This window comes from Chiloscyllium plagiosum, unplaced genomic scaffold (assembly GCF_037043375.1).
Source record: "Chiloscyllium plagiosum isolate Xiang-an unplaced genomic scaffold, Cpla_swu_hap1 HiC_scaffold_1, whole genome shotgun sequence".
NCBI lineage: Eukaryota > Metazoa > Chordata > Chondrichthyes > Orectolobiformes > Hemiscylliidae > Chiloscyllium > Chiloscyllium plagiosum.
In genome coordinates this window covers 138,033,919-138,178,097 of record NW_028270139.1, presented here as the reverse complement: position 1 = coordinate 138,178,097, position 144,179 = coordinate 138,033,919, and the positions used below count along the sequence as shown (strand labels likewise).

Here is a 144,179-nt window from a genome sequence, read left to right as displayed (position 1 = left end):
CACAGCCCATATCCCTCTAAACCCTTCCTATTCATATGACCATCCAGATGCCTTTTAAATGTTGTTACTTTACCAGTCTCCACCACTTCCCCTGACAGCTCATTCCATACATGCAATATCCTCTCTGTGAAAAGGTTGCTCCTTAGATCCTCATCACAACTTACATTCCTCCCTATCTTTGTAGATATATGAGATATTTGTCTTTATCAGTAAGGACAGAGAATATATGGAACTAGTTTCGTTTGGGAAACATGGTCAGCAAGGATGAGTTGGATGAAAGAGTCTGATTCTGTGTTGTGCGACTCTCTCGTAGGTAGTGCTGAAATTGTATAAATGTTTCATTTGGCCACAGCTGATATAGCATACATATTTCTGGTCACTGCACTATAGGTAAGAAATTATTACACTAGCAACATTACTGAAGAGATTTGTAAGGATGCTGCTCAACAGATTTTCTTGTACTTCATACCTTAATATTGTAGTTAGCGTGAACTGAAAGGCCTTAGTCTTTCTGTTGATAGACATAGGTTAAGGGGCAGACAGTTTTGAGGGAAAGTTTATTTCAGCTAGAGAGTGGTAGGGATTTTGAACTTACTACTCAAAAGGGTGACAGAGGAAGAAAGTGTCAGCATTTATGAAGTACTTGGATATGCACATGAAGTGCTGTATCCTAAAAAGCTGGAAAGTGAGATAAGGTTGGACGGCTGTATGCCAACTGGTACAGACACAATGCGCTGAATGGCCTGAATGTAGGTGACTTGGTGGCTTAGTGGTTAGCACTGCTGCTTCATAGTGCCAGGGACCCGTGTTCGATTCCAGCCTTGGGTGACAGTCTGTGTGGAGTTTAAACATTCTCCCTGTCTCTGTGTGGGTTTCCTCCCACAGTCCAAAGATGTACAGGTTAGAAATATTGGCCATGCTAAAATGCCCATGTGTATGCTGGGTATATTAGTCAGGGGAATGGGTTTGGGTGGGATACTCTGAGGGTTGGTGTGAACTAGTTGGGCCAAATGGCCTGTTTGCACACTATAGGAATTCTACAATCCTTTTTAAATCTTGCCCCTCTCATCCTAAACTTATACCCTCTAGTTTTGGACTCCCCCACCTCAGGGAAAAGACTGCCTCATCTTCCGCCTCGGAACACTTCAACCCCAGGGCATCAATGTAGACTTCAACAGTTTCCTCATTTCCCCTTCCCCCCAACTCACTCTAGTTCTAAACTTCCAGCTCAGCACTGTCCCCATGACTTGTCCGGACTTGTCCTACCTGCCTATCTCCTTTTCCATCTATCCACTCCACTCTCTCCTCCCTGACCTATCACCTTCATCCCCTCCCCCACTTACCCATTGTACTCTTTGCTACTTTCTCCCCATCCCCACCCTCCTCTAGCTTATCTCTCCATGCTCCAGGCTCACTGCCTTTATTCCTGATGAAGGGATTTTGCCCGAAATGTCGATTTCGATGCTCCTTGGATGCTGCTTGAACTGCTGTGCTCTTCCAGCACCACTAATCCAGAACCTTGTCCATTTACCCTATCCATGCCCCTCATGATTTCATAAACCTCTATATGGTTACCACTCAGCCTCCGATGTTTCAGGGAAAATACCCCTGGCTTATTCAGCCTCGTCCTGTAGTTCAAACCCTCCAATCCTGGCAAAATCATAGTAAATCTTTTCTGAACCCTTTCAAGTTTCACAACATTCTTCCTATAGCAGGGAGACCAGAAATGAACACAACATTCCAAAAGTGGCCTAACTTAATGTCCTGAACAGCTGCAACATGATCTCCCAACTCCTATACTCAATGCACTGACCAATAAAGGCAAGCAAACCCAATGCCTTCTTCACTAGTCTATCAACCTGCGATCCCACTTTCAAGGAATTATAAACTTGTACTCCAAGGTCTCTTTGCTCAGCAACACTCCCCAAGACCTTATTATTAACTGCATAAGCCCTGCTAAGATTTGCTTTTCCAAAATGTGGCACCTCACATTTATCTAAACTAAACACCATTTGCCACTCCTCATCCCATTAGCCCATTTGATCAAGATCCCATTGTACTCTGATTTAATGCTATTTGTTGTCCCATTGTTCTTTCAAGATGTCGCTATTTATTTTCCCACATCCTCTATCTTCTATGTCCTTCTCCACAGTAAACACTGATGCAAAATGTTCATTTAGTATCTCCCCATCTTCTGCAGTTCCACACATGGAGCAATTTTATTTGGGCCTCTACTGTTTGTAACCTTTATTAATGACTTCGATGAGGGGATTGAAGGATGGGTCAGCAAGTTTGCAGATGACACAAAGGTTGAAGGTGTCGTTGACAATATAGAGGGCTGTTGTAGGCTGCAGCGGGACATTGACAAGATGCAGAGATGGGTTGAGAGGTGGCAGATGGAGTTCAACCTGGATAAATGCGAGGTGATGCATTTTGGAAGGTCGAATTTGAAAGCTGAGTACAGGATTAAGGTTAAGATTCTTGGCAGTGTGGAGGAACAGAGGGATCTTGGTGTGCAGGTACATAGACCCCTTAAAATGGCCACCCAAGTGGACAGGGTTGTTAAGAAAGCATATGGTGTTTTGGCTTTCATTAACAGGTGGATTGAGTTTAAGAGTCGTGAGATCTTGTTGCAGCTCTATAAAACTTTGGTTAGACCGCACTTGGAATACTGCGTCCAGTTCTGGTCGCCTTATTATAGGAAAGATGTGGATGCTTTGGAGAGGGTTCAGAGGAGGTTTACCAGGATGCTGTCTGGACTGGAGGGCTTATCTTATGAAGAGAGGTTGACTGAGCTCGGACTTTTTTCATTGGAGAAAAGGAGGAGGAGAGGGGACCTAATTGAGGTATACAGGCTAATGAGAGGCATAGATAGAGTCGATAGCCAGAGACTATTTCCCAGGGCAGAAATGACTAACATGAGTGGTCATAGTTTTAAGCTGGTTGGAGGAAAGTATAGAGGGGATGTCAGAGATGGGTTCTTTACACAGAGAGTTGTGAGAGCAAGGAATGCGTTGCCAGCAGCAGTTGTGGAAGCAGGGTCATTGGGGACATTTAAGAGACTCCTGGACATACATATGGTCACAGAAATTTGAGGGTGCATACATGAGGATCAGTGGTCAGCACAACATCGTGGGCTGAAGGGCCTGTTCTGTGCTGTACTGTCCTATGTTCTATGTTCTACATAGGCAGCCTTGTTGATCTTTAAGGGGCCCTCTTCTCTCCCTATCCACTTTTGTCCTTAATGTATTTGTAGAATCCCTTTGGATTTTCCTTAACCTGAGCGAGGTTATTTCATGTCCCCTTTATGCCCTCTTGATTTCCCCTAAAGTGTACTCCTGCTGCCTTTAAACTATTTGAGGGACTCATTCAATCCCTGCTGTCTATCCCTGACATGTGCTTCTTTCTTATTTTTGACCAAAACCTCAATTTCTCTAGTCATCCAGCCTTGTCCTTCACCACTAACAGGAACATTCTGTGTCGGAACTCTCGTTATCTCATTTTGAAGGCTTCCTATTTTCCAGCCATCCTTTTACCTGTGAACATTCGCCCCCAAACAACTTTTGAAAGTTCTTGCCTAATACTGTCAAAATTGGCTGTGCTCCAATTTAGAACTTTATCTTTTAGATCCAGTCTATCCTTTTCCATCACTATTTTCAAACTAATAGAATTATGGTCACTGGCCCCAAAGTGCTCCCCCACTGACACCTCAGTCACCTGCCCTGCCTTATTTCCCAAGAGTAGGTCAAGTTTTGCACCTTCTCTAGTAGGTACATCCACATACTGAATCAGAAACTTTTCTTGCACACGTTTAACAAATTCCTCTCCATCCAGGCCCTTAACACTATGGCAGTCCCAATCTATGTTTGGAAAGTTAAAATTCCCGACCATAACCACCCTATTATGCTTACAGATAACTGAGATCCCCTTACAAATTTTTTTACTCAATTTCCCACTGACTATTAGGGGGTCTATAATACAATCCCAATAAGGAGATCATGTCTTTCTTATTTCTCAGTTCCACCCAAATAACTTCCCTGGACTATTCTGAGGAATATTCTTCCTAAGTACAGCCATGATATTATCCCTGATCAAAAAAAGTCACTCTCCCTCCTCTCTTGCTCCCCCCCACCCCCCACACCCCATAGCCTTCCTATAGTATCAGTATCCTGGAACATTAAGATGCCAGTCCTGTCCATCCCTGAGTCATGTTTCTGTAATTGCTGTAATATCCCAGTCCTATGTTCCCAACCATGGGCTGTGTTCACCTGCCTTCCCTGTTAGCCCTCTTTCAACGAAATAAATGCAGTCTAATTTATCAATCCTACCTCGTTCTCTGCTTTGTTCCTGCCTAGCCTGACTATTTGACTTGCCCCTTTTCCCAATTGTACCGGCCTCAGACTGATTTCTTTCCTCACTATCTCCCTGGAACCCCTCCTCCTCCAAAATTACTAAATCCTCCTGAGCAGTTCTAGCACATTTCCCCACCAGTATATTAACCGCCTTCCAATTCAGATACAATCCATCCCTCTTCCACAGGGTCACTTCTACTCCAGAAGAAACTCCAGGATCCAACAAAGTGAATCCTTCTCCCATACACCAGCTCCTCAGCCACACATTCATCTGCTCTATCCTCCTATTCCTATATTCACTAGCTCATAGCACCAGGAGTAATCCAGATATTGCTATCCTCGATTACCTTTTTAAATTATTGCTTGGCTTCCTATATTTTCTCCTCAGAATCTCATCCTCTTTTCATTCTATGTCATTAGTTCCAATATGTACAACAACTTCTTGCTGGTCCCTGTCCCTTTTGAGAGTATTCTGCACTCTCTCCAAGGTATCTTTAATCCTGGCACCAGTGAGACAGCGCACCATTCTGATGTCTCGCTGTTGCTGCAGAAATGTCTGTTTGTGCCTCTGACTAGACAGTCCCCTGTCATAATCGAGCACTTGGAATCTGATGTACCCCTCCTTGTATTAGATTAAAAGTCTTGGTACCAGAAACCTGGCTGTTCATGCTACATTCCCCACAGAGACGATCACCCCTACATTTTCCACAAACAACATACCATATTGTTTATAGAGACTGGTTCCAAGCACTTAGCACTAATACTGTTCTGCTTAGATGGATGAGAGTAAATTAATTTAATTAATACATAATCCTATTGATGGTTCTGAAATAAATGATGGTTCAATAATGTTGATGCAGGAACCATGTACATTCTGGCTATGGAATCCATCACATGGGAACGTAATCTTAAAAGTCGAGTCAAATCTGCAAATATTTTTTGAAAAGAAGTAGATGGAATTGTCCCCTCCCCCAGTTCAGTAAATTGAAAGATTAAGATTGAAGGTTCTTTTAAGTAAGGGTATCATAGAATAGTGAGTAAAGACTAGAGGTTACTGGTTGTGGGGAGAAATACATTTGGCAGAGAGAGCAACAAAATAATAAGGCACAATGTCTGTGATGAATCCAAAAGTTTCAAATAAAACCCGAGATGTTGATTAAGAAAATAAAAGGGTTTAAGCCTGGAAGCTTTTCAATGCTGCTAGCTTTTACAATTAATTTATATTTGAAGAATGAAAGATTCTACAAAAGCAAATTTAAAGGTTGGAATTACTGGTAATGATTTTTCTATGGGCTTTGTAATATTTAACTTTACAATCCCCTTTTGCATAATTCAAACTTAAAGACTAACATAAGTGAACTGCAGGGGCATCAGATTCAATGAAGGCATTGTTTCTGTGCTGTAGAAAAGAGAATAAGAAAAATAACATTTTAGTCTACAGTCTTTGGTATTTGTAATACATTCAGATTAATAGCCACAGCCGTGTCTTGCATAGGAAACATAAATAAAGGATGGGATGTTGTAAGCCTTCAGTATAATGACCTGGGGGATAAGTAAACAGAAGTGCAATCAGCAGGCCATTACATAAAGTGAAAGAAAATTTGTTGGGCAGGCAGTTCTGTGTGGGTTAATGGTAGCCACACACTTACCTTCAGTCATGTTGCGCAAACACTGGCATTAATCCAACCCTCATTTTCTGGTCCTGGCATCTTGCCATGAAGAAAGCAGCCCCACAAGGCATCCCCATGAGGTCAGCCAAACATGAAAAATGTCCAACTCACATTTTCAACATTTCCATGTTTATTGATAGGACAAGGCTGGCACATAACAAGCAGAGGAGATCCAGAAGGAATACCACACCAAACAAACAATGTCCTGAAAATCCAGGGCCTTGGAGCGCATGCAGAAATGTGAGATCACAGGTCTCCCTCGAGATGGTAATAATCTCTCTTGTTCCTCAATCTTTCATTGATACACATGTTTGAAAAGAAGCTCCAGGTGTGAAAACTTGAGTCAGTGGAGAGACCATCAACACTCTAGATAAGAAATCTTCATTCATTCAAGATTTCTGATGGTAATGGAATATTATGGTGAGAATTGATCAGTTAAGAAACAGCTGCCCCAATTTCAATCCATGTGGATGGTGCAGATGATCTTGGACAAGCTCATCAGTAAAGTGTTGGAAGGTGTCATCAACTGTGCTGTCAAGCAGCACCTACTCAGCAATAACCTGCTCAATGAGCTCCTGACCTCATTACAGCCTGGGATCAAACGTGGACAAAGGAGCTGAATTCGAGGTGAGGTGACAGCCCTTGATATCAAGGTCACATTTGATTGAATGTGGCATCAAGGAGCCCTCACAAAACTGGCATCAATGGATATCAGGGAACAAATGCTCCAGTGGTTGGAGTCATACCTGACACATAGTAAGATGGTTTTGGTTGGTGGAGACCAGTCATTTCAGCTCCAGAACATATCTGCAGGAGTTCCTCAGGATAGTGTGGGCCCCCAACCATCTTCAGCTGCTTCATCATGCCCTTTCCTCCATCATAAGATCAGAAATGCGGATATTCGCTGATAATTGCACAATATTCAACACCAGTCACGACTCCTCAGATCCTAAATCTGTCCATGTTTAAAAGCCACATATCCAGGCTTGTCTGACAAGTGACTACTAGATCGAGAGTGTGGTTCTGGAAAAGCACAGCAGGTCAGGCAGCATCCGAGGAGCAGGAGAATTGACGTTTCGGGCATGAGCCGTTCATGAGGAATACCTCGTGCCTGAAACATCGACTCTCCTGCTCCTCGGATGCTGCCTGACTTGTGCTTTTCCAGCACCACACTCTTGACTCTAACCTCCAGCATCTGCAGTCCTCATTTTAGATTAGATTAGATTACTTTACAGTGTGGAAACAGGCCCTTCGGCCCAACAAGTCCACACCGACCCGCCGAAGCGTAACCCACCCATACCCCTACATTTACCCCTTACCTAACACTACGGGCAATTTAGCATGGCCAATTCACCTGACCTGCACATCTTTTGACTGTGGGAGGAAACCGGAGCACCCGGAGGAAACCCACGCAGACACGGGGAGAACGTGCAAACTCCACACAGTCAGTCGCCTGAGGCGGGAATTGAACCCGGGTCTCTGGCGCTGCGAGGCAGCAGTGCTAACCACTGTGCCACCATGCCGCCCATTTTCTCCAAGTGGCTACTAGCGTTCCCTCCACACAAATGCCAGGCTATGACCATTGCCAAAAGAGAGACAATCTAACCACCGTCCCTTGACATTTGATAGCATTACCATCACTGAAGCCTCCACTATAAACATCCTGGAGGTTACCATTGACCAGAAACTCAACTGGACTCACCACAAAAACTCAGTGGCGACAAGAGCAAGTCAAAAGATAAGAATACTGTGATGAGTAACTCACCTCCTGACCCCACCCCTCCAAACCCTGCCCACCATCTATGAAACACAATCAGGAGTGTGATAGAATACTCCCCACTTGCCTGGATAGGTGCCGCTCCAGCAACACAAGAAGCTCAACACCATCCAGGACAAAGCAGCGTGCTTGATTGGCACCACATTCACAAACACCCACTCCCTCCACACTGATGCTGGTACAAACACTGCATCAGGCATTGTCCAAGTGACCTCAACTGTGCAGCTGGGCTCATCTTCCATCTTTTACTGGGTCTGTTTCTCAAGCATCTTTATCATCTAATACTCACCCAATCTCAGTTTCTCAAGGTTTCAATTGTTAGTTGGTGCCTGGAGTGAATTATTAAGAAGGATTTAACATTTTTTTACATTTTTTGATGGGATGCGAGAATCGCTGGCTGGGCCAGATTTTAGTGATGAACATTTCAATTCCATACTCAGGTACTTTTGTCTTTCCTCTGAGAATTTCAGGAAATAGGTATTTGCAACTGAGAATGCAGATTAGAAAGTCATAAAAACAGCGTATTGAATGGGAAGGCGAGGTGCTGCTGAATCATATAAGACAAGAAATAGTCTGTGGATGGAGTATCATTTGCTTCTGGCCTTACTTTTCTGGCATTTTCTCCCAATGAATTAGTCTCACTACCATTACGTACATTATGCTTTCTGTTGTGAGATTTATGCTCTGAATAAGGGCTTTGTTCGCTGAGTTCTCAAAGTGTCAAAGACCATTTGCTGAAAGCGTACAAATGACTGAATTATAGCAGTTCATCAAAAGATTTGGAAATTGAGACTTAAATGCCCTGAAACTTGTGGGAAATTGATTGGGGATTGTAAGAGAAGCACAATTTATTCAACAAACTGAAACAGCTAATCCAAAACATGAAGATGCTGCTTGTAACAGGAAGTTTCTGCCAAACAAATATACTTGGAACAAATTGAAAGAGGTTGTATTCGGATCTTATAAAGCACTGGACCGATCTCAAGTGGATGGCTGTGCACAACATTGTTCATTGAACTATCGAGAAAATGGTGCAGAATTTCAATGCTATCCTGAACACCAAACCTACAATTCCAGTGAGTGATTAAGTGTAAATCTCAACCAAAAATGGTACTAACAGCTGCTTTGAATGATTTCTGAAACTCCTAATGATCTCCTGAATAACCCTGTGCTGATGTTGCAGGGAGTATCAGCACAGTCCTTGTGGAAGTTCAGGCCCCCCTATTTATCCACCTCAATAGGTCTAGAGCAGATTAACAAAGAGCTAACACTCAAATGTAAAACTTCTAGTGGGAAGCCTCACTGGGAGTGTATGCTGCATAGTTAAATTTCACTGCCCATGTTTTTCTGATCATTCATTTAAGTAGTCCAAGAATCATACAAACTGAACAGCCACATCTCTTCACTTTATGCAGGCACTTTCAATGGGAGCACAGATTTGGAAAATTAGCCTTCGGGGTATATTCAGGCTAATGATTCACTTGGCTTTTGAATTTGATTAAAGACATGGGTAAAGCTGCAATCAAGGATCTGTTTTTCTCATCATGACAATAAGCACGTTGGCTTGCAGGTTTGGTTTCATTCTCCAGGTCTTTCTCCAACCATTTGCTTAGAATAACCCTCAGGAGTGGCTGTCTGACATTACCCATGGTGGGGCCCAATTCCTGATATCGTAAGGAAGGAAACCTGTCAGTCAGGTCAAAATGAACCCATGAGTTAGAATTAGGCCTCATACTAAAGACATTTCAGATTTGAGTAAAAACTGAATCTTAAAGTTCAGCAAACAATCAAATTATGTTGTAAGTCATGCAGAAAAGAAGATTTGTAATGGGTCAATAGACCTTCATTAGAACATCATTGATGGTGAAAGAGCATCTTTTATCCTTCAGAACACTTCAGTTTCATTCTGAGTGGCAAATGTAGTTTGTTTCTATCCTCTCTTACTGCATTTAATATTTGCATTTTGTCTTGTATTGCATATTATGAACTATATATACAGGGATAAAGATTATGTGCTTAATTTGACACTACACTATAACTTGAGAAGACTAAAAAACAAAATCAAAATTCACTTGCTAATCTATTAATGTTTCTGGTAATGAGAATATGGAACTAATTTCATATTAGATGCAAATATACTATTTGCAATGCACTGTAAAAATATGAATTATGCATTCCGTAAGTATGGAATAAATAAGGCTTATACAATTTGTTGCATCATCAACAACTTCTAGCAATGACACAAGCCACTTTGTTTTCTTTAATCTTGCATGGGGTGTGGGCGTCACTGACAAGGCCAGTCTGTGTTGGCTATCCCCAATTAACCATGAACTGAGTGGCTTACTTGGCCACTTCTGTGGTAGTTAGGAGTCAACTCCGTTGCTGTGCACCTGAAATCACATGTAGGCCATACAAGTACAAACAGCAGATTTCTATTCTTCAAGTGCATTAGTGAACCAGATGAGTTTTTAACAACAATCGGTGATATTTTCATGGTCATCATCACTGCAATAAGCTTTCAATTCCAGATTTCAAAACAGGGGGCAGCACAGTGGTTCAGTGGTTAGCACTGCTGCCTCACAGCACCAGGGTCCCAGGTTCAATTCCCACCTTGGGCGACTGTCTGTGTGGAGTTTGCACATTCTCCCCGTGTCTGTGTGGGTTTCCTCTGGGTGCTCTGGTTTCCTCCCACAGTCCAAAGACATGCAGGCCAGGTGAATTAGCCATGCTAGATTGCCTATAGTATTAGGTGCATTCGTTAGAGAGAAATGGGTCTGTGTGGGTTACTCTTCAGAGGGTCGGTGAGGACTGGTTGAGCTGAAGGGCCTGTTTCCACACTGCAGGGAATCTAATCTAATCAAGCTGTAGTTGTGAGATTTGAGTCCATTCTCCTGGGCCTCTGAATTATAACCCTCCACCACCACCCTCTGTCTTCTACCTTTGAGCCAGTTCTGTATCCAAATGGCTAGTCCTCCCTGTATTCCATGAGATCTAACCTTGCTAATCAGTCTCCCATGGGGAACCTTGTTGAATGCCTTACTGAAGTCCTTATAGATCACATCTACTGCTCTGCCCTCATCAATCCTCTTTGTTACTTCCTCAAAAAACTCAATCAAGTTTGTGAGACATGATTTCCCCCGCACAAAACCATGTTGATTATCCCTAATCAGTCCTTGCCTTTCCAAATACATGTACATCCTGTCCCTCAGGATTCCCTCCAACAATAGAGGTGGGACTAGATTGGGTTGGGATATCTGGTCAGCATGGACAAGTTGGACCGAAGGGTCTGTTTCCATGCTGTACATCTCTATGACTCTATAACTTGCCCACCACTGATGTCAGGCTCACTGGTCTATAGTTCCCTGGCTGACCTTACTACCCTTCTTAAACAGTGGAACCACGTTAGCTAACCTCCAGTCTTCCCGCACCTCACCTGTGACTATCAATGATACAAATTAATAGTACATTATGAACTTAAAAAGGAGATCTGTGTCAAAATTCTGATGATGACTTTATTTTTGCAATTAAAATTTGACTGGAATGCATAGTTTATTGCATATCAAATTTCCTGTATTCTTGCTTGGTCATCTTATTATAAACATGAGAAAATGCAATAACCTAGTCAACTTTCTCTAGGCACTGGAAGCTGTTCACACAACTGCCACCCACTCAAGAATTTTGCTTGGTCACCTTATTATGTAAGTGCGTGACAATGCTGTTCCTTTGACAAGGTTATATTGGCCTTCGTTTTTTTTTCAACGGGTTCATAAAGTCAGAGGTTCTGATATGTCTGGGTTTATCTACTTGAAGAAGTTTTTCAGCTTTTGAAGAAAGCACTTGTACAATGAAAGGGTGTGGCCAGTTCTCCCAGCTCCGCTTTTCTCTAGTTTGGTTTGGTTTTAGCAATCTGGCTGTTTTGCAGCTACTGGTCAACTCTTAGCTGGAAAATCAGAGAGGCTTTTCGATGCAAAGAAACAGCTCCGTGCTGATCCTCCCGCCCCCACCCCCCGTCTCTCTCTCTCTATCTGTCTCTCTCTCTCACTCTGCAATCACTCTCCTGTAAGAACCTCTGTTTGAATTTACATTTTTTTTTGCCAAGGAGGTATTTATGGGGATGTTGCAAGTATTTGGATCATTAAATAGTGATAGAGTCAATTGGGTTTTCAGATAAGTAATTTATTCTATATTCTGTTCTCTTTTTGTTCGTTATAAATAAATTCTGTTTTGTTTAAATAAAGAAAAAACTTAAAAGCTTCTTCAAGTAGATAAACCCAGTCATATCGGAACCTCTGCCTTTACAATCCCTCGGAAAAGAAACCAAAGATGACATAACCTTGTTAAAGGAGCAACATTATCACAAATGAGAATGGTAGGCTGGATTTAGTCATTAAGTTGACAAAGGGACCGGAGGAGACTAGGAATATTTCTTAATATATTCATTCATGGGATTTGGGCATCGCTGGCTAGGCTCGCATTTGTCGCCCATCCCTAATTGTTCAGAGGGCAGCTAAGAGTCAACCACCTTGCTGCAGATCTGGAGCCACATGTAGGTCTGGCCAGGTGAGGATGGCAGATTCCCTTCCCTAAAGGATATTAATGAATCAGATGGATTTTTTCGACAATCGACAATGGATATACGGTCATCATGAGACTCTTATTTCTAAGAATGATGGAGCTGCCTGATCCTGACCACATGGAGGGAAACTCACAACAAGGTCAAGATGGGTTGGATGTCTGATTCTGATATTGGAAGACCCATATCTTCTGATCCTCAGGCAGGAGAAGCAAATCCTGTCTAAATGCTGCAATTTTGCATGTGACCTTTCTGAGGGCAGAGTGCAATCAAAATATAGAAACATAGAATATGGGAGTCGGAATAGGCCATTTAGCTCTTTGAGCCTGTTAGCCATTCAATGTGATCATGGTTGATCATCGAACTCAGTATCCTCTTCTTCCTTTCTCCACATACCATTTGACCACTTTAGTCCTAAGAACTGTATCTAACTGGCCCCAAATGTCAGATAGGAGAAAGTGAGGACTGCAGATGCTGGAGATCAGAGCTGAAAATGTGTTGCTGGAAAAGCGCAGCAGGTCAGGCAGCATCCAAGGAGCAGGAGAATCGAAGTTTCGAGCATGAGCCTTTACAACCCCTCGGAATTCTTCAGGAATTCCTGAAGAAGGGCTCATGCCCGAAACGTCGATTCTCCTGCTCCTTGGATGCTGTCTGACCTGCTGCGCTTTTCCAGCAACACATTTTCAGCCATAATGTCAGATATCTAACTACAACAACAGAACATTTTGGATGTTCCAGCTAGATAATCTGCGGAAAAGAAAGGGGGGGAAGAGCTTATAACATTCTCCGCCACCAGAGAAAAAGTGCTAAGAAAGCTACCAGATTCTGACAAATCTCCATAGCCAAATGGTTTCAACGTAAGTGGCTGACAGAAGGTAGACATTGGTTACACTCATCCTGCAAAGTTTCTTCTATTCTGCAAGGGTCCAAATAACAAATGCAACACATTTATTCAAAAAAGGAGAGAAGGAGAAAGTAGGGAACTATAAGCCTGTCAGGGGAGCTCAATTACTGAGGAGTTTATAGCAGGACACTTAGGAAATCAGACTGTGATCAGCCAGACAAAGGGAAATCATATCTATTTACTCTTTTAGAGATTTTTGAGGAAATAACAAGCAATGTGAATAAAGGGGAATATTTGATAAGGTGTTACGTCAAAGTTTTTTATACAAGATAGGAATACATGGAGGGATGGATAACATATTAGCATGGATAAAGAATAGGACAGCGGATAGGGAGCAGACAGTAGGGATAAATATTTCAGTTTCAGGTTGGCAGAATGGTATCTAGTGGTGTACCACAGAGCCTTCCACACTGTCTTGGATGGGAGGACTGAACGTAGGGCCAAATATGCCGATATCACCAAAGTAGGAAAGAAAGTAATTTATAAAAAGGAGGTGGAAAGTCTGCAAGGTGATTATGCTGAGTTAAGTGAGTAGGCAAATTCTGAGTGTACTAGGTGGAAAAATTTGAACTTGTCTATTTTGTGAGGAAGAATAAAAATGCGGTACAATATTTAAATGGAGAGATATTGCAGAACTTGACACGCAGGGGAGTCTCAGTATCTTGGTACATGAATCGCAAACTGCCAGTTTGCAGGTAGAACAATTGATTAGGAACTATCACTAAGCACAAGTCAGGAATGTGATAGAATAGCCAGAAATAGTGCAGATCCAACAACACTTAAGAACTTAACACCATCCAGGAAAAGCCAGTCCACTTTGACTGTCGTGACCTTCAGTATTCATTCCCATCATCATTGATGTGTAGTGGCAGGAACTCATCAAGCCTCCTTCTACAAAAGCTTTGAAATCCATTCTATCATTTAGAAGACAGAGATAGAAAGTACATGGAAATAACCATTCCCTCCAAGCCACTCACAATCTTTACTTGGAACTACATCACTGTTCTTTCATGATCACTGGGTCAAAATCCAGGAAATAGCTTTCTAACAGTACTGTGGGTGTTCCTACTATTCAAGAAGACAGAATATCCATTTACCTCCTCCAGAATAATTAGGGATAGCCAATAAATCTTGGTCCAACCAATGATGCCCTGAATGAATGAAAAGAATAAAATTGGTATTTGCTAGCAACTAGTGAGAGGTTACATTGGCATGAGAGGCACCAGGCTAGATACTACATCAGGTGTGATCTGAGAGAATGGCCAGCACACCATCTTCCCATCCACTCCTACCTAATCTCGAGATCAACCTCACAATGCGGTGACAGGTTGGTACCACAAACTGTAGCCCACTGACCAGATGAAAATCATTAGTGGTCAATTTAGCTTCTTAAAAACTGAACTTGCCTTAATAACACACTGCTCAGATCAAAAAGTAGTTGATGTGGGACATATGGTCAGAAATGGGATTCCTGTCTTCGTACAGAAATACTTAAAATGGAAGCAAGGAAAAGGAGAGTTACAATCTTCAGGGATGCCCTTTGTTCTTTGTGGGGGGACGGGACAACCTCTGAAGCGAGTGCCCCCTAACAACCTTGCAATTCACACTGGCTCTGATAAAACACATCCCTAAGCCCCCCACCCTATCCCCCTCCCCTATGTTTTCTAAAACCCTCCCATTCCAATTCCCTGTTTTACCTTTGATCTGGATTCACTGGGCCTCTGGGCCTGCAGTACTGGCAGTGCCCTCTAATGAACTCAGGGAGCTGCTGCTCATGCTAGAGATGCTGGCCAATCAAATTGAGTGGCACATCCCGAGGGAAGGAATTCTGCCCCACCAGAGAGCAGAAATCTTGCAATTAGACGTTCCCAGCAGCCTATACTGGCTGTAAGGTGGGCTTCCAAAGGACATGTCAACTTTTTCCTGGCACCTGGAGCCGTCCTCATCACTCCCACCCCTTCTCCCCCAATTATTTTCTACCTATCAGAACAAAGCCTTTGAGGAGGATTCGATATTAGGCCTCATTCCCTTGAGATCCTAAGCAGGCTCTGCTCTCAATTCCATCATAGTTAATGGCATCCATGGCACTCCACAGTGTCCATGCTTCCATTCCCAAATACAATGTGTTTGACTCAAAGGCAGGAATCTTATGATTGAAATGAGCCTAAGAGCTCCATGTGTGGTACAAATTGACCAGAAAGAAAAAGACAGACTCAGTTTCCATGGTAACAAGCTGAAGAGAGGGCAGTAGTGTCACCTGTTTTAATAACTCATTAAAACAGATTCCTGTATTACAAAATTCTGATGTCTATTCCCTGTACCTGAAACCAGTTGCACTCAGAAGATTGTGCTGAATCCTTTACGACAACACTGTCAGACTATGCATATGAATATACGTGAAATTCTGTTTCCCTGACACACACACACACACACACTATGGAAATGCTGCACAATTTGGCTGCAGGCTGTCAAAAAAACGTTATGATTTTGATGTGACACTGAAGCAATTTATAAATATAGAAAGCAGCCCTGTTCCTGCTGCAGCAAAACTGATTTGTTTTTACGGTCAGTGACCTTTATTAATGTTTTCATGTCCTGACCAAAGCTTTCACACTGACCTCAGAGCCCGCGGAAGGCATATGCCCTTTGACAAGAAAGCTATTTGGTATTGCCCCCTCGGCCAAGTTTATGACAACTGATCGAGCTATGCATCAAAGCTACCTCAGGAGGAAGAACAAGACATTGACTTCAGAGGCAATGGCATCACTAATTAACCTGACCTTAGAATGCCCTAAATTCTTCTTTCTCGGCTGGGATTAAGCCAACTGATGAGAGCAATTTTGTCACAGTCACAATAGTACATCTTCCAGTGTGCGAGTGATCTTAACCCTTTGGAATGGTTAGCCTCATCCTTTCTGTGTGTCTGCACATTTCTCAACGAACTGAGAGAAAAACAAATGGTTAGCAAGTTAGATTCTCTTCAATTTATTCATTCAGTACACAGTTATGAATTGTAAGGTTGAAAATAATATTCATTTAGCCTTTTTTAATATCCACACAAGATTAAAATATTTGCAATAGTTGGCTGGGAAATTCAATGTGGAAATCAACTATCCAGAACACTCCATGATAAAATTCCTTCCTTGTGAGTAACATTGTGAGTGTCAGCCATTGTTCAGTGGCTTGTCTTCTTACCTCAGTCAGATGGCAGTGAGTCCGAGCCCTGCTCCCGGGATTTGCAGCAGCACAAGCCGGGTTGACAGTCCAGTGCAGCACCAGTCCACCTCTGTCAGAGTTGCTGTCTTTTGGATGAAAAGGTAAAGCAAAGCTCTTTTAGCCTTTCAGTGCTGTATGGAAGTGCTAGTTTTGATGTGTGTGTGCCTTGTTGTTGGACTTGAAGACCCAACCTTCTCATTCAGAAGCACAATGTCCCCTTACAGAGTAAAGATCCAATTACGGTGCCTTTATAAAATGAAGCTGCAAGGAGGAAGAGGGGTCCAATATGGTTACTGGCTGTGCAACGCAGAGAATTCCATTCAATTCATAGCACATACAAGAGAATTCACAGCTATCTGCCTCCTTTTAAGGTTCTCAACCCATACGGGAGAGGTACAAAAATGGCTCATAAAAGCTTTAAGAAACCTTCAGACTGATGCTGAACGAAGATACTCATTCTTTAACCAGGACCTTAATGGAACAGGTCATAGATCTCCTGAAGATGAGTGTCCATTGCATCAATACTGCTCAGAAGCATAAACCCAGTGAAGGTATCCCATATCCCTGTGGCCCGTGGTGCCCCCCACTTCACAACTAGAGCTGACAAAAGCAGTACATCCTGCAAACAGAAGAAAGTGGGGCAGAAAAGGGGAGGGGTGCGGAGGGTGGGCTACAATCTTCTGTGGATGAAGATGATCCTGAGAGTCAGGACATTAACCAGCATCAACTCATCAAAGGAAGTGTAGCAGAGCCTGAGACACCAGAAACAACCTTATTGCCATCTTAGACAAACTATGGTTGTAATGAAGTCAGGACCTGAGTAGCCCTGGCAAAAACCAAACTGGGCTTCACTGAGCAGGTCCTGCTTGATAGCACTGTTGGTGACACCTTTCTTCACTTCACTGATGATCGAGAGTAAACTAATGGGTGGGAATTGGGCGGGTTAGATTTGTTCTGCTTTTTGTGTACAGGACATAGCTGGACAATTTTCTGCATTGTCAGGTAGATGGAGGATGATAACCCTCAGAGGCAAGGAACCCTGCAGCAAGTAACTCCCCTGCTGAGTGTCTAAAGCATGCCACTATCTGCACGGCACAAGGCAGGCACTTGCCTTGGGTGTAGCAGCTCCATCAACACCCAAGAAGCTTGACACCATCCAGGGCAAAGCAGGCCATTTGATTGGCACCACATCCACAAATATCCACTCCCTCCACCACCGATGCTCAGTAGCAGCAGTGTGTACTAACTGCAAGGTGCCCTCCAGAAATTCACCAAAGATCCTCAGGCAGCACCTTCCAAACCCAGAGCGCTTCCATCTAGAATGACGAAGGCAGCAGATTCAATGGGAACGCCACCATCTGCACATTCCACTCCAAGCCACTCCCCATCCTGACTTGGAAATATATCGCTGTTTCTTCACTGCCACTGAGTGAAAATCCTTCTCAATGGCATTGTGGGTCTACTGACACCAAATGGACTGCAGCAGTTCAAGAAATCAGCTTTCTCAAGGACAACTAGGGAGAGGCAATGGCTCAGCCAGCCACACCCATGTCCCGTATACATACTTTCAAAAGAAAACTACCTGGCTACATGCACATCAGGCGGCAAGCGAAATTGTCTTTCTCAATCTCAAGATATCCAGAAGAAGACTGTAGACCCTGAAAAACAGCAAACATTGAAACAGTTTAATTGGAAGCTCAGAAAGTGAAGAGGAAGCTGAAATGGAGGTCAGGGTGTGAAGGGCATCCTCAATGATGCCTTTATGGTGGCAGTAATGTATTTCAAACTGTTCAGTCAATGTGCTGTGAGGAACTGTATCAATGCAAGTTCTTTTCTTCTGATACTGTTGACTTACGCCTACAATGTCTGCAAAATAAATATAATCTGTACTGTTGACAAGTAAGTCTCTAAATATAACATGTAACAAATGTTTCAGTGTTATAATCTGATTTTATGTGTTAAGTAATCAAAGTAATCTTTTGTCAACAGATGTTACTGCCTTGTGTTGAATTGGTAATGAGGAACTTATCAGACCTGACTTTTAATGGTTACTTCCTTATCTACACTGATAAAACTGGGCCATGTGGAATTCAAGGACAACCAACAGAACAGACAGGTCTGTTTCTCCGTTGCGTTTCCTTTCTTCCAAGTCATCAGTAAATCCCTGATAGCTGCTGTCACTTTGGAGGTTTTATACCGGAAGTGGCTATGAGTGTTCTGTACATTGACCCATATCTGAAAGCAGTTGGTTACACATGAAGACCATGGGGCTGCAACTCAGTCATTCGTCAAACGATGGAAGGCACCGCCAACACTTACTCACCTCCAGCAGTCTGATGCAGAAATACGTAATGCAATTCCTTCATCATCTTCAGGTCTGCAGCAATTCAGAAAGGCAGCTCACCATCAACTTCTTGAGGGCTGTTAAGAAATATTAGATTTACCAGCAATATCCCAACCATTAATAAACCAAACTGTAGACAAGGGTCTGTGTGACAGGCTAACAATGGAAACATGCCACCCAATACATTTCTCAGTATTGGGGAGAGAGAAATTTACACAGTGCTTTCACTTCAAGACTTTACAGCTGATTAAATATTTATTGATGTGTAGCAACCACCAACAGCATAAAGCCCCTCAATGCCCACTGGAGCATTAGCCGGGGGCTATTTTTAGAGGGAATCTCACCTCTGAGCCACAATTTACTGGCTCAGAGGTTTGAGGTATCAGACAAGAACATTACGCCCATGAAAGGACCTACATAGTTGATGTGTCACCGAGTCCAGGGTTTACCTGGCCATTCCTATGAATATAGGGGAGCTGTTGTCAGCACTTATTGTCTTTGTTGGCACTCTGGATACTGCCCCACCAATGCAGCTATGTCTGCATCTAATCCTGGCTACCAGACATGACTTCTTGGCAAGATTTTAGGGAGGCGATGGTGGTATTATCACTGGACTGTTAATCCGGAGACCCAGGTACTGTTCTGGCAGCCTGTGTTCAAATCCTACCATTGCAGATGGTGGAATTTTAATTCAATAAAGATCTGGAATTTAGAATCTAATAATGACCCTGAATCCATTGTCAATTGTTGGAAAAACCAGTCTGGTTCACTAATGTTCTTTAGGGAAGGAAACTGCCATGCTTACCTGGTCTGGCCAACATGTGACTCCAGACTGACAACAATGTGTGGTTGACACTTAATTGCCCTCTGGGGATCAAATGCTGGTTCAGCCAACTACGCCCACATCTCCTGAATGAATAAAAGTAAATCTTTATTTCGGAAATCCCTGAATGACCCTGGTGGAGTTCAGCCATATCTGGGGGCAATTACTCCTGGTCCCCATAACAATAGGCCACCCTCTGCTGTGATTTGGTCTCTCTGGGTCCAGAAAGGTTTCAGTTCTGGTTATGGCTGCCCTTTGGCTTCCCCCATCACACCAGCTGTTTCAGTTTTGCCAAGACCAGATCTTTCTGTATCCAAAGCCTGATACTGTCAGCAGGGACTGGAAGTTGTGTCCAGAAAATTTAAAACCGTTATGGACTCTTCCAGTGATGGTACCTTGGAGGAGTGTAATTGCCAGCAAGAGGCAGTTTAGTGTATCCACATTTGCCACTTGGCCTCCTGGACAGTGTTCCAATTTGTAATCGTATGCACTTAGTATTAGAGACCACTGCTGAATTCAACCAGAATCTATGACTGACGCAGCCTTGTCTTCTTTAAGGAGACCCAGCAGGGCTTTGTGGTCTGTTATTGTTACAAATTTGCATACGTAAAGGTACTGATGGAACTTCCTGACTCCAAATATGACCACCAAACCTTCCTTCTCTATCTGGGCATATCTACAGTCTGTATTAGTCAAAGTCCTGGATGCATACTCTATTTGGCTTTCCTCTCCACTGGGCCAGCTATGAGCTAATACTATCCTGATGCCATACGGGGAGGCATTGCATGTCAATAGTAGATCTTGCTTGGGATCATGTTGTGCCAACACCTTCGAGGATGGTAACTGTTTCTTCACTTTCCTGAACACTATGACTTAGCTACTCAACAATTTCTAAGGCTGACCCTTTTGTAAGAGTTGATGCAAAGATGCCAGGTTGGAGGCCAGGTTGTATATGAACTAAGGCAGACATTTTCTAACCAGCCCAAGGAACGATGTAAGCTCCAGTCCAGACGTGGGAGCTGGGGCACTTTTGATCACCCTCACTTTATCTTCCAACAGCTGTAACCCAATCTTGATGACTCTGTAGTCCAAGAAGGTCTCTCAGGGTGCCTGGAACACACATTTTTCCCTTTTAAGGCATGCTCCCACTTGGGAGAAACATCTAAGGTCTATGCTCAAATTCTCTAAGTGTGCTTTATTGATCTTTTCTGTTATTAGCACATCATCTAGATAAATGGCAACTGGGAGTAGATTTTGTAAAGTGTTCTCCATCCTGTGCTGAAAGATTGCACAGGGTAATGATACCCCAAATGGCAATGACGTATATTGGTACAAACCCTAATGGGTATTAATTGCAGTGTACTTCTGAGAATCCTCATCCAACCACAGTTACAAGTATGCATGGCTCATGTCCAGTTTTGTGAAGGACAGCCTCCCTATCAGCTTTACGTATAAATCCTCTCTGCGTGGGATTGGGTATTTATAAATCTCTACAACAGCGAACCGCCAAACAAGTTTCACAACCAGTGCTGCCCATTCCACAAACGGGACTGGTTTAATGATTTTCCCACCTCCTGATTTCTACCTCTACTTTTGCCCATAAAGCAAATGGCACTGGGCACGTTCCATAGAATCAACCTGCAAGGTGGCACTGGTTCCTTTGATAGTCCCGAGACCTTCCTGAAAACCTTCCAGATATTTAGAGTCAAAATCATACAGCACAGAAACAGGTCCTTCGGTCCAACCAGTCCATGCCGGTCATCATCCCAAACCAAGCTAGTCTCACCTGCTTGACCCACATCCCTCCAAGCTCTTCCTATTCATGTACTTATCTAAATGACTTTTAAACATTGTTACTGTACCCATAACCACCGCTTCCTTGAGAGGTTCAGTCCATGCATGACCCACTCTCTGTGTAAAAAAATTGCCTCTCATGTCTTTTTTAAATCGTCCTCTTCCCACCTTAAAACTTCGCTCGCTAGTCTTGATTCTCACTCACCCCTGCCCACCAATCCTGGAGAAAAGACACTTGCCACTCACCTTATCTAGCCCCCTTACTATTTTATAAACCTCTATCAGGGCAGCCCTCAATTAAGCTTTAAACTAGTAAGGTGGGGGGGACCCAGGGAGATAGTGAGGAAAGAGATCAATCTGAGACTGGTACAGTTGAGATCAGAAGTGAGTCAAACAGTCAGGGCAGGCAGGGACAAGATAGGACTGATAAATTAAACTGCATTTACTTCAATGCAAGGGGCCTAACAGGGAAGGCAGATGAACTCAGGGCATGGTGAGGAACGTGGGATATCCTAGCAATTACAGAAACATGGCTCAGGACCGGCAGCTTAATGTTCCAGGATACAAATGCTACAGGAAGGATAGAAAGGGAGGCAAGTGAGGAGGGGGAGTGACATTTTTGATAAGGGATAGCATTACAGCTGTGCTGAGGGAGGATATTCCCAGAAATACATCCAGGGAAGTTATTTGGGTGGAACTGAGAAATAAGAAAGGGATGATCACCGAATTGGGATTGTATTATAGACCGCCTCATTAGTCAGAGGGAAATTGAAAACAAACTTGTAAGGAGATCTCAGATATCTGTAAGAATAATAGGGTGGTTATGGTAAGGGATTTGAACTTTCCAAACATAGACTGGGACTGCCATAGTGTTCAAGGTTTAGATAGAAAGGAATTTGTTAAGCGTGTACACGAAAATTTTCTGATTCAGTATATGGATGCACCTACTAGAGAAGGTGCAAAACTTGACCAACTCTTGGGAAATAAGGCAGGGCAGGTGACTGAGGTGTCAGTGGGGGAGCACTTTGGGGCTAGCGACCATAATTCTCTTAATTTAAAATAATGATGGAAAAGGATAGACCAGATCTAAAAGTTGATTGGGGGCAGATGTTCGCAGGTAAAGAGACGGCTGGAAAATGACAAGCCTTCAGAAATGAGATAACAAACATCCAGAGAAAGTATATTCCTGTTAGGGTGAAAGGAAAGGCTAGGAGAAAGTGAGGACTGCAGATGCTGGAGTACCAGAGCTGAAAAATGTGGTGCTGGAAAAACACAGCAAGCCAGGCAGCATCCGAGGAGAAGGAGAATCGACATTTCGGGCATCAGCCTGATTCCTGAAGAAGGGCTTATGCCCGAAACGTCGATTCTCCTGCTCTCGGATGCTGCCTGGCCTGCTGTGTTTTTCCAGCACCACATTTTTCAGCTCTGAAAGGAAAGGCTGGTAGGTATAGGGAATGCTGGATGACTAAAGATATTGAGCGTTTGTTTAAGAAAAAGAAGGAAGTATATGTCAGGTATAGACAGGATAGGTCGAGTGAATCCTTAGAAGAGTATAAAGGAAGTAGGAGCATACTTAAAAGGGAAATCAGGAGGGCAAAAAGGGGACAAAAAGGGGGCAAAAAGCTTTGGCAAATAAAATTAAGGAGAATCCAAAGAGTTTTTACAAAGACATTAAGGACAAAATAGTAACTAGGGAGAGAATAGGGCCCCTCAAAGAACAGCAAGGCGGCCTTTGTGTGGAGCTGCAGAAACTGGGGGAGATACTAAATGAGTATTTTGCATCAGTATTTACTGTGGAAAAGGATATGGAAGATATAGACTGTAGGGAAATAGACGGTGACATCTTGCAAAATGTCCAGATTACAGAGGAGGAAGTGCTGGATGTCTTGAAATGGGTAAAGGTGGATAAATCCCCAGGACCTGATCAGGTGTACCCGAGAACTCTGTGGGAAGCTAGAGAAGTGATTGCTGGGCCTCTTGCTGAGATATTTGTATCATCGATAGTCACAGGTGAGGTGCCAGAAGACTGGAGGTTGGCTAACGTGGTGCCACTGTTTAAGAAGGTTGGTAAGGAAAAGCCAGGGAACTATAGACCAGTGAGCCTGACGTCGGTGGTGGGCAAGTTGCTGGAGGGAATCCTGAGGGACAGGATGCACATGTATTTGGTAAGGCAAAGACTGATTCGGGATAGTCAACATGGCTTTGTGCGTGGGAAATCATGTCTCACAAACTTGATTGGGTTTTTTGAGGAAGTAACAAAGAGGATTGATGAGGGCAGAGTGGTCTATATGCACTTCAGTAAGGCGTTCGACAAGGTTCCCCATGGGAGACTGATTAGCAAGGTTAGATCTCATGGAATACAGGAAGAACTAGCCATTTGGATATAGAACTGGCTCAAAGGTAGAAGACAGAGGGTGGTGATGGAGGGTTGTTTTTCAGACTGGAGGCCTGTGACCAGTGGGGTGCCACAAGGATCGGTGCAGGGTCCTCTACTTTTTGTCATTTACATAAATGATTTGGATACGAGCATAAGAGGTACAGTTAGTAAGTTTGCAGATGACACCAAAATTGAAGGTATAGTGGACAGTGAAGAGGGTTACCTCAGATTACAACAAGATCTGGACCAGATGGGCTGAGAAGTGGCAGATGAATTTTAATTGAAATAAATGCGAGGTGCTGCATTTTGGGAAAGCAAATCTTAGCAGGACTTATACACTTAATGGTAAGGTCCTAGGGAGTGTTGCTGAGACCTTGGAGTGCAGGTTCAAAGCTCCTTGAAAGTGGAGTTGCAGGTAAATAGAATAGTGAAGAAGGCATTTGGTATGCTTTCCTTCATTGGTCAGAGTATTGAGTACAGGAGTTGGAAGGTCATGTTGCGGTTGAACAGGACATTGGTTATGCCACTGTTGGAATATTGCATGCAATTCTGGTCTTCCTATCGGAAAGATGTTGTGAAACTTGAAAGGGTTCAGGAAAAACTTACAAGGATGTTGCCAGGGTTGGAGGACCTGAGCTATAGGGAGAGGATGAACAGGCTGGGGCTGTTTTCCCTGGAATGTCAGAGGCTGAGGGGTGACCTTATAGAGGTTTACAAAATTATGAGGGGCATGGATAGGATAAATAGGCAAAGTCTTTTCCCTGGGATCAGGGAGTCCAGAACTAGAGGGCATAGGTTTAGGGTGAGAGTGGAAAGATATAAAAGAGACCCAAGGGGCAACTTTTTCACACAGAGGGTCGTACGTGTATGGAATAAGCTGCCAGAGGAAGTGGTGGAGGCTGGTACAATTGCAACATTTAAGAAGCATTTGGATGGGTAAATGAATAGGAAGGGTTTGGAGGGATATGGGCTGGGTGCTGGCAGGTGGGACTAGATTCGGGTTGGGATATCTAGTCAGCACAGACGGGTTATTTCCATACTGTACATCTCTATAACTCTAAGCTAATTAGGACTTCTCTTTGGCAGCCACTTTCTAATCGAAAAATGTTGAGCCAATCTAGGTGAATCTTTTTCAACCAATTGCCAACCCTCAAGCTTAGGCCCGAGCCTTTTACTACAATCAGTGAAGCAGCTGCTTCTCATTAAACACAGGACATGAAGCGTTGCCCTCAATCTGTAAAGGTTCCTCAGAACCTTATAAAGGAGGATAGTCACAGTTTTTTTCGGTATGTGAAAGGCAAAAAAATGGTGAAGACTAAAATTGGGCCCTTGAAGACAGAAACAGGGGAATATATTACGGGGAACAAAGAAATGGCAGAAGAATTGAATTGGTACTTCAGATCTGTGTTCACTGGGTGTTCACACAAGCAATCTCCCTAAGGTAACAGTGGCTGAAGGACCTGATCTGAAGGGAATTTATATTTGCCAGGAATTGGTGTTGGAGAGACTGTTAGGTCTGAAGGTTGATAAGTCCCCGGGGCCCGATGGTCTACATCCCAGGGTACTGAAGGAGGTGGCTCGAGAAATCGTGGATGCGTTGGTGATTATTTTCCAGAGTTCGATAGATTCGGGATCAGTTCCGGAGGATTGGAGGGTGGCTAATGTTATACCACATTTTAAGAAAGGTGGGAGAGAGAAAGCAGGAAATTATAGACCAGTTAGTCTGACCTCAGTGGTAGGAAAGATGCTGGAGTCTATTATAAAGGATGAAATTACGACACATCTGGGTAGTAGTAACAGGATAGGTCAGAGTCAGCATGGATTTATGAAGAGGAAATCATGCTTGACTAATCTTCTGGAATTTTTTGAGGATGTAACCCTGAAGATGGACAAGGGAGATCCAGTGTAGTGTACCTGGACTTTCAGAAACCTTTTGATAAAGTCCCACGTAGGAGGTTAGTGAGCAAAATTAGGGCGCATGGTATTGGGGGCAAAGTACTAACTTGGATTGAAAGTTGGTTGGCTGATAGGAAAGAAAGAGTAGTGATAAATGGCTCCATTTCGGAATGGCAGGCAGTAACCAGTGGGGTACCGCAGGGATCAGTACTGGGACCACAGCTTTTTACAATATATGTTAATGATATAGAAGATGTATTAGTAATAACATAGCAAATTTGCTGATGATACTAAGCTGGGTGACAGGGTGAAATGTGATGAGGATGTTAGGAGATTACAGGGTGACCTGGACAGGTTAGGTGAGTGGTCAGATGCATGGCAGATGCAGTTTAATGTGGATAAATGTATGGTTATCCACTTTGGTGGCAAGAACAGGAAGGCAGATTACTACCTAAATGGAATCAATTTAGGTAAAGGGGCAGTACAGAGAGATCTGGGTGTTCTTGTACACCAGTCAATGAAGGTAAGCATGCAGGTACAGCAGGTAGTGAAGAAGGCTAATAGCATGTTGGCCTTCATAACAAGAGGGATTGAGTATAGAAGCAAAGAGGTTCTTCTGCAGCTGTGCAGGGCCCTGGTGAGACCACACCTGGAGTACTGTGTGCAGTTCTGGTCTCCAAATTTGAGGAAAGACATTCTGGCTATTGAGAGACTGCAGCATAGGTTCACGAGGTCAATTCCTGGAATGGCGGGATTACCTTACACTGAAAGACTGAAGTGACTGGGCTTGTATACCCTTGAGTTTAGAAGACTGAGAGGGGATATGATTGAGACATATAAGATTATTAAAGGATTGGACACTCTGGAGGCAGGAAACATGTTTCCGCTGATGGGTGAGTGCCAAACCAGAGGACACAACTTAAAAATACGGGATAGACCATTTAGGACAGAGATGAGGAGAAACTTCTTCACCCAGAGAGTGGTGGCTGTGTGGAATGCTCTGCCCCAGAGGACAGTGAAGGCCCAATCACTGGATTCATTTAAGAAAGAGTTGGATAGAGCTCTCAAGGATAGTGGAATCAAGGGTTATGGAGATAAGGCAGGAACAGGATACTGATTAAGGATGATCAGCCATGATCATATTGAATGGTGGTGCAGGCTCAAAGGGCAGAATAGCCTACTCTTGCACATATTGTCTATTGTCTATTGGTATATGTTCTCAATCTAGTTGAGGTCTTCTGCAAAATTAAGGATTAGAGTCCAGAGTGAATGTTGGTAAGGACAAGTTCTGTGATCAATGAAAGGGCCATGTCAGTATCAACCTCCATTAGAACCAGATGACCATTGAACCAGGCACTTATTTAGATCGGTTTTGATTTGGATGTTGGCAAATCTGTTGCAAACGAGATGCAGGTGAATTTCCCAGGGTGTGCTCTCTCCTGTATACTAGTCTAGTGGGATTCTTTAGTTGTCTCGAGTCAGCATACAAGCAGCAACTACAATGGCTTTCCGGCACTGATCCTGAAGAAAATGTTAACTATTTGGCCAAGGGTTGGCTTTGATTTGGGGTTTTGCGGTGAGCTGACCTAGAGTCCCTCTGTTCAGGATATGTTCTGAGTGAGGCTATGCAATTGCCCCAAGCTCAGTCAGACTGACAAGGGTGTCCACTTCCTTCGGAATACCCTGCAACTCATATGCTCCAATTGCTGCATTTTCCAATGATGAAGCCAGTTGTAGTGCCTGTTTGAAGTCCTGTTAGGCTTCAGCTAATAGATGCTTTTGCATTCTTATATCAGTAATTGTACTCGCGATGTTGCTGAAATAGCTCCACAGAGGCTGGTAGCTCATCACCACAACACCCTGTATTTACACGCAGAGTGTCCTTGACTCAGAGTCAAGCTCCCAGAGTGGACAGAACCCCTGACGATCCTGTTTCTATCTGTCAGCCAGGGCTCCCTGATTGAACTAGATTAATAACCCTAATCAGGGAACTCATATTCTATGAGGTCCACCTGGCTAACTTCATTATAATCACTCCAAAAAGTAATTATTTTATGAATTAATGTGTTCTTAATTTGCCCCTACAAATTGTATGTGTGAATGCAGATAGAGAAAGCTGGGACAGATACTTTGATGTTAGATCAACAATGTTTATGATTCTAAATTGTTCACTTTGGAATTTTGGAATAAAGGTATGCTACTCAGATTCTCAAGTGTGTCCCACATTCAGTGTCAATATGAATGATCAGTCCATCATCTCCATTTGCCCATTTTGGAGCGTTCTTTCCTGATTATCTTACCCAATAGAATCATAGAGAACTGAAGAGGCTCTTTGACCCATCAAATCTGCACTAACAAAAAACTACTCTAAGTCTAGTAATCCCACCTTCCAGAACTAGGCCCAAAGCCTTGAAATCAACTAGGCAAAAGTGAGGACTGCAGATGCTGGAAACAGAGTTTAGATCAGAGTGGTGCTAGAAAAGCACAGCAGGTCAGGCATGCATCCAAAAGCTTTTGCCTGAAATGTTGATTTTCCTGCTCCTCAGATGCTGCCTGACCTGCTGCGCTTTTCCAGCACCACTCTGATCTAAACCCAAAGCCTTGAAAGTTATGACATTTCAGTTTCTCATGCAAGAACTTTTTAAAGATTCTGAGGTTTACTTCCTTGACTATACTCTCAGGCAGTACATTACAGAACCTCAACACCTTGTGCTTGAAAAGAGTTTTTCTCAAATTTCATCTAAATCTTTTGCCTTTCATCTTAAAATAATGTCCACGTGTTACTGACCATTTGGACAAATACATGGATAGGAAATGTTTAGAAGGATATGGGCCAAATGCAGAGAAATGGGATTAGCGTGGATGGACATTTTGATCGGCATGAACCTATTTAGACCAATGCGCCTGTCTCCATGCTGTAGTACTCCATGACTCTATGATTGTAACCTTATTGTTTCTTGCTCTGAGCTGTAGGCTCCAGAGAAAGCTCAGTGGTTGATAAGAGAAGCAAGACCTCATCAAAAACCCTTGCACCCCATTAGGGCAGAAGAAAGACATTTTGAACTTATTTTTGATGTGATGGTTGCTTTGCGAACCACTATATTGGCTGCTGAGCACAATCCAATCGCTCACAATTGAGGTCTGCCCGTGGTGGATACTGGATAAGTTCACATGGAGTGTGTAAGGACAAGGCCTGGGTTGTCATATGTTGGCATTAGTTGGGCAATAGGTTGACATGGAGGGTATGAGGGGCCATAGGGTGGCAAGAGTGTTATGAGGTGACATATGCTTGAATGGATGGGGAATGGGAAGCATATGGGTGGGATGGTGAGGAGTGAGTGGGAATGAGGGAATGAGGCCATGAGTTCCATAACGCTTTGACCATGATGGAGTCAAAGACCAGAACACTGAGCCAAGCCACTTGAAAATAAACCATGGCAGTTGGCAGGCTAAATGGCTACTTCAATATTGTTTCTGACAGTGACAGACCTATGTCTGGTTAAAATGAACTTCCTCCACTCACTCTTTGGAACAAGTCTGCCTATTTGGAGAAGTTTCTCCCAAATCACATATGGTAATTTAAATATGTTTCTAGTTCTATGCAAGTGCCTTCGGGATGGAAATTTGGTCCTATATTAGACCACTTTTGGCTGTTTCAAGCACACCAGGTAGAGAAAGCACACATCAGGGGCTTCAATAACGTACACAGAAGTAACATCTGTGGATTTTACTTGGCAGGTTATTGAAACCTGCAGAAAAGTGAGAACAAAAAGCACAAAAACTCTGCAAATCCTGAAAAAATTAACAAAGAAACAGAGACCACTGAAAAACTTCAGTCATCAGCATTTGTGTAGTGAATGGATGAGGGAGCATTTCAGGTGTAATCTACTTGTTAAATTGGACTCAGGGATTAAAGCGACAGCACTTGTATAGCCTCATCTAGAGTGTGTTAGTTTTTGGTATGATTTAACAATGAATATTTCCAGAGATCAGGCATAATTGTAGGAGGCAATCAAATCAACAGTCAACCTCTGAGTAGGGAACAGAGGTGAATGATTCTCAATTATTTACTTTGCCGACAAGATTTAAAGGAGGTATCCAATTTTTCAAGATTCATCAAGTGAACAAATAAATTAATAATTGATTGTCATCATTAACTACTAATAAGCGCTCATTTCCATATGAATTGAGAACAGCAGGAGGCCATTCAGCCCCTTAACCTGTTCTGCCATTCAATAAAGTCAGGCTGATCTGACTGAGACCTTGAATCAGCATTCCAACCGAATCCTAATTATGTTCCTCCACACGTTCCCACCCTACCACTCTCCCTAGCCAACCCCATTGGGATCTGTCTATCTCTGCCTTAGAAAAAAATCAAGGATTTGTTTCCACCATCTTTCAAGAGGGAATTCCAAAGGTCCATGACACACATAAACAATAATCACCTCATCTTTATTACAAATGGGTGACCCCCAATTTTCAAACAGTGATTCGTGTTTCTAGATTCTCTCAGAAGAGAATCCTAACCACTTCTCCCCTGTCAAGACTCATCAGAAACTTATTTAGTTTCTAATCGAGTTGCCTCTCATGCTTCTAATCTGGAACAGATAGAACCGAGCTTGTCCTCCAGTGTAAAATTGCTGTTTCTTTGTACACAGCTGTTAACGTTAATTGTTTTGTAAACTGTGTATTGTTTGATAAAATATATATAAACAGGGAAAAAAAAAGAACCAAGCTTGTCCAACCTTTCCTCATAAGACAACTCTTCCCATTCCTGGTATTAATCTCATCAACCTTCTCTGAACTGCTCCCAACGCTCTTACATCCTCATCTGAAGTGATGACCAATACAGTACTCAGATGTAGTCTCACTAGAGACCTGTATAATTGAGGCATAACCTGCTTACTTCTGTATTCAATATCTCATGTAATAAATGACAGCATTCTATTAGCTTTCCTAAATACTTGCCTTACCTGCATGTTAGCCTTTGTAATTTACGCAGAAGAAGATGCATATTTATTCCAGAACTCTGCAATCTCTCACTATTTAGATAGTATGGTGAATTTCTGCAGTGCATCTTGTACATAGTACAATGCTGCTGTTGAATGTCCGTTGTGGAGGGAGTGGATGTTTGTGGATGTAGTACAAATCAAGTGGACTACTTCATCCTGATGGTGTTGTTGGAGCTGCAAGTGGGGAATATTCCTGACTTGTGTTTTATCTCTCTACCCTGCAGGCTCCCTGCCTCTATTCTTGATGAAGGGCTTTTGCCCGAAACATCGATTTTCCTGCTCCTTAGATGCTGCCTGACCTGTTGTGCTTTTCCAGTACCACTCTAATCCAGACTCGGATTTCCAGTTTCTGCAGTCCTCGTTTTTACCTTGTGTCTTGTAGATAATAGACAGGTTTTGGGTAGTTAGGAACTGAGTTACTTGCTGCAGTATCTCTAACCTCCTCTTGTAACCACTGTGCTTACGTAATGAGTTCACTTGAGTTTCTAATCAGTGATAACCCCCAGATGTTGATGGTGGGAGATTCAGTGATAGAAACACCAGTGAATGCCAAGAGATGATAGTTAGATTGTCTCTTGTTGATGATGGTCATTACCTGGCATTTGTGTGGTACAAATGTTACTTGCCATTTGACAGCTCAAGCCTGGATACTGTCCAGATCTTGTTACATTTGAATGCAGACTACTTCAGTATCTGAAGGTGCTGATTATTGTGCAATCATCGGCGAACATCCCCACTTTTGACCTTATGATGGAGGGAAGGTCACTGATGAAGGAGCTGAAGATGGTTGGGCCTAGGACACTAACGTGAGAAACTCCTGCAGAGAGTCCTGGAGCTGACATGACTGACCTTCAAGAACCACAACCATCTACAGACAGTTTACCCCCAATACCCAGTTTTGCCAGGGTTCCTTGATGCCACATTTGGTCAAATAGAGCCTTGATGTCAAGGGCTGTCACTCTCATCTCACCTCTAGAATTCAGCTCTTTTGTCCACGTTTGAACCAAGTCTGTAATGAGGTCTGGAGTTGAGTGGCCCTGGCAGAACCCAAACTGGGCGTCACTGAACAGGTTATTGCTGAGCAGGTGCTGCTTGATAGCATTGTTGGTGACACCTTCCATCATCAAGAGTAGATGGGGTGGTAATTGGCCAGGTTGGATTTGTCCTGCTTTTCATATGCAGGACATACATAGGCAATTTTCCACATCGCAGTATCCACTATCTCCAACCATTTCTTAATACCACATAGAACAAATTGAATTGGCTAAAGACTGGTATCTGTAACACTAGGGACCACTGCAGGAAGCCAAGATGGATCATTCACTCTTCATTTCTGGTTGAATGTCGCAAATGCTTCAGCTTTACCTTTTACACTAATGTGCTGGACTTTTTGATCAGTGAGGATGGGGGTATTTGTGGAGCCTCCTCCTCCAGTGAGTTGTTTAATTGTCAATCACCATTCACGACTGGATGTGGTAGACAGAAAAGCTTGGGTCTGATAGAATCATAAAGTCATACAGCATGGAAACAGACCCTTCGGTCCAAGTTGTCCATGCTGACCAGGTTTCCCAAACTAAACTAGTCCCATTTGCCTGCATTTGGCCCACAACTCTCTGAACATTTCCGATTTACATTCTGTCCAAATGTCTTTTAAATGTTGTATCTGTACCACTTCTTCTGGCAGTTCATTTCATATACACACCACTCTCTGTGTGAAACAGTTGACCCATTATGTGTGGGATCGCTTAGCTCTGTCTATCATTTGCTGCTTATGATGTTTGGCATGCAAAGTCAGAAGTCGCTTGATTCCAGGTTACAGTCCAACAGGTTTATTTGAAATCACAAGCTTTCAGAGCGCTGTTCCTCTGTCAGGTGAAGTGAAAGGAAGCACACCAGGCACAGAATATACAGGTGGACATATCATTGCAAGATAATTCATGGCAATTATAAGTGTCAAAAGATAGTACAAAGGGTGTGAGTGGAGACGGCAGGCTGAAGAACAAGTCTTTCGGAGTGATCAAAAGTGTCAAACAGGGTTGAACTGCTGTGTTCTTCCAGCACCACTAATCCAGATTCTGGTTTCCAGCATCTGCAGTCATTGTTTTTACCAGGGTGAGTAAAGTGTCAACAGCTGAATAACAAGTGAAGGGATGACCCATAATCCAATTAATTAAGGCAGAGTGACAATTACAAAAACATTAAATAAGGTGGTGCTAAAGACAAACCAAATGGCTGGAATAACATAATAGGTATAAGAGTCATGTGATAAGAGTTGAACCAAACTGACAAGTAATCCAAAACTGGACAAACTAATAAAAATAGAGAGATCATAACAAGTTATCAAGGTGTCAAATCAGGAAGGTTTTACAGATATAGAACAGTGGTGGAGTTACATATAGTGTGACATGAACCCAAGATCACAGTTGAGTCTGTTTCATGGGTATGTATCTGGTATATAGCATTGGTTGGAGGTCCTGTGCAGCAATGAAGTCTTGCATGAAAATGTTGGCATAATGAGGTGAAAGGCAATGGCTCAGCCAGCTACACTGGGTGGCACAGTGGTTAGCACTGCTACCTCACAGCGCCAGAGACCCGGGTTCACTTCCCGCCTCAGGCGACTGACTGTGTGGAGTTTGCATGTTCTCCCTGTGTTGCGTGGGTTTCCTCCCACAGTCCAAAGATGTGCAGGCCAGGTGAATTAGCCATGCTAAATTGCCCGTAGTGTTAGGTAAGGGGTAAATGTATGGGTGGGTTGCGCTTCGGCGGGTCAGTGTGGACTTGTTGGGCTGAAGGGCCTGTTTCCACACTGTAATCTAATCTAATCTAAAATTAGTCCAATACTTCCCTGCTCCGGGGAAATACTGGATGATGGAGGGTACTCTATTGGTTGTGTCCTGTGTCTGTCTTTTGAAAAGGTTGTTACAGCTTTTCGCAGTGACACTTCAGAGCTGGCTATCAATGAGTTGAGCATCATATCCTGTCTTATGAGGGCACCATTCAGCATCTTTAGGTATCCATTGCGTTCCTCCTCATCTGAGCAGATCCTGTATGTGCAGAGGGCTTGTCCATAGGGAATGGCTTCTGTAATATATTTTGGGTGGAAGCTAGAGAAGTACAGCATTGTGAAGTTTTCTGTGGGCTTGCGGTACAGGTGCCCATCCTTGTTGGAGCTGCATGTGTCCAAGGACAAGACTGACTCTGATGAGTAGTCCATGGTAATTCTGATGGGGGGATGGAAGTTGTTGATACTATTGTGTAGTCATTTAATAATTCCTTGCCATGAGTCCAAAGGAAGAAAATGTTGTCAATGTATCTGGTGTATAGTATTGGTTGGAGGTCTTGTGCAGCAATAAAGTCTTGCTTGAACTTGTGCATGAAAATGTTGGCATATTGGGGTGAAAGATTGGTCCCCATGGCTGTTATGTGTGTCTGGTTGTTGAAGGTGAAGACATTGTGGTTGAGGATGAATTAGATGAGTTGTAGGATGGTGTGTGGAAATTGGCAATTGTTGGGGTTAAGTACAGAGCATGTTGCAGTGATGCCATTGTCATGGGAGATGTTGGTGTCAAGTGCCAAAACATTCATTGTGATGAGCAATGTTCCTGGTTCAACTGGTCTGTAGGTGCTTAGTTTCTGTAAGAAGTCTGGAATGTCGTGACAGAAGCTGGGATCTCCCTGTACAATGGGTTTCAAGATGTCCTCACATAGCCAGAGACATTCTCACACAGGGTCCCATTGCCAAATACAATGGGACATCCTGGTGTGTTGGCTCTGTGTATTTTCAGAAGGCAGTAAAAGTCTCCTATGCAAGAAGTACATGGGATGAGAGGGGCATAGGACACTCTGAAGGACTGGATCAAAGGTCTTGATCAGTCTGTTGAATTGACAGGTGCGTTCTTTGGTCGGATCTGGAGTATTCCTGGCTGTTCAGTTGTCGGTAGGCTTATTTGCAGTAGTCTGTTCTATTCTGTATGACAATGGCTCCTCCTTTGTCTGTTGATTTGATGACCATATCATTTTTGGCATGCAAGTAGTCCTGTTTGGTAGCTTCCCCAGGTTGACACCTCATTTTTTACATGCCTGGCATGCCCTCCTCCACTCTCCATTGAACCAGGGTTGATCCCCTGGCTTGATGGTAATGGTTGAGTCGGGGATATGCCGGGCCATGAGATTACAGATTGTGGTGGAATACAATTCTGCTGCTGTTGATGGCCCACAACACCTCATGGATGCCCAAACTTGAGTTGCTAGATCAGTTTGAAATCTGAACCGTTTAACACAGTGATAATGCCACACAATACGATGGAAGGTATTCTCAATATAAAGGCAGACTTCATCTCCCCAAGGACTGTTGGGTGGTCACTTCTACCAATACTGTCATGGACAGATACATCTGCAGCTATCAAGTTGTTAAGGATGACGTTGAACATGTTTTTCCCTCTTCTTGATTCTCCCATGACCTGCCACAGACCCAGTCTGGCAGCTATGACCTTTAGAACCTGACCAGCTTGATCAGTTGTGCTGCTGCTGAGCCACTGTTTGTGGTGAACATTGAACCCCCCCACCCAGAGTTCATTTCTCACCCTTGTCACCCTCAGTGCTTCCTCCAAGTGTTGTTCAACATATAGGAGTACCGATTCATCAGCTGTGGGAGAACAGTACATGGAGGACATTCCCTTTGCCCAGGTTTAACCTGAAGCCATGAGACTTCATGGGGTCCATAGTCAATGTTGAGGACTCCCAGAGCAACTTCCTCCCAAGTGTATACCACTGTGCCACCACCTCTGCTGGTTCTGTCCTGCTGGTGGGATAGGACATGTCCAGATAATGGTGTCAGGGATGTATGTATGTAATGTATGATTCAGTGAGTATGACTACATCAGGCTATTGTTTGACTAGTCTGTGAGACAGCTCTCCCAATTTTGGACTCGCCCCAGATGTTAGTAAGGAGGACTTTGCAGGGTCAACAGGGCTGTTTCTGCCATTTTCTTTTCCAGTGCCGGGTCAATGCCAGGTGGTCAGTCTGGTTTCTTTGCTGAGGCGTCATCGCAATTGATACAACTGAATGGCTTGCTCGGCCAAATCAGAGGGCAGCTGAAAGTCAGCCACACTGTGGGCCTGGAGTTGCATGTAGTTCAGACCAGGTGAGGATGTCAGATTTCTCCCCTGAAGGACCTTAGTGAACCAGTTGGGTTTTTCTGACAATCGACAATGGTTTTATGGTCAAGAATCAATCTGTCGTGATGGGATTTGAACTCTAGTCCCCAGAACATTAGCTGAGTTTCTGGATTAATAGTCTAACGACAATAACACTAGACCATCGCTTCCCTAATTAGCTTTTCTTTAAAGCATTTTAAGTTAAGTTGAACAGACTGACCAGGAGTTAATGAGGAAAACAACCAGCCTATCGGGGATCCATTATCATTTTTGATCCTTTATCTTCCTGCGTTTTATTGCAGCCGTTTAAATTATTGAAGAGCAATAAACTAATAAAGAATAGAAAGGAAGAAAGCATGACATTAATAAAGACAATCACACTGATGTTACAACATCACACTTACAACAAAATAATTAAATAGCATACTGCAGTTTGGGATGCCCAGAGGTTGTAAAAGACATTATTAAAATTTTTATTTACTATCCATGTGGGCTCACAGTTCATTGTCATGAGCAGCATATAAATACAGGCCTTCCTAAGTGGCAAACAATTAGCCTAAGGCTGTTATGTATGTACGTGATTCGCATTGAATGGGCAAAGGTGCAATTAAAGTCACTAAATTAAAGTTTGCAATATTATTTGGCAAATTTATGACATTCCTATTCTCCACTTTAATGAAGGTCTAAACCTATTGCAAAAATCTATCTGTCAATGAATATTTCAATTAAAAGAGTGGAAAATAACATCCCACTAACAGTAACTTCAGCATCTGAAACTTTTAGAATCAGGATTCATTATTTGTAAGCAAGGCAATGAAATAAGATTGTGCTGTATCAGTGTCGTCATTGTTAGATATGAAGTGCGACAATCGATATTTTTCATTTAGGAAATGAAAGTAAACATTGAAAATATGATTGTGCAAGCAAAACAAGCTTATATAGCCATGACTGAATGGATAGTATTCTTGCTTTTGAATCAGATGGTTGTGGGTTCAAGCCCCTGTATCTTCAGCAGAAAAGCTAAGCTGATCATCATCAAACATAGACCAGTATAGCACAGGTACTCCAGGCAATACTGAGTCCTCTCCTGTCATAGATGCTGCCTTTAAGATGACATTTTAAACTAAGGCCTTGTGTGCTCTCTCAGACAGATACAAATTACACCAATTTGTATGAAAATAGGCACCGCCTCACTCGCCTCACCCCCCCCAGCTTCCAGTCAATATTTATCCCTCAATCAATGTTACTAGAAAAAGCAATTTACTTAATCATTACTGCACTGCTGTTTTGTAGGTTCTTGCTCAATAGTCAATATACTTCAATAAATACGTTGTCAGCTTATTGAATATCCTGAAGTCATGAAATGTACTACATAAATCCAAACCTTGCAAAGTAGTTTCTCCCACTCAGCTGTAAGATTGTACAGCCTAATTGACCCTGAACCTGGGGCTAAGTTTGGTGTGTTTTGTCCCATACCCCTACCTCCATGTCACCTTGTCTGAGGAAATGGCATCAGATGACTTTAGTCTGACTCCATCGTTCCATGGAGGAATCAAACCTGGTTTATAAATACAGGCAATCCTTTACAAATGGACTGTGAGATCATCCAACTTGAACTGCTGAGTATGCAGTCTACACACAAGTGTAACCATAGATGTACAGGAGAGCTTATGTACACGTAAATTTAGAACATCAGTAGGCCATTTGGTCCCTCAAGACACCTTCATCATTTAATGGCTGACATGATTTTGTTCACAACTTCACATTGCAGTCTACTCCCCAATAAACTCTGAAGTTGTTGTACACCAAGAATCTATCTACCTCTGTCTCAACCATCTATCTCCCTCCACATTCTACTCCATCTGCCAAATTTTCGCTCAGTTAATTAACATATCTACATTCCCCATTTTGATCAGTGAGATGGACCTTACCAAGATTATGGCTTTGTAAGCACCCCACACCTGCATTATATGGTCTGCTGCTGGAATACCATGGAGCACTATGGGACTGCAATGGAGGAAGGATATCACTGGAAATTTTGTCAGGCTTTTCTTGTCATGGTTAAGCAGGTACTGTTATTATCAATGCAAAAGGTTGACTGTCTAGAGAAAGTATTGAAGCTAAACAGGTTCCTAGTGGACATCTCCCATTAACACTAAACTCTACTCGATAGGCTGGATAATCCTTTAGGTAACAATTATGCCATTACATAAAGAGTTACTCTTTAAACGTTGATAGATTGTGGATAATTATGAATTAGAACACGGGATTAAGTTGAATAGCTCTTTTCTTTCCCCAGCTGACATAGGCATGAAGAGCAGAATGGTCACATGACTTCTCTTTCTGTTGTTTAACATTAACATTTTCACAATTTGCTCTTACTAACCTGCGAAGTGAGAGTTATCAGATGAAAGTTGCTGAGGTGGTGCTTAATCTGCATGAATCCTCAGAAGAATTCGACTCCTTGTTATCAGTGATTTCAGCTGACATTGCTGTAATGTTAAGGTTGTACAAGACATTGGTGAGGCCGCTTCTGGAATACTGTGTCCAGTTCTGGCCACCCAGTCGCAGAAAAGATATTATTAATAGAGTGTTCAGAAGAGATTTACCAGGATGTTGCTGGTATGGAAGGTTTTGAGTTATAAAGAAAGGCTAGACAGGCTGGGACATTTTTCACTGGAGCATAGGTGGTTGAGAAGCAGCCTTATACAAGTTTATAAAATAATGAGGGGTACAGAAAGAATTACTGGTAGTTGTCTTTTCTCTAGGATGGGGAATTGATGACTGAGGGCACAATTTTAAGATGAGAGGAGAGAGATTTAAAAAGGACATGAGGGACAAATCTTTTACACAGAGGGCATTTTGCATGAGGAATGAACGTCCTGAGGAAGTGGTGGATGTGGGTACAGTTACAATGTTTGAAAGACATTTGGATAAATACTTGAATAGGAAAGATTTGGACAAATATGGGCCAGGGGCAGGCAGGTGGGGCTAGTTTAGTTTGGGATTATGTTCGGTGTGGACTGATTTGATCGAACGGTCTGTTTCCATGCTGTATGACTCTGTAACTTTATGACAGATGTCAAGGTAACTGGTCTGTAGTTTCTTGCTTCTGTCTAACCTCTTTTTTGAGGAAAGGAGTCATATTCACTATTTTCCCATCAGATGGGACATTTCCAGAGTATACAGAATTCTGGAAAATTAAAGCCAATGCATCTACAATCTCAGCAGCCACTTTTTAAAAAGACCCCTGCGAACTTGTCAGATTCTAATTCTAATTATTGTCTCACTCCTGTCTCCAATGGGATTGTAATTGATTTTAGTTCCTCCGTCACTTCCATCTCCTGATTTAGAATATTTCTGAGCTGTTACATGATTCTTGTCCAATGGAGACAGATTAAAAATGTCTGTTCATTTGCCATTTTCACTTTTGCCATTTTTAATTCCCAGATTCACTCCCGAGAGAACCAATGCTTTCTTTACTTACTCTTTTCCTTTTAAAATGCATGTGAAAACATTTTCTATGTGTTTATAAAATTCTTCTAGATCGATTTCTCTCATACTCTAATTTTTCCCTCCTTAAAAGTCTTCTAGTCATTCTTTGCTATCCTTTATATTTTTTCACATCCTCTAATTTATCACTCATTTTTACAGAATATTATTATTTCAATTTGCTATTATCTTTTAACTTTCTTCAATAACCATGGATGGCATGTCCTTTCCTTTTCTGAGTGTTCAGAAATGTCTCCTTAAATGTTTATCACATCCAAACCGACCTATCCCTTAACTTAATTTCACTGTTTGCTTTAGTCAGCTCTGTACAGTGTTCAAGCCCTCATAATTACCCTTTTTAAAGTTTAAAACATTAGGTTTAGATCCATTCTTCTCTCCCTCAAATTGAAGGTGAAATGTGATCATGTTGCGATCACTCCTCCTAAGGGTGCCTTACACAGATGTCATTAATTAATTCTGACACACTGCACGTTACCAGATTTGGTTAGCTCAAGAACATGCTGCAATAGGAAACTGTCCTGGAAACATTTCATACACTTAGCATCCCAGTCTATTTTTGTTAATTTGATTTGTCCAACCTATATATATACATATATGCACCTTTCTTACATTCTCTATTTATTTCTTCCTGTATATCCTGTCTTACAGTGTAACTATTATGCCTTTCTTACATGTTCCATTAATTTCTTCCTGTACATCCTGTCCTACAGTGTAACTATTGTTAGGGAACCTAAAAACTGCTCCCACAAGTGACTTCTTACATTTACTGTTTCTCTTCCCCAGCCATACTGGTTCAGCAGAAATAAGGTCATTTCTTCCTATTGTGCCCTTGAAATCCGTAATTGACAGAGTTATCTCTCCACCTTTTCCTAGCTTACTGTCCTTCCTAAATGTTATGTGCCCTTGAATGTTCAGGCCACAGACTTTGTCATATTTCTGTAAAGGCTATCTGTCTATTTTAATGTATCCATAAAACAATAACTTGACATAATTATACTCATGAAATCATAACTTATACAAATGTCCCGGACAGCATCATTACCATTTCTAAGTATGTTAGGTGTTACCAACAGAACAGAACCAACAAACATGATGGCATAGCGGTATACAGTTGAAAAGGAGTTGCCCTGAGAGTCATCAACATTGGCTCCGAGCCCCATGAAGTCTCATGGTATCAGAACAAACATGGACAAGGAAACCCCTGCTGATTGCCACTCACCCATCGCTCCTCCTTGGCTGAAGAACAACATTTGGAGGAAGCACTGAGGATGGTAAAGGCACGGAATATACTTGGGGTGAAAAGTTCAATGTCAGTGCAAGAGTAGATCTGTAACCACTCTACCGCTAATTGGTATCCCTCCCATTCTCTTCAATAATCACTCATTTTATCATGATGCATCAGCAGCAATCTGTACCGTCCACAAGATATACTGCAGTAAATGACCAATGCTGTGACAGAGCCTTCTAAACCCATGAATACTATCTTCAGAAAGGCAAAGGGCAGCAGATACATGGGAGAAACACTACCTAGCAATTCTCCTTCAAGCTACGTATCCATCCTGACTTGAAACTATATCACCAATTTTTCACAGTTGTTGGATCAAAATTCTGGGATTCCGAACCACACTTGTTTTCTTAATTAAATCAAAAGATCGTAAGAGCAGGAGTAGGTGAATTAGCTCCTCAAGTCTGCTCCACCATTTGATATGATCATCATTGACCTCACCTCAGCCTCAACACCACTTTGCTGTCTGCTCCCTGAACCTTTCAGCACATTACAAATTAAAGGCTCAGCCAGTGACACTACATCCTTTGAATTTATATTTTAAAAACTGTTCTGCCATTTACCTATCTTGTCACACATGCATTCTGATTCATTGGCTTTAACCCAGTTGTTTTATCTTCCTTTTACCCTCTATTGTTATCTGATGGAGCACTGCAATGTTTTTACACGACATGGCTTTCTGCCAAAGTCTGATGATCATTTCCTGAGAGCTGGGTAGGGGAATAGGAGGCAGATATTACAAACAGAGGTCTTTCACTCTATGTATCTCACATACATTTCAACTGCTATCAAATGTAATTTGAGTTTCACATTGGGCGATGTAACATTTCTTAAGCCATAGTAGTCTCCACACTGTGTAATACTTTTTGGATGATGATTTAAATTCATGGCTTTAGCTTCAAATGCATAAGTGAGCTCAAAACATACTAAGTGTTTCAATATATGATACTTGAAGAAGCATTTCAAACTCCCTTAGTGACCACTAATGCTCTTCTGTTCTCACTGACCTTTGCCCAGGTCCAGACACATCATATTGATGATCCTTCAGGAACCCTGTCTTTCACTCATTAACTGTTAACCAGAGAATTATAGTATTCAAAGAAACAAAGCACAGATGCCTTCTCAATAACTGGGCATAATAGTACTTTCCAAGGTTTTATCTTCTCTATAAGTCTCGAGAGCATTTGGATTGAATTTCTGACTGCTGCCTGTCACTGAAAGCTTCATGGCCCTAACTTAAAAACAAAGTGCACATGGTTAAAATTACACTTATTATTATCAACAGACAAGAAGCAACATTGTTGCAGCTCTCTGCCTTGAGCACTGCCCTTCAATGCTCCCAATACCAGGTGACAGCTGTGTGCTATTTTCTTTGATCTTTACAGGAACTAGACACTAAAAGTGAAGGACCCGAAACAGGTTCAGAACAGGCCAGGAGTTACCCTGAATACAGAGAGATGCAGGAGCTCTGCACCTCCTCTTTCACTATCCAGATTGTTAACTGTTTAGAAGATCAAATGGATAACACCCTTAACTTTTTATCTAGAAGAAAATTTCCAATATCATTTCAGTGCATCGCAATCTTCCCTCTAAAAATCTGAGCGTCATCTACCTGGGTGGTTACATTACCTCCTGTGACACAGAACCATGCAGCTGAGGGAAGTATTGGTTTTGGTCTATCATCTATACCTTGTTCCTGATCTGTTCTGCCCCTCCACCTTTCCCTCCTCCTTTAAGACGGACCTAAAGCTGAACTCCTAAGCTTTTGGTCACTTGACCTCATGTTTCTTACTTAAGCTTGGTACAGTTATTTCTGATCTAAGTTTGTCCATCTCAAATTGAATCCCAAATCCTACTATATTATGGTTGCTTTTTCCTAAGGGATCTTTTATTCTTTCTTCCGTCCTGTAGTCTAAGCCCTGTAAAATAGATTTTAAAAGACTTTAACTTTATATCCTCTCAAGTTTCTGAATTCAGCTTATGTTTGAATCTCCCAATTATTCCCAGCTGTCAACAACATTTTCTCAAAGGCTTGATCTCCTTCACTTTCTTCACCTTTCTTCCAGGAAACTCAAAAGGTCCGCTCAGTGCACCTTCTCAATCAATCAATTTGTGTTTTCATTTCCACTAAGTTGTTTCAGCTTTGGGATGGAGTCTTCTAATACCCTTTAGCCATTGGCCTTTTCTTTCTGTAATTCAGTGAATTCCACATCTAAGAGTACCCTCTGTATTTGGGGAAGTGGTTGAAACAAGGCCATATGAGCAGGCCATTTTTGTAAAAACAAACGTATTAACACCTTCAATGAAAATAAATTTGACTGTTGTGTTTTTAGTACTTTCCCAGAAATATAGTCTTCCAGATATCAGGATGCTGAATGTATTTAATATTATAGAAAAAGACGATGTTATTTAAAATAGCTGTAAGTCTGTGCCTAGTCTGAGCTGCTATAAAGTAGGGTTTGGCAACCTGCATTACAACTTTAGCAATTGCCGTCTGCAAGCAGTCAATTTCAAAGCTTGTGCCAGTGAGTCTGAACTATTTCAGGGTAAATCCAGGTCATAGGAGCTGGTTCTGGGAAAAATCACCATTTTACTGGTACTCCACGTGCTCAATGTCTGAACAATTACATTGAATCCTGATTCCCCTGTCCAAATTTCATACAGTCCACAACACTGTACCAGTTCCAAATAGTGAATGAACTTCTAAGTTATAAGAGGTAAAAACAATGACTGCAGATGCTGGAAACCAGATTCTGGATCAGTGGTGCTGGAAGAGCACAGCAGTTCAGGCAGCATCCGAGGAGCTTCGAAATCGACGTTTCGGGCAAAAGCCTTTCATCAGGAATAAAAAAAGGTTCTAAGTTATAAACTTGTTGACAAACATATCCCTTTATATTCCAGATGGATTGTGGCATATTTGATCATATTAGACATTATTTGCATTTAGTTCTGGCTTCATACATGACATCTGATTTTTCTCCTCCCAGCTCCTGCACCACAGAGTACTCCACCACATCAGATCTAAATTTTATTTCATCTTGTTCCCTCGAATAAGGTTAATGGACTGGACCTTTCCCTCAGCGTAGGTCCAATTCTGGGCAAAGCTTTGCTGTTGAAAGCAGGAGCTGCAGGTCTGAGAGGTCTGCTGTAAAGGAACATAGACCATAGATTTGTATAGTTGTGCTGAATATGATGCCAAATTAAACTAATAAAGCAGACAACTCTGGGTTTTCTGGTGAGATAAACTGACAAGGGTAAACACATGCAGATACTGCATGATTCGAGCATTACAGTAGGATTTGAACCCACGCATAGAGAATGCAATGGATTAGCAGCCTTAACCTCTTGGCATCTCAATGGCTGCTAGCTTGAAGGCTTTCTGGCTGCCGGAAATCCTCTTGCACAGTAAAATGCTTTTCGTTTTTGGGATTGACATTATCTGAGGCTGTTGGCCATAAGCAGTGCTTTCGATGGAACAAAAAAATGAGCAAAGAGGACACAGAGGAAGGTGCAGCAGGGGGAGAAAAGAACATAAATCTGTCTCCTCCGCTTCCAGTTTTGCTGCTTGAATCTTGTTCATGGTGCACAAAAGGCAGCCCTCTGGAAATAAAAGGAATACAAAGAGATCATAATCTGATAGCACAGATTTCCATGTTTTTCTCCTCTGTTCAGGAAGCCATCAGTGTGTGGATGCAATACAGAGGCAAATTGAAGAAGAATGTTCTTGCTATGTGTGACTTTCCTACTTTGAAGATGCAAGAGGAAAACGCTGAGCCTTTTTTTAAAAGCTGTAAGGCCAGTAACCATATGGAATCTAGAGGTATTTTAGTGTCCCTGTCCATGAATCAAAGCAAGTTAACATACAGATGCAATTAGGCTTGACAAATAGACATTAGCCATTGTTCTATGGCAACTGGAAAGTATGATTAAGGAAGTTCTGCTACAATGGTGCAGCCTTTGGCTAGGCTTCAAATACTGTGTAAAGACTAAGGAAGGACACATTTGACTTGGAAGGGGTCAACAAAATTTCACAAATTGACTTCTGGGGTGAGGGGTCTGTCTTATGAAGAGAGCATACCTTTGCTCTCCACCATTTAAACATATCGGAGGTGATCTCCTTGAAACAGAGAAGATTCTGGGTGGATTGACAGTGGATTCTGGGTGGATTGACAGTGGATTCTGGGTGGATTGACAGTGGATTCTGGGTGGATTGACAGTGGATTCTGGGTGGATTGACAGTGGATTCTGGGTGGATTGACAGTGGATTCTGGGTGGATTGACAGTGGATTCTGGGTGGATTGACAGTGTTCGAGCTGAGAGGCTGTTGTGGTTCAAAAATGTAGAACTGGTCATCGTCTCGACTGACTGTGTCAGCCAGTTAGAATGGAGATGAGGAGTAATTTCTTCATTTAGATGGCTATAAATTTTAAGAATTTTCTATGTCAGAGAGCTGCAAGTGCTGAGTCTTTGAGTAATATCAAGACATGGGATCAACGTGTTATTTGATACTTTAAAAAAAAAGAGAACTGGAGAAAAGGTGGGATGGTGGAGTAGAAATTGAGCCGTGTTTTCATTGAACATTTATGTGTCCAAAGGACTACCTTTGTTCCTGTTTTTTAATTTTTTATATTGTCATGAGCTTTTCAGCCATCATGAATATGATTCTGGATGTAGGTTTGCTCGCTGAGCTGGAAGGTTCGTTTTCAGACGTTTCATCACCATACCAGGTAACATCTTCAGAGAGCCTCCGAATGAATGTAGCCCGCTTTCTATTTATATGTTTGAGTTTCCTAGGGTTGGTGATGCCATTTCCTGTGGTGACATCAAACCTACATCCAGAACCTCAACCTGAGCGACAAATCTTTTCAAAACTCGCTATCATGAAAATGATTATAGTTGATTTTCACTTTCCCGCCTAATGGCATTCAGCTTAAATCCAGTAACCCCATTGTCACCCCAGTTAAAAACAGCTAACTTAAAACAAAGTAGATTCTTACTCAAGTTTTAGAAAGACTTTTTCTTTAATATACCATCGAGGAAGCTTGGTGAAAAACTAGGACACAATTGAAAGGAAGAATAATGTAAGACCATCTCGAATCCATAGCTTTAGTTGAATCCATGGCAGGGGGGCAATACCAGCAGTGCTGTTTAGCTGCTAGCAGGTGGGTAAATTTATAGCAGCACCATCAAACATAGACGTAGAGTAGCACATGTCTGTGCCAACAGATGCCATTTGAAACTAATCCCTTCTGCCTGCACATGGTCTGTATCTCTGCCTGTTCATGTGTCTGACTAAATGCCTCTTAAACTTTGTTCATGTATCTGCTGTTACCACTCTCCAAGCAGCATGTTTAAGGCACCCACCACCCTCCGTGGAAAAAAAGTTCTCACACATTTCCTTTACATTTCCCCCCTCTCACCTTAAACCGATGCTCCCTGATATTTGACGTTTCTACCCTGGGTCGGAAAGTGTGGTGCTGGAAAAGTACAGCAGGTCAGGCAGCATCCGAGGAGCAGGAAAATTGATGTTTCAGGAATGCAGGGTCAATCCTCCTCCTCTTCGGATGCTGCCTGACTTGCTGTGCATTTCCAACGCCACACTGTTCGACTCTGATCTCCAGCATCTGCATTTCTACTTTGGGAAAAAGATTCTGACATACACCCTACCATGCATCTCATGAATTTCTATCAGATTCCCTTTGACACTGTAGTGAAAACAATCCAAGTTTGTCCAACCTCTCATACAGTTGTAATGTCACAGAGGTTTACAGCATGGAAATAGGCCCTTCAGCCCAACTTGTCCATGCTACCCAAATTCACAATTAAATTAGTCCCATTTGCCTGTGTTTGGTCCATATTCCTCCATATTTATCCCATCCAGATACCTGTCCAAATGTTTCTCAAATAATGAAATTATACCCACTTCCGCCATTACCTCTGGCAGCCTGTTCCAGACACTCAGCACCTCTGTGTAAAGAAGAATGCCCCCTGGATCCATTTATATCTCTCCCCTCTCACCTTAAATCTATTCCCTCTAGTTTTAGACTCCTCTATCATGGGGAGAAGATATTGGCTATCTACCTTATCTAAGCCTCTCATGATTTTGTCATCACCCCTCAGTCATAGAGTCATAGAGATCTGCAGGACGGAAACAGACCTTTTGGTCCAGCTCGTCCAAGCCGACCAGATATCCTAATCTAATCTAGTCCCATTTGCCAGCATTTGGCCCATAGCCTTCTAAACACTTCCTATTCATATACCTATCCAGATGCCTTTTAAATATTGTAACTGTACCAGCCTCCATCACTTCCTCTGGCAGCTCATTCCATGCATGTACCACTCTCTGCGTGAAAAAGTTTCCCCTTAGGTCGCTTTTAACTTTTCTTTCCCCTCTCACTCTAACCCTATGCCCTCTAGTTCTGGATTTCCCCACCTCAGGAAAAAGACCATGTGTACTTACCCTATCCATGCCCCTCATGATTTTATAAACCTCTATAAGGTCACCCGCTCAGCCTCCAATGCTCCAGGGAAAACAGCCCCAGCCTATTCAGCCTCTCCCTATAGCTCAAATCCTCCAAACCTGGCAACCTTCTTGTAAATCTTTTCTGAACCCTTTCAAGTTTTACAACACCCTTCCAACCAGAAGGAGACCAGAATTGCACACAATATTCCAAAAGTGGCCTAACCAGTGTCCTATACAGCCGCAACATGACCTCCCAACTCCTATACTTTCTGCTCTGTTCAATAAAGGAAAGCATACCAAAAACCTCCTTCACTATCCTATCTACTGGCGAGTCTACATTCAAGGAACTAAGAACCTGCACTCCAAGGTCTCTTTGGTCAGCAACACTTCCCAGGACCTTGCTTTTAAGTGTATAAGTCCTGCCCTGATTTGCCTTTCCAAAATACAGCACCTTTCATTTATCTAAATTAAATTCCATCTGCTGCTCCTCAGCCCATTGGCCCATCTGATCAAAATCACATTGTACTCTGAGTCTCTTTCACTTCATAAAAATGTCCCAGGCTATCCAAACACTCCCACAAATTAAACCTTCCAGTCTATGTAGCATTCCAATAAATCTTTTCTGCATTCTTTCTAGTTTAATAATATCCTTTCTATAGTAGGGCAACCAGAACTGCACACAGTATTCTAAATGTAGCTTTGCAAAATCTTGTATAGCTGCAACAAAACATCCCAACTCCCGATCTCAATGCTCTGATCAATGAGAGCAAGCATGCCGAAAGCCTTCTTCACCATCCAGTCAACTTGTAAATCCACTTTCAAGGAGCAGTGAAACTATACTCCTCAATCTCTTTGCTTAATAATACTCCCCAGGGCCGTACCATTGACTGTGTAAGTCCTGGGTCGAGAGTGTGGTGCTGGAAAAGTACAGCCGGTCAGGCAGCATCCGAGGAGCAGGAGAATTGATGTTTTGGGCATAAGTAAGTCCTGCCCTGGTTTGACCCACCAAAGTGCAACATGTTGCATTCATCTGAATTAAACTCCATCTGCCATTCCAATGCCTACTGACCCAAATGACCTCGATCTCACTGCATTCCCAGGTAACCTTCTTCACTGTCCACTATTTCACCAAACTTGGCGTCATCCACAAACTTACTAATGATACCTCCTAAATGCTCATGCATTTCATTTATATAAATAGGGAATAACAGTGGACCCAGTACCCATCTCTGTGGCACACCACTGGTCACAGGCCTCCAGTCTGAAAAATAACCTATCACCACCCTCTGCCTGCTACTGTCAAACCAATTTTGTATCCATTTGACTAGCTCTCCCTGGATCCCATGAGATTTAACCTTACTCAACAACCTACCATGCAGTACCTTGTCAAAGACCTTGCAAAAATCCATGTAGACTATCACATTGTCCTCATCTACTTTCTAGGTCACCCTTTCAAAAAATGCAATCACATGCATGAGGTACAATTTCCCGTGCACAAAGTCTGACCATCCCGAATGAGGGCTCAGCTCTCCAAATGCTTGTAGATTCTGTCTCTCAGAATCTCCTCTCACCATGTTAGGCTTATCGGTTTATAGGTCCCAGGTATGTCCCAGTAGCCTTTCTTAAAAACACAACATTAGCCATAACATTAGCTTTCCTTATACCTAATACACTCCAAACTAGGCAACATCCTGGTAAACCTTTCTTGTACACTCTCCAAAGCCTCCATATCCTTCCTATAGTGTGGTAACTAGAACTGCACACAATATTCCAATAGTGGTCTAACTAAAATTTTATACAGGTGCAACATGACTTGCTAACATTTATACTCAAATGTCTTGAGCAATGAAGATAAGCATGCCACCAGTACCAAACAACATGCTTTAAGAGATGGGAACAAGAGTAGATCCTTTAGGACTTTGAGCTTGTTCTTCCATTTAATTAGACTGTGGCTGATCTGTGCTCACCGTATCCACCTTTGCTTCATAACTCTTGACAACATAACTAAACAAAATTCTATAATCTCTGTCCTGAAAATATCAATCAGTCCACCTTCCTGGAGGCAAATTATCAAACTTCCATGACTTGCTGTGTGAAAAATGATTTCCTGATTTCTCTTCTAAATACTGGAGGTTAATTTTAACATTTTTAACATTTTAACATCATGTTAACACACAAGTTAGGAGTGTGGTGGAATACTCCTCATTTACCTGGATGAGTGCAGCTCCAACAACACTCGAGAATCTTGACATCATCCAGGAAATCACAGCCTGGTTGATTGGCACCACATCCATAAGCATCTAATTCCTGCACTACCGGCACTCAATGTGTGCGAGATACATGATGCATTTCAGAAATACACCAAATATCTTTATTCAGCACCTTACAATCCCAAGACTACTTCCATCTTAACGGACAAGGACAGCAGATACAAAGGAACAAGGTCTCCTCCCCACCATTCTGACATTGCCGTTACTTCAAAAACCTGGAATTTCCTGCCTAAGGACATTGTGGGTCAACCCACAGCATATGGACTGCAGCAGTTTAAGAAGGCAGCTCACCAAGACCTTCTCAAGGGCAACTGGGAATGGACAATACATGTTGGCTTAGCCAGCAACACCCATGTCGAATGAGTGAAATAAAACAAAACATTACAACCTACTCATAGCAAAACACTTGAAGATAGTGGAAAACTGTAATAAAAACAGAAAGAAGAGAAAAGTAGAGTTAATGCTTAGAATTCAACTCTGAAGAAGAGACATTGTACTCTAAACGTTAATACCGTTTCTCTTTCCACAGTTGCTGCCAGATCTGCTAAGTTTATCCAGCACTTTTAGTTTTATTTAACATTGTACTCTTTTGTTCCGGAATATTTTAACAGAAGAATTATGTTCTCAGTATCCATTCCATTGAGTCTGTTTACCTTTATAAATTCAAAATAATGCAAGCCAAGTTTATACAGCTTGTCCTGATACTATAACGCTTTACTTCAAGATTGTTCTGGTGAGTATGCATTACACTACTTCTAAGACAAATCTATCCTTGTTGGATTTTGATGTGCAAATGTGGATGTGATACCTTATCTTAGAGTCTGACCAAGCCTCTGTACCACTAATTCATCAATTCCTCATTTTTCTATTCTAGCCCACTTAAAATAAAAGCTAACATTCCATTAGCCTTTTTGGTTTTATTTTATGCCTATGAACTAGCTTTCCACGATCTGTTCACAAGGATAATTAAATCTTATACTCCCTTCAGAGATCCAATTTGCCTTTCTTGGCTTTAAGGTGGGTGACGCCATTCATTTCTATGTGGAAACTCACTCTAATAAAGTTTTGCCTACCCATCCGTTCCTTTGCAATGGTTATTCCCCCCAGGAGAGAGTAGTCCTGACTCTTTCTCAAGGTTTGCAGGAGCCATAAGAAAGACAGATTTATATTTGTACAGTACTTTTGGATGTTCCAACATACTTTACAGCCAATAAAGTACTTTTAAGGTGTTGTCATTGTCCTCATGTATATATTTTACCTTTGGTGCTTCCACCTTTTGAACTAACCTCCATAATGAATCAATAGCCTTCAAGAGATGAAGACGGATGAAGAATTTTATTGAAGAGCATCAAATTAAAATAAACTCTCAGGCCAATGCCTATATTTTAACCATTATAGATTCTAATCGAAGATTAAAGTATTTTGTCCCTCATTTGCTTTCTACCACACACAGAGTAGAACAGGAAACTGCAAGAACAGTCACACCAGGTCCTGATATTAAGACGCCTCTGAAACTATGTTTGATTCAGAAAAGAAATGCACAACACAATATAACTCAAAGTACATTCTAGTATGGTTATTATCAATAAAGGAAACATTTACATTTTCTTGGCAGTGTGTGCAGAACCCAAATGAACAGGCCTTTTGATAAGAATGTTTTCATATGCCTGAAGGGGATGAGTTATTTAGAGATTAATCAGAAGTGCAGATTTGACTCTGCTCCATGCAACATGTGAAGATGTTTTTGCTTCCACATTTTAAAAGATATAATTATTTTTCTTCTTTCCCTCACCCTGCCCTGAGAGAATCCTGCTGTGGTTAGCTGTAGAACAACAGTTAAGCTTTGACAGGGATTTCTTAGAAGGACAGCAATTACAGGAAATCACCAAAACCACATGGCTGTGCTCATTTGACATCCATGGAAGCCTATCATTCACATATATAATAAAAACAAATGGTAACTCTGGTTGAACTTTCCTTCAACAGTTTGACCAGTCACAGCCCAACATCCAAGGTCAATTCAATCATCACAGGCCTGAGCCAATGGTGGTGCAGTTCCTGCAGCAAGTATCTGACGACTCACTCCCTTTAATAGCTGATCCAATGCAGAAACACTCAGAAAAATTGCAAGTGTTTGTACTAATGATCAATGAAGCAATTTAGAACAAATGTTCTGTTCAATATCTAACCCCAGCAAGCATCACTGGCTTTCTGTAATCCCAAGTTACATCACCCTTTTTTTCTTTTACAAATGCCCACTGGATACTCAGCCTCTATAATCTCACCTTGAGGTATAACCACAGCCCCCCCAAAAATCAGATTGCTTGTCATTCCTCACTGTCCCCATGCCACTCATTTGGTCACAATTCTCTCTTCATCAAATCCTTGTGCTTCACCACCTTCAGAAGCCTCTTCAGAAGGCTTACCTTTGACTCTACTACTGAGACTTTACCCTATAGTTATTTCTCCCTTCACCTTAAAAAACAGTTTTGTGTTTATAAATATAATTATTTTTCTTCTTTCCTCACCGTGCCCTGAGAGAATCCTGCTGGGGTTAGCTGTAGACCAACAGTTAAGCTTTGACAGGGATTTTTTGGCAGGACAGCAATGACAGGAATTCACCAAAACCACATGGCTGTTCTCATTTGACATCCATGGAATCCTATTGTTCAGATAAATAACAACTACAAGTGGTAACGATGGTTGATGTTCACGTCTTGTGACTTGTGAGGTGCTTTTGAAGTGCGGGCACTGTTGTTCAGTAAAGTGATTTACAACGAAAACAGAAATTGCTGGAGAAACTCAGCATCTGTGGAGAGAAAGCAGAGTTAACGTTTCGCGTCCAGTGACCCTTCTTCAGAACTCAGTGGCCTATGATTTTGCTGGAGAAAGTGAGGTCTGCAGACGCTGGAGATCAAAGCTGAAACTTTATTGCTGGAACAGCACAGCAGGTCAGGCAGCATCTAGGGAACAGAAGATTCGACGTTTCGGGCACATGCCCTAAGGGCATGTGCCCGAAACGTCGAATCTTCTGTTCCCTAGATGCTGCCTGACCTGCTGTGCTGTTCCAGCAATAAAGTTTCACCTATGATTTTGCCCACTGCCTAAGGAGATTAATAGACATGTACATGTTATATTCTACATTCTGGTAAGTTGCAATACCCAATTCATGACTTTCTATGCATTAATATTACTGAATGGAAAACAAAAATTAGATTGAGATGTATGCAGTAGCCTAGTATGTAACAGAGCTTGGAATCTTCCTGTTACACTGCTGAGTATTAGACTCGAAAGAAAGGAAACATCTATTTTAACAGATGTTAAATATCACAATTTCAAAAATACCACGATGAAATAGCAACTTGTAGTTAAAATAAGAAGCATACAAATGATTAGAGAACAGAAGCTTTTTAGTTGCTCTCTTTCCTGATAAATGGCCTCAAGTGTGGAATATTTTCAGTCTTTATTACCTTCACATGAATAAGCCTTTCATTTAAACTATTCAAAACACACACATGCAAAGTATATTTCCAGGGCATATTGTGCATGCTCTGAGCATTCCTCCATTCAAAGTGAAGAATTTTTGATCGTATAATTAGGTGCTTAAACCAATTAGTGGAACTGCCAGCGCCAACGGTGGGATGGGAGAAAAACTTCCCTTTTATTGTAATTTAAAGACTGCTGATCCTCTTTCTGTTGCTGTCAGCTCTACCCTGCTAAATGAGTGGATTGGATTGGTTCCTTGTTTACTTTTAACAGCATCAATAAAGTTGTGTTGAATTGTGCTCATCCATCATATCAATGATCAATGTTCAACTGTGTAAGACAGATGACTAGACAGCTGCGCACGGCTGAATAATTGATGATGATCCCTAGAAGCTCACAAATATTTCATGCAATTAATCACAAGGACAAAGAGCCCCATTTTCAGACTACACAGCTCACTCGCACTTGTGTTCAGCATCAATGTTTTCCAGTTGTGCAAAATTCCCTTGATTTTTTTCCATTTAGAGCAGCCTCCTGCTGCTTGGAATGATTACGAGTCTGTGAATGTAAAACACTATAAGTGAGGAACTGGTCTCCTGTGCTTTAACAGCTAGTGGTTAGCCAGCAAAATCAACAACTGATTCCTGAATATTGCCGGTAAGGAAGAAATATTGCCAAATCTTTTTAACTGGTGCTCATCAGGAACTGATGCAAGAATGCCAAATTTCAGTTGATTACATCAGTGCGTATTACAAGGGAAAAGGGTGCTGATTGGCAAGTCAGCTTTTAATAAAAAAAGAACAGAGAAACACGCCCTTCAGTCCAGTAAGACTGTGCCAACACATGCTGCCTTTCTAAACTAAAGACCTTTTGCTTCTAAGCAGTCCGTATCTCTATTCCCTGCCTATTCATATATCTGTCAAGATGCTTCTTGAATGTTGTTACCTTCACCACCTTCTCTGGCAGTATAGTCCAGGCACTTACCATCCTCTGTGTAAAACACCGTGCCTCTCACATCTCCTTTAAACTTACTCCCTTTACCCAGGGTTTGATTAGGAATAATTAGCATGTGTGGGAGATCATGCCTCACAAATTAGTTCAAGTTCTTTGATGAAGTGACCAGGAAGGTTGATGAGTGCAGGGCGGAAGATGTAGTCCAAATGTAGCCTTCAGCAATGCTTTTAATAAGATTCCTCATGATAGGTTGCTCTGGAAGGTTACATCACGTGGAATCCCAGGGGAGCTGGCAAATTGGATACATGATTGGCCTGATGGTAGGAAACAGAGGGTAATAGTGGAAGGATGCTTGTCAGACTGGAGGCCTGTGACTAGTGGAGTGCCTCAGGGGTCAGTGCTGGGCCCATTGCTGTTTGTTATATATATCAATGATTTAGATGAGAATGTGCAAGGGTTAATAAGTTTGCAGCTGAAAATGAGTTGCTGGAAAAGCGCAGCAGGTCAGGCAGCATCCAAGGAGCAGGAGAATTGACGTTTCGGGCATGAGCCCTTCTTCAGGAATTCTCCTGCTCCTTGGATGCTGCCTGACCTGCTGCGCTTTTCCAGCAACACATTTTCAGCTCTGATCTCCAGCATCTGCAGTCCTCACTTTTTCCATTAATAAGTTTGCAGATGACACTAAAATAAGCAACATTGTGGACAGCAAGGAAAGTTATCAGAAATTGCAGCAGGATCTTGATTAGCTGGGGAAGTGGGTCGAGAAATGGCAAATGGAGTTAAATATAAATAAATGGGAGGTCTTGCATTTTGGAAAGTCAAATCAAGGTAGGAGTTTCATAGTAAATGGTAGGACCTTAAGGAGTGTAGTGGAACAGAGGGACCTTGGAGTTCAGGCACACGGTTCTCTGAAAGTGGAGTCACAGGTAGACAGGGTAGTGAAGAAGGCTTTTGGCACACTGGCCTTCATCAGTCAGGGCATTGAGTATAGAAGTTGGGAAGTTATGTTGCAGTTGTACAGGACTTTGGTGAGGCTGCACTTGGAGTATTGGGTTGAGTTTTCGTCACCTTGTTATAGGAAGGATGTTATTAAACTGGAAAGAGTGCAGAAGGAATTTACAAGGATGTTGCCAGGACTCAAGGGACTGAGTTGTAGGGAGAGGTTGAACAAGCTAGGCCATTTTCTTTAGAAAATAGGAGACTGAGCGGGCATCTTATAGAAGTGCATAAGATCATGAGAGGCATGGATCGGGTGAATGCATTTGGTCTTTTTCCCAGGGTTGGGGAATCGAGGATTAGTTTAAGGTTAGAGGGGAAAGAGTAAAAGGGAACCTCAGGGGCAACTATTTTACATAGAGGGTACTAAGCATATGGAATGAGCTGCCAGAGGAAGTGGTTGAGGTGGGTAACAGCATTTAAAAGGCATTTGGACAAATACATGGATAGGAAAGGTTTAGAAGGAGGCAAAAGCAGAGAAATGGGGTTAGTGTGCATGGGCATTTTGGTCAGCATGGACCAGTTTGGGCCAAAGGGTCTGTCTCCGTGTAGGACTCCATGACTCTATGGCTCTACCTTAAACCTATGTTCCCTAGTAATTGATGTGCCTACCCTGGGGGAAAATCTCTGGGTCTCCATTCTATCGAAGCCTCTTTGTGATAATGAGGACTGCAGAGCTAGAAAGTCAGAGTTGATAAAGTCAGAGCAGGAAAAAACACAGCGGGTCAGCAGCATCAGAGGAGCAGGAGAGTTGACGTTTCAGGTTGGGACCCTTCATCAGGACTGGGGGGGTTATTGGGGGGAGGAGAAGGAGGCTGAGAAATAAATACAGCGGGGGTGGGGCTGAGGGAAAGGCAGGTGGGACGGCGATAGGTGGATGCAGGTAGGAGATGGTTGAGCTGGGTCAGTGGGAAGGGTGGAACGGATAGGTGGGAAGGAAGGTGGACAGGTAATGTCAGGTCAAAGGGATGGGGTGAAGAGGGAAGGCTGGACCTGGGATGAGGTTGGCACAGGTTGGTGGGGAAATTTGGAAGCTGGCGAATTCTATGTTGAAGCCATAAGTTTGTAAGCTCCTGAGGCAGAATATGAGGTATTCTTCCTCCTGTTTGTGTGTGGCCTTATTTTGATGATGGAGGAGGTCCCCAGGATGGACATGTCATCGGGGGAGTGGGAGGGGAGCTGAAATGGCTGGTGGGAGGTGGAGTGGATTGGAGGATACAGACCATAGCTGTTCCCTGAACATATTCTTTTTGTTTGAATATGTGTTGCTTATAGCAAGCATTAATAAGCAATGTCATGTACTCGACTGATTATCTTAAATGGGCTGTTGGTGTAGCCATTAGCACAGTCATGATTATTCAACAAATGTTGCTCATTCACAGAATTGCATCTAACTGTGGATGTTTTGTTATTGGCTTTGAAAGCATAAACTAACTGAGAACATTATGATGCACAGGCTATGTACCTGACATCACACCGGCATTGAATTTAATACCTGATGTTGCTTTATTATTTGTTAGACAGAATCTCACCTTGGTCTAACACAGCAGCATCTTATTAGTTAAAAATCCCACTTGCATTGCAATTGTGTATCAGCAGCATGAAGCAGCTTGCTTAAACTGTTATTCAAATGTTTCAGATGTTTTGCCTTTACAGGGTAATTCGAGACAGACCAGGCACTTTTCAGGTCTGAACATGTTGACTTCTGGGCTACTTACAGGCTTTTGTGAAACAATGAGCTCACCATGATAGCCATTAGCCATACAGGATGGCTCTGATGTACTTTATTTCTGTGTCTAGCTTACAAGATGAGCAAATGGCCCAGGGCCCAATTACAGGCCAGATTATTAGGAACATAGGAAAGAAGGACGCCATTCACCCCATCAATACAGCCTTTCAATTCAATATGGTCATGGTCAGTCAAACATGCACATCACACTGGGAGTAATCCTAAAATTACTGCTCTTGAGCTGTGTTTTTTTTTAAAATTTCCCACTTAACTCCCTGAAACCTTCAGGACCTCAATCCTCTTCCTGCCTATGTTGCTGGTCCCAGTCTGGAGCATGACTTCTGATGGATCCCTCCCTGTAACTGCTCTGTGACATCACTGAGCGTGGCACCAGTGGAGCAACACACTCTGGTTGATTCAGGTTCTATGCCGCAGATATGCCTTTCAGACCCCTGTCTATGGAACCCCTAGGATGTCTGCTCTTCCATTCTTCTTCCTCCTCCCCCTCTATAGCGCAATCACCCAAAGTGCCCTGGCATGGCATAAGCGGAAACCCCTGAGGAACAATCGCTCATACCGGATTCAAAAATGGGATATTACTAAGAAAGCACGATAGACTCTGGGGATTCCTGCCTTACCTACCTGCTTTTATTTAGAGTGCCTATTAATCACCCATTTCTAATCTGCAGTGTGGCCGCTTCCCTATCCATGCTATCCACAGGGTCCTCTGCCCTGCGGACATGCAACATGACTCCAGCCACTGCTTGAGTTCTGAAAGCCAGAGCTCAAGCATGTGCAGTCAAGCATACCTCCTGAACCATGCATCTGTCTGGGGCACGAGGTATGTCCATGACTTCACACACACCACAGGATGTATACTTCACGTAGACCTTGTGTTCAGCTGTCCTGTAACTCGAAAAACTTTGTTGTTCTTACTATGAAAACGTAACAAGCTATTTCGCAGAAAAAGAGAGAAAAATGGGATTTCAGCAGAAGCTAAATACCATCCTAAGGCCAAATTGACAGAGTACAGAGCTATGTGAATTGCAGCACATATATTAACTGGTGAAAGTGGTGGGTAGAGAATCCAATATCAGACTTTTCAATCAGCAAGCAAACAATGTACATTAGACTGTTCCATCTCAAAAGTGAATGTTGGTGTGCTTTGGAGCATATTAAAATTGTGAATGCATCGTCTATGTTTCAGAAATATGCATGAATTTGAGGTTAGCTGCATTCCATCAAAAAATTGTTTCTTGTGGAAAGCAATGAAAGCGTTAGAGAGTACTCAACCTATCAGGAGTCCCATGGCTGCATCATCAATGTGGGTGTTTGAGATGTCATTAAAACTGAATTCATCTGTGCTAGTTGTAGCAGAAAGGAGATACGATAGGATTGTCCCCTTCACCTTCCATTATCTGTCTCACATCTAACTGACAATGAAAATGTTTTTAAAGAAGTACTTTAACCCCTTGAATGCCATCACTTGAGAATAGACCAAAGGTAGGTTTCTGCACATAGTTAAAGTAAGTAAATGATTATTTCTCAACACCTAAATATAATTACAACATAACCCACTCACACATGAAAACAGACACAGACACACACACACACACACACACACACATGCATACACAGACACCCAAACATGCACACGTGCACACATGCACACTCAAACATACACATGTAAATGTGTACATGCACAGACACACAGACACACAAACATACATACACACAAATACAGATGCTCATACATGTACACATGCACACTGACACACAAATTTACACACACGCATACTCACACACACATGTTCATACATGTCATATATCTATAAAATAGAAAGCTGCTATGCTTTGTAAATGGATTGCTGTTTGCATTGTAATATCTCATATTCTGGACTAGCAATCCTAGAAACCAAAACACCGATCAATGCAGATCTACTTTCTATAAGTTGCGCAGCCGACATTGTGAAATGAATGGCTTTGTTCTGTGCTAATTTTAACAAGACTCTGAAATTCCGTGTGGTATTTTCAGAAGATAAAAAGAGGCATATTTACATAATATTCTTCATGGCATCAGGACATTCGCAAAGCACTTTATAGTCAATATGAAGTAGAGTCACATTTCTAACCTAAAAAATGTGACAGCCAATTTCTGCACAGTAGGCTCCCCAAAGCAACATGGTGATAATGAAAAGGTAAACTGTTTCAATGATGTAATTTAAGGAATAAATACTGATCAGGGTACTAAGGAGAAATCTCCTCCTCTTCTTTTACCCTCACAGGAAGTCACATAGGACTTTGGATTTAGATCTCAGTTTAAAAAAACTGCATCCCTCTCTAGGTACATCTTTGAGATTGTAATTTGGGTTATCTCTCCATAGAATGGGATTGGAATACAAATTCTCTGATTCAGAGCACAGTGTGCGACCACTAAACCCTTGTACACAGCCAGATAGACTATTACATCTTTTTACTAATAGTAATTATTTTCCCTCAGAAGGAACAGCCAGAAAAAAAATCAAGAGTAATTTTTTGGCAAGAAGGCAAACTAGTCATGTGATGATTCATTTTAGTTCAGCAACCTATCCTACCCAGCTCAATCTGCAATATTAGTTAGCATCTCCTATTAACTATACTAAGTATACCATTAGAACAGTTAACACTCTCTAGCTTGGCTTAGCGTAGCCAATCCTTCTGCCACTTTCTACAAATTTACTTCCAGAACAATCAGTCATGTTGATTAATTTTTCTCACCATCGTTTATATGCTCTTAGAATGCCCATTCCTGTCAGTCGGGAAGAAGGTTGTTCACTGTGAGTGATCTGGAACAGAGCACTCTTCTGAAAGGAAATTTCACACACTGATTCCTCAAATAAACACTGCTGGCACCGAGGTTTATTTTTCTTTTCCGATAGGTTATTTTATGAAATTCCAGACTAACCTTTAGCGGTTTCAGGTTCATTGGAAGCATGTGACTAGTGAGAGTTGGATATTAACTGCCTCCAGTCATAAGAGATGGAACAGGCAATAAGAGAAAGCTCTGTTCCCATTTTCCAGCAGTGTAGTGATAACCTTACCGCATTCTAAACCTTGCCTGCAGAGCCAAGTGTTCTCACCTTTGAAACCTGAAGACAGTTTCAAAAGAATGTTTTGAAAATGACTCTTTGATAGAAACAAGGTGGGTGACTGCAAATTGAGCTTCAAATCCCAAAACTCCAGATGCAGAGAAAGTATTAATGAACAGACGGCACTGATTTACCACACACCCTGCTTTCTATACCTGTGCTGCATAGGCATCTTAAAATTATTGATTACCTGCTGCTGACTCACCTTCCTGATAAAACAAGGATTTGGAATATGCACAATAATCCTCAGAGGATGCTGGAATTGCGAAAAAGCTTATCAATTTCTGTGAAGGTAACTTAACGTTCAGATGAAGGATTCCTATCTGAAGTGTAAAGGAGGGAATGGCTGTGAAAGATCTTCATTAGAAACATTAACCTGCCTTTTTTGTAGTTTTATATGCTGTTCACCAACACATTTTTCAATATTAATTTCATTTTACACAGTGTTTCTTCTTTTCATTGCCATTCTTTTCAAACGCGGGTTCGACCTCAACTGACACACAAGCATCAGGCAATGACCCATCTCCAACAAAGAGAATCTGAAAGAAGAAAACAGGAAGTGCTGGAAAAGGTCTGTCAGGATCTAGGGAGGGAGAAATAGAATTCATGCTTCGGGTCCCCCTCCTGCATTCGAAAGAAGACAATTGGACACAAATGGGTCAGAAAAGTTGCAGATCATTTTGCATTCACTAGGCATCCAATTTGCATAAGCAGACACCTAACCTTTGTTTCAGGTGGGAATCCAATAGTCCTAAATGTCACTGGATTCTAACTTGATAGAAACAACATTGTAGGTGATCAAGCATGGCAACATGTTGCATGTTGTCACCGTTGTCTTTGCAGCATTGATTTTTCACCTGAAAAACAGGCCACCACAAATCCAATTTCTCCCCCTTCTCACTCCATTTAACATGCCCTGACATGAGGGGGCCTCTGAAAAGATTCATAAGTCAGAAGAAATGCAAGTTGAATAAAGTGAGATGAGGAAGCCAGATTAGTGGAAAGTATTAATTTGCCCCGTGTGTGCGTGGGTTTCCTCCGGGTGCTCCAGTTTCCTCCCACAGTCCAAAGATGTGCAGGTTAGGTGGATTGGCCATTCTAGATTGCCCATAGTGTCCAGGGATATGCAGGCGAGATGGATTAGCCACGGGAAATGCAGGATTACAGGGACAGGATACGGAGACTGGGTCTGGATGGGATGCTCTTCACAGGGGCAGTAAGGACTCAATGGCACGAATGGCCTGCTTCCACATCGTAGGGATTCTATCATTCTTTGTATTCAAAAAGCCTTTTCCAAACATTCAACTAGTAACAGAGTACTCAAATGAAAAGTGAAGTCAAAAAGAGTTGAAAAACAAACCATTGTAGATTTCTCATGGCTGAGTTTATAGGATCATAAAGTCTTAGAGGTGTACAGCATGAAAAAAAAACCTTCGGTCCAACCCGTCCATGCAGACCATATATCCTAAGCCAATCTAGTCCCACCTGACAGCACCTGATCCATATCCCTCCAAACCCTTCCTATTCATATACACATTCAAATGCCTTTTAAATATTGTAATTGTACCAGCCTCCACCACTTCCTCTAGCAGGTCATTGCATACACGTACCACCCTCTGCATGAAAACGTTACACCTTAGGTCCCTTTTATATCTTTCCCCTCTCACCCTAAACCTATGCCCTCTAATTCTGGACTCTCACACCCCAAGGAAAAGAGTTTGTCTATTTATCCTATCCATGCCCCTCATGATTTTGTAAACCTCTTATAAGGTCACCCCTCAGCCTCCAGGGAAAACAGCCCCAGCCTGTTCAGCCTCTCCCTATAGCTCAAACCCTCCAATCCTGACAACATCTTTGCAAATCTTTTCTGAACCCTTTCAAGTTTGACAACATCCTTCCAATAGGAAGGAGACCAGAATTGCACGCAATATTCCAAAAAGTGGCCTAACCAATGTCCTGTACAGCCACAACATGACCTCCCAACTCCTGTACTCAATACTCTGACCAATAAAGGAAAGCATACCAAACGCCTTCTTCACTATCCTATCTACCTGCGACTCCACTTTCAAGGAGCTATGAACCTGCACTCCAAAGTCTCTTTGTTGAGCAACACACCCGAGGACCTTACCATTAAGTGTATAAGTCCGGCTCTGATTTGCTTTTCCAAAATGCAGCACTTCACATTTATCTAAATTAAACTCCATTTGCCACTTCTCAGCCCATTGGCCCATCTGATCAAGATCCCGTTGTACTCTGAGTTAACCTTCTTCGCTGTCCCCTACACTTCCATCTGCAAACTTACTTTATAAATAATGAAAAGTAGTGGACCCAGCACTGATCCTTGTGACACACCACTGGTCACAGGCCTCCGGTCTGAAAAGCAACCCTCCACCACCACCTTATGTCTTCTACCTTCAAGCCAGTCCTATATCCAAGTGGCTAGTTCTCCCTGTATACCACGAGATTTAACCTTGCTAACCTATTTCCCATGAGGAGCCTTGTCGAATGCCTTACTGAAGTCCATATAGATCACATCTACCACTCTGCTATCATCAATCAGTTTGTGAGACATGATTTCCCACGCACAAAGCCATGTTGACTATCCCTAATCAGTCCTTGCATTTCCAAATACATGTACATCCTGTCCCTCAGGATTCCCTCCAACAACTTGCCCACCATCAATGTCAGGCTCACAGTTCTTTAGTTCCCTGGCTTGTCCTTACCACCCTTCCTAAATAGTGGCACCACGTTAGCCAATCTTCAGTCTTTCCACACCTCACCTGTGACTATTGATGATACAAATATCTCAGCAAGTTACCAAAAGAATGCATTGCATCCACTTTCACAAAGAGGAGGATGCTGCTGACAGAAAGGTGAAGGTGAAGTAGGAATATTGGATAAGGAAAAAAATCAATAAAGGGGTATATAAAAATTGGTTGTCGTCAATGTAGATGGTACCCAGACAGCAATTAGGATGGTCCCACAATCTGGCTGGTCATATAAATCAGAAATATTTGTGAGCAATGCAGAACGAGAAGGTTGCCCAATTGGATAGTCCTAAACAAAGAGGTAACACAACTATAATAATCCAAACGGCTTCTTGCTGCAATATATCTTAGAAAATAGAACATGGAACAATACAGCGCAGAACAGGCCCTTCGGCCCTCGATTTGTGCCAACCTGTGAACTATTTTCAGCTCATCCCCATACACTATCCCAAAATCATCCATGTGCTTATCTAACGATTGTTTAAATCTCCCTAATGTGGCTGAGTTGACTACATTAGCAGGTAGGGCATTCCACGCCCTTACCACTCTCTGAGTAAAGAACCTGCCTCTGACATCTGTCTTAAATCTATCACCCCTCAATTTGTAGTTATGTCCCCTCGTACACGCTGATGTCAGCATCCTAGGAAAAAGACTTTCACTGTCTACCCTATCTAATCCTCTGATCATTTTGTATGTCTCTATCAAATCCCCTCTTAGTCTTCTTCTTTCCAATAAGAACAGAACCAAGTCTCTCAGCCTTTCCTCATAAGACCTTCCCTCCAGACCAGGCAACATCCTGGTAGATCTCCTCTGCACCTTTTCCAATGCTTCCATATCCTTCCCAAAATATGGGGACCAGAACTGTACCCAATATTCCAAGTGTGGCCGCACCAGGGTTTTGTATAGTTGCAGCATGATATTGCGGCTCCGGAACTCAATCCCTCTACGAATGAAACCTAACACACCGTATGCCTTCTTAACAGCACTATCAATCTGGGTGGCAACTTTCAGGGATCTATGTACATGGACTTCAAGATCCCTCTGCACATCCACACTGCCAAGAATCTTTCCATTGACCCAGGACTCTGCCTTCCTGCTATTCTTCCCAAAGTGCATCACCTCACATTTAGCTGCATTGAACTCCATTTGCCACCTTTCAGCCCAATTCTGCAGGTTTATCCAAGTCCCCCTGCAACCTGTAACATTCTTCCAAACAGTCCACTATTCCACCAACGTTGGTGTTGTCTGCAAATTTACTAATCCATCCACCTATGCCTGCGTCTAAGTCATTTATAAAAATTACAAACAGCAATGGTCCCAAAACAGATCCTTGTGGCACACCACTAGTAACCAGGCTCCAGGCTGAATATTTTCCATCAACCACCACTCTCTGCCTTCTATCAGAAAGCCAGTTTCTAATCCAAACTGCTAAATCACCCTCAATTCCATGTCTCTGCATTTTCTCCAACAGCCTACCATGTGGAACCTTATCAAAGGTGGAAATGTGTTGCTGGAAAAGCGCAGCAGGTCAGGCAGCATCCAGGGAACAGGAGAATTGACGTTTCGGGCATAAGCCCTTCTTCAGGAATCAAAGGCTTTACTGAAGTCCATATATACCATGAAGAAGGGCTGAAGAAAGGCTCATGCCCAAAACATCGATTCTCCTGCTCCTTGGATGCTGCCTGACCTGCTGCGCTTTTCCAGCAACACATTTTCAGCTCTGATCTCCAACATCTGCAGTCCTCACTTTCTCCATGTATACCACGTCAACTGCCTTACCCTCATCTACCTGCTTGGTCACCTTCTGAAAAAACTCAATGAGGTTTATGAGACTCGATTTGCCCTTGATAAAACCATTGAGGAGAAAGTGAGGTTTGCAGATGCTGGAGATCAGAGCTGGAAATGTGTTGCTGGAAAAGCGCAGCAGGTCAGGCAACATCCAGGGAACAGGAGAATCGATGTTTCGGGTATAAGCCCTTCTTCAGGAATCCTGAAGAAGGGCTTATGCCCGAAACGTCGATTCTCCTGTTCCCTGGATGCTGCCTGACCTTGATGAAACCATGTTGACTATCTGAAATCAAATTGTTGCTTGCTTGATTATCTCTTATAATCCTTTCCAAAACCTTTCTGACAACAGAAGTAAGGCTCACTGGTCTATAATTACCTGGGTCATCTCTACTGCCCTTCTTGAACATTTGCAATCCTCCAGTCCTCTGGTACTAAATCTGTAGACAATTACGACTCAACTATCAAAGCCAAAGGCTCTGCTATCCCTTCCCTAGATGCCAGAGAATCCTCGGATAAATCCCATCCGGCTTCTAGAATTGATAACACCTGTTCATAACTAACCTCGATCCTTTCTAGTCTAATATCTAGTACCTCATTCTTCTCCTCTACAATATTCTCCTTTTCCTGAGTGAAAACCGATGAGAAATGTTCATTTAGCATCTCTCCAATCTCCACAGGGTCCACACTCAACTTCCCACTTCTGTCTTTGACTGGCCCTATTCCTACCCTAATCATCCTTTTATTCCTCACATACCTATACAAAGCTTTAGGGTTCTCCTTTATTCTATTTGCTAAAGACTGCTTGTGTCCTCTCTTTGATCTTCTTAACTCTCTCTTTAAATCCTTCCTAGCTGATCTGTAACTCTCCATCGCCTCATCTGAACCATCTTGCCTCATCAACACATAAGCTTCCTCCTTCTCCCTAACAAGAGATGCAATTTCTGTAGTAAACCACAGTTCCCTTACCTTATCACTTCCTCCCTGCCTGACAGGGACATACCTATCAAGGACTCGCAATATCTGTTCCTTAAACCAGCTCCACATTTCCATTGTCTGCATCCCCTGCATTTTGCTACCCCATTCTATGCATCCTAATTCTTGCCTAATTGCATTATAGTTGCCCTTGCCCCATCGATAGCTCTTGAACTATGGCATGTATCTATTCCTTTCCATCGCTTAACTAAACATAACTGAATTATGGTCACTCTCTCCAAAGTGCTCACCTACAACTAAATCAAACATCTGGCCTGGTTCAGTACCCAGCACCAGATTCAGTGTGGCCTCCCCTCTTGTCGGCCCTTCGACATACTGTGTCAGGAAACCCTCCTCTGCACATTGGACAAAAACTGATCCATCTGACATACTAGAGTTTTAGCATTTCCAGTCAATGTTGGGGAAGTTAAAGTCCCCCATAATGACCACCCTGTTCACTCTTACCCAGAATAATTTTGCTAATCCTCTCTTCCACCTCCCTGGAACTCTGCGGAGGCCTATCAAAAACTCCAAGCAGTGTGACCTCTCATGCCCTGTTTCTAACCTCAGCCCACACTACCTCAGTAGACGAGTCCTCATCAAAAGTTCTCTCAGCCACTGTTATACTATCCTTGACTAACAAGGCCATGCCTCCCTCTCTTTTACTGCCTTGCCTGTTCTTAATGAAAGATCTAAACCGTGGAACCTGCAACATCCATTCTTCACCCTGCTCTATCCATGTCTCCGAAATGGCCACAACATCAAAGTCCCAGGTACCTATCCATGCTGCAAACTCACCTACCTTATTTCGGATACTTCTGGCATTGAAGTTTATACACTTCAAACCAGTTTGCTGTCTGCCAGCACATTCCTGTGACCCTGAAATCCTGTCCCTGTCTTTCTTACTCTCATCCTCCTATGCACTGCAACTACACCTCAGGTTCCCATTTACCCTGCTGAGCTAGTTTAAACCCAGCAGAATAGCATCAGCAAATTTCCCACCCAGGATATTAGTATCCCTCTGGTTCAAATGAAGACCGTCCTGTTTGTACAAGTCCCACCTTCCCCAGAATGAGCCCCAATTATCCAAGAACCTGAAACCCTCCCTCCTGCGCCATCCTTGCAGCCACATGTTCACCTGATCTCTCTCCCTATTCCTTGCCTCGCTGTCACGTGGCATGGGTAACAAACCAGAGACAACAACTCTGTTCTAGCTCTCAGCTTCCACCCTAGCTCCCTGAAATCCTGCCTTACATCCCTATCCCTCTTTCTACCTATGTCATTGGTATGTACATGGACAACAACTTGAGGTGGTCATCCTCTCCTCAGGACCCCAAAGGTACAATCCGAGACATCACGGATCCTGGCACCTGGGAGGCAACGCTTGTACGTTCCCAACAAACCTTCCATCTGAGCCTCTAACTATTGAGTCCCCAATGACTAAGACTCTCCTCCTTTCCCTCCTTCCCTTCTGTGCAACAGGGACAGGCTCTGTGCCAGAGACCTGGGCCCCACTGCATACCCCTGGTAAGTCGTCCCCTCAACAGTATCCAAAACGGTATACATGTTTTTCAGGGAAACGACCACAGGGGATCCCTCCACTGACTGTTTTCCCCCTTCGAACAGTCACCCAGCTTTCTTTATGCCTAGGAGTAACTACTTCCCTGTAACTCTTATCTATCACAGCCTCTGCCTCCCGAATGATCCGAAGTTCATCCAGCTCCCGCTCCAGTTCCCTAACACGGTCTTGGAGGAGTGATAGAATATAATAGAAACTCTACTTTCTCAACAAACTTAGCAATGTTTCTGGAAGGAAGCCATTTGGGATGTCACAGTAGCTCAGTGGTTAGCACTGCTGCCTCATTGCACCAGAGACCTGGGTTCAATTCCAGCCTCAGGTGACTATCTGTGTGGAGTTTATACATTTACCCTGTGTCTGCATGGGTTTGCTCCAGTTTCCTCCCACAGCCTAAAGATGTACAGGTTAAGTGAATTGGCCATGCTAAATTGCCCATAGTGTTCAGGGATGTGCAGTTTAGGTGCATTTGTCAGGATAAATATCAGGAAATGGGTTGGGTGGTTTACTTATCAGAGGGTTGGTGTGGACTTGTTGGGCTGAAGTGCCTGTTTCCATACTGTAGGGATTCTATGAATTGACTTGCATTTTTATAGTACCTCTGACAACCTCAAGAGGGCACAACGTACTCTTGGAGCATAATTGGTGTTATAATGTAGACAAAAGTCAGCAAATTGGCACGCATTTAGAACCCACATACAGTGGTTGGATAACTACTAGACAATCTATTTGTTCAGTGATGTGGATGTAGGAAGGAATATTGGCTAGAGCACCTGGGGAATTCCCCTCTTCCTTGTCAACCGTGGCATGCAATCTTTTGCATTATAAACAATAACATCTTGCATGTACATAACATCTATAGCACAGCACTTACTAAACAGGGACATTGTCAAGCAAAAATTGATATCAAACTGCATATGGATATATCACAAGGAAGGTCATGGGGGAAAGAGGAAAGATTCACAAAAGAAGGACTTCATTTAAAGTACATAAATCTTAGTATCAGTGAACAGCGGTCCTTTTTAAATGCGCAATGTAAATGGTTAACCACTGATGCATATCACTGAGATGAATCAACACGGGTTCCTCCTTCAAAATACCAAATATTTTTGGAGTCTGCACATCTGTTAAATGCCAGAAGCATGTTTTTAGACTAAGGATACGGGTGCCAACGGTGCAGTGAAGAAAGCCTTAGATTCAAAAAAATTGAAGGAACACAGGAGATTACAGAGGCAGGGACAGACATAGTGCGGGAAACACATGGAGGTTTGATCGCAAGGATGAGAATCTTAAAATGGGGGGATTGCCAAACTGGGTGCCAACGTATATCAAGATGAGCAGGAGTGATGGGTAAGCAGGACCTGGGACAAGTTAGGATATGGTCAGCAGAGTTTTGTGTGAATCCAAGATTACAGAAGGTGGAAGGTTAGAGACCTATTCAGATAGTGTCAGCATACGTTGAATGTAGAAGTAACAAAGGCACAAATGAGGATTTCTGCTGAAGGTGAGCTATTACAGGGTGGAGAGGAAGTGTTATGGAGCTGGAGGTAGATGGTCTTTGGGGTATCCATCTGAGATGGAAGAGAGAGGCTCTGACTTTTATTCCTGGCTTGGTTTCATTGTGTCAGCAGAATTTCTACTGAAAGCAACTTTTTATGGGGAAAAGCGAGTAACAGTAGCTGGGAAACGCAGTTCGTTCAACATCCTTGATTTATGGTCAACCAAGCTACACGTATTTGAATAACCTGGTGCTGTTTTGATTAAGGTAGTTTAATTAGATTGGCTTCTTTAATAATTTTCCTTCGGAGGAATTAATCTGTGTATCACAACTATCATGTCTTCAGAATAATGTAAACACTTTATAAGAATGACTTACTTTTGAGATGTTCTCTGTGCAAACCTGCAAAATAGTGAAATCTTACAAATGCTAACAATGTTGGGTGGTATGTTAATCCTTTGGGTGGTGTTCCTTGGGTTATGCATGTTAAGTTGGTCAGCGGGAGAACTTTGGAATCTTTCTTTGAGGAATACTATAGGACCTTCTGTTTCAATTTTGTTGCTTTACAGATTTACACTACCATTGGCACCAGGGAATTCTGTTCTGTTCTTAAAATGATGTAGAAAAGGCTCTGATATATTGAACTGACCAGGCAAGGAGTTCCTTACTTTAAAATCTGAAATCATTCGAAACTCTATTCCACAACCTTGAGAATCTGCTTAAGTCCCAGTGTGAGATTTGAACTCAGATTTTTTTTACAGATTACATTACAGTGTGGAAACAGGCCCTTCGGCCCAACAAGTCCACCCCGACCCGCCGAAGCGCAACCCACCCATACCCCTACATTTACCCCTTACCTAACACTACGGGCAATTTAGCATGGCCAATTCACCTGACCTGCACATCTTCGGACTGTGGGAGGAAACCAACGCAGACATGGGGAGAATGTGCAAACTCCACACAGTCGCCTGAGGCAGGAATTGAACCCGGGTCTCTGGCACTGTGAGGCAGCAGTGCTAACTGCTATGCCACCGTGCCGCCCACAACATTTTGATGCAAAATGCCACCACTAAACTAGTAAATTATCTCCATTCCTTAAAACAGGGCTGATTCCAAATTTATATTATAGATGAATGCTTTAAGATATTGTCCCCAGGTAGGTTTTTTTCCACTTGTGAGTGGTGACATCTACTTCCCCGTTTTTGCTGGAGAACTTTGCATGCTGTAGATGGCACCATTGCCAATGATATTGCTGGGCAAAAAAGTAAAGCCTTTCATAATCTAAAGCAATTTTTTGATTGTTAGGAGCATTGCTGAAGGTTGTATTAGCAGTGCCCAACACCACAGCATTGTTCAGACTTTACAGGTAACCCTGTCAACAAGTAGCTTCAGTCATAAGGAGGAGAGGGGGTTTGAGGGGGAAATCCAAAAGGGATTTAAATCTGCCTTTGATGAACCTGAAGAAAAATTAGAAGAATCAGAAATAGAGAAAAGGAAGGGGGAAAAAATGGAAAAAGTACCAACAGCATAAGTTTAACTTCTTAATTAATCAAAACTAAAAATAGTTCACCTTACTGATTTGGTGATGCTTTCCAGTACTACCAAACAAAGTTTGAACGTAATGCACTCTGACTTGTACTCTACAATTTTGCCAAAACAAAAACAAAATAATTAAATGTATAAGACTGGGTAAGTATGTACAATATTAGGTCATTTCTGCGATTAAGATAAGAAAGAAAGTCATGAGAACGTCTCTATGACAATGGTTTCCATCTCAACTTTCCACTGTCCTTTTCCCTTTGCCATTGTCGTCAGTCTAATTATGCCCTGTCCTTTACCTTTGCAGCAAAGAAAGAGGATGTTTGGTGATTAATGGCTTCTTTAAAGTTTACTCATTTTGTGGGATGTGTGCTTCGCTGGCTGGCCAGCATTTATTGCCCATCCCTAAGTGCCCTTGCCTGTGCCAGACTTCCCTACAGCAGCTTAAACTATCTCTGGTGCTGTGATCCTCTGTTCTTTCTGATTCTTGCTGCCAGTTGGATGTCAGTGGTACATTTAACCTAGAGATTTATGAAAATATATTTCTGAATAGCTGCTATTGATGGAAGTAAAACAAGTTTTGATCACCTCTGTTAAGGTGCAGCATATGGGCTCAGCTAATGTTTGGCAATTCTGGATCAGTGGTGCTGGAAGAGCACAGCAATTCAGGCAGCATCTGACAAACCACCAAATTGGCAGCTTTGTCAGATTGGCACTTTAATTCCCCTCTAGCCCCAGCCCTCTGCTGGAGGCAACTAATGATAAAGGAAAGACTTACATTTGAATAAAGCTCTCTTCACATTCTGAAAGTAGTCAATGTAGTAATTCTGAAGAATGTCATGAATGTAATGTAGGAAATGTGGGAGCCATCTTGTGGAAGACAATGTCTCATGAGAGAGCTACTGAATGATCTATTATATTGAGGCTAGATAAGTGATAAATATTGGAGATCTCTGATCTTTATTAGAAAAGCACCACAGAATCTTTTATGCCCACTAGAGATGGGCTGCTGTTAGTATGTTGCTATTGCCAATTATTCTAAGGTATGGCAACATTCCTGATCAGATGATACAGCCTCTTCATGTGCCATAAATTAATGTTGACTGAAAATTAGGTTAAGGCTTGACATTCCTTAACTTATGACCATGAATATCCTTGGAGAAACAAGACTTTCATTCTTTCCATGTCTCTGGTAATTCAAACTCACATTCCAAACTAAATCACCCTGTTCTTTCTCGCTTATCTTATCATAAGTGGAGCCACTTATGAAAAATTACAGCGGTCAAGGCATTGAAAATTCAAGACAATGTGCTTTAAAACTATGAAATTGTCACCTCTTTCAGAATTAAAAGCCAAGATCCAAATGAGGAAAACACTGTGTGATTTCCCCCTTCCATCCCTGAATTAACCTGTGGCAAGTGTTGGAATGATTAGAACCAAGTAGAATGTACAAGAATATAAACTGATGTCAGTTAGAGCAAGGGAGGTGGCACGTAAGAACTTTGCGAAGTTCAGAGACAGTTGGCAAAGCTTAACACAAGCTGGAGTTGATGGAAAGTCAAGAAAGGGAAAACCTAAAGTAGAGAGTTAAGCCTTGGGTGACAAGTTCAAGAGTTTCTGTGGCAAAGAGGCAGTGAAAGAAGCTAATGTGCTGAGGTCTAAGTAAATGGTATTTTCCAGATGCTAACGTCCATGGACTTGTGGCTGTACCCATGCATCATACCCTCAGTTGCAGTTTGGTTATGGGCAACATGGGGGTCATTTGGAGCAATTGATGAGCTGAATCCACCATGTACCCAGTCTGGTTCCAAGTTGAGTCTAGCTTGTTTGGTGAGTCTGGTTAAAATAGAAAGTGGAATATTAATGAGGTGCAAAAACAAAAGTTGCTGGAAAAGCTCAGCAGGTCTAGCAACATTTGTGAAGAGAAATCAAAGTTAACATTTCAGGTCTGGTGACTCTTCCTCAAAATCAGTGTTCTGAGAAAGAGTCACCGGACCCGAAACACTAACTCTGACTCCTCTTCACAAATGCTGCCAGACTTGCTGAGCTTTTCCAGCAACTTTTGTTTCTGTTTCTGTTTCTGATTTACAGCGTCTGCAGTTCTTTCAGTTTTTATTAATGAGATGCGCTGGGCCGTTGACAAGGCACTTAACAAGCACTGAACAAATTTGTCACTGCCTAGCAACACTCTCACCATGCCACTTGGGAAAAGCATAAACGATGGAGCGAGTTGGTTCCAATGTCGAGACGGACATCACCAGACGTCTTATCTGATTCTGTCACAAATCTCACCAAAGCCCAGATTGCTGATTCCTAACAATTCCTAACAATTCCTCTCATAGCTTTATAATATGTTGTGTACAAGTTCTTTCTCAGCTGTTAAAAAAAGATAACTCAGGATGCAGCAGTGTCAATGAGGCAATGACACAAACCATCAGTAAAAAAATTAATTCCTGTTGTTACTCTTCATGTCGATAACATCTCCTGAATCAGATGCAGCACCATAATTGCATAACAAACTGGAAGAGTTTGCAGAGAGCTTGAGGTAGTGATTCATTCTGGGGAATTAGTGGTGGAGTGGGGGGAGCCTAATGATGGTGGGGCAGGTTCTGCTAATCTTTATAGACATCTCTAATGTGGTAAAGGAAATTTTTCAAACTATTTATGACTTAATTACTAGTTCACTGCCAGACATTTATCATACTATGATATATAATCGCCTACAGTGATTCAGGTGAAAGCTTGATCCCCCAGAAAGCACCAATTCAGTCAGGAATGGATGAAAGCTTTACACCTGAACTGTTAATCTACTCTTAATCTTCAAGTTGCTGATTGATTTGCTATGTATATCCAATTCCTACATCTAAGGAATTGTAGTGATTCACATCTTCAGTGATTGCAGGAATGTTTGGCATTGGAGGCAGCCTTTTTTTTAGCAGGGGCAGATCGCAGTGATAATGTGTTCACATTTTCTTACAAGGAAAGTGTACAGGAAAGACGAAGTAAGTAAGAGCTAGATTTAAGGAGAGTGAACAAATTGGAGCCTGTATGACGGTGAATGTTGGATGCACCTCACTCTCCTAGTTCCTGTCATAATCAGTCAACAGGAATACAGGGCAATAGTCTAGTGGTATTATCACTGGACTCCAGAAACTATGTCTTGGGAGCCTGGGTTCAAATCCCATTATGGCAGATGGTGGAATTTGAATTCAGTAAACAAACTGGAATCAAGGGTCTACTGGTTGTCAGAAAAAAACTCACCTGGGACAGTAATGTCCTTTAAGGGAAGGAAGCTGTCATCCTTACCTATGTGTGACTCCAGACCGACAGCGATACTGTTGACTCTTAACTGCCCCCTGGGCAATAAATGTTGGCCTAGCCAGCAACGCCTACATCCTGTGACTGAATAAAATAAAAATATGCTTGGCACAAGATCGATGGATCTCCTTTCTGCTGATGTGCCCTGAAGATGATTAGATACACCAACAGATATACTTCTTGGATATGTTTATTCATAGAGCTACAACAATAAAGAGAGACCATTTTAGCCCTGTCCACTCTGTGATGGAACTTGCCCGATAACCTTCAGATCCCTTCCTGCAGGTTCCAAATATAACCTTTGGTAATTGGAAAATCATCGGCTGGCAAGTGCAGACATGGAAAATCCCTAATGTACTTTACGTTGTTGGACTAAAATGTTTTTTTATGCTTCAGTTAGCTGTCTGAATATCAACTGAACACACAAATCTCTCGTGTCTCATAATCGGCATTGGAAAAATCATTTCGGGAACATACTGTGTGAAGCAAGCAGCTCTACAACAGCCTGGTCACATCTAGGTTAAAGCTATTAGGCATCTTACAGAACTACATGCTTGAGTGCCATGGGGCCTGAATGATGTAATTTAGCTAGAAAAGGAAACTGATGTAATGCATAATTCCAGAGAGAATTACAGGTCTTGGTTCTGCTCCACCAGAACACTTTTCAGAGTAAATGTCAATTAGAACAAGCAACTTGAGATTCACTGTTCATGATTTTGCTGACCACAACATGGCAATACTTTGAAAAAAAAAGCAAAAATAGAAGATCTGCAAATGTGGGCAATGTCAGGAAAATTCTAGAAATATATAGCAGGTTTGTCAGTACCTGTACACAGCATGGTCAAGATGATGCACTGAGTAAACAATCTGAGCTGGACTGGCACAGCTCGATGGTCAGTTACCATGACTACAGTGTGGCTGCCATTTTGAGATTGCAGCTTTATTAATATGAGACCATTGTGTGAAAATTGGACTCTCGAGGAGTCAGTGGCACACTAGCAATGTCACTGGACTAGTATCCCGGAACCCCAAGCTAAAATTCCGGGGATGTGGTTTTGGATCCCACCAAAGATGATGACACTTGAATTCAATGAAGATTTTATATAAAAAAAAGCTTAACCATGAATCGAAACAACTGGAGACTGGTATCTGTGATGTTGGGCACCTCTGGAGGAGGTCAAGTCTACAAAATATCAGTTTCGGAGGCACAGTCTTCAGTACAAGGGAGTAGGTGCTGGTTGAAGTCATGCCTGGTGACCCCAGAGATATTTGCGATATAACCATGGGGGTTATCCCCAAAGAGGCAGCCTGTGTAAAAGATCAAACAGCCTTCATGCTGCTCCTCCTCAAATCCCATACATTTCCTTGCCATATAATGTTTTATGGCCACAGGTGCCCTAATGATACCACCATTGCCCCTCAGGCCACCAATGCCACCTCATATCCCCCTAAGCATCTCACATTGCCGCTCGTGCCTGCCATGCTAATGTGTGGACTTTCCATGCATATCCGCCTCCTACATGCTGAATAGTAGCGATGTTTTCTATCAAGGCAGTCGGATGTATTTATAAAAAACTTTTAAAAAGGTGCAATAATCCAGACCTATTAAACTTTCAACACCTTAAAGTGCAAGGAATTGTTTTTATTATTCATTCACAAGATGTGGACACTGCTGACTCGTCCATCCCTAATGCCCATCCCTAATTGCCCAGAGGGCATTTGAAAATCAATCACATTGTTGTGGGTCTGGAGTCACATGTAGGCTAGACCAGGTGAGGATAGCAGATTTCCTTCCCTGTAGGACATGAATGAACCAGATGGGATTTTATGACAATTGACCAGATTTTCATGGTTGTCAGCAGGCTGTTGATTCCAGATTTTCTCTTATTGAATTCAAATTCCTCCATTTTCCATGGTGGGATTTGAACCTGGGTCTTCAGAACATTAACTGAGCTTCTGGATTAATAATTGAGCAATAATATCATTAGCCTATCGCCTCCCCTATAAAATATTGGGAATATATAAGTTTGCCTTCCCTATATATGGGAAACCACTTAAACTTGTGTATACAAATATCGTGAAATTGATGGAGATCAAAAAGCCAGAGGTGTCAATCAAGCAGGGGCTTAGATGCATGAACACTCCAATGGTTATCTGTGCTTAAAGCCAAGTGTCATTTTGTAATTTGACTGAGAGCCCAGATGATAATGAGATTGTTGAGGAAGGAGTGCAGCAGGATCCTTACCAAGCCTTCTGCTTGATTTAATGCCTCTTTACTTCCAAACTTGCCTGGTGGGGAGGGAATATGATGGGGTGAGGGAGAAAAATTCACTTACCATCAAGGCAGAGGGTTGGACCCCAAAGGTAGATTTCCAGTTTGTCATATAAAAGAAAATTACACATCTGAATTTTAGATTTTTAGCAATTCTAATATATTGCTTTTGACAATAAATAAATAAGAGGAATGCACAAAGAATGCAAGGCAGTAAGGGATAGAAAACATCAATCAAACTGCATCATAATAAGTCCAAACCCATGTACCAGACAACCTGCTCATATTTGCTTCAAGCTGGGTTTTACCTGCATAAAGCAAAAATGCTGAGAATAATAGAGGTCCCTTTCAGACCATCATAAAACTATTGGGGCCATGAAGCCCTTAGCAATGTTTTCAATATGATAGGTTCCATTCTGCTGAAATGCGTGCTTCAGGAAGAAAATTTCTTCATGAGTTCATTTTAACAGACGGAAAATCACGGGGGCCATAAGTCAGACATGTGACTTTATTCCAAATTCTTATCCCCAGATCAAGAACCTCGGAGTCATGCTCTGAATACAGACATTTCTCAGTATTTCTTGTAGCCTGCTTCCCTTTTCATTTTAGAGCTCTCTAGTCTAATGATATCACAAGTGATCTTCCCACCAGTCAGGTAGGTAACCCAGTGTATGAAGTCCTCAATCACTGACTCCAGAAATGCTTACAGATAGTCAAGCAAAAAGGATGCCTGTGAGACTAGACTAGTATTGACAATATTTCTTTTCCCTTGTGCTCAGTCTCATCTGCTATCAAGTATTTATCAGTCCAGCTGGAAAATATATGATAGCATTAGAGAGGATGCAGAGGCTGTGAGCCAATGAGTCTATGACACTAGGGAGCCATTAGTGTGATGTATACTCTGGAGGTGTTCCTGATCTACCTTTGAGGAAAAGTGTGAGAAATGTTTAGAAATTTTCTTCAGAGATAAATTGAATTAGGTACAGTACACATTTGACTAAATTGTATAAATTCACAGGAAACAATGACTATGATTCTGAACAGTTCAGGGTCAGGGTGGCCTTGTTGCTGGATTTGAATAGAGCTATAGAGTTCTGGAGATTACAGCATAAAAAAGACCCTTAGGCCCATCATGGTTTTGCTAGTCAGAAACATCCACCTGACTATTAAAATCCTATTTTCCAGCACTTGGCCTATAGCTTTATACGCCTTGGCACCACAAATGCACATTTAAGTACATCCTAAATGCTTTGAGGGTTGCTACCTCTTCCAGCCTCTTCCAAACAGTGAGTTCTGGATTCCTACTTCCCTCTGGGTGAAAACATTTTTCCTCACATCTCCTCTGAACCTTCTGTCCTGTACTTCAACTTATGCCCCTGGTTATTAATCCCTCCACCAAGGGGAAAAGTTCCTTCTTGTCTGTCCTATTTATGCCCCTCATAATTTTATACATCTCAATCATGTCCCCTCTCAATCTCTAAGGAAAAACAACCCCAGTCTGTCCAGTCTGTCGGCAGAGATGAAATTCTCCAGCTCAGAAGAAAACCATCCTGGTAAATCTCTGCACCCTCTGCTGAGTTATCACATCCTGGCTGATGATCCAAAGGTGAGATGCTGCTTTAATGAGAGCACAACTTAGAACCTTGAAGCAGTAAGACCTACCAGGGTGACACAATGACTCAGTGTTACTTCACAAGCTCCAGGCACCTGGGTTTGATTCCAGCCTCTGGTAACTATCTGTGTGGAGTTTGCCCATTCTCCCCATGTCTGTGTGAGTTTCCTCCAGGTACTCTGGTTTCCTCCCACAGTCCAAAGATGCGCAGGTTAGGTGGGTAGCCATGGGAAATGAAGGGTTACAGGAATAGAGGGTGATTCTGAATGGGATGCTCTTCAGAGGGTTGGTGTGGACTCAATGGGTCGAATAGCTTGCTTCCACACTGTAGGGATTCTATTCTATAATCTGGGTTTTCCTCATAATCTCTGTAACAATGTCTACTTATCTCATTAGTATATCATGCATTGTAATAAGCTGTATCTTGCTTGAGACAAGACCCTCTTCTGGTTTGGCCACTAAGTGGTTTTCCCCAAACCAACTCAGCCATGGAGATCCCTGAAAGAGGATGGCATCAGCAAATCTACCTTATAGTAAGTAACTCGACAAAGATTTCACACAACATGATGAGCCATAGATTGGATTATTTGTATAACAGTTGGTAACCAATTGATTGCTGCAAGGTCCTTGTTTCTCAGTTGAAAATGTGTTTCAGCTCTGATCTCCAGCATCTGCAGTCCTCACTTTCTCCTTGTTTCTCAGTTGTCAATATGTGCAAGAGATCCATTTCTCAGAGGATATGTACTGCTACATGCACTCACCTAAAGTCAAACTGCTGCTTTGTACTCAATACCTGGATTTCTCACTGGAAATATGTTTAATGTTTTGAAAAGGGTACAGGTCATACAATCATAGAATTCCTACAGTATGGAAACAGGCCATTTGACCCAACAAGTCCACACCGACCCTCCAAAGAGTAACCCACCCAGACCCATTTCCCTACCCTATTACCTGCACTCTACATTTACCCCTGACTAATGTACCTAATCTACATATCCCTGAACACTATGGGCAATTTAGCATGGCCAATTCACCTAACCTGCACATCTTTGGATGAAGGTATGAGTGGGTCCTGAGGTTTGTAAGAATCAATTATCATTGAAAATAGCTCTTCCTTACATATAAGAACATGTGATAGGCTCAACAAAGTAAGAAAGATTTAGTGAGATAAAAACAAAACAGAAATTGCTGGTAAAACTCAGTAGGTCTGATAGCGTATGTGGAGAGAAATTAAAGTTAACTTTTTGGGTCCAATGACTCTTCTTCAGAACTGATGGTATGTTGGAAAAAGTTGATATTCTACAGAGGATGCATGTTCTACCTCCCCTCCCCCCATCTTCTGTATAAATACCAACCTTTTCCTAGTGTATCCTTGATCTTTTTGGGAAGCTAGGGAAGAGGTTGCTGGGTCGCTTGCTGAGACATTTGTATTATTGACAGCCACGGATGAGATACCAGAAGACTGGAGGGTGGCTAATGTGGTGCCATTATTGAAGAAAAGTGGTGAGGAAAAGCTATGGAACTACAGATCGGTGAGCCTGATGTCAGTGGTGGATAAGTTATTGGAGGGAATTCTGAGGGTCAGGATTTACACACATTTGGAAAGGCAAGGACTGATTTGGGAAGTCAACATGGCTTTGTGTGTGGGAAGGTGGGATGGGGGTGGGGAGGAGGTACAGTATGCATCTTCTGTATAAATATCAACCTTTTCCGACATACCATCAGTTCTGAAGAAGAGTCTTTGGACCCAAAGCATTAATTTTAATTTCCCTCCACAATACAGGATATACTAATGAAATAGGTAGACATTGAACTTCATGAAATTCATTGAGTTTTTTGAAGAAGTGACAAGGATTGAACAGTGGGTGTTGTCTGCATGGACTTCAGTAGGGTTCCACATGGGAGACTGGTTAGCACGGTTGGAAAAAGTGAGGACTGCAGATGCTGGAGATCAGAGTTAAGACTGTGGTGTTGGAAAAGCACAGTCAGTCAGGCGGCATCCGAGGAGCAGGAGAATTGAGGGCATAAGCCCTTCATCAGGATTGATGAAGGCTTATGCCCGAAACGTCAATTCTCTTGCACCTTGGATTCTGTCTGACCTGCTGTACCTTTCTGGTTAGCACGATTAGACCACATGGGTTCCAGAGGAGCTAGCCAATTGGATACAATTTTGGCTTGAAGGTAGGAGACGGAGCGTGGTTGTGGAGGATTATTTTTCAGAATGGAGGCCTGTGACCAGAGGTATATCGTAGAGATCAGTTTGTCATTTATAGAAATGATTTGGATGTGAACATAGGAGGTATAGTTAGTAAGTTTCCAGATGACACCAAAATTGGAGGTATAGTGGACAGTGAAGAAAGTTATCTCAGAGTACAATGATACCTTGATCAGATGGACCAATGGGCTGAGGATTGGCAGATGGAGTTTAATTTCAATAAATGTGAGCTGCTATCCTTGTTCCAAGTTGTAGTGCTTGTGGTTTTGGAAGCTGCTGTTTGAGGGAGTTTTGGAGAATTTCTACAGTGCATCTTGTTGATGGTACACATTGCTGGTACAGAGCATCGAAAGTGGACAAAGTGAATGTTTGTGGATATGGTGCTAATCAAGCAGGCTGCTTTGAAATGGATGGTGCTAAGCTTCTTGAGTGCTGTTGGAGCTGCACCCATCCAGGCAAGTGGTGAACACTCCCCCTTAATACCACTGTGCTGCCACCTCTGCTGGGTCTTTTCTGCCAATCGGACAGGATGTATCCAGAGATGATGATGGTGTATCTGGGACATTGTCTGTAAGGTCTGATTCTGTGAGTATGACTGTGTTCTTGACTAGTCTGTGAGATAGCTCTCCCAATTTTAAGACAAGCCCTCAGATGTTAATAAGACAGACTTTTCAGGGTAAATAGGGCTACTCTTGTCATTGTCATTTTGAATATTTCAGTCAATGCCAGATTGGTGATCCGGTTTCATTGTTTTTTTCAGACTTTCTAATAGTTCTTACAACTGAGTAGCTTGTTTGGCCATTTTAGAGGGCAATTGAGAGTTAACCAAATTGCTGTGAGTGTGAAGTCAATATAGGCCAGATCAGGTGAAGATGGCAGATTTCCTTCCCTGAAGGATAATAGTGAGCCAGTTAGTTTTTTTTTCTAACAATCAACAATGGTATCATGGTCTTCATTAGACTACTTAAATCCAGGTTTCTTTTAAAAAAGTTGAATGCAAATTCTACCATGACAAAATTTAAATGTAGGTTCCCAGATGCCGCCTGAGTCTCTGCATTAGTAGTCTCACAATCATACCACGAGACCATCACCTCACTCCTCCTCATTGTCAACTCTCAGGGATCACTGCTGTCATAACTATCTTTCAGTTGCCACAGGCAATGTCTGCGATCTTCATATCTCACTTTCATGTGTCTTCATAGTGAGGTAACGATGCCCATGAGCTGTGCCCCTGTGAATAGTTCATTGTAGAGAATTTCTTATGCCTTTGGCCATCGCCCATCTGATGAATGTGGCCAAGCCATTGCAAACATTGTTGGCTTCACGATTATTATATTCTGATCAAATTTGCACCCTCTAGCACATCTGAGTTGGTGATTGTGTCCTGCCAAAAGCTGTCAAGGTTGTTCTGAGATGTCAAGGGTGGAAAGTGATCAGTCTTGTCTCTGTCCAGCATATTTTGTCCAGAATCAAGTGACAGATTGCTGACAATTTTGGAGCCACGATATATGAAGCTATCAACAACCCATAGGGTCAATCTGTCACTGCTGATAGATGGGATCATCATCAGTCATGACATTCGTATTACTGATGCTGATGGTCGTTAAGAATAAAAGTCTTTCCATTTGCCACTGAATGTGCTCCTGGGAATGAAACGCTAATGTGGCATCGTCAGTATACATCAACTCTCTGAGGAGAACTTGGATCGACTTGATTGGTTCTTAGCTAAAGCTAACAGCTTTCCATCAGTTTTTTTCTTGGAGAAATACTTTGTAGAAAATACTAGGAGAAAGTGAGGACTGCAGATGCTGGAGAGTCGAGAGTGTGTTGCGGGAAAAGCACAGCAGGTCAGGCAGCATCCGAGGAGCAGGAGAATCAATGTTTTGGGCATAAGACCTTCATCAGGATATCTCAAACTCTCGACTTTGTAGAAAATACTGAAGACAGTAGTAAAGAGAACAATATGCTGGAGTGTAAGTACCAGTGTATGATTCTGTTTGACCCCACTCTAAATCTGACCTTACCCTTTATGTTATCATGGAAAGTAGGGATCACATTGAACAGCTTCAGCAGCTTGAATAGACCATCTGTGCTGACCTGGCGAAATACCTCCGTGAAATTGATGGAGATGGTACATAGTTGCCTCCTTTTCAGCCTGCTGGACAAACTTTCCCCATTCCTGAAGAAGGGCTTATGCCCGAAACGTCGATTCTCCTGTTCCCTGGATGCTGCCTGACCTGCTGCGCTTTTCCAGCAACACATTTCCAGCTCTGATCTCCAGCATCTGCAGACCTCACTTTCTCCTCAAAGATTTCAACCTACTGCGAATCCTCTTACAAGGATGCCTTCCTTGAAGAAGCTCTCTTCCTCCCTCTACAAAGATTTCAGTGAGTCCCTCTCTCACTGCACCCCCCAGGTCATCTCCTCTGCACAGAAGCTCTTATCACATTTCCGACGCCCCTCTCCCAAGTCCCTCCTCCCTACCTTTTATCTTAGCCTGCTGGACAAACTTTCCCCATTCCTGAAGAAGGGCTTATGCCCGAAACGTCGATTCTCCTGTTCCCTGGATGCTGCCTGACCTGCTGCGCTTTTCCAGCAACACATTTCCAGCTCCTTTTCCTCCTGCCAATTCTCCTTCTGCTGATCACCTGAGAAAGCCAGGTGAATTGAAAATTGGAGAAAATACACTGGAATCTATGATGGATGCATTCAGCCTGAATCTGCAGTTAGACCCTAGCCACACAGCTAAATACCTTTTCCCACCCTGATCAGGGAGGAGTTATCTCAATTATTGTTGCAATCGCTCTTGGTCTTGTAAGGTACACAAATTTTGCCTCATGCATATCCTGGAGTACGACCCCTTCCCTTACCTTCAGCAGAGAGAGAGAGAGAGAGAGAGAGAGAGAGAGAGGTGTCTGTGCAGTGGACATAGTCTCAGAGGGAAGGGATGACTATTTAGAACTGAGATGAGGAGGAACCAGAGAGTGGTTAATCTGCAGAATTTATTGCTGCTGAAAACTGAGGAGAGCAAGTTATTAAGAGGTCTTTAAGGCAGAAATAGTTAGGATCTTGATTAGTAAAAGTTATAGAAGAGTCAAGAGAATGAGGTTGAGAAACGTATGAGACATGATCAAATGTTGGAGAAGACTCAATGAGCTGATTGGCCTAATTCTGCTCCTTTATCCTATGTAACGTGGGGCAGCTCAGTGACTCGGTGGTTAGCACTGCTGCCTCACAGCGCCAGGGGCTCATGTTCAATTCTACTCTCAGGCGACTGTCTTTATGGAGTTTGCACATTCTCCCCATGTCTGCGTGGGTTTCCTTCAGGTGCTCTTATTTCCTCCCACAGCCCAAAGGTGTTCAGCTTAAGTGTATCAGCCATGCTAAGTTATCCACAGTGTTCAGGGATGTGCAGGTCAGGTGGACTGCTCATGGAAATGCAGGATGTATGGGTATGGGTATGGGTATGGGTATGGGTATGGGTATGGGTATGGGTATGGGTATGGGTATGGGTATGGGTATGGGTATGGGTATGGGTATGGGTATGGGTATGGGTATGGGTATGGGTATGGGTATGGGTATGGGTATGGGTATATCTTGCATCTGCACTATAGGAATTCTGTGATACTGAAGGAGTGCTGGTAAGTTCAAGTGGTGTATCAACAGCACATGGAACTTTGCTATTTGATAACCAGTCAATTGTAGATAATTCTGTCATGGCAGTCAGACTTTCTATGGCTTTTACAGCTTTCTCAGCGACCTTTCACACCCTATAGGAGAAAGTGAGGACTGCAGATGCTGGAGTACCAGAGTTGAAAAATGTGGTGCTGGAAAAACACAGCAGGCCAGGCAGCATCCGAGCAGCAGGAGAATCGACGTTTCGGGCATAAGCCCTTCCTGAAGAAGGGCTTATGCCCGAAACATCGATTCTCCTGCTCCTTGGATGCTGCCTGGCCTGCTGTGCTTTTCCAGCACCACATTTGCCAACACTTTCACATCCTATAGTACAGTTTAAGATTGTGTACCACACTTCACTCAACTGGATATCACTGTCGGTGATGAGACCTCTCCTGAGTTTATTTTCAATGGAACCATTTTCTTTGTTGATGATTCTTTTTGACCCCTTTACATGTGACCCTGGCTTTTTCATATCAAAAGGCCATATGAATTTTCTGATAGGTTTTACCCAGTTGTCATTGCTGCATCACCTAGCAGTCTGGAGGACTTTTACTTTTAGTAGCTCATTGTTGTGTTTAGAGTCAGATCCCACCCGTAACTAATGAGTGGACCATTTGGCTTCACTGACAGAATCCACCAGCATGATGATAGCTTTGAAGTTGTCAACATTTTCCCACTTATGCTTCATACATTTTAAGTAAGTTTTTCACCAACTTTACCCAGTGGGGTCCTATTTGAATGCTCGGATTTGGTGTATTACTGGAGTGATAATTCGAAATGTACAAGAGTTGTTTAGAGTGGTGCAGGTTGGGGGAAAGGGTGGGAATGATTCTTCTGTGGTTGAGTCAGTGGGGAGGGGAATTAATTCCAAAATAAAGCAAAACAGTAACATATTAACTTACACTATTTTAATACTAAACAGGAAACTAAATTCACACATACAAAAGTCATGTTTTTTTCTTTTAAACTATTTTGTGAAAACATTTATCTTAATCACTAGTTTAATGAAACACATATCACACCATCTCTCAAAATCCGGCAGTGTAGTTAATAATGAACCTGCTTTCTGATGTGATGTATCTGAGGATGCCTGTGTGAAGCTTAACGCTGCTTCTTAGCACTATCATGGCCTTTGAACCCAAAATCTCAGCCTACAAACGTAAATTCACAGTTCTACATGCTAACTATCTCTGGTTAAAGTAACAATATTCTCCAGAAAATATTTTTAAAAATCTATTTTCCTGTTCACGTCACTTACTCTAGTTTCTTCTCCTACAGAGCACTGCCTAAGTGAGGTAAGATTGAGTACTGGTAGGTTGTGATGGTTCCCTGTGGCTTTATAGACCTCTAAAGTTTGGATGGCTGCAGTCCCCACAGTAGCTTCTTCCTGGTGGTTGCAAGTATCAGGGGATACGGATTCCCGCATGTGAAAACACTGTGGATGCAGGTTCATTGATATACTCCATCCTTTTTGCTCACTTAGTTTTCCAACAGACTCAGAGATGCTATTACTTAGTATCGTCACATACTAGATAATCCCAGGAAGGCTTTGGAAAACAAGAGAATGTTGGTAGTCAGACTGTCCTTCAAAGTATATACTACCATAGGAATCTGCAGTCTGGAACAAATATGTTTGTGGAAACTATCCCTGCACTGTGCTGTCGTAGAAATTATCCAGGCTGTCACTGTCTCCCCCGGAGGCTCCCTGCCTTCATTCCTGATGAAGGGCTTTTGCCCGAAATGTCGATTTTCCGGCTCCTCGAATGCTGCCTGACCTGCTATGCTTTTCCAGTACCACTCTAATCTAAACTCTGGTTTCCAGCATCTGCAGTCCTCACTTTTGCCTAATAAATGCTGCCAAGCCAGCGACACTGTCATCCTGTGAATGAATGAAGAAAATACATAAATCTTCAGTCTTTGATTCTTATTCTGAATATTATAGAAGCAATATTATAGAACAGTATCGTGTTCATATTTCAGCTCCATTTTTGAGATAGTCAAACAATAATGTATCACTCTTTCATAATTCTGCCTCCAAATTCAAGGCAGTTTGTTACCCGGATAGAGAGTGCTTGTTAACATGAACATAATTAGCCACACAGACATTCTCCTCTGCTTAGCTGTTTTCTTTAGCTTTCAATTTTAGAAACTGATTTCAGAATGTTTCAAAACAGGAAGGGCACTTCAGGAAGATGTCAACCTTCTCAAGAACAAAAACATAATTTAGACAAACAGGAGGACGTGGCCCATCAGTGTGTTTGCAGGATGGATAGGAGACCAGATCATGCACATACTTGAAAGAAACAATCAAAAGGTTACTTTAAGGTGATGAAACAAATGCTGTAAGAGATCTTACATTAATGAGAGATTTCAGAGCATCATTCAGAAGAGCACCTATTGATAGCTTGGAAACAGAAACAAGAACTGAGTTTCCAAATATGCTCAAAATATTCAGCATTATTATTGTGCTTTCAACCTTAATGTTTTTATTCCTTGCTTTTTGATTCATTTCTGTCTCTTAACCTGCCAAATATTCAAATTTAAAGAGATATGAAACACGGGTGGTGCCTTAAAACTGATCTGTAAAAGCTTCCCTCAGGCTGCTTTGGAGTATTTTTATACTGTGGCACCATTTATTAGGGAACTCGTGTACGGAGGCTGGCTGGGAAGATTTTGCATCCTATTCTCAACATGTCTAACCAACAAGCAAAGGCTTGAACTACACTCAACCGGAAACATTCTGCCTTTGTTCTAATGTCATAGTAAATATAGTGAGGAAAATTGCACCAAATACAGTTGCTAGTATACGCCTGAATCCTGTGGAAAATGTTTAGGAGCTTGCTCAATGTAGCATTGGAGAAATTGTAAAGTTCCTGGTTTCTGAATATACAGAGCCACTGCCACAAAGGCAGGCCATGAAAAAAGTCTAAGACAGATGCCCTTCATTTTGTGGAAGGTGAGGGGGTGGTGTGATGGGGTAGATGTTGACATGAGGGTGCGTGGAGTGAAGGCCTCTTCCAAATCCAATCAGAGGGAGCAGCAAGTCCTTCTTGTATCTGCCCCATGTTACGCATTTGGAAACAGTTGGTTGATTGATTAAATGTCCATTTTACCTGTTGGCATCACCTGAATGTCTCTTTTGTGTCAGTCCCACATCTAAAAACATGGTTGATATTTGACTGATCCCTGATCAATCAGTTTGTAAGTGATATTTCTCAATGTTCAAATGGCAGTTGAGGAGAAGCATCCAATTCACCAGTAATAGTATGTAGGCTCTAACTATGTTTGAGCATATAGATCTGGAGATGAAGCAAGTCCACATGTGCTGACTATTATAACTGAATAAAACTAACATTAGCAATGTCCCCTCAAATCTCTGTTTGCTGGTGCAACTGTTTTAATGCACACACAATCCCTTTAAGATCAGCTTGAGCCTTACATTGTGAATGGAGCCTGTCACACTCTGACTGCTGCAGGACTGCAGATAAATACAGGGGAACATAGGACATCAGCTGAAGAGCTTTAAACCACCATCATAGGGTCTCTGGTGATCGTTAAGTACAAAAATTAAAAACATCAGCACCATCATCGAAACTTATTATTATATTACAAATTATTATATTATTATTTCTATTATTTTGATTTTATTTAATTTATTGTAGTCACATGTACCTAAGCACAGTGAATAGCATTTTTTTGCAAGTATTACAGGCAGATCATGCAAACAAGAACGTACAGATCTTAGGGTGTTTAGACAGAGTGAGACAGCTGCACAGAAGGTGCTCAAAGCAAGATCAACATTAGCAAGATCAACGTTATTGAAAGTCCATCCAGCGGTATAATAACAGTTCTTGAATCAGGTGCCATATGAATTGGCTATGTTTTCATATTGTCATGGCTATGAGAAGAGGTGGGTTTATGCTGCAAACATAATTTAAAGTCAAATGCAGTTTTCAGTCCAGTATATCACTAGTAATGGTGAGTAAGGAAAGATCTGAAAAGGACCTGAGGGGTAACTTTTTCACGCAGAAGATGATGCATGTAAGGAACGGGCTGCCAAAGGAAGTGATGGAAGCGGGGACAATAACAACATTTAAACGGTATCGAAATGGTATATGAAATATGAAGGGCTTAGAGGGATATGGGCCAAATGCTGGACAGATTGGAATGTCCGGTTGGTGCAGACAACTTAGACTGAAGGATCTGTTTCTGTGCTGTATGAGATTATGACAGGTAATTGTATTAATTTTAGCAATAAAGTATTTGTACTATTATAATCAAATCACAGAATGGTTCCAGCACAGAAGGAGGCCTTTTAACCATCATATTCATACTAGCTTGTTGCAGGAATAAATCAGTTAATTCTAATTCCCCACGATACATTGCTAGATTTGAAAGGCTAGATTTAAACTGGACCACCAAAACAAAGACAAGTTTCTGCAGACCACCCACAGACTGATTCAACCCCAGCACTGTTAAAATGACCTTTGACTCAAGGTGAGACAGCATGTTAGAGAGGAATAAAACATCTTGGCTGATATTACAATGGTTAATCATTTTCTTCCTGTGTGCTGATCTAAGGCTAACAACACTATCTGCTTGATCTGTAAAGTGTTATGTTTGAATTGAATTGTATATTTTGTGGCCTGATTGGTTAAAATGTGCTTACTTGAAAATATGTTGAATTGCCAAGTGAGATTAAGCACCCAAATCCATGTCTTGAACCTACACCATTCCTCATTCAGTTGTTTGTGTGTCTAATGAACGCAACATATCCACATGATTTGAGAAGTAGTGACAGAAGCAAAACTGTTTCATGGTGAAGCCAAACTGGGATGGGCATGAGAGAAGGGAGGGGGATGTTGAATAACACAGCTAAAGATATTTGAAAAGATTAACAATTAAGTCTGTGTAGTGATTGGAACCAGGGCCAGGTGGATCTCATAATGAGATCCTTGGTTGGAGCTGTTAATCTGGGATAATCAGGGATCCCTGGCTGACAGATATAAATAGGAGATTCCCAGAATCTCCTGATCCTAGGGCTGGCTCTAAACTGGCTGTTCAGAGCCCATGCACAAACCCCATGTAAATAAAGGGTGATTTTGTGATGGGATTAAGGAATTAAGGGCTACAGGGAGAATGTGGGTAAGTGGAGTTGAAATACCCATCAGCCATGATTGAATGGCAGAGTGGACTCGATGGGCCGAATGGCCTTACTTCCGCTCCTATGTCTTATGGTCTTATGGCCTTATGGGATACCGGCTTCTGTGCAGTTGTTTCAGCCTGACATGTGCCTCTTGCCATTTTATTCTGGTCAATACAAAGTGCTGTTGGGAATGGGAATAGGCAGGGTGAATATGAGAGGAACAATTATTGACTGAAAGGTACAGAAGAGTGAGTAAGACAGCCCACAGATAACTAACTGAAATATTGAGCGCAGAATGTATAGCAGCAATGGAAACAAACATAATCTTATATGCCCAAAGGTATTATCTAAACACCCACATAAACTTGCATTATGGTCTGATCCAACTTCACTTAAAGTACTACATATAATCCAGGTCACCATTGTATAGTCAACACATCTCAGCATTTGTGAGGTTCAGAGAAAGGAGAATGCATAACTGGGATTAGAAACTTGAGCAATGAGGAGAGGTAAGGGAAAGGGGCTTTATTGAGGTTGTCATAATTCTAAGGAGCAAACTAAGCAAATCCTAAAATGTCTGATGATACCACAAATTACACGACAAGGGGTCAGGTTCAAATGAAGGAAAAATAACTTACCACTCGCCACTTCAGTCATTCTGCAAAGACAATTATGAATACTGCCTGGGAGTGTAGGTCATACAAACCTTTCAATATCATCAAACTGTGTTTCTCACAGTAATATCCTGTTTTTCTGTACATAGGAAGAAAGTCTGAAAATGTTGACCTTAAGAATTGTTGCTAAAACAAGACTGCTTTAATTGTAAGTATAAGGTCAATTTTCTCCATAAAACACGTGTAAATAGGAAAGCAAGTGATTTGAATCAAATTTTCTGTCTAAGGCTGATAAAGATAACATTGTTTATGCAAAAGAATAATTTCATGCACCCGTCATCATCCAGTTCTATTCAATATTAGAGCTTTCTAATGCTACCACTGGAGCAATGACCTGAATACTAAATAGTTCAGATATATACTTAAGAAAATAAAAAGCATAGAACAAGGAAAGGTCATTTAGCCCATTAAGGCTGACCGTCCAGCAATCAGAGTATAATACAAACTCTTGTAAGATAACAGATTCAAGGAGATGCAAACATGTAGACAAAGATTCCAAAAGATGAAACCCTCTAACAGTGCCTCTCTGATCCCCAAGTACAGTTAGAACCATGGACTCCCTGCAATGCAAGCCATTTGGTCCATTGAGTCTGTAACCACCCTCCAATGAACATGCCACCCAGACCCACCTTCCCACCGTATCCCTATAACCCTGAATGTACCATACTAATTCACCTAGCCTGCACACTACGGGACAATTTAACATGGCCAAACCACCTAGGTGTATATTGTTGGACTGTGGAAGGAAACTTGAGTACCTGGCGGAAACCCAAGGAGAGAATGTGCAAACTTCACACAGACAGTCACGCGAGGCTGGAACTGAATCCAGGCCCCCGGCACTCTGAGGCAATAGTACTAACCACTGTGCCACCAAGCCACCCTTTCTATGAGAAGGAAGCCTAGAATATTGCTCTAAAATGTCAATGTTTTTTTTTGACCAATTACATTCTGCAAATAACATCTCCATTGGAACCATACATTAAATTCAGCAAGTCTTGAGTTCCTCACTTGCATCTTTATTTCCACAACCTAGTCTTATGCTCTTTTAATCTTGAGTTAAGTGAGAATAATTCTACCATTTGGTCCTCATTTCTAAGAGGTTCAAACCTCTGAATTCTCTCTTGAGATGTGAGTGGACAGTGTAATCTAAAAGGAAAAGAGTTCAGGGCTTCTTCAGTGCCATCAAGGTATAATACAGACAAATCACCCTTGGCCTCAAACCGATGTGGAGTAAAGACAGAGAAAAGACCAGCCTCTGATGGAGAGAACATTCAAAGAATATCTAACCTACAATACAATCATAAATGAGGACGTGATTGAGGAGATCCTCCAACTCCCCATCAAAAATGACCTTGGCCCAATGCAGTATTGTACTAATAATCTATCCTAATATACCTCTCACCTCTCACTCAGAAGAACCCCATCTCAACACCCAACACTTGCTTGGAAAATGCAAATTTTTGGTGTCGATTTCAAGAAGGGCCTCATATGACATTTCACCCACCCTTTCCTAAATTTCTTGACTTGGCACAAACATTGTTCAGGGTTATGAAGATTCCGCCCATGATCATAATCATACATTAAATTACGTCATGTGTAAGACACAAATCTCTTGCAGTTAGACGTTTTTGTTTTTCTTCACTACCACTAGGCAGATCCTGTGGATCTCAACCCAAAAGAAAGATGTTGGCATTAAAGTTACCTTCTGGTGACCTATAATCCAGATAGCTGGACTGAGCAGTGACGAGGATACATCATACAACAGCAATGTTCAGTCTCTCTTTCTCGAATCGTACCATAGCACAGAAGGAGAGACTTTGGCCCATTTCCCTGTTGACGTTTTGAGTGAATGATCCCCACCAACTCCTGCCTCCCTGCCTTATCCCCTTTCTGCAAATCTTTTCCTGGTGCAGTTATTTATCCAGTTCTCTTTTGAAAGTTGTTATTCGATATGTTTGCACTGCACTTTAAGGCATTGGATTCCAGTTCTAACAACTCAGTTAACAAAAACATTTCCTCTTATCTTGGTTTTGAATCTTCTGCCAATTATCTTGACCAGGTACCTATACAAGAAAATCAAAGACGGACACAGAAACTACAGTGGGGGAGCAAATAGAAAAGATTGGAGTGAGTAAGAAGATAATTGGATTGGATTTTATATACATGTTAAAAAAAACCCAAAATAAATCAAATTAGTTATTTAACATCTATATTGAGGAAGCTGCTAATGGTGTTATGACAGGAGCAAGTTAATACTTACCTACAAAGATTATGGGTTAATGAAGGGCAGCCAGTATGCATCTGGCATATTCAATATGTGAAAAAGTACCAGATTATGTATGAATAAAAGAAATGTAGTTGAGCCTGGCTGATAATTTTAAGGCGGAAAACATTAAGGAGAGTGTGGCAACAAGGATAGGAAATTGATTAAAAGACAGAAGAGAGAAAGTGATGTTTGATGAAGGGCTATAATCAAAAATGCCACTCAGGGTTGCTGTTCTTTCAAACACATATAAATAATCTGATTGAAGTAGAGGAGATTAAAATAGAAAAAATGTTCTGGTAGCATAAAAGTAGGGAGCATAGTTAACTGTAACAAGGACTACAAGTAGTTTCCATAAAGATTAGATTAGAATCCCTACAGTGTGGAAACAGGCCCTTCAGCCCAACAAGTCCATACCATCCCTCTAAAGAGTAACCCACCCAGACCCATTTCCCTACATTTACCCCTGACTAATGCACCTAATACTATGGGCAATTTAGCATGACCAATCCACCTAACTTACACATCTTTCTGGAGTGTGGGAGGAAACCAGAGCAAACCCACACAGACACAGGGAGAACATGCAAATTCCACACAGACAATCACCCAAGGTGGGAATCACACCCAGGCCCCTGGTGCTGTGAGGCAGCAATGCTAACCACTGAGCCACCATGCCACACAAAGACATGGAGAATAGATTAAGTAGATAGATGATGGAAATTTAATGAGGAAAATGGTAACGTAATTTATGTTGAGAGAAAGATTAAAAAGATGAACCATGCATTAAATGGTGAAACTTTAGAAGCTGAAGGGATGCAGAGGGACTTAAATGTTCAAGTACATAAGAGTGGAATTTCCATCTACATTACAGGAATAAAACTGACAAGGTCAGATCGACTTTTATCTATCATACCCCTCTGATGGTTTTTCAGTGACAATATAAACCGAAATGTGGGATCCCAGGCGTAATCATGCAGCCAAATGTAAAAAGAGCGTGAAAGTTTTGTTTTTAAATCATTGGAAGGAATCTCCTCAGGGTGTGAGTGACACAGGCCATGGTGAGACATTTGGAAAAATCAATTGGGATGTTGAGGAGGCCACTCCTGAATTTCAAGATCAATAAATAAAACTATCCAACATATGGCCAGCTATCGAGGTGAGACTCTCACTAGTGAGTAGGAGCAAGAAATCTATTAACGTGTATTATTGCTGATTATTACCTGTGTTACTACCTCCTTTTTCCTCAGTAACACAAGGTCTCCTATTCTCCCAGCTGCCACATCAAAACTGGTTGCCAAAAGTTCCCAACTTTCCCATCTCCTGGACTAGAACAGGCTACTCTCTTAGTGCCCCCTCTCTTTATGCCATCCTGGGTCTTCTCAACATCCCTACCTTGCCTTAGCCTTTTGTGATTTAGCCCTGCAGCCACAACCTAAAGTACAGTAGTTCTGGCTTGCCTCACTGTTTAATGCTGACATCAAGCTAAGCAGCTTGCTGTTTTTTCCAGAAGTTATCAGTCAATAGAGTGGACAGTGTGCTGTACAAAACCATCTGTTCTCAGTGTTACACTTACACTATGTGCCAGCCGGTTAAGCACAAAATGCACTGCAATTGCTTCAAGCAAACAGCCAGGGCCTCAAATTCAAAATGGAGTAGTCCTCAGTCATTTCAGGGGGAATCCCTTTAGGCAAGGGTTCTCCATACAGGAAGTCAGGGGGCAGTTGCTGATAGCAGTGCAGGATCTTGGCATGATCAATCCACAGTTCAGGCAGTCACAGTCAAGACCCTACTCATAAGGAGTGAATGTTGGGCACACTACCACCTGTCCCATCTCCTTCTGCCTGACTGTGGGCCATCTTCTCCTTGAATGAGGCAAAAGCAGGAATGGATTGAGATGCAACTGTGTGGTACAATTGAAAGTGCTGGTGGAGAACAGGTCATGACTAGTCCTGAGTAAGTGCATAGGTAGTGCACAGAGCATGGATGGTTAGTCATCTGGGGATTGAGTATCAGCAAGTGAGGGAAGATTTTGCATGCAAAGACAAGAACAATGAAGCATGGGGTGTCAATGGAAGTGATAGAGGGAACGTGAGGTAACAGAGAGAAGAGGGTTGTGTTTACCCGACTGGTGCAAAGAAGGTCATTGACCTTCTTTCTACTTCTTTCTCTCTCAGATGTTCCTCTCCTGATCACGACTGGACTAACTGGCTGGCAAACTCAGTCAGGACTAGCAGGCTCCGGTTTCGTGGTCTCCTCTGTCAGTCTTGGGAGAAAGAAACAGTTCTTCGCTGCATCACATCAGCCAAGACCTCCATAAGGTGGTGGGGGTGGGGGCACTAATTTCCCCTTGTCTGCCATGTCTGGGACAAATATCAGGAACTGAGCAGGGCAGCTCCAGACTGCCAGCAATTGACTGATAGCACAATGACCTTTTAAAGGTGTCCTGGCACTGGTGAATACATCTACCTACAACAAATGGGAGAATCAGGCTAGCAATAGATGAGTCAGAACCACAGGAGCATGGTGCATCATTACTGAGGTGAGTTTGGGATGACAGCACAAGAGAACACGTTAGCATCCTAGAGAGAAAAAACTTTCACAAAACTTAACAAACACAACCCTTAGCTACTTTCTGCTAAGAACTTGCCCATTAACTTGGCTGTGATAAATTATTGCATGCAATGTTGTGTTTCTTTCTTTAAGATGAATGTCAATGACAAGGATACAGTGCAGAAGTGATTCATTAGAATGATGCCAAAGATAAGATACATTTATGATGAGACACTGGAAAAATCGGGGCATTTTTTATGAGTATAGGGAAGGAGAAAATGAGTTTGGATAGAAAGAAATTGGGTCTTATAATTCAGGAACATGGAAACACCAATAAATATAGGAATGATACTTACTCTGTTCTTTGGGTGAGATACAATATCTTGAAATTCAGAAACATGCATTCATACTCACATCTACAATTAATTGATCATTTGATAAAAAGCAGAGGAAGATTGCTGACTGAAAAATCAGGCAGTTTTCCTTCTCCAAACAGACATGAGTGAACCATGTGTGTGTTTTAATGATAATTGATTCTAACGATAATTGACAGTGATTACTTCACATTAGGTGTTATTCCAGATTTTTATTAATTCAGATTTCATCATCTACCATGATGAGATTCAAACTCATGTCCCTCAAAACATTAGCCTGAGTTTCTGGATTAATGTCCTTGGACATTAATACTACACCACCACCTCCCTCTTAATCGGGCTGCATTGACTTCAAGTAGTATCCATCCTTTTATGCTTTTCCTTTTTAAACATGTATACAATCAGGAATAAACTGTGTGGTGTTGGAACCATACAGCAGCATTTAGGAAAGGGAATAAATTAATGTTTGGAATTCTTTCCTTTATTGGTCAGAGTATTGAGTACAGGAGTTGGGAGGTCATGTTGTGGCTGTATGGGACATTGGTTAGGCCACTGTTGGAATATTGCGTGCAATTCTGGTCTCCTTCCTATCGGAAAGATGTTGTGAAACTTGAAAGGGTTCAGAAAAGATTTACAAGGATGTTGCCAGGGTTGGAGGATCTGAGCTACAGAGAGAGGCTGAACAGGCTGGAGCTGTTTTCCCTGGAGCGTCGGAGACTGAGGGGTGACCTTATAGAGGTTTACAAAATTATGAGGGGCATGGATAGGATAAATAGACAAAGTCTTTTCCCTGGGGTTGGGGAGTCCAGAACTAGAGGGCATAGGTTTAGGGTGAGGGGGGAAAGATATAAAATAGACCTAAGAGGCAACTTTGTCACACAGAGGGTGGTACATGTATAGAATGAGCTGCCAGAGGATGTGGTGGAGACTGGTACCATTGCAGCATTTAAGAGGCATCTGGATGGGTATGTGAATAGGAAGGGTTTGGAGGGATATGGGCCAGGTGCTGGCAGGTGGGACTAGATTGGGTTGGGATATCTGGCCGGCTTGGACGGATTGGACTGAAGAGTCTGTTTCCATGCTGTACATCTCTATGATTCTATGATTCTATAAAACAAAGTGCAGAATGATTAAGAGGATATTAAGTTGGCTTGTCAGTTTTCTCGGATCTGGAAAAAGAAACTTGCAAGAAATTGACAAGGTGAAGAGATAGAGTCAGAACACTGGCCACATAAATTCATATGATGACATCACAGGCAAGGAATAAATAAATAATTCAAAAATAAGACTTGATCCTGAAAATATGTTTTGAAATTATACCTGCTCCTTCTATCTGATTATGCACAATTAATGAATTGTCAATATTTCTTTATTAGAATATAATAATGTATTAAAATTGCAATAAGCACATGTAAAATAAACACAGGTCTACACAAAGATTAAAAACAAACAAGGCTTTTTATTAATCAAATTACCTGCAAAAATTAGACGTAAAATATTGTGGTCAGAAATTTGAATTTTAGATCATAGACATAGAAAAGCACAGCACAGAACAGGCCCTTTGGTCCACAATGTTGTGCCAAGAATTATTCCTAATCTAAAATAAAATAACCTAACCTACGCACCCCTCAATTCACTGCTGTCCATATGCACGTCCAGCAGTCGCTTAAATGTCCCTAATGACTCTGCTTCCACCACCACCGCTGGCAACGCATTCCATGCATTCACAACTCTCTATACGACTCCTCTATGCAACTCCTCCTAATATTTTAAAACTATGACCCCTCGTGCCAGTCAATCATGCCCTGGGGAAAAGTTGCTGGTGATTGACTCTATCCATGCCTCTCAGTACCTTGTTAAAAATCACACAACACCAGGTTATAGTCCAACAGGTTTAATTGGAAGCACACTAGCTTTCGGAGCGACGCTCCTTCATCAGGAACGTCGCTCCGAAAGCTAGTGTGCTTCCAATTAAACCTGTTGGACTATAACCTGGTGTTGTGTGATTTTTAACTTTGTACACCCCAGTCCAACACCGGCATCTCTGAATCTCAGTACCTTGTATACCTCGATCAGGTCTCCTCTTTTCATCTTTCTCTCCAGAGAGAAAGGTCTGAGCTTAGTCAACCTCTCTTCATAAAACAAGCCCAAGTCATTTATAAAAACTACAAAGAGCAGAGGCCCAAGAACAGAGCCCTGAGGGACACCATTCAACACTGACCTCCAGGCAGAATACTTTCCAGCGACAACCACTCTCTATCTTCTGTCAGCCAACCAATTCTGAATCCAGATAGCCAAATCTCCCTGTATCCCATACCTCCTGGCTTTATGAATGAGCATACCATAGGAAAGATGTGGAAGCTTTGGAGAGGGTGCAGAGAAGATTTACCAGGATGTTGCCTGGAATGGAGAATAGGTCGTACGAGGATAGGTTGAGAGTGCTAGGCCTTTTCTCGTTGGAACGCGAAGGATGAGGGGTGACTTGATAGAGGTTTATAAGATGATCAGAGGAATAGATAGAGTAGACAGTCAGAAACTTTTTCCCCGGGTGCAACAGAGTGTTACAAGGGGACATAAATTTAAGGTGAAGGGTGGAAGGTATAGGGGAGATGTCAGGGAGTGGTGGGGGCATGGAATGCGCTGCCTGTGGGAGTGGTAGAGTCAGAATCTTTGGTGACCTTTAAGCGGCAATTGGATAGGTACATGGATGGGTGCTTAAGCTAGGACAAATGTTCAGTACAACATCGTGGGCCGAATGGCCTGTTCTGTGCTGTATTGTTCTATGTTCTATGTTCTATGTTCTAACCCTATCAAATGCCTTGCTGAAGTCCATATACACCACATCCACTGCTTGACCTTCATTGACCTGTCTCGTCACCTCCTCAAAGAACTCAATAAGATTTGTGAGACATTACCTGCCCCTCACAAAGCCATGCTGACTGTCTTAATCACACTATGCTTTTCCAAATTGTCATAAATCCTATTCCTCAGAATTCTTTCCAAAATCTTGCTGACCACAGACATAAGACTGACTGGTCTGTAATTGCCAGGGATTTCCCCATTCCCCTTCTTGAAAAGAGAAACAACATTCACCTCCCTCTGGTACGACTCCCGTGGAGAGTGAGGAAGAAAAGATCTCCGCCAGCAGCTTAACAATCTCCTTTCTCGCCTCCCGGAGCGACTAGAATAAATCTGGTCTGGCCCTGGGGACTTAATGTTTGCCAAAATTTCCAGCACATCAACTTCATCAATTATGATCTCTTCAAGCCTGTTTCCCAGCTCCTCAAAGTTCTTATTCACAACAAGGTCCTTTTCTTTACTGAAAGCCGAAGGAAAACACTTGTTTAGGGCTTCCCCTATCTGCTCAGACTCCACGCACAAGATCCCTATGCTATCCCTGATCAGCCCTACCTTTTCCCTGATCATTTTTTTCTTCCTCACATATGAGTAAAATGCCTTTGAGTTCTCTCTGATCTTTCTTGCCAAGCCTTTTTTGTGCCCCCTCCTGGCTCTCCTCAGTCCATTACTGAGCTCCTTTCTAGCAAGCCTGTAACTCTCTAAAGCTGTGCTAAATCCTTGCTTTCTCCACTTTACGTAAGCTGCCTTCTTCCTTTTGACGAGAAGCTCCTCTGTTCTCGTCATCCGAAGTTCCTTAATCTTCCCCCTTCTTGCCTGTCTCAGAGGAACAAATTTATGCATTACTCGCAACAACTGCTCCTTAAACAGTCTCCATGTGTCTGCTGTGTCCTTTCTGTGGAACAATTGTTCCCAATCTGTACTTCCTAACTCCTGTCTAATAATGTCATAATTTCCTTTTCCCCAGTTCACTTGGTAACTGCTCCTTTCCCTCTCCAAGGCTATGGTAAATGTGAGGAGAAAGTGAGGTCTGCAGATGCTGGAGATCAGAGATGGAAATGTGTTGCTGGAAAAGCGCAGCAGGTCAGGCAGCATCTAGGGAACAGGAGAATCGACGTTTCGGGCATTAGCCCTTCTTCAGGAATGAGGAAAGTTGGTCCAGCAGGCTAAGATAAAAGATAGGGAGGAGGGACTTGGGGGAGGAGCGTCGGAAATGTGATAGGTGGAAAGAGGTCAAGGTGAGGGTGATAGGTCAGACTGGGGTGGGGGCGGAGAGGTCGGGAAGAAGATTGCAGGTTAGGAAGGCGGTGCTGAATTTGATGGATTTGACTGAGACAGGCTGGGGGGAGGGGAAATGAGGAAACTGGTGAAATCCGAGTTCATCCCTTGTGGTTGGAGGGTTCCTAGCCGGAAGATGAGGCGTTCTTCCTCCCACCGTCGTTTCGCTGTGGTCTGACGATGGAGGAGTCCAAAGACCTGCATATCCTTGGTGGAGTGGGAGGGGGAATTGAAATGTTGAGCTACAGGGTGGTTGGGTTGGTTGGTCCGGGTGTCCCAGAGGTGTTCCCTGAAACGCTCCGCAAGCAGGCGGCCCGTCTCCCCAATATAGAGGAGGCCACATCGGGTGCAAAGGATGCAATAGATGATATGTGTGGAGGTACAGGTGAATCTGTGGCGGATATGGAAGTTTCCTTTGGGGCCTTGGAGGGAGGTGAGGGGGGAGGTGTGGGTGCAAGTCTTGCACCTCCTGCGGTTGCAGGGGAAGGTGCCGGGAGTGGAGGTTGGGTTGGTGGGGGGTGTGGATCTGACGAGGGAGTCACGGAGGGAGTGGTCTTTACGGAATGCTGATAGGGGAGGGGAGGGAAATATATCCTTGGTGGTGGGGTCCGTTTGGAGGTGGCGGAAATGGCGGCGGATGATGCGCTGTACATGGAGGTTAGTGGGGTGGTAGGTGAGGACCAGTGGGGTTCTGCCCTGGTGGCGGTTGGAGGGGCGGGGTTCAAGGGCGGAGGATCGGGAAGTGGAAGAGATGCGGTGGAGGGCATCGTCGACCACGTCTGGGGGGAAATTGCGGTCCTTGAAGAAGGAGGCCATCTGGGATGTGCGTTTTTGGAACTGGTCCTCCTGGGAGCAGATGCGGCGGAGTCGAGGGAATTGGGAGAATGGGATGGCGTTTTTACAGGGGGCAGGATGGGAGGAGGTGTAGTCCAGGTAGCTGTGGGAGTCGGTTGGTTTGTAGTAGATGTCCGTGTTGATTCGGTCGCCTGAGATAGAAATAGAAAGGTCGAGGAAGGGGAGGGAGGAATCTGAGACTGTCCAGGTGAATTTGAGGTCGGGGTGGAAGGTGTTGGTGAAGTGGATGAACTGTTCAACCTCCTCGTGGGAGCACGAGGCGGCGCCGATACAGTCATCGATGTAGCGGAGGAAAAGGTGGGGGGTGGGGCCAGTGTAGTTGCGGAAGATGGATTGTTCCACATATCCTACGAAGAGGCAGGCATAGCTGGGGCCCATGCGGGTGTGGTAAATGTGAGGCAGTTGTGGTCACTGTCACCAAAGTGTTCTCCCACCGTGAGATCTGACACCTGTCCTATCTCATTGTCGAGCACCAAATCCAAAATGGCCTCTCCCCTCATCGGCCTGTCTACGTACTGAGTAAGGAAACCCTCCTGAACATACCTGACAAAAATGACTCCATCCAAACCATCTGAACTAAGGAGGTTCCAGTCAATATTGGGAAAGTTGAAGTCAGCCATAAGAACAACCCTGTTACATCTGCATTTTTCCAAAATCTGCTGGCTTACACCATTCTGTAGAAAACCCCCTAATAGCAGTCACAGAACTATTCTCCTCGTTAACCACATGGTTATTCACATAACGTTTCCCTCTCACATTCATGCAAGATTATCTTTAATACCACAGTGCTCTTTTCTTTCTCCTGCTTCTTCTTTCAAAACCAAATTGTTGGTTTAATTAAAGGGTTTAATCCATGTTTGAAGTTTGAACAGTTGGTTGTGGTTTAATGAAGACTGTTCCCATCAGTATTCCATATGGAGCATTCAAATTGAATGGAGCACCAAACGTTTTCCACACACTCATTTTTGTTATATTGTCATGCACTGTCTTGATGTGATAATCAGTCAAGATGCAGAAAAGTGATCAAACTGTTGATAAACATTCTCTTCAGTATAGTCACTACATGTTGACCTGTTGTGTGAATAATGGATGGCATTATCTCAATCTGGCCGTAGAGTGCTAAAATGGCAATGCTGTAAATATTACCATCCATATCTTGCCTTAACTGCATTTAAACATTCTGTAATAAGTTTAAATTACTAAAACATTGTACATAAAAGTGCATGCTGTAATCACAGAACCATACAGTGCAGGGGAGGGCAATTAAGCCTGTTAAACCCTTTGAAAAAAGCTACTGGTTAGTGCTACTTGACAGCTCTTTCCTCAACTCCAAAAAACTTTCCCTTTCCGGTATTTATCCAATTCTCTTTTGAATGTCATTAGTGAATCTGCTTCTACCACCCTTTCAGGCAATGCTTTCCAGATCATAACGTATTGGCACTACATTCTGCATATTTAGAAAGTTTCTCCTCCTCAATTGTTAGGTTTAACCTGCAAAAGATACAACTGATATTATCCACAAATTGATATAGCACATGAATCCAATATTGAACATTGCCATTACTGGTAAAATATCAGATGAACTTACTTAGGGTGATGGTTGTTGAAGATTTAAAATGACAATTATTATGTTTAATTAATTTTGAATTAATTCACAATGATTAAGAATTACTATATTACATGTGCCACAATCAAAGGCTTGTTAGGTTGGTGTGATAATTTGCAAGCCGAGATTGTTATCATTTTATTTCTTCTCATACATGGGTTTTTTTTCCAAGGGGCATTGGTTTGGTGGCATGATGGTAATATCGCTGAACAAGACCAGGCTGTGGTGAAATGAGATAAAATCACACCAAAGAAGCTACTGGAGTTAATAAGTGTCAAGATTAGAGTGGTACTGGAAAAGCACAACAGATCAGACAGCATCCGAGGAGCAGGAAAATCTGAAGGGCTCCTGCCCGAAACATCGATTTTCCTGCTCCTCGGATGCTGGCTGACCTGTTGTACTTTTCCAGCACCACTCTAATCTTGACTCTGATCTCCAGCATCTGCAGTCCTCACTTTTGCCCTGCTAGAGTTAATAAACCTGGAATAGTGAGCCCCAGGAAGCTATCATCAATTAGTGTAAATACCAATCTGTTTCACTGACTTTAAAAAGGAAAACCACCAGAGATGTGACTCCCTATCCACAGCAATTCATAGTTACTTCTGAAATGGACTAATGTGTTACGCAGGGTAATTTGGAGTGGAGATAAATGCTGGCCTTGCCAATGATTTGGAGAAGCCGGTGTTGGACTGCACAAAGTTAAAAATCACACAACACCAGGTTATAATTTAACAGGTTTAATTGGAAGCACACTAGCTTTCGGAATGCTGATCCTTCATCAGGTGGTTGTGCCAATGACATCCATATCCCAGATATATAAAAGATTAAATTTAATGCAGAAGTGATTCATCGTGTTAGGAAGAACATGTGAAACACGTATAACTACCAGCCTCTAATCCAGATAAATGGTAAGAGTTCCTGGCAGAAAAGGACATTTATTAAAAAGAACATGCATTCAGCATGGCAATAAACTGACGAATCAAAGTCTATCTGCCTGGTCTGTGGTTAATCAGTTAGCAAAGGTTGACAGTTAACAAATCCTGCTTTATTTCCATGCCAAGTCGGGTTCCTTCTTTTCTTGTTGTATAAATTGGTGCCCCCTTCCAAAGTTTAATTTCCTCATGAATGTAAGACAAAAATGATTGACTTTATGTCCCCTTTTGGCAATTGAAGGGTATTAGGTTGTAATCTGCTAAATCCAAATGATGATAAATATGAATGGGAATAGCAGTCATGCAATGGGGTGATGTGTAAGTGATGTGCAGATACCCAGCTGAATCCTATGAGAAATGTACAAGAGCTCTCATTCATTGGGAAGAATGGATGACTGACAGAAGGAAATTGACGAGGGAGATCAACCAGCATTATGCTGATACCCGGTAAAATGGGAGTGGCTGAAATAAGAAGGTTACTCAGAGGCAATGCTACCAAACCCGGTGTAACATTCTACCAGGGGCACTCTATGTCAGTTAGATCCCAGCTTTAACTTTGTGATCAGGCATTGTCTTAGACACAGGATACGGTTATCCCTGCACTAATCTTAAACAGCACTAGTCCTATCCCCAAACATTTTTTAAAAATTCATTCATTGGATGTGGGCATCACTGGCTGGGCCAGCATTTATTGCCCATCCTTAATTGCCCAGAGGGCAGTTAAGAGTCAACCACATTGCCGTGGGTTGGGAGTCACGTGTCAGCCAGACCAGGTAAGGATGGCAGTTTTCCTCCTTAAGGGAGATGAGTGAGCCAAAGGCACTTTCCCTGATAATTGACAATGATTTCATAGCCATCGTCAGATTCCTAATTCCAGAATTTTATTGAATTCAAATTTCATCTGCCACAGCGAGATTTGAACTCAGTTCCCTAGAACTCTTGATAAATAGTCTATCACAAAGCTATCACCTATTCATACTACCCAAATGACACTCCCATTTCCTATCCTAGTAATCATCTGATAGATTCAGGCATGGAAAATTACTGGCAGTTTTATCCTGCTAATTAATGTTAAATATATTAAGATGAGGATTTTTTCAAAACATCACTGCTTTCGGTTATATTTGACAACTACCAGATCAGATAAAAAGTTGTTTCACTTCCCGAAGGGTGGTTTACAGTCCTCTGCTCGAGATAAAACTCCACTTATTTGTCACTAACAGGACCACTAGCTTTTTATTTGAGCAAAGTTAAAAATCACACCATACCAGATTATAGTCCAACAGGTTTATTTGGAAGGTAGCAGCGCTACAAAACCTAGTATTTTCAAATGAATCTGCTGGACTATAACCTGGTGTGGTGTGATTTGTTACATTGTCTACCCCAGTCCAACACCGGTACCTTCACATCATTAATAAATAGAACAATATAGCACAGGAATGGGTCCTTCGGCCCAAGATGTTGTGCTGAACATGGTATCATTTATTGTTTGTGCATTTTAGCTCTCAATAGGTTGAATTTAAACAGATAACTACTGAAACGAGGTGACGACCAATATGTGCTTCCCCCACTGGAGAGTGGCTATTAGCCTACATTATCCATCACTGATACACAAATGGAAACTGAAAAGTTTATTTCTCCAGTGGGAGATTTAATGATGAGAAAATTGTTGTTGTCCAAAGAAAAATCAATGTTCTGAATTAATTGGTAAATAAAACATCGTAATGACTTCCCCCAGCAGCAGTAAAAGTCAATGATAATCATGTCACCTTGGACAGCCGTTATGAGCATAAGGAGAGAAGACAAATTAAAGACTAGCTGGGTTGGATGACACCAAATATATCATGTCAGTAGACACGTAAGGAATTGCCAAGCTGTGAACCCCACATTTATTCTTGAATTAATTGCCGATGGTCGGCTTTGGGCTTTCCTGTGCGTTAATGTAGCATTCATTCACTGAAAGGATAGCAAAATAGAAAGATATTAGTAATATGAACATACTTCAATCATGTTCTTATTCTAAGTAGAACTTACGTGATGACAGATATTGGCATATAACATGGATTCTGTCAATAGTCAGTAAAAAAGAAATTATTTTTATAGCACCTTAAACATATCAAGTCCATGGGGCATTATAAAACAAAGCATGACACAGAGCACATTAGGGAATTTATTAGGTCAGATGATGATAAGCTTGGACAAAGACGTGGATCTTAAGGAGTTATTTGGAGGGCATCAGTGTTTACTATGGAGAAGGACATGGAAGGTAAAGGCATGTGGAGAAATAGATGGTGACATCTTGAAAAATGACCATATTACAGAGGAGGAGGTACTGAATGTCTTGAAATACAGAAAAGTGGATAAATCCACAGAACCTGATCAGGTTTACCCAGAACTCTATGGGAATCTAGGGAAGTGATTGCTGGGCCATGAGCCGAGATATTTGTATCATCGATAGTCACAGGTGAGGTGCCAGAAGACTGAGATTGGCTAATGTTGTGCCACTATTTAAGAAAGGTGTTAAGGAAAAGCCAGGGAACTATAGACCAGTGAGCCTGACATTGATATGGGCAAGTTGTTGGAGGGAATCCTGAGGGACAAGATATACATGTATTTGGAAAGGCAAGGATTGTTTAAGGATAGTCAGCAGGGCTTTGTGCGTGGGAAATCATGTCTCACAAACTTGATTGAGTTTTTTGAAGAAGTAACAAAGAGGATTGATGAGGGTAGAGTGGTGGACATGATCTATACGGACTTCAGTAAGGCGTTGGACAAGAATCCTCATGAGAGACTGGTTAGCAAGGTTAGATCTCATGCAATACAGGGAGAACTAGCCATTTGGATACAGCACTGGCTCAAAGGTAGAGGACGGAGAGTGGTGGTAGAGAGTTGCTTTCAGACTGGAGGCCTGTGACCAGTGGAGGGACACAAGGATCGGTGCAGGATCCATTACTTTTTGTCATTTATATAAATGATTTGGATGTGAACATAGGAGGTATAGTTAGTAGGTTTGCAGATGACCCCAAAATTAGAGGTGTAGTGGACAGCGAAGGTTATCTCAAAGTACAACAGGATCTTGATCAGATGAGCCAATGGGCTGAGGAGTGGCAGATGGAGTTTGGAATATAGAACATAGAACAATACAGTGCAGAACAGGCCCTTTTTCCCTCGATGTTGCGCCGACCTGTGAACTATTCTCAGCTTGTCCCACTACACTATATCATCATCATCCATGTGCTTATCCAAGGATTGTTTAAATCTCCCTAATGTGGCAGAGTTGACTACATTGGCAGGTACATTCCCTTACCACTCTCTGAGTAAAGAACCTGCCTCTGACATTTGTCTTAAATCTATCACCCCTCAATTTGTAGTTATGCCCTTTCGTACAAGATGACGTCATCATCCTAGGAAAAAGACTTTCACTATCTACCCTATCTAATCCTCTGATCATCCTGAATGTCTCCATCAAATCCCCTCTAAGTCTTCTTCTTTTCAATGAGAACAGACCCAAGTCTCTCAGCCTTTTCTCATAAGACCTTCCTTCCAGACCAGGCAACATCCTGGTAAATCTCCTCTGCACCTTTTCCAATGCTTCCACTTCCTTCCTGCAATGGGGCGACCTGAACTGTACACAATATTTCAAGTGTAGCTGCACTAGCATTTTGTATAGTTGCAGCATGACATTACGGCTGGGGATCTCAATCCCTCTACGAATGAAACCTAACACACCGTATGCCTTCTTAACAGCACTATCAATCTGGGTGGCAACTTTCAGGGATCTATATACATGGACTCCAAGATCCCTCTGCATGTCCACACTACCAAGAATCTTTCCATTGACTCAGTACTCTGCCTTCCTGTTATTCTTCCCAAAGTACGTGACCTCACATTTAGCTGCATTGAACTCCATTTGCCACCTCTCAGCCCAATTCTGCAGTTTATCCAAGTCCCCCTGCAAACTGTAACATTCTTCCAAACTGTCCACTGCTCCACCGACTTTAGTGTTATCTGCAAATTTACTAATCCATCCATCTATGCCTGCGTCTAAGTCATTTATAAAAATGACAAACAGCAGTGGTCCCAAAACAGATCCTGTGACACACCACTAGTAACCAGACTCCAGGCTGAATATTTTCCATCAACCACCACTCACTACCTTCTTTCAGAAAGCCAGTTTCTAATCCAAACTGCTAAATTACCCTCAATCCCATGCCTTTGCATTTTCTCCAAAATCTCGATAAATGCGAGGCGCTGCATTTTGGAAAAGCAATTCAGAGCAGGACTTATACACTTAATGGTAAGGTCTTGAGGAGTGTTGGAGTGCACGTTCATAGCTTCTTGAAAGTAGAGTCGCAGGTAGTGAAGAAGGCATTTGGTATGCTTTCCTTTATTAGTCAGAGCATTGAGTATAGGAGTTAGGAGGTCATATTGTGGCTCTATAGGACATTGGTTAGGCCACCTTTGGAAGATTGCGTGCAATTCTTGTCTCCTTCTTATGGGAAAGATGTTGTGAAACCTGAAAGGGTTCAGAAAAGATTTACAAGGATATTGCCAGGTTTGGAGGATTTGAGCTATTGGGAGAGGCTGAATAGGATGGGGCTATTTTCCCTGGAGGGTCGGAGCGTGAGGGTTGACTTTATAGAGGTTTATAAAATCATGAGACGCATGGATAGGATAAATAGACAAGGTCTTTTCCCTGGAGTGAGTGAGCCCAGAACTAGAGGGCATAGGTTTAGGGTGAGAGAGGAAAGATATAAAAGAGACTTAAGGAGCAACTTTTTCACAGAGGGTGGTGCATGCTTGGAATTAACTGCCAGAGGAAGTGGTGGAGGCTAGTTCAATTACAGCATTTAAGAGGCATCTGGTTGGGTATAAGAATAGGAAGGATTTAGAGGGATATTGGGCCAAGTGCTGGCAAATGGGACTGGATTATGTTAGGATATCTGGTCAGTATGGATGAGTTGGACCGAAGGGACTGTTTTCGTGCTGGTCATCTCCATGACTATGACTCTACGAAGTACAGAGGCAGAAGACAATATTCCAGGGCTTGGCATCCAGGCAACTGAAGGCACAGCCACCAATGGTGAAGCAATGTAAATCGGGAAGTCAGAGTGGAAATCTGTGTATATCTTAGAACTGGGGGGATTATTGAATAAGAAATTGGAGTGGATTATAGAATAAGGCTAATATGAGGCTTAAAGTGGCTTTGAAAGAAAAAGTAAAAATGTTAAAATCATGTTGTCACTTGACTAGTGTATCCGTGAGCACAGGAATAATAGAGAAACAGAAACTGCTGTAAGACACAGGCAGCAGTTTTGAATGGACTCAGGTTATGCAGGATAAAATGTGAGAGATTAACCAGGACTTCATTGTAGTAATCAAATTTGGAGATAATGAAGACAAGAATAAGTGTTTCAGGGACAGCTGAGCTCAGATATGGAAACCTGGCATGCTTCAGAGGTGAAAATAGTTGAGTTTATCACAAAAATACAAGACTGAAAGTTGAACTCACAGTCAAATATGACAACAAAGATGTGAACAGGCTGTCATAATCTTAGCTGAAAATGTGTTGCTGGAAAAGCACAGCAGGTCAATGCATTCCTGATGAAGGGTTACGCCAAAAAGGTTGACTTTCCTAATCTTAGTCTGTTAAAAAAGATGGATTTGGTAGCTCACTAGTGGAGTTTGGCAGAGACAGCCCATCTTCCCAATAGCCAATGGTGATTGGATAACTCTCTTGAGGTTTGTAAGACTATGGGTTATGCTAGTGTTCCTGTGTGCAATGTAGTGTAGGTTACAATATTTACTTCTTTATCTCAGTGAGGAAACAAAATAAAATAGCTGACCTACATGAGACAGGACATTAGATTGAAAGTTAAAATAAACTAAAACAGGAAATTGTGGTTAGGATCAATCTGACTGTTGTAGTGGTTGTCACATGCACTATGTGCACCTTTGACATTGTACATTGATCTGACAAAACATCTGGGATCTTATCAAATCAAATCAGAATCAAGCATCCACAGGGAGGTCATTGACTCAGGGCTAGTCCAGGTCTGGTGTCCATCTAAGTGACACAAGCCAAATCCAAATGAACCTATGGGGATCAAACCTCAAAACATATTTTAACAAAAGCCAAATGTAACTTGCCACATGCAACTCAATGAAACAGGCCCTTCTGTTGACCTGCCCTCCACCTCCCCAGCTCCCACCACCCCCCTCCCCCCCCCACCAGCCCCAGGATGGTTTGCCCATTTTAAGTCGATTGATGCCAGTCTTCTTGCTTGAACAATGATAGCCTGTTATCCCCGGAGGAGATGTGGAAGATCGGTGATGGTGAAGGAGAAATGGTGAAACGACCAATCACAAGTGTAGAGTCAGGAACAGTACCTTGAGTAAGAGAAATGATCTGTTTTGGTTAGTATCTCTGATATATCCTGAAATATACAGTGTGGGATGTGCTTAGATCATCACAATCCGAGGAGAATGTGAGGACTGCAGATGCTAGGGAGTCAGAGTTGAGAAGTGTGGCAGTGGAAAAGCACAGCAGGTCAGGCACCATCCGAGGAACAGGAAAGTCAACGTTTTGGGCGTAAACCCTTCATCAGGAATGCATTGACCTGCTGTGCTTTTCCAGCACCACACCTTTCAACTCATCACAATCCAATCCTTGGAATAACCCTTCAAGTGGGCATTAGGAATTTACGTCAGTAAGGGAGCTTATTCCTAATCTGCTTTAAGTGGATAGTGTGGGATGCCTGGGAAATCGACAAACACATTATTTTGTGGGATAATTTGTGTTTTCCTTTGGGCAATGGATGTTGATCACCAGAATTCCCCCTTGAGAGCCCATAAGATGTGTGTACAGAGGAGCAATTTCTAATCTGGGCCTTTTAATTTGCTCAGTCCAGTTCATGTGTTGCCTGTGCACATAAGGAATGATGCAAGAATTATTTGCATCTCAAATAATTGAGTATCGCAGGGAACATAACATTCTTACATTTATTTACAGGCTAACTTCCATGAATTGTTACTACATGAACCGTTATAGAAAACTGCCTTCATTTGGAACTGCATGGAAAGCAATTGAAATTCCCAGGTGACTTCACAAATAAAATCTAAAAATATAATATTAGAACACTTAGAGGAGTTTTTAAATACTCATGTCTGCACATTTGGCATGTAGTCTACTGTACAAAAGGTAAAGTAGAATGAGTTTTATATATAATAAAACACAGAATAAAACACAGATGCTGGAGATCTGAAATAAATAAACAGAAATTGTTGGAGAAACTCAGCAGGTCTGTGTGCAGAGAAAACATTTAAAGTTTTGAGTCATAGTCATAGGGGCCGATAGTTCATTGAGCTGGCCCATCAAGTCTGTATTGGTCAAAGAAAATCACACCTAACTATTCAAATCCCATGATTTGCCGGTGCCTGTGTTGGTCTGGGGTGGACAAAGTTAAAAATCACCAGGTTATAGTCCAACAGGTTTATTTGGAACTGAAAATGTGTTGCTGGAAAAGCGCAGCAGGTCAGGCAGCATCCAAGGAACAGGAGAATCGACGTTTCGGGCATAAGCCCTTCTTCAGGAATCATGCCCGAACCGTCGATTCTCCTGTTCCCTGGATGCTGCCTGACCTGCTGCGCTTTTCCAGCAACACATTTTCAGCTCTGATCTCCAGCATCTGCAGCCCTCACTTTCTCCAGGTTTATTTGGAAGCACTGGCTGCACCGCTCCTTCATCAGGTGATTGTGGAGGTTAAGATCATGCTCACAGAATTTATGGTCAAAGAAGTCCAGTGTCATGGAGGTGTGATACAGTAAACAATCTTAGATTAAAACTTTCATCTTTTATGTTGGGATATGCTGGTTTCTGTTCTTTGAAATGTAAATCCCAGAACTTCTTTTAAATTACATTCTCAAGATACCTCAGCTTTTTAAACAACAGGTGTGAAGTCTGTCTGTGCCCCAATGCTATGTCAGACTGACAACCCCTCTGTATAGTTTTACAGAGTTTTACATGGATTCATGTAGTGTTTGAGCAAAATAAAACGTAATTCTGCAAAAAAACAAATTTACCCCATAAGCTTACATGTGTGTGACAGATCAAGTGTGTGTGTGTGTGTGTGTGTGTATATATCGTGTAGTGGGGTCCCTTCCAGCACTTGGCCCATAGCTTTAAATAGGCGGAAGTGAGAACTGCAGATGCTGGAGATTAGAGTCTAGATTAGAGTGGTGCTGGAAAAGCACAGCAGGTCAGGCAGCATCTGAGGAGCAGGAAAATCGACATTTCAGGCAAAAGCCCTTCATTAGGAATGCACCATTCTAATCTTGACCATTGCCTTGAATGCCTTGGAATCACAAGTGAACATCTAAATTCTAGGTCGTGTGACCTTACTTCAGATAGTTCTGAAGAATTAGTTTTTTATATGGCTGTTCATCACAAACGAGCCTAGCTTAATCTGTAACTATTCCTCAGGACACATGTTGGTTCTGCATGAGACAATCGAGAGAAATGTTGGCACACAACTACCTTAAAAAAGACTAATGAGTCTATTTTCAAACCCGACCTCATGGCTTCAACCTAGGTTTTGATATGCATGGTAGGACCAAATGATGCTGCAGCATTCCAGATCACAATATTCTTTCATTTGATGTGCCAGATTATTTGACGCTCAGATGTCAGTATATGTATGCCATCTAACAGGACCAGAGTCTGCACGTCTGCAGAGCCAAGTTAGCTGCAGTGATCAGAGATTATGAGCTCCTGTCCAGAATGGCAGCCATAACCTCTCCAGATTCCGATTCTAATATTTCAGGAAGGGACTAATCTGCCAAGCTGCAGTTCAAAGAGGGGCTGGGTGCCAGGCTGCTTTATCTTACCACATTTTTGAAATGGATGGTGAGGGAACGGGACAGTATTCCAAGTAGAGGAGGCTTGCTCTCTCTTGCTTAGATACCTACCTTGAACTGTGTCTAGGGCAGAAGGAAACAGTCTTCTTTTCTCAGGGGAGAACCTGTACAATCCATGTCAACTTGTTATTATTCTTTCATGGGATGTGAGCATTGCCCATCTCTAACTGTTCCTGAGAAAGTGAAGGGCAAGCCCCTGTTTCAAATAGCACAATGTAGAGGTATCCACAGCGCTATTAGAGAGGGAGTACTAGGAGATTGAGCCAGCATCTGTGAGAGAATGGTGATACAGTTCAAAGTCAGGATTGTGAACTTGGAGGGGAACTTGTAGGTAGTGGGGTTCCCATCAGCCTGCTGCCCTGGGCTTTTTAAATGGTAGACATTGGGGATTGGAAAGTGCTTTCAAGGGAGTATTTGCAAGTTGCTTTGGGTGATTTGCAATCTATTGTCATGACTCTTCTCCTCTATTTCATAGAATATTGAACATAGAACATCGAACATAGAACATAAAACAGTATAGCACAGTAGAGGCCCTTTGGTTCACGATGTTGTGCCAAGCATTTATCTTAATCTAAGATCAACCTAACCTACACACCCCTTAATTTACTGCCATTCATGTGCTCATCCAGCAATTGCTTACATGTCCCTAATATCTCTGGCTCAACTACTGACAGTGCATTCCACACACCCACAACTCTCTGTGTAAAGAACATACCTCTGACATCTCCCTTTCACATTCCTCCAATCACCTCAAAATCACCTCTCTGTGGAGTTTGCACTTTCTCCCCATTTCTGCGTGGGTTTCCTCTGGGTGCTCCGGTTTCCTCCCACAGTCCAAAGATGTGCAGGTTAGGTGAATTGGCCATGCTAAATTGCCTGTAGTGTTAGATGCATTAGTCAGGGGTGAATGTAGTGGAATGAGTTTAGGTGGGTTGCTCTTCGGAGGGTTGGTGTGGGCCGAAGGGCCTGTTTCCATACTGTAGGGAATCAAATCTAAAATTATGACCCCTCGTGACGACCATTTCTGCCCTGGGGAAAAATAGGAAGGGTTTGGAGGGATATGGGCCGGGTGCTGGCAGGTGGGACTGGATTGGGTTGGGATATGTGTTCGGCATGGATTAGTTGGACCAAAGAGATGCTGTACATCTCTATGACTCTATGACTGTATCTACTCTATCTATGCCTCCCATTACCTTGTACACCTCAATCAAGTCACCTCTCTTCCTTCTTGTCTCCAGTGTGAAAAGCCTGAGCTCACTCAACCTCTCTCCATTCGACGTTGCATCCAATCCAGGCAGCACCTTGGTAAATCTCCTCTTCACTCTCTCTAAAGCAGCTACATCCTTCCTATAATGAGGCAACCAGAATCAGACACAATATTCCAAGTGTGGTCTAACCAGAATTTTATAGAGCTGTCACAAATTCTCAGGGCTCTTAAACTCAGTCCCCCTGTTAATGAAAGCAAAACACCATATGCCTTCTTAACAACCTCATTCCTGAAGAAGGGCTAATGCCCGAAACGTCGATTCTCCTGTTCCCTAGATGCTGCCTGACCTGCTGCGCTTTTCCAGCAACACATTTCCATCTCTTCTTAACAACCCTATCAATTTGGGTGGCAACTTTGACGGATCTATGTACGTGGAGCCCAAGATCCTGCTGTTCCTCCACACTACCAAGAATCTTGTTTTTCACCCAGTCTTCAGCATTCAATTCAATCTTCCAAATTGAATCACTTCACATTTATCCAGGTTGAACTAAATCTGCCACTTCTCAGCCCAACTCTGCATCCTGTCAATGTCTTGTTGTAGCTTGCAACAGCCCTTGACACTATCTACAACACCACCGACTTTTGGCAAGCTTACTAAACCTCCCCTTCTGCCTTTTCATCCAAGTCATTTATAAAAACTACAAAGAGCAGAGGTACAAAAACAAATCCCTGTGGGACATCACTGGTCACTGACCTCCAGGCAGAATACTTTCCGTCCACTACCACACGCTGTCTTCTTTTGGCCAGCCAATTCTGTATCCAGACAGCCAAATTTCTTCTTATCCCATACCTCCTAACTTTCTGAATGAGCCTACCGTGTTTTTGAAAGTGGTGTCCAGTTCCATTGAAAAAACTACCCCTAAAAGTAGTTAGACTCTTAAGATAATAGACTTGGACAAGGCAGTGGCTTTTGGGTGGGTGTCGGGTTTTTTTAATGTCTGTATCGATTCTTTTCAATATAAAGAAGAAAGCCAAACTAGCGTGGGTTATGTTGCCACTGCTGTGCACAAATGGAAACTCTTGTTGAATATCCTTTGGTAACCTGCGCTGTTGTCTCAAGGTCAATTATTATTACTTGGCTCCTGCAGACCAGACCACCCCTGTTAGTAAATTTCACTAATCCCTCTTAACAGGCTGTACAATCTGGAGCTTTGAATTTTACTTGGAATCCAATCATTGTGGAATCTGCATATCAAGCTGTATAATGTAAAGGTGCAATTAATTTAATAGAAGTGATCAGGACTATAATTGTTCAGCATATTTATTGTATGGGTGGTAGTGTTATTTTCCTTCTTCAGGAATGTGACCTGCAACAATGATAAAAGCAATGACTACCTGCAGGCAATCTCCCATGTAGCAACATAATCCCTCATAGTTTCCATTCCTTCCACAATCTGGAGCAGATTTCAAACAATGTTGTGGGATCCACATACAGCCCAGATATCCGACAAGTGAAGCCATGGATGACAAGAGACTGACGTGATTAGTGCGGCTCCAAATATTACATCCCCTCTAATTTTAATCTCTACTGAAATAAAATTTAATGTTGAATGAGATGTAAACTGTTCGACTCAAAAACTTGGTTTTCTGGTGAGTTGGATTGAAATGAACCCCTGTGGACTTCATTATTGTTGATTTTTTTATGTGTAATGTCTTCCCCCTCTTTTATTTAAGTATTGAAGTCTTAAATACCATCAAGTTCAATGTTGCCCTCCAAGCCACACAACATCCTGACTTGGAATTATATCGCTGTTCCGCCACTGTTACTGGGTCAAAATCCTAGAACTCTCCACTCCCAGCCTTGTGGGTATCCTCACAACAAATGCACTGGTTTAATAAGGAAACTTAAAACCACTTTCTTTTGGGAAACTAGAGATGGGCAATAAATTTTGGTACAATCAGTGAGGCCCATGATCCATGAATGAATAGAAACAATTAACCATTAATGAGCCATTTCCAAAATATGTCCACTTGATCGGTACCAAATTTCCCACTGTCAACATTCGCTCACTCCACCACAGTGTGTACTATCTGGAAAATGTAACTCACCAAGGCATCTCAGACAGCAGCTTCAAACCACAAACCCTTCCACCTTGAGGGATAAAGGAAGCAAATGCATGGGAACAACATAACATGCAAGTTCTCCTCCAAATCATTCAGCATCCTGATTTGGAAATATATTGCTGTTCCTTCAGTTTCGCTGGGTCTAATCCTGGAATACCCTCTATAAGGATATTGTTGTCAGTGTACATATGGCAACTGTTTTACAGCGATTCAAGAAGGCAACTCACCAAAACTTGTTAGGGCAATTAAGGATAGGCAATAAATACTGGTCTCATCAGAAAAAGGCTATCAATTTTAACTGGGTTGAAGAAAGTGGTGGTGACCATTCTCATAGAAATGACGCTTTATGGCAAAGATGTCCCCCCCGACCCGCAATTATATTACATAAGAAATTCCTAAATATTCGCCCAGCAACAGGAGGAATGCTGAAATATGACCAATTGTACTTAGTGTGGGACTCTGATGGTGTTGTTGCAGCTGAAGGTGACCTTGTTGTGGCAGCCAGGCAGATGCGCTGTTGCAGAGTAACGGCTTAAAAGAGCAAAAAAGCGAAAGAACTGCAGATGCTGGAAATGTGAAACAAAAACAGAAATTGCTTTATAGGGGTCTGAGGGACATGGCTATGGTGAGATTTGTGGCAGATTCAGGCAAGATCTGCCTTAATGTCAGGAACAACTCACTGCATCCTTTATCTATCTTATGAGCAGTGAGACAGGTTTCTCACTACACAGTAGGGCAATGTTAATTAAGGTGTATTACAGTTTAGTAATGTCGCAACTGACCTTCATTAATGTTCTTTTTAAATTCATTCACGGGATGAGGGTGTCTCTTGCGAGGCCAGCATTCATTGCCCATTCCTACTTCCCAGAGAGCAGTTAAGAGTCAACCACATTGCTGTATGTCTGGAGTCACAAATAGGCAAGACCAGGTAAGGATGGCGGTTTCCTTCCTTAAATGACTTTGGTGAGCCAGATGGGGTTTTCCAGACAACCCCCATGGCTTCACAGTCATCATTAGACTCTTAATTGCAGACTTGTATCAAATTCAAATTCCATCATCTGTTGTGGAGAGATTTGAACCTGGGTCCCCAGAACATTAACCTGGGCCTCTGGATTAACAGTCCAGCGATAACATCACATTGCTTCACTAAACAAGCTCAACGTCAAGAAAACTCAACATGGAAACCGAAGCGTGTACCTGGTGGATTCAGTTCACTGCTTGCTCCAAGGGACCTCCATCTCATGTTCGATCAAACTGGGTCTCATACCACTATCGAGGAGAAAGTGAGGTCTGCAGATGCTGGAGATCAAAGTTGAAACTTTATTGCTGGAACAGCACAGCAGGTCAGGCAGCATCCAGGGAACAGGAGATTCGACGTTTCGGGCACAAGCCCTTCTTCAGGAATGACATTCCTGAAGAAGGGCCTGTGCCCGAAACGTCGAATCTCCTGTTCCCTGGATGCTGCCTGACCTGCTGTGCTGTTCCAGCAATAAAGTTTCAACTCATACCACTATCCCCTCATCCACTGACCTTGACATCCAGAACCTGCCAAACCCTCACAAACATCATAGCACCTCTCTGATACCCTGGCAGAGGCTGCAGGAAGCAAAGACTTGTATTGCAGAGTGCACCAGCAACTGGCACTGAAGGCTGCAGCAGGGACATTTCACATGGGACAGGTGCCTGCTCTTAGTTTGGAATAGGTTGCATCATGTTCACTGACTTAGCACCTACCTGAATACTTGCAGCAACCATGCCTTGCCTTGCTACCTGACAAAGGAGCAGTATTCCGAAAGCTTATACTTCCAGATAAACCTTTTGGATATAACCTGGTGTTGTGTGAGTTTTAACTTTGCTTATTAATACAGTCACATGACCAGGAGGAAGTGAGGACTGCAAATGCTGGATGTCAGAGTTGAAAAGTGTAGTGCTGGAAAAGCACAGCAGGTTAGGCAGCATCCGAGGAGCAGGAGAGTCAAATTTTCAGGCATAACCCTTCATCAGGAGTGTTCACATCACATTCCTGATGAAGGGCTTACGCCCGAAACGTTGACATTCCTGCTCCTGGGATACTGCCTGCCTGGCTGTATTTTTCAAGCGCCACACTTTTAAACACAGTCACCCGACCAGGCAGCTTGCCTTGCTGGTCAGCAGTGCTCAGTCAAGGAGGTTTACATCTTTCAGTCCGGCAGTGAGCTCAGTCAATCATCCCGAGACACAGCAAGCACACTGCATGTGCTGCAAGTAAGCAGTCATGTATCCAGCTCTGACGGACATGCCCTGAGGGGCATGCATAGGGTGAATATCCAAAGTCCTTTTCCTCGGGTAAGGGGGTCCACAACTAAATGGCATAGGTTTAAAGTGAAAGGGGAAAGATTTAAAACAGACCCGAGGGGTAACTTTTCACGCAGAGTGTGGTGCATACATGGAATGAGCTGCCAGAGGAAGTGGTGGAGGCTGGTACAATTACAGCATTTAAAAGGCATCTGGATGAGTAAATGAATAGGACGGGTTTAGAGGGATATGGGCTAAATGCTAGCAAATGGGACTAGATCAGATTGGGATGTCTGGTCAGTGTGGATGAGTTGGTAAGAATGAATGTGGGAAGGTGTTGCAGATAATAGAGAGTGTGGCAGAGAATGAGCCTCAGTCGGAGGTGGGTTCAGTAAGAAAGATAGGGCGAGTGTGAGAGAGTAGAGTGGGGCGCTTAACCTGATACTATGGAGAAGGTCATTGACCTTCTTATAGCACTGCTGCAGCATGGAGACAGCACTATCTTGAGTGGTAACGTTGGACTAGGCTGCCAAGGTCTGATGGCATGAGCTCCCCTGCTCGTTCTCCAGGAATAGGATGCCCCTCCTTTATACCACCACCTCAACCAGGACCTCCAGGTCCTTGGCAGACAATCATGGCGCCATCTTCCCATTTTCAGCCAAGTTTACAAACTGTCTTTGAGTGAGTGAGTGCTCGTCCACATGGTCAATGGTCTTTTTGAGGTGGCGTGGGTAAAGGTGGCAGATATCTACTGAGGTGAACAGCCTGTGGTAAGATGGGGTCAGAATCAGATGTGAGAGAAGTCACAGGATGAGAAAGGTTATTAAAGGATTGAGTTTGGTAAGAAACGCTATACTGTAGCCAAATGTGCAGACAACACTGAAATAGGAAAGATAGGTTGTGAGAGAGATGCAAACAGCTTACATTGATTGGTTAAATAAGTGGGCAAAATTTTGGCAAATGGAGTACAAAGTGGAAAAATGTGAATCTGTTCATTTTGGAAGGGAGACCAAAAGAAGAGGATATTATGTAACTGGAATGAAACTGCAGCAACCTGCAACACAAAGGGACCGGGTTGGGGTTGCGGTGGTTACTTGTGCATGAAACACAGAAACACAGAAAGCTGGCACACAGGGGCAGCAGGCTGTCAGAAGGTGAATGGAATGCTGGCCATTAGTTCAAGGGGATTGGGGTTTAAGAGTAAGGAAATCTGATGAGACCACATCTGCAATACTGTGAGCATATTTTGGTCCCCTTTTCCAAGGAAAGTTACCATTTAATTGGAGGCAATTCAGAGAAGGTTCACTAGGATGTTCCTGGTACAGGAGGATTGTCTTATGAGCAAAGATTAAACAGGCTGGGACTCTACTCACGGGAATTTAGATTCTTGAGGAGTTTGACAGGGTAAATACTGAGAGGATGTTTCCCTGCTTGGGAGAATCTAGCACCAGAGGGCACAGTCTCAGAATAAAGAGGCACCAAATTAAGACTGAGATGGGGAGGAATTTCTTCTCTCAGACAGTTGTGAGCCTTTGTAACTACTTCCCACAGAGAGCTGTGGGAGCAGAGTCCTTGTGTTGAGGCAGTCAGATTATTGTTCAGTCGGGGAATCAAGGGTTACAGGGGCAAGGGCAGGAAAATGGAAGTGAGGAATGTGACTTCAGCCATGATCCTACGGAATGGCAGAGCAGGCTCAAGGGGCCGAATGGCCTCTTCATATTTCTTACTGTCTTATTAGCATTTGCTCAATGATCAAGGTATTGTTGATGGGAATTCCTCTTAAGTGTCAGTGCTACACAGTCTAGGACACATTGGAATAATAAAATGCAGTGGTGACAACTCTGCCCACAAAAGACTGACATGCAGATGTCTTTGTTGTCAAGCCCTCACTGCCATAGTTTGGAAGAGGCTGAGCTGGTGCAGTTGATACAGTGCTGTGAGAGGAAGTGCTCAACATATTTCAGAGTCTGTCCTTTAACATATATAGGAGTTGGAATACTTGGCTGGCCAGGCGTGGGTGTTGTATCAGTTTTGTTGTAGCAACATGCAAGGGCAGGCCAAGTCTCGTATATGCAGAATGCTAAGAGATCGAGAGGGCTTGGAAATCTGGTGCAGACTTGGCAATGAATCTGCAAGCTGTAGATCATTATGTCAATGGTAATCTATTCAGTTTCAGTACGGAGGTGACTGAGGTTAAAGAGTTTTCCATCCGAATGACATATAATACTGAGACAGTTGACATTTGATGAAGTGAATAGACTCTGTCAAGCAGATTCTAAATAGCACAGAGGCTTTTTTTATTGTTATTCATTCAAGGGATGTGGGTGTCACTACCCGGGCCAACAATTATTGCCCATCCCGAATTGTCCAGATGACACCAAAGAATCAGCGACATTGCTGTGAGTCTGGAGTCACATGTTGATCAGGGCAAGGAAGAATGGCAGATTTCCTTCTATAAAGGACATTAGTAAACAGATGGGTTTTTAATAATAATTGTCACCATTAGGCTAGCTTTTATTTCGGGTTTTCAATTGAATTCACACTTCACCATCTGCCATGGTGGGATTTGAACCCATGGCCCCATCCGGGGTTTTAGATGACTAGGCAAAAGTGAGGACTGCAGATGCTGGAACCAGAGATTAAATTAGAGTGGTGCTGGAAAAGCACAGTAGGTCAGGCAGCATCAGAGGAACAGGAAAATTGACGTTTCGGGCAAAAGCCCTCAATTCCTGATGAAGGGCTTTTGCCCGAAACGTCGATTTTCCTGCTCCTCGGATGCTGCCTGACCTGCTGTGCTTTTCCAGCACCACTCTGATCCAAAATTTTAGATGGCTAGTCTAGCGATATTACCACAGTGCTATCACTTCCACAGTCACACAGCCTTGCTTGCCAATGGTTTGGAGTTTGAAGGGAATTGTTTCAAACCTCAAGCTTCAATCACAAGATGTTTGCAGTCAAATCATCCTGCTGCTGCTGTAGGGCTGTGATGAAATTTCTTGGACATCAAACCTTTCCAGCACCATCCCGAGAATCTGAGGATTTACTTTGGTAATTTCAATGAAGAGTTCTTGGGGTACTTGACACTTTTATTGGATTTTCTAGGCTACAAGACCACGTCACAGGTTTCTCTGGAAAGCCGAAAGCCAAGCTGTGTCTCTGGAAGAAGGTGACTCAGGATAACATGTGTCAACATCTTCCCTGATTCCCTCAAGAGAAACAAGGTTGTTAATGTGCTTTAGGGTAACTACCCAGCAGAAAGTTACTCCATTTACACATGCTAACTGAGGTCAAATAATGTCACCTCATGGAATTGATCATAGAATCCTTACAGAGGAGGAAAAGCCCGTCAAGTTCAAACCAACCTTCCAATCAGCATCCCAGCCCCTGCTACCTATCATTTCCCATGGCTAATCCACCTTAACCTGCACATCCCTGGGCTCTATGGGCAATTTAGCATGGCCAATCCACCTAACGTGCACATCTTTGGACTGAGAGAGAAAATCAGAGCCAGGACCAGATTCTTGTTGCTTTTGACAGACGGACATGAGAAACAATATCAGTGAAAATGAAAGAATAATGAACCTTCAACGTGGTTTACAGAGACAACGTTCAAGAGGACTGAATGAAACCTTCTTATCTCAGTCCCATGATGCACCTTAGTGAGTAGCAAAATAGCTATTAACACGTCATGTTACACCTCCCCCAAAGTCCTTCATTCTACTCATTCCTAAGAACTTGAATGCTCTGCCTGAATGGCAGATTCAACAATACATTTTCAAAAGTGGAATTGGATCACTATCTGAAAGTAATCTGCAGGGCAACAAGAATTCAAAGGGACACAAGCAATTGGTCTATTTTCTAGAGGGGCGAAAATGAGGGCTGCAGATGCTGGTGCTGGGAGCCTCAGGGGAGGAGAGATAAATGGGAGGGGGGTGGGACCCCACCCCCCTCCCCCCTCCCATTTATCTCTCCAACCCCTCAGCTCCCAGCCTCATTCCTAATGCAGGGCTTTGGCCCAAAATGTCGATATTCCTGCTCCTCGGATACAGCCTGGCCTACTGTGCTTTTCCAGCACCACACTCTGGACACTTTCTAGAGAGCCAGGACAAGTCCGGGGGATGAATGGCATCCTCCTGTATTATAGAATTGTTTGAAGCTACATTAATATGACTATGGGCTATTGTATGGTCATGATATTATTCATGTTAACTCATTTAGTTATTGCAAAATGCACGGTGGCTCAGTGGTTAGCACTGCTGCCTCACAGCATCAGGGTCCCAGGTTCAATTTCAGCCTCAAGTGACTGTCTGTGTGGAGTTTGCACATTCTCCCCGTGTCTGCGCGGGTTTCCTCTGGGTGCTCTGATTTGCTCCCACAGTCCAAAGATGTGTGGGTCAGGTGAATTGGCCATGCTAAATTGCCCAGAGTGTTAGGTGCATTAGTCAGAGGGAAATGGATCTGGATGGGTTTATCTTTGGAAGATCGGTGTGGACTGGTTGGGCCGAAGGGCCTGTTTCCACACTGTAGGGAACCTAATCTAACCTAAATCTCTAACATTACACTTCATTTGTTAAATCAGTCTGTTTACCTAAATGTCCAGTGGTCTTTCCAGTTTACCTTGGCCTTTTTAAGTTCCCAACACAATGAAATGGGTCTGGACTGGTGACTACCTCGGGTGATCCTGCAAATATAGAATGAAAGGCACACCTTCCATTGAACCAGTTCCTTCCTCCTGGGCACATAACCTTGTTGTTACGAAAGATGATATAGATGAGTAATTATCAGATTAACGAAGTGTGTTGTTTGTCCCCAGACCCTGAATGGCCTCTTGGCTTCAGAGCAATTTCCATAATGGGCTCCTTGTAGCATAAAAGCACTTGTTTGTGATATACAAACATCTCCCTGTTATTCACTGTGTTTTGGTTGTCGAATGCCTTTAACTGCAAGGAAAAGAATAGAAGGTGTTGTCTAACAGATTTTTAAAAGAGGTGAAACAAAGGTTGCACAACGGTTTATGGAAATATAAAACATACAAAAGTAGGTGAGCAAATAACATGCATGCCATACATGGAGCAGTCAGTGGCAATCTCCAACAAGACACAGTCCGAGGGATGTGATGGCTTAGTGGTATCATCACTACACTATTAATCCAGAAACCTAGGTAATTTCCTGGGGACCTGGGTTTGAATCCCACCTAGGCAGATGGAATTTAAATTCAATAAAAACAATCTAGAAGTTTAATGATGACCATGGATCCATTATCGATAGTTTGGAAAAAATCCATCTGGTTAACTAAGGAAATGCCATCCTTACCTGGTCTGGCCTACATGTGACTCCAGACTCATAGCAATGTGATTGACACTTAACTGCCCTCTGAGATATGCAGTAACTGCTGACCTAGCCAGCATTTGTGTGAATCAATATAAAAAACTCTTCCTTTCAGGTTCAACAACATTGATGAATTTCCGCCTGTCAACATTCTAGGGGTAGCCATTGACAATACGCAGAACCTGATCAGCCATATAGAGTCATAGAGATGTACAGCATGGAAACAGACCCTTTGGTCCAACTCGCCCATGTTGACCAGAGATCCTAACCTAATCTAGTCCCTTTTGCCAGCACTTGGCCCATATCTCTCTAAACCCTTCCTGTTCATATACCCATCCAGACGCCTTTTAAATGTTGTAATTGTACCAGCCTCCATCACTTCCTCTGTAGCTCATTCCATACATGCACCACCCTCTGTGTGAAATTGTTGCCCCTTAGGTCACAGTTAAATCTAAACCTAAGCCCTGTCATTCTGGAATGCGCCATCCCAGGGAAAAGACCTTGCCTATTTACCCTATCCATGCCTCTCATGATTTTATAGACTCTAAGGTCACCCCTCAGCCTCTGACGCTCCAGGGAAAACTGCCCCAGCCTATTCAGCCTCTCCCTATAATTCAAATCCTCCAACCCTGGCAGCAACTTTGTAAATCTTTTCTGAACCCTTTCAACTTTCACTACTTTCAATTCTGTGACGACATTCTGAACCATTCCTGAGGGGTTCTATCATAAACATTAGGGTGTTACTTTGAGAAAGCCTGCACCTGAGCATATAATCTTTCACTTTTAGTGATTGTTTCTCAGTGAGCCTGATCTCTTGCTATGTCAATGCTCAGACTATCAAGTTTACACAATTGTTGCACTGGGGAAGGAGGTCATTTGGCTCTTCATGTTTATACGGGATCTTAAAGAGCAATTCACTTTGTTGTTTCCTTTCCCGATAGCAGTCAATTCCCTTTTCAATAGTTTTAATTGAACCTACCTGCATCACATTTTAAAATTCTTGCATACATTGTTGACCAACTACAAAGCATTGAAAGTGGCAGGGTAGGTTGAGGGAACAATTAATAAAGTGTACAGCGTTCTGCATTTTGTCAATAGCAGCAGAGAGTACAAAAACAAGGAAGTTGTTTGAACATAGTGTATCAATTCCAGTGCTGGTGCAATGCCAGTTACATAGAATCCCTACACTTTGAAAGCAGGCTATGTGGTCCATCAAGTCCACATCAACCCTCTGACAGCATCCCACTCAGACCAATCCTTCCCACCCTATTCCTGTAACCCTGCATTTCCTATGGCTAATCCATCTAAACTGCACATCTCCAGACTGTGGGAGGAAACCCACATAGGCTCACAGGAAGAATATGCAAACTCCACACAAACAGTCATTTGAGGGTGGAATTGAACCTCGGTCCCTGGTGCTGTGAGGCAGCAGTGCTAACCACTGAGCCACCATGGCACCCTATGCATGGTCTATCTGCCTCAGGGAGTGGCTGATTAAATCAAATGGCACATTCAATTGGCTGTTCACAATTGGCAGATTATAGATTGTACTCAATAGGGGCATTCTCATATAAATTATTGTGACCAGTTGAAATTTTGCATTCTTGCATGTGTCCTGATGAGTGGAAGATGAAAAACTTAAGCAGTATTGTCCTCTTTTCAGGAATGATGAAGCTATAACAACTTGCATGAAAACTTGGTTCAGCCTCAACTAGAGTCTTGTTCAGGTTTGGATACCACACTTTAGGAATAATGGGAAGCCATTAAAGAAAATGCATAAAGATTCTTCAGAATGGTTCCAGGGCTAAGAAACTTCAGTTATAGGGAAGGATTGGACACGCTTTTCTTTGGTGAAGTTTGGTGGGAGACTTGTCAGAGGTATTCAAAGTCCTGAGCTGTCTAGACAGACTAGAGAGGGAGAAATTATTTCCAGCATGGAAGGATTAAAAATGAAAGGCCAAAAATTTAAGGTGCAAATGAAGCAACAAGTGACATGAGGGAAATCATTTTAATTCATTCATGTGACCTGGAAAATAGGCATTGCGGGCTGATCAGCATTTATTGCCTGTCCATGTGACAGCTTCTTGAGTGTTGTTGGATCTGTACCCATCCAGACAGATGGGGAGTATTCCATCACACTCCTGACTTGTGCCTTCAAAATGGTGGACAGGATCTGGGGAGTCTGGAGGTATGTTACTTGCTGCAGTATTCCTAGCTTCTGCACTTTTCTTGTACTCAATGTGTTTATGTGGCATGTCCAGTTGAGTTTCTGGTCAATGGTAACACCTAGGATATTGATTGCAGGGGATTCAGTGATGGTAACACCATTGAAAGTCAAGGGTCGGTGGTTAGATAACCTCGTCAGAAATGGCCATTGCCTGGTATTTGTGAGGTGCAAATGTTACTGGTTACTTGTCAGCCCTAGCCCCTCGTTCTTGTCCAGATATTGATGTATTTGAACATAGACTGCTTCAGTATCTGAGGAGTCCCAAATGGTGGTTAGTAGTCATGGACAGTCAGTGTTTAAAAAGACCTTCCTGAGACTGTGGTGGAGGTCGATGGCATTGCAGGACTCAGATAGAATTTGCTTATTAGCCAAAAAGGAAAAACTGTGCTGGGTTCTGGGATGAAGATGAGGGAATGGCACTAGAGAATTGCTCCATCAGAGAGCGAGCACAGACATAATGGGCTGCATGGCCACCTTCTGTGCTGTAGCTAAGCTATGCTTCTGTAAGTACCTCTAGAACTGATTGCTCCAAAACACCTCTGACTGGATTCCCACATTTTACCTCCTATAAACTTGATATTACTCAATTCCCTGCTGTTGATGTCTTAACTTGCACCCAATCCCATTCCCCCATTACATCTATACTCATTGACTTGCATTGGCTCTCTGTCAAGCAATTTCAAGATGCGATCTTCCAACATGGTTTCTGAAACTGAACCTTACATTCACTGGAAAAGTGAAGTGGATATATGAATGCAGACTATATCTTGACCAAGAAAAAACATCATATGGGCATGACATTACTGCTCCCCACTAGAAGCCAAATCAGATATAAAGTTTTCTCAAAGCTAGAATCTCAGCTATTGAGCATTGAGGTAGATTTGAAAATTCTATGCAAATTTATGGATACAATTTATAAGAAAGCTGATCTATGAAAATGAACATGCAGCGTGATCATAGACTTTGATAGGTTTAGAAAGCGGGATAGAAATTCCATAGGATGACATAAATTAAAATTTAACAGACAATATGCAAGATTGGAAAAATTCTGCTTGACAATTCCTAATTCAGAGCTGTTACAATTTTGACACCAGTACTGGGATAGAAGGGAACTGTTCCAGTGTTACAGTTTTCACTTGGACAGTGCTGGCTTTGCTGTCCCGGTGAGTTTAATAACTAGCACTACAGAATTAAAAATCATACAACACCAGGTTATAATCCAACAGGTTTAATTGGAAGCACTAGCTTTTGGAGCGCTGCTCCTTCATCAGGTGTTTGTAAACAGTGTGATGTAAACTTTTGCTATAAATTCTGTGTCTTACAATTGTGTACTCCGCAACCACCTAATGAAGAAAGAACACTCTGAAAGCTAGTGCTTCCAGTTAAACCTGTTGGACTATAACCTGGTGTTGTGTGATTTTCACTTTGTACACCCCAATCCAACACTGGCATTTCCAAATCATAATTAGCACTACAGAGGGAGCTTTAAACTAATGAATGAGAGGAAAGGGTTCCGAAGAGGAAAAATGCCAACTTACAAATCAAAAGGATGTGACAGTTGCAGGGCAGATATATAGGTAATGATACCCAGAGTGGTTCAGGAAGGAAGCAAATATTAAGGGGTGAAAGGAGAGGTAGGGATTAAAAATGGTGGCATAGTTTTGTCAGTATGAGATGAAATAATTGTGATAGCAAGAAATGGTCATGAATTGAAAGATGCAATGTCTATCTGAGTGTAAATAAGAAAAACCAAGAGGAAGAAGACACTGGAGGAAATACTTTAACAGTAGCCAAGCAGTAGGACAGAGAATAAATTAGGAGATAATAAGGCATGACTTAATAGTTCACTCACAGCTTTGATCTCCTTGTCCCTGTAATGGTCATACAATCATATCCAATAACCAAATCTTCATTTTCATGCTCCATGCAGGCACCACATACGCAGCAGGTACTCATGTGACTCAGCCAATGGTGCCTATCTCATAAGCCACAAGCAAGGATGCCCCGAGGCATGGTATATTGGCGAGATCAAGCAGACACTGTGACAATGGATGAATAGGCCGCGCAACAGAAGTGTTACCTCCCAGTCAGAGAACACTTCAACAGTGGGGGGGTCATTCGGCCTAGGATCTTCAGGTGACCATCTTCCAAGATGGACTTGGACAGGCAACAACGCAAAGTGGCCGAGCAGAAGCTGATAGCCAAGTTCGGTACCCATGGGGATGGCCTCAACCGGGATCTTGGGTTCATGTCACTACAGGTGACCTCACTACACTAAAAACACATAAACACACACACTATTTCACATGCATTCACACTCACATGCATACAGTCATTCTTTCTCTCTCTCTCTCCCATGCATGCACACATGCATGTAAGTCTATGAAATGAATCTGTATTTGTAAGATTATATTTGCAGATCTATTTTGCTCAAAAAATGCACAATCTGCAGGCAGTCAATCCATGTAATATTTTGTAAATTCCTACTTTGGAAATAGAACTAGTCTGACTCAAGATTGGGATACAGCCAGACTCTACCCTCACACTTTTAATGCATTGTCTGAGCTGAGATGTCACATTTTGTTATAAAACCTTAAGTTATCTCGAGAAGGTGACTTAAAAGAAGTTCTGGGATTTATGTATTACTGAAACCTGCAACCCATTGCAGGGATTGTATAGTGGCTCAGTGGTTAGCACTGCTGCTTCACAGCGCCAGGGACCCTGATTTGATTCCAACCTCAGGCAACCACTGTGTGGAGTTTGCATATTCTCCTTATGTCTGTGTGGGTTTCCTCCTGAAATCCAAAGATATGTGGGTTAGGTGAATTGGCTTGCTAAATTGCCTGTTGTGCCCAGGGATGTGTAGGTTAGATGCATTAGTTGGGGTAAGTATAGGGTAGGGGAATGGGTCTTGGTGGGTTACTCTTCAGTGGGACAGTGTGGACTTGTTCAGCCGAAGGACCTGTTACCACACTGTAGGGATCCTATAATTCTAAAAAGTGAAAGATTTAATAACAATCTAGGTTTGTTCAATATATCATTTCAGTTGCATGAGACTATGTTTTGCTATAAAGTCTTTGTCTTATGGTCTTATTCTCCACAACCACCTGATAAAAGAGCAGCGCTTCAAAAGCTAGTGCTTCCAAATAAACCTCTTGGACTATAACCTGGTGTTGTGTGTTTTTTAATTTTGTCCATCTATCTCCTCACATGTCAAAAAGCTTACTAACGGATGCAGGAATGAGGGAGGATGAGTACTCTAAACTTACAGAATGATTCACTGTTGCATGTAAGGTATGTCATAGGTATAGGAGGGCACTATCACAATTTGTAGTGAGTATCTCATTAGCTAAGGACTTTAATGAAACTCCAGCAATGGGCTTGAAGGCATAGGATAATGAACAAAATATTATCATCTTGCAGACATGGTAACAAGATTTACTTAGTTTACAAAAATATACAGTGACAAGAAAAGAATAATAATGGACAAGGTAATAGAGAAGTGGATAGAGACCGGATAGGGGCACTGATTAAATTCTAACTGGTGGTGTAGGGATGGTTTGGGGAGGGGCGCGGGGTGGTGTGTATGTGTTTGTGTGTGTGAGAGAGAGAGAATTTGACGATGATACGTTTAGGGAGATGTGTGAGTATGAACTTTGTGATGTTGAACACAATAATGGAAAGTTCCTTTTGTAACGGGGTATGTGAAAGAAATCTCATGGTAATAGATGAGACACTTTGTAAAATCCTAGCAAACCAATCGAATTGTACATTAACATCTGCCATGGTATTGTCAGTCCATGTGAAGACCTCACTACAAGCAGGTGAAGGCTACAGTGCATATAATTTTTTTTGAGACAGAATCCAAAAAGTTCCTTTGTTAATGAGCGCTCTCCCCTTGGCTTGGGAAGAGTCAATTATTAGCTTCACTTTTTCAGAGCACCTGAATGTCTTGCCGGCATCAATGGAGAGATTGCAAAGAAAATTCAGCCTGCCTTATGGCATCATATAAGGCTATCAGAAATAAATTTTAAACGAGGGGACATGGCTTATTACAAAACAGAAGGGAAAAAGGCTGGAAACCTCCAGCTAAGTTTATAGGTATTGATGGATAATCAGTAACTTAATGGCCACTAAACTGTTAAACTGCATCCTTAAAGTAAGTTGGAACTGATGAGAAACAGAGTCCAAATACACCATAGAAAGTGATGAGGCAGCATACACTTTACATGCGCATACTTTGGATAATAATGAGGACAGATCATGGCAGAAGTAGTGGCCAGTGAATGGAGGAATGCACCCCTACAGGGAGTGAAGGGAGAGCCTCTGCCAAGGACAAACAATGTGCAGGATGAGAAACAGGATTTAAAATCCATGGATTGGCAAAATGTGGTAAAGATGTGGAAAGCATTGGAGTTCCGGAAGTGAAGCTGATAGGAATTGATATGTAGGTAGATCATGGAAAGATGTAAAAACAACAGGGTTGCTGCAGTGGGTGAGTTTATCTTCCCAGTATAGACTGGGACTCCCTTACTCCCAGGGATTTAGGTGGGGCAGAGTTTGTTAGGTGCTTCCAGGAGGGTTTCTTGCAACAATATGTAGTTGGTCCAACTAAGGAAGGGGCCATAATAGACATTGTACTAGGTAATGAGTAAAGCCAGATGATCAAAGTTTCAGTGGAGGAGCATTTTGGGAACAGTGATCATAATTCTGTAAGTTTTAAGATAGTTATGGATAAAGATAAGATTGGACCTGGGTGGAAGTGCTAAATTGGGGAAGGCTAATTACAACAGCATTAGACGGAGACTGGAGAAATTAGATTGGGAGCAGTTGTTTGAGGGTAAATCCACATCCGACATATAGGAGTCTTTTAAAGATCAGTTGATCAGAGTTCAGGACCAGCATGTTCCAATGAGGATGAAAGATAAGGATGGCAAGATTCAGGAACACTGGATGACAAGAGATATTGAAAGATTCGTCAAAAAGTAAAAGGAAGCATAAAGAAAGTTTAGGAAACTGATAATCAGGCAAGGCTCTTGAGAAATGTGAGTGGCACAGTAGCACAGTGGTTAGTACTGCTGCCTCACAGCGCCAGAGACCTGGGTTCAATTCCCGCCTCAGGCAACTGTCTGTGTGGAGTTTGCACATTCTCCCCGTGTCTGCATGGGTTTCCTCCGGGTGTTCCGGTTTCCTCCCACAGTCAAAAAATGTGCAGGTCAGGTGAATTAGCCATGCTAAATTGCCTGTAGTGTTAGGTGAAGGGGTAAATGTAGGGGAATGGGTCTGGGTGGGTTGCTGTTCGGAGGATCGGTGTGGACTTGTTGGGCCGAATGGCCTGTTTCCACACTGTAAATAATCTAATCTAAAAATATAAAGGATGTAGGAAAGGACTTAGCAAAGGAATTAGGAGGGATAAACAGGCCATGAAATGTTCTTGGCAAGTAAGGTTAAAGAAAATGCTAAGGCATTTTATATGAATACTACGAGCAAGAGGGTCGTGAGGGAAATGGCCTACTCAAGGACAGAGGAGGGAAGTTATGCATGGAGGCAGAAGAAGTGCCGATGTCCTTAATGAGCACTTTGCCTCAATATATACCAAGGTGAAGGACATGGATGATGGTAAGATTAGGGAGAGGTATGCTGATACATTGGGGCATGTTGATATTAAGAAGGAGGAGGTGTCAGATGTCTTGAAAAACTTTAAAGCAGTTAAGCCCTCAGGGCCTGATGGGATCTATTCCAGGAAACAGAGGGAGGCAAGGTAGGAGGTTGTTAGACCCTTGACAGAGGTCTTTGTATCCTCTTTAGTCACAGGTGAGGTCCCAGAAGACTGGAGAGTAGCCACAGCTGTTCCTTTGTTTAAAATGGGCAACAGAGATAATTTAATAAATTATATGCCAGTGAGTCTTATAGCAGTGGTAGGGAATTTATTGGAGAAGATTCTTAGGAATAGGATTTACTTGCATTTGGAGAAGAATGGACTTAAGATAGTCAAAAGGGCTTTGTTGGTGGAGGTCTTGTGTCACTGTGGAAGTGACAAAGATGATTGGTGAGGGTAAGACAGTGGATATTGTGTACATAGACTTTACTAAAGTATTTGGACATGGTCCCTCATGTTAAGCTGGTCCATAGGATTAGGTCACATGGAATCCAAAATGAGTTGGCAAGTTGGTTACAAAATTGGCTTGGTCATAGAAAACAAAGGATAGTGTGGAGGTCTATGAACAATGGCATTCTTCAAGGTATCAGTGTTGAGATCTATGTTGTTTGTAACATATACAAATGAGTGCAGGTTCATAGCTCCTTGAAAGTGGAGTGGCAGGTGATAAGGTAGTGAAGGAGGTATTTGGTATGCTTTCCTTTTTTGGTCAGTGCATTGAGTGTAGGAGTTGGGAGGTCATATTGCGACTGTACAGAACATTGGTTCGGCCATTTTTGGAATACTGTGTGCATCTGGTTTCCCTGTAACAAGAAGGAAATTGTGAAACTTGAAAGGGTTCAGAAAACATTTACAAGGATGTTGCCAGGGTTGGAGGGTTTGACCTATAGGGAGAGGCTGAATAGACTGGGGCTATTTTCCCTGGAGCGTCGGAGGCCGAGGGGTGATCATATAAGATTTATAAAAACATGAGGGACATGGATAGGATAAATAGATAATAACTTTTCCCCGGTGTGGGGGAGTCCAAAACTAGAGGGCATAATGTTTAAGGTGAGAGGGGAAAGATTTAAAAGAGACCCAAGGTGCACTTTTTTCATGCAGAAGGTGGTACGTGTATGGAATGAGCTGCCAGAGGAAGTGGTGGAGGCCGGTATAATTACAACATTTAAAATGCATCTGAATGGGTATATGAATAGGAAGGGTTTAGAGGATATGGGCCAAATGCTGGCAAATGGGATTGGATTAATTTAGAATATCTAGTCGGCATGGATGAGTTGCACCAAAGGATCTGTTTCCATTCTGTATATCTCTATGACTCTAAGACTCTATTTGGATGAAAATGTCTAATTAGTAAATTTGTAGATGACGTGAAAATTAGTGGAGTTGTGGATAGTAAGGATGGATATCAGTGGATACAGTAGGATACAGATCAATTAAAAAGTTGGTTGGAGAAATGGCAAATGGAGTTTAATCCGATGACATGTGAGGTGATGCAGTTTGGGAGGCCAAACGCAAGTGAATGGCAAGGCTGTTATACAGAGCATTGATATACAGAGGGTGTACAAATACACGGCTCCCTGAAAGTGGCAACACAAATACATAAGGTGGTAAAGGAGACATTCAGCATGCTCGCCTTAATTGATCAGGGCATTGAGTATAAACATTGGCCAGCCATATTGCAGCTGTATAAAACTTACGTTCGGCCACATTTGGTGTATTGTCTGCAGTTCTGGTCCCTAGGAAGGACGTGCATGCTTTGGAGATGGTGCAAAAGAGGGCTACCACGAGGTTGCCTGCATTGGAGTGTGTTAGCCATAAGGAGAGGTTGGACAAACTTGGATTGTTTTCACTGTAGAGTGTCGGAGGCTGAGGGGAGACCTGATAGAAGTATATAAAGTTATTAGGGGCATGGACAGGGTAGTTAGTTGGAGTCTTTTACTGAGAATAGGAAAGTCAAATACAAGAGGGCATAGGTTTGAGGTGAGAAGGGTAAAGTTTAAAGAGGATGCATGAGGAGGTGGTAGAAGCAAATACAATAACAATGTTTAAGAAGCATTTCGAAAGACATATGAACAGGCGGGGAATAGATGGTTCCAGACTTTGTGTAAGCAGATGGGATTAATTTTGAATGATGTGATAGTTGACACAGTCGTGGTGGGTCAAAGGGTCTGTTCCTATGCTGTTCTATGTTCCATGTTCCTAAACATGTCCCTATGAAAATAAATCACAAACTGGTGAAGGAAATTCTGTTGCTAGGAGGGGAAATCTTGTAGTAGTAATCCATAATTAGTTTGGAGGGGAAAGTAGAAGTGATAGTTTGACAAGAGCAAGGATTATGGAACAGGCTGAGGATACCAGGAGAAGTAGAAACCTTGTGACTGAGACATTTGAGTGACTACAAACATACCAGAAGATAAGTTGATAAAGGATGCGAAAGAAAAAGAATTTAGAACCCAGAAAGAATTTGGTTTACAGTCTGAGTCACTAGGAAGGTTGTTGCTAGCTCAATACAGAGAAATATGCATAGAAAAAGTTCTCCCTGGTGAGATATATAAAATTAGTGCTCAGTTCATCAGTTCTGAAGAAGGGTCACTGGATCCAAAATGATAATTTTGATTTCTCTTCACAGATGCTGCCAGACCTGCTGGGCTTTATCAGCAGCTTCTCTTCTTCCTTGGAAAGTGTTAATCACATGCCAATAAAGTTGGACCAAGTGACTAAAAAACGATGATTGACATCCTTCCATGAGCATGTTGACCCTTACTCTACACAGAACACCAGATGTGGTCCCATTAATTCCCTGTATAACTGAAGCATAACCTCCATAGTTAAGCTCTTGAATTCAATTTCCATCACAATAAAACATAGCATTCTATTTGTGATCCTGATTACTTGCTACACGTCTCTACTAACTGCCAGCAATTCATGCCCTAGAACACCCAGATCTCTCTGCATCACAAAGCTCTGTAATCTTTCATCATTTAGAGAAATTGTTTTTTTTATTTTTTTCCCAGCAAAATGGACATTTTCACACTTTCTCACGTTGTACTCCATTTACATGACATTAACTTTTCAGTTGTTAAAGCAGACCTTCTGGCTTGGGCACAATCACGAATGCGGAGCTCCAACTGCTGCTAGCCTCTGTTAGCTGGTCAGCTAACCTTCTTCTGAACCTGAGCCAATGTTGCTGGGACTAAGGCAGTAAGAATGGGTCTCTTCCACATCCACTTAATATATATCATGATGCAGCCTGGCATATCTCTGCATGAGTGTTTTAATGCAGTGAGCAATCTCGTCAATTCTATTCTCTATTCTGTACCTAAGTGGGTGAGTAAGGAGGCTAAGTTTGTGGAGTATTTGTGTATTGGCTCATTGGGTATTAAATATGCCTCACACATGCCTTCCTCCAGTTTATTACCACTGCTACTGTAATCATCTCGGTCAGATAGTGGTAAAAACAACAGGCACATTTTCCCACAGCTGTTCAGTCTCCCCTGATGTCACTGGGTTTCTTGAAGATCATCGGAGATGCTATTATGTTTGATCCTGCTCGATCATTTTTTTTCATTCATTCATGGGATGTTGGTGCCAACGACTGGACCAACATTTGCTGCCAATCCCCAAGTGCCCTTGTGAAGGTGATGGTGAGTTTTCATCTTGAATCTCTGTCATCCACCTGCTGTGGGTTGTCCCACCAGGCCATTAGGAAGGGAACTCCAGGATTTTGACCCAGCAACAATGAAGGAACAGTGATATACTTCTAAGTCAGGATGGTGAGAAACTTAGAGGGGAACTTGAAGAAGGTGCATCTGCTGCTCTTGTTCTTTTAGATGGAAGTAGTTGTGGGTTTGGAATGTGCTATCTGAAGAGCTTTAGTGAATTTGTACAGTGCATCTAGTAGATAGCACATACTGTTGCTACTCAGAGTCAGTGCTGTTTGTGGAAGTCATGCCAATCAAGCAGGATGGTATCATGCTTTTTGAATGCTGTTGGTGCTGCACCCATCCAGGCAAGTGGAAGCTGGTCCATCACACTCCCGTACTTTGAAGATGATGGACAGGCTTTGGAGAGTCAGGAGGTGAGTTACTTGCTACAGTATTCCTAACCCCTGACCTGCTCTTGTAGTGGCTGTGTTTATGTGGTGAGTCCAGATGAATTTCTGATCAATGGTAACACCCAGGATGTTGATAGTGGACAATTCAATGATGGTAACACCATTGAATGTTAAGAGGTGATGGTTAAATTGTCTCTTATTGGAGATAGTCATTGCCTGCCCCTCTGTGGCTGCTTTCTATTTTTGCCAAATTGTGTTTGGTGGTCAGTTGCTGTTCTGATCTCCAGCAAAACATCCTGATGGTGTGTTTTTTTCTGCCCCTGAAGTATGGAAGCATAAAATCAGAATATGATTACAGGACAGAAGGAAGCCATTCTGCCCATAGTGTTCTTGCCGAATTTCTGCAAGAGCAACTCAACATTTCAGCCTTTCTCCCCAGGACACTGTCAATACTTTCCCTTCAAGTATCAATCAAATTCTCTTTTCAAACCTCTGATTAAATCAGTCTCTACTATGTCCTCAGATGGTGCATTCCTGACACCAAATTCTTTCTGCACCAAAACATTTTTTTCCTCATGACGCCATTGATTGCTTTGCCAATCACCTTAAAAAAGGCCATTCTGTCTTTCAACCCATGGGCTAAAGCCAACAATTAATCCCCTCTCTGTCTACCCTGTCTCGACCCAACATGATTTTGAATCCTTCTATCAAATCTCAATTCAAACATCTCCTCCCTTAGGAGAAAAAAAACTCAGCTTTTCCCACTCATATGTGAATCCCCAAACTCTTCCTGGTAACTCTTTTTTCTGCCCTTTCTAACTCCTTCACCCCTTTCCAAAATTGTAGGTGGGGCTGCATCTCTTCCTGTGACCTAAGAGTCATGGGTCATTTTGAATTACTTGGGATTGCTGCTCCTTCTATTAGCACTCACTGTCTATAGACTCCAGAACGGAATTGACGCATTAATCATTATTCCCATTGTTTATATGCTTAAAGGGATGGGTAATGGGTAATTTGGCAACATCATTACTGGCTTGTTTTGATCGACTTCCAAGTCAGTTGAGTAAACACATGCATTTCTGCGAGCATACAAAGAAAAACATGAGTAACAATTAACTCAATTTAACATGTGACCAGTGCACTATAGAAGAAATTAAACCTTTGGAACAAGAAATAAAGAGAAAAGAAGACATGAAATTAATCATCCCTATGTGAATAAAGTTTGTGTCAGGGAAAAAAAGAATGTTTAAGCTAAATATAAACATGGTTTCAGGCAGAAAACAGCCAGAGCAATTAGGTCTTACCACATCAAATATACCATTTGTTTTGTTTGTAGATTTGAAACAAGTATTTCCTCCTTTCTTTTCCATAATTCAGACTCTTATTTCAGCATCTGACTTTCCGTTGCACTTTACAAATAGATCTGTGCCTTTCTGCTGATCTTTATCTGAAAGAGGAAAATAAGTTGTTGGCCTACAATCTAAAATTTGCTCAGATGAAACCTTTTGCAAATGAATGGTTCAGCTGAAAGTCACAGCGACTTCATTCCCTCTCAGGAAGGGATTTTAGGATTAGATTGAGTTCGATAGTAAACTGCGCTTGTCTCGCCTTTGAACTGAAGTTAACTTGTTCACGTCTGTGGTCTTTCTCAGGCTGGTGTCTGCTGGGTTCAGACAAGATATTGGACAATGGAGAAGTCCTGGTTTACGGAGAGAAATCCACCTGGAACCTTTGAACCATTGACCATGATTATTTCTCCAGCCAGAAGGTGGTGAATCTGTGGAACTCATTGCTGCAGAGGGCTGTGGAGGCCAATTCATTGAGTGTCTTTAAGACAGATTGATTGGTAAAGGGATCAAGGATTATGGGGAGAAGGCAGGAGACTGGGGTTGAGAAACGTATCCGCCATGATCAAATGGTGGAGCAGACTTGATGGGTTGAATTGCCTAATTCTGCTCCAGCACCTTATGGTTTTATAGTCTTATTATCCCCTGTCTGACAAGGAAGGTGGTGAGGCAGGTAAATGATTGGAAAAGTTGGTCCTGGAGAAATCCTTCCTTCAGTAACTTAGTGCTGAGTAAGAAGTTCCATCAGTGACCTCTTTTTTAAAAAATAAGCCTCCACCGATTTAACCAATCAACTAATTAATCAACAACCAATAAACAATAACAGTCCACTGGGGCAGTGTGACAAAAAATAGAAGTGAAAGAAAAGTTGGAAAAGCAAGAAAGTAATTGGTCACCTTGTCACCAATTAAGGTCTTTAAGTGATCAATTAATAGTAATTAATTAATAATAATCAATTAACAGCAACCTAAGGGCTTCACGTGTCAACCAATCCAATTACCTGGTGAGAAAAGCAACTGCGACAGCAAAACCAAGGCTTTCTATCTTCCAGGATGCAGTTTCTCCACTTATCCCAGTCTGGAAACAACTAGGAGGAAGGGGCAAAGATTGTGGGGGGAATGGGATAGCTGGGGAATGCCTCCAAATCCCTGACACTTGAAAGAAAATAGCCTACATTCTGGATCCCCTGAACACAAGGCTTCCAGTAATAATCCTCGAGACTCAGAAGCTATCAGGCTTGGATTGGCTCCTGGCAAGGCGAGACCGCAGCATGGAGGTCTATGATTCAGCAAGGGGCTTACTCACTTGGGGCTCTTAGCTACCTGATTGGTTCAGTCTGGCAAGCTTTCTCATTGGCCGGCACTGGGTGAAAAAGCAGGAGTCAGTCACCGTTGTAGAGGCTGTCCCCATACTTAGGGACATCTCTGGGACACCCGCACCAATCAACCACACCGCCCTGTGGCCCAACGTTTCAACTCCCCCTCCCACTCTGCCAAGGACATGGAGGTCCTGGGCCTCCTTCACCGCCACTTCCTCACTACCAGACGCCTGGAGGAAGAACATCTTCCGCCTTGGAACACTTCAACCCCAGGGCATCAATGTGGACTTCAACAGTTTCCTCATTTCCCCTTCCCCCACCTCACCCTAGTTCCAAACTTTCAGCTCAGGACTGTCCCCATGACTTGTCCTACCTGCCTATCTTCTTTTCCACCTATCCACTCCATCCTCCTCCCTGACCTATCACCTTCATCCCCTCCCCCACTCACCTATTGTACTCTGTGCTACTTTCTCCCCACCCCCACCCTCCTCTCACTTATCTCTCCACCCTTCAGGCTCTCTGCCTGTATTACTGATGAAGGGCTTTTGCCCGAAACGTCAATTTTACTGCTCTTCGGATGCTGCCTGAACTGCTGTGCTTTTCCAGCACCACTCTAATCTAGACCTATACTTAGTGCCTGGAGCGCGAAATTTTGACATTACAGCTTTGATGGAAGCCATTCAATCCACCAGTCGAATGTCCATTCCCAACAAGCCCTGACGGTGGCTCAGTGGTTAGTACTGTAACCTTACAGTGCCAGAGACCCAGGTTCGATTCCACCATCGGGCGACTGTATGTTTGCACATTCTCCCCATGTCTGTTTGGCTTTGCTCTTGGTTTCCTTCCACAATCCAAAGATGTGAAGGTTAAATAGTTTGGCCATGCTAAATTGTCTGTAGTATCTGGGGATGTGCATGTTAGGTGGATTAGACTTGGAAATGCAGGGATGGAGTGGATCTTGGTGGGATGCTATTCGCATGGTCAATGTGGACTTGACAGGCTGAATGGCCTCCTTCCAGACTGTGAGAATTCTCTTTTTGCTCTGAATGAACTATTCACATGATCCCACTCCCTGTCCTCATCCAGCAACTGTTACTTTGCTCTTACATAGATGTTTCAATTTGCCTCTTAAAAATTATTGAGAATTCTACTTGCATCAGTGGATTAAACACAGATGACCAATTTATAGTTTTGAGGGCTTGTTGGTCTTCAACACAGAATCCTGTTCTATGGTGAACATCTCTGTCTTGGGCTTGTTGCAGTGCTTCCCCTCTGTAGTGGGGAAGATGTTTGAGTCTATTATCAAGGAAGAAACAGCAAGGTAACTCAATAGAAATTGTACCGTTGGGTAGCCACAGCATGGGTTCATGAAAGTCAGGTCATGCTTAACAAATCTTTTGGAATTCTATAAAGACATTATGGGCTAGGTGGATAACGGAGACCCAGTGGATGTGGTATACCTAGATTTCCAAAAGGCCTTTGACAAGGTGCTGCATAAGATAAGGATGCATGATATTAGGGGTAGAGTATTAGCATGGGTGGAGAATTGGTTGACTGACAGGAAGCAAAGAGAGGGGATAAATGAGTGCTATTCTGGCTGGCAATCAGTGACTAGTGGTGTGCCTCAAAGATCGGTATGGGGAACCACAATTATTTACAATTTGGAGTTGGCAACCAGGTGTACTGTATCAAAATTTGCTGATGATACTAAGATGAGTGGCACAGCAAAATGTGCAGAGGACTGTGAAACTTTGCAGAGGCGCATAGATACTTTGAGTGAGTGGGCAAAGGTCTGGCAGATGGAATACAATGTAAACAGATGTGAAGTCATCCAATTTGGTAAAGTTACAGTAAAAAGGATTATTAGATTAGATTCCCTACAGTGTGAAACAGGCCCTTTGGCTCAACCAGTCCACACTGACCCTCTGAAGAGTAACCCACCCAGACCCATTTCCCTCTGACTAATGCACCTAACACTATGGACAATTTAGCATGGCCACTTCACCTGACCCGCACATCTTTGGACTGTGGGAGGAAACCCACGCAGACACAGTGAGAATGTGCAAACTCCACACAGACAGTCGCCCGAGGCTGGAATCGAAACTGGGACCCTGGTGCTGTGAGGCAGCAGTGCTAACCACAGGGCCACCATTTACTTGAATAGTAAAATGTTGCAGCATGCTGATTTGCAGAGAGATCTGGATATCCTTGTGCATGCATCACAGAAGATTGGTCTGCAGGTACAACAAGTAATTAGGAAGGCAAATGGAATTTTGTCCTTCATTGTTAAACGAGTTGAGTTTAAAAGCAGAGGTAATATTACAGCTGTACAAGGTGCTGGTGAGGCCAAGTCTGGAGTTGAAGGGGTTGGCTTATGAGGAGAGACTGAGTAGATTGTGATTATATTCATTGGAATTCAGAAGAATTAGAGGGAAATCTTACAGAAACATTTAAAATTATGAAGGGCGTAGATAAGATCGAAGTAGACAGGGTGTTTCCATTGGCAGGTGAAACTAGGACAAGGGGGCATACCTTCAAAATTAGGAGGAGCAGATTTAGGAGAAGGAACTTCTTCATGCAGAGGGTTGTGAATGTATAGAATCACCTTGCCCAGGGAAGTAGTTGATTCTACTTCAGTAAACGTTTTTAAAGTTAAGGTAGATTTTTTTTGAACAATAAAGAAATTAAGGGATAGGGTGAAAGCATGGGTAAGTGGATCTGAGTCCACGAAAAGATCAGCCATGATCTTATTGAGTAGCTAAGCAGGCTCAAAGGGCCAGATGGCCTACTCCTGCTCCTAGATCTTATGTTCTTATGAAGAACATCTCATTTTCCACTTGGGAACTCTACAGTGGCTGAACTCAATATTTAGGGCTTGAGGTATGTTCGCCCACGTCCTTACCCCAACCCCCATATACCAGGCCTTGTATTCACACTACCCATTGTTCACCACTAACAGCCCCTATTAATGAGTTTTGAGAAGATTTGTAGCTTAGGTTCAAGTTCTGGATGTAGGTTTGCTCGCTGAGCTGGAAAGTTCAGTTTCAGATGTTTCGTCACCATACTAGGTAACATTTCAGTGAGCCTCCAGATGAAGCACTGGTGGTGTAGTCCACTTTCTATTTATGTGTTTGGGTTTCCTTGGGTTGGTGATGTCATTTCCTGTGATGATATCATTTCCTATGTTGATGTCATTTCCCGTTCCTTTTCTCGGGGGGTGGTAAATGGGATCCAAGTTAATGTGTTTGTTGATAGAGTTCTGGTTGGAATGCCATGCTCCTCGGAATTCTCATGCATGTCTCTGTTTGGCTTGTCCGAGGATGGATAGGTTGTGTTAGTCAAAGTGGTGTCCTTCCTCATCCGTATGTAAGGCTAGTGAGGTAATTTTGAGGGCATGCCAAAAGTGCCATCTTTTCAGATAAGATATTAAGCGGAACTCATTCTGCCCTCGAGTGTCATTAAAGCACCATGACACTGTTTGGAAGAGGAACAGGGGTATTATCCTCAGTGACTTGGAAAATATTTATCCTTCAGCCAACAGTACTGAAACAGAATGGCCTCTCATTGCAATAATGTCTATGGGAGCCTGCTGCACACAATATGGCTGCCATGACTCCAATATTATATCCATTTGCACTCCAAATACAATGCTTGATCTTCTGGGACAAGCCTTCAGTGATCTGAAATATTACCACCTTTGCTCTCTCTCTCTCTCTCTCTCTTCCCACACATGACAGTAAGGTTGGTGAAGTTGTGGATAGTGCCAAAGGATGTTCCAGATTACAGAGGGACATAGATAATCTGCAGAGCTGGGCTGAAAGGTGGCAAACAGAGTTTAATGAGGAAAAATATGAGGTGATTCACTTTGGAAGGAGCAACAGGAATAAAGAGTACTGGGCTAATGGTAAGATTCTTGGTAGTGTAGGTGAACAGAGAGATCTCAGTGTCCATGTACATAGAGATCCCTCAAAGCTACCATCCAGGTTGATGGGGTTGTTAAGAAGGCATATGGTGTGTTAGCTTTTATTAGTAGGGAAATTGAGTTTCGGAGCCATTAGGTCATGCTGCAGTTGTATAAACCTCTAGTGTAGCTGCACTTGGAGTATTGCATATAGTTCTGGTCACTGCATTGTAGGAAGGATGTGGAAGCTTTGGAAAGGGTTCAGAGGAGATTTACTAGGATGTTGCCTGGTATGGAGGGAAGGTCTAATAAGGAAAGGCTGAGGAACTTGAGGTTGTTTTCATTAGAAAGAAGAAGGTTGAGAGGTGACTTGAGACATGTAAGATAATCAGAGGGTTAAATAGGGTGGACATTGAGAGCCTTTTTCCTCAGATGGTGATGGCTAGCATGAGGGAACATAGCTTTAAAATGAGAGGTGATAGCCATAGGACAGGTAGTTTCTTTACTCAGAGTCATCAGGGCATGGAACGGCCTGTCTGCAACGGTTGTAGACTTGACAACTTTAAGGTCATTTAAATGGGCATTGGATAGACATATGGGTGAAAATGAAATAGTATAGGTTAGATGGACTTCAGACTGGTTTCACAGGTTGGCGCAACATTGACGGCCGAAGGTCCTGTACTGAGCTGTAATTTTCTATGTTCTATTTGCAGCCTGGCCTGCTGAGTTATTACAACATTTTTTGATTTTATTTCAAAAACACTTCATTGCTTGTTCTGGAAAGTCCAGAGTTAATAAAAGGTACTGGGCAAACACAAGTTCTTCCTTTTCCTGTGTCATCCTGTTTTCCTCAGCTGGACACTGAGAGGTCATGTTCTGCTGTTCCATTTCCAAAGGGAAGTGCGAGAGTGGATAATAAATTAGATTTACTATTCAACAAAATGACTACAGCCTGGCTGGGCTGAGCTAACAGCAGATTCTTTGCCAAATATAGACCACATGAAATGGAAAGAGTGTTAAGGTGGATTAACGTGAGGCTCTTTGAAATCAAATAATGGCAGGAAAAATGTTTGAAAAGGCTGCTTTAAAGAAGATGGATTGGAAGTACTGTATACAGAAAGCAGAGAAAAATTATTAACACAAGATTTCAATAGCCAGAGCATTGACTGATCCTGACAATATACATGCAATCTAGACTTGGTGTGATTTTCCCCTCCATAGAGGAGGCAAGGAGGGCAAATAATGGGGTGAGTTATCAACATTTTCTAATTTGTCCATTCAGAGAGGTAACTACAAATCACTGGACTAAGCATGTCGTGAACCCAGGTTCTCCTGGTCCAGAGGTATGGACACTATTATTACACTAGAGGAGCCGTATGGAGTGAGTTATACCAGAGGTACTTACAGTATTCTCACCCTCTCAGCAATTAAATGCTGGGAAAGATAGTCCTAGGAAATCTCAATTCACCACTATTTAAGGTCCTTAAGTAAGGAGGTAAAGGCCACCAGTTCAATTGCCTGCGTTCCCAACAGGTAAGAAAAATGACTGAGTATCTGAGTGCGAAAATAAGATGAAATGCCAGATGACTGGGGAATTGCTATCTGAAATAGCTCTTGAAAGCCAAACCCCTAAACTTGCCTCTGACCCACTTGATTCCTCCAATCTCCCCACAACCCCGTCCATCAATACCCCAGTAATCACACTTATCTTCTCGCTGTTTCAATCCCTATTTTATGCTCTGGCTCTCCAGTGACAATCTCGAGGACCCAGCAGCTGCTGCTCACTGATTGGCCAGCAGACTTATATGGGATAGTTTCTCAAGTAGTAAGATTCCTAACTGAATAAAGTCTTGCCAGCCAGCAATATGTGAAACTAATTTATGCTCAATCTGGCAAGAGAGAGGTAATGACCTTGTGTATTGCTGCTGAACCTAGTAATCCAGGAAAACCAAATAATGTTCTGGGGACCCAGGTTCAAATCCCATCACAACAAAAGATGGAATCTGAATTCAATTAAATGTTGCTTAAAAAAACTAATTTGGATCACAAACATCTCTTGGGAGGGGAAACGACTGTCCTTATCTGGTCCGCATGTACATAGAACATAGAACAATACAGTACAGAACAGGCCCTTCGGCCCACGATGTTGTGCCGAACATTTGTCCTAGCTTAAGCACCCATCCATGTACCTATTCAATTGCCACATAAAGTTTGCCAATGATTCTGACTCTGCCACTCCCACAGGCAGCGCATTCCATGCCCCCACCACTCTCTGGGTAAAGAACCTACCCCTGACATCTCCCCTATACCTTCCACCCTTCACCTTAAATTTATGTCCCCTTGTAACACTCTGTTGTACCTGGGGAAAAAGTTTCTGATTGTCTACTCTATCTATTCCCCTGATCATCTTATACACCTCTATCAAGTCACCCCTCATCCTTCTCCGTTCCAATGAGAAAAGGCCTAGCACGCTCAAACTATCCTCGTACGACCTATTCTCCATTCCAGGCAACATCCTGGTAAATCTTCTCTGCACCCTCTCCAAAGCTTCCACATCTTTCCTAAAATGAGGTGACTAGAACTGCGCACAGTACTCCAAATGTGGCCTTACCAAGCTCCTATACAGCTGCAACATCACCTCACGACTCTTGAATTCAATCTCTCTGCTAATGAATGCTAATACACCATAGGTCTTCTTACAAGCTCTATCCACCTGAGTGGCAACTTTCAAAGATCTATGAACATAGACCCCAAGATCCCTACCGTTAACCCTGTATTCCGCATTCTTATTTGTCCTTCCAAAATGGACAACCTCACACTTGGCAGGGTTGAACTCCATCTGCCACTCCTCAGCCCAGCTCTGCATCATATCTAAGTCCCTTTGCAGCCGACAACAGCCCTCCTCACTATCCACAACTCCACCAATCTTCGTATCATCTGCAAATTTACTGACCCACCCTTTGACTCCCTCTTCCAAGTCAGTAATAAAAATTACAAACAGCAGAGGACCCAGAACTGATCCCTGCGGAACTCCACTTGTAACTGGGCTCCAGGCTGAATATTTACCATCTACCACCACTCTCTGACTTTGACCGGTTAGCCAGTTTTCTATCCAAATGGCCAAATTTCCCTCTATCCCATGCCTCCTGACTTTCCACATAAGCCTACCATGGGGAACCTTATCAAATGCCTTACTAAAATCCATGTATACTACATTCACTGCTCTACCCTCATCCAAATGCTTGATCACCTCCTCAAAGAATTCAATAAGACTTGTAAGGCAAGTCCCTAATCAAGCAGTGTCTTTCCAGATACTCATAAATCCTATCCCTCAGTACCCTTTCCATTACTTTGCCTGCCACCGAAGTAAGACTAACTGGCCTGTAATTCCCGGGGTTATCCCTATTCTCTTTTTTGAACAGGGAATTCTCGACACATGGATAATTTTTTTTACTCATTCACAGGATGAGGATATCACTGGCTAGAGCACCAATCATTGCCACCCCGAATTGCCCACAGGACAATTGAGATTCAACCACATTGCTGTGGGTCTGGAGTCACATGGAACTCTGGAGTCACATGTAGGTCAGACCAAGTAAGGATGGCAGTTTTTTTCCCTGAAGGGCATTAATGAACCAGATGTGTTTTCCTCCCAAGAATTGACAATGGATTCATGATTATCAATATGTTCTTAAATTCCAGATTTTTATTGAATTCAAATTCAACCATCTGCCATGGCAGGATTTGAAACCTGGCCTATGAACAGTCCAACAATAATTTCACAAGGCTGTCATCTTCCCTCTAATGTGGTTGACTCTTAACTGCCCTCAGGAAACCATTAGAAACCAGTTAAACCATCTACATCACTGACAATCACAAACATAGCCCTGTAAGCGTGCAAAGCATTCCTTACTAACATACAAATTGGGAGAGCTGTCTCACAGACAAATCAGGCAACAGTCTGACATTGTCGTAGTCATGGAATCATACCTTACAGCAAATGTCCCAGACACCACCGTCACTATCGCTGGATATGTTCTATCCCACTGGCAAGGTTCAAATCCCATCACAACAAAAGATGGAATCTGAATTCAATTAAATGTTGCTTAAAAAACTAATTTGGATCACAAACATCCCTTGGGAGGGCAAACGACTGTCCTTATCTGGTCCACATGTAATTCTCCCAGAAGAGGTGGCAGCACTGTGATACACAGTCGGGAGAAAAGTGCACTTTGAGTCAAAAAACGAAATTGCTGGAAGAGCTCAGCAGGTCTGTGGATGCTATAAACCAGAAGTGAAGACAGAAATTTCTAGAAGAGCTCAGCCGGTCTGGCTG

General features: G+C 42.5%; 1 long non-coding RNA gene across 1 annotated transcript; it reads left to right on the top strand.

Moving 5' to 3' along the window:
- The first annotated feature begins 58,013 nt into the window (after window positions 1–58,013).
- On the top strand, window positions 58,014–108,606 carry LOC148152234 (uncharacterized). Its single transcript, XR_015759627.1, has 3 exons — window positions 58,014–58,094; window positions 88,865–88,923; window positions 108,502–108,606. It is a non-coding gene; the product is annotated as an uncharacterized LOC148152234 (long non-coding RNA).
- Window positions 108,607–144,179: the final 35,573 nt, after the last annotated feature.